We start from the raw sequence: 127,724 nt of genomic DNA on the forward strand, positions 1-127,724 counted from the left end.
GGGATCTTTCATAGAGGAAGGTTTTGGGAGGGGGTGATTTGTATGTGTGAGGAAGAAACACGAAAAATGTAGAGGACGCGTATATCTGAAGGGTTTGGAGTACACAGGCCGAGGATGGAGAGTCAGCAGCAGTGTGACAACGGTGCGAAGTGTGGAGTGTGAGGGGGTGCACGTGGGTCTGACTGTGGAAGTTTAAGTGTAGGAAGTGAAGTGTATCTGGGGAGTGTGGGCGCCCCTATGGATGACAATAGTGTGTAAGGAATGTAGCTGAAGACGATCTCCCTCTGCTTGTTTGGGCCTTCATTGCAAATGGCCTAGAATTAGAATGGAACCAAAGTAGGGAGGGACATACTCTTCCTTTTTTTTCTTTTCTTTTCTTTTTTTTTTTTTTAGCTTCACTTTCAAGAAACCCCACCCAAGAATGACTGTGTCAGTTGCCAGGTGGTGCCTCAGGAGTTTGCTTTTACTTGAGCCCCACCCATACCAGCAGCTGGGCTGGGCTTTCCTCCTCTGTTTCTGGACTGTCTGGAGATTGAGCAATCACATCCTTTAATCCTCTCCATCCTACCGAGGACCCCTGCTGGTATGGGGGTGGGGGTGGGGGTAGAGGGGGTAAAACCCCAGCGGGGAGGGTGGGATGTAAGTATGCTCTTGAGTGAGGAGAGCGTGCTGAAGTTGGGTGGAGAGGGGGTGGGGTAGGAGGATGTAAGTTTAGGAAGCCTGGCAGAGGTCACTAGAGTAGAGGGGTGCGGAATTGGAGAGATGGGGGAGACAGTGAGAGTTGGGGGGTGGGGTAAGGGGTGCTGGAAAAAGGCAGGGCAGACTAAAAGGTGGCCCCTCAACCCTGCCCTAGCACCAAGCGCCCTGGCCCGCCCTCCTCTCCAGGCTTGCATCCCATCACTTCCCTGCATCTTCTCTTTCTTTCCTCCATAGCCCTCATTCCAAGGTACTCTCAGCTCTCTGGCCCCATGCTCACACTCTGCACCCCCAGCCCAAAGAGAGAAACCAGCAGCTCTGGACCTCAGTTAGCAGGGTGTAGGGAAGAGGTAGGGAGGCCGCAGGTCCCTACCCTTAGACATTCATGGCCAAGTGCATCCCAGGCACCCTCCAGGAGCAGCAGCCACAGCAACAGCAGAAGCATGGGATCCCGGCCCTGAGCTGGGGCTGAGACAGGCTGGGGCTGACTGGTAGGTCTTTTTAAAACCTCAACTCCGCCTCCCTGTCTATGCTCACAGGCCCATAATGCTTTCTTGGCCAGAGTCCACCCACCCTGTCCTGGGTACTTTATCATATCATATGTTTACTTTGTGCGGGATGCTTTATTATTATTTAACAGCTAGAGCTTAGACACGATCACATATTTTTTGTAACTGCCTGCACTTGACACTATTCTCTCAACATAGTGGACGCCTCTCCCAAATATTTGTTAGGTCTGCTGTACTGGCATCCTATGTACACTCTGAAAGTTCTCAGTAGCATCCACGTGGACACCTGCCTAACTTACAGACATCAGATGATTAAATGGAGACAACAGTGAGGATTGGAGAAAGGACCCTAGGTCTGTGGACTCCCCTGTCTTCTAGTCCTGCCTTTCAGAGGAACGTACCTGATATCACAGAGACTAGGATTCTGATAGCTCCCTTCCTTAGTCAGTTGCTACAACAAACTACCATAGACAGGATGGCTTAAAAACAACAGAAATTGGTTTCCCACAGTTCTGTAGTCTTTGCAGTCCAAGATCAAGGCTCTGGCCTGTGTCCGGTTAGAGCCTGTTTCCTGATTTATAGACAGCGATTGTCTTACTGTGCCATCACATTGTGACAGCGTCCAGGGAACTCTGGGTCTTTTCTATACAGACATTTACCCCATTAGTAATTTCCCAAAGGCCCCACGTTCAGATACCATCACATGGGGGGTTAGGGTTCCAAGATATTATTTTGGGGGCACACAAATATTAAGTCTGTAGCACTGCAGCTGTTACCTGAGATTTTCTCCCACAGACTCTTACTGCTTTCACTACAATTTCACTGTCACATCTCAGTCTAGCCCTGGTGTGAGATAGAGGGCTCCGCAGGAGGCAGTGGATTAAAAGCCTTTTCCCGTTATAAGGTTCTAACCCTTGGTTCTCCTGGAGGACAAGGTGAATGCCACAAAGGAGTGGTGAGAACAAATCCAGACTCTAGGGGAGAAGTGGGGCAAGGCCTCAGGGTGATCCTGACTGACATTAAACTGGAGAATTGTGGGCCAAGAAATAATGGGATGGGAACCAGGGTCTGAAGACCATCAGGGGAAAGGAGCATAGATGTTGTTGGGAGACAGGTGGCTTCTGCTGCTCTGTGTAAAAGCAAATGTGGCCCAACCCCAGAGGCCCAGGAAACCAAACTGGCAATAATGGCAGGATGTAGGAGACAGAGGAGGACCTTGAATGCCCACAGAGGGAGGACATAAGCTGTTCAGGGCACAGGAAGCATAAGGACATGTTGGGCCATGAGGATTCCGCTGAGTGGCGTTTTGGGGGTAAGGTCTTCCCACATCCAAATCAACATGCTTTGTGAAATCAAAGCAGGTGGACACAGTATTTTCTACTGTGTGATTCTGGAAGTTCAGCTTTTCTGCACAGACTCATGTCATCTTTGACTTGGTTAAAATCCACCAGACATTGGGGTAAGGTTTAGCCAGATGGAATAAACAGAAGTGGAAGAATGGCAGAGAGTTGACTATACAGGATGGTCTCAAAAGGAGGATTCTTGAGGAGCTGGAAGACAATTCTGGAGCTGACCGGTAATTTCAAGGTAGGAAGGATCAGATAGCTGCTCTATTGAGAAGAGCTCTAATGCCTTCCCTGGGCCTGGGTGTATTTACAAGTGTGTGTGACAGAGAGAGAAAAAGGGAGGGAGGGAGAGAGAGAGAGAGAGAGAGAGAGAGAGAGAGAGAGAGAGAGAGAGAGAGAGACTGATTTCCTGGTAGACTTTTTGCCAAGGGAATCAGTAACTGCCAAAGGAATTTCCCACATATCCAGCCTGTCCCATATCACTTCCTCGGTGCCTGCAGATCCCCTACCCCAATCACAATGGACAAGTAGCCTGGAAAGCCTGAAATCTAAGTGCACTGTTAGGTATGTGCACTTTTTGTTCATGCTCATGTCCCTGCCTAGAACTTCCTTTCTCATTAGTCAAGTTGTAATAATCCTTCAGACCCAGCTCAAAAATCACCTGCTATGAACACTTTCCACCTTCTCCAGACAGGACATCACCCCTCCTAAGCTTTGAAAGCTCTGACCACAGAAACAGTATTCCATTGTGTCCTAATGAGTTATGAGTTTCTCCCTGGAAGAAGATTCATGAGCTCCCTCAGGAAAGGGACCATCCCTCATCCACCTTTGTGTCCCAGAAAATGGTTAGTGGCTATTCATGGTAGAGATCAGTAATGCGGAGAGTTAAAGTTTTTATTAAACTGAAGACAGCAGGATCTGTGAACAACATCTCAGGATGCAGGTCTAGAAAAAGATTTTCATTTTCTGATTCCTTTTCAATACTACCATCCACACTTCCACCATCTACACTAGGTTTATGAAGTGAGTAATCTCAGCAATCTCCTCTTGCCTAATTTTAATTGAGTCACAGTCATTAGGAGGACAGCAGGGACGGTAGGGTGAGGGTAGGAGGGACAAGAGGGGGAGGGATCCCTTGCTGTTGGAGATTATCACCTTGTTTAAGAATCAAGGAAATGCGAGCCTCTGAGTTTTACTTCTGTCCCATCACTGAGCCTTCTCCTGAAGGAAGACCCTCCTATAACAGAGTAATTTTGACCTGGGCAACCTCAGCTCTAAGCGTCACTGTTCTAGAGCAATGGGAAAGGCAGGATGCAGCAACAAGGCTCAGACTTACTTCTATTCTAAAGCTAGACCCTGAGGTGAAGAGTGAGTTTACCAAGTAATAGTATGCAAACATGCTTGCAGATATAGCTTCAGTCAGACCAGGCTCACTGCTTTGAGGGACCACCTGGTGGTGGTGGTCATGGTTGGGGGTGTTTGGCAGCAGGGACCCAGGGTATGTTACACCTAGACTGGGGCGGGGCAGTGGTGTGGTGGGTGCAGGTCTGTCCCAGGGAAGGGGATCCCATCCACAGAGCTGTAGACACAGGGCTCTGGCTTTAGCCCCTGCTGGAAGGAGACTGAGAAGGGCTTCACTGGCCAACCCAGCAGGCCGAGGTCAGGCTGCATTCCCAGTAGGAGCAGGAGGAAGGCAGGACACCAGCTTTAGACACTGGGAGTCAATGGTGAGGATTGAAGGAGGCTGGGCCTCCATGGACCCTTGGGAATGCCTGACTCATGCAGGGCCTTTCTGGCTCCCTGAGCTGCTTTTGAAAGGCTATATGTCTGAGCAGGAGCAGGGCAGGGCTCCACTGCTGATGGCAACATCTGAGATAAACAGAATTGGGAAGGAGGATGAGCCCAGGGAAGGGTGTATGCAATTAGAGTAAAAAATGTATCGTCCCATGCTCTCTCCACCTTGTGAGGAGACTTCCCACTATGTGTCATAGGACTTTCCATCTCAGGGTGGATCAGCACCTAAGAAAAAACAAATTTCCTGTGTCCATTTGCATTGGACTCTTACCTAACACAATATACAAAAATTAATTCAAAGTGGATTAAATACCTAAATGTAAGACCTAAAACGATAACACTCTTTGAGGAAAACATAAGACAAAAGCTTCATGATACTCAATTTGGCAATGATTTCTTGGACATGACACCAAAGACACAGGTAACAAAAGAAAAAGTAGACAAAATGGACCTCATGAAAATTTTTTAATTTTGCACATCAAAAGGCAGTATCAAAAAAGTAAAAAGGCAACCTATGAGAGAAAATATTTGCAAATCATATATCTGTTCAGAGGTTATTGTCTAGAATGTATAGAGAATTCCTAAAATCAACATCAAAAACACAGATAACCTGATTCAAAACTGGGCAAAGGACTTGAATAACCATTTCTTCAAAGAAGATATACAAATAGCCAATAAGTACATGAAAAGAATATCAACATCATTAATCATTAGGAAAATGCAAATCAAAAGTACAATGTGATACCACCTCACACCCATTAGGATGGATCCTTTCAAAAAAAACAAAACAGAAAACAAGTTTGGCAAGGTTTTGGAGAATTGGAAACTTTGTCAACTGTTGATGGAATGTGACATGGTACAGCTGCTATGGAAAACAGTATGGCGATCCTTCAAAAAAATTAAAACTAGGGGTGGCTAAGGTTAGCTCAGTAGGTTAGAGCATGTGCTCTTACCAACGAGGTTGCCGGTTCAATTCCCATATGGGCCAGTGGGCTGTGCCATCTACAACTAGATTGAAGACAATGAGCTGCAGCTGAGCTTCTTTAGGGGTGGCTGGATGGCTCAGTTGGTTAGATCACGATCTCTCAACAACAAGCTTGCTGGTTCAATTCCCACATGGGATGGTGGGCTGTGCCCCCTGCAACTAGATTAAAAATAGTGACTGGACTTGGAGCTGAGCTGTGCCCTTCACAACTAGACTGAAGGACAACGACTTGACTTGGAGCTGATGGTTCCTGGAAAAAACACACTGTTACCCAATAAAATTTAAAAAAAAAATTAAAACTAGAATTGCTATATGATCCAGCAATACCCAAAAGAACTGAAAAGAATTGAAAAAAAAAGTCTTAAAGAGATATTGTACACTTGTACACTTACATTCAGAGCAACATTATTCACAAGAGCTAAAACGTGGAAGCAACATGAGTAGCCATGTAGCCATCAACAGATGAATGAATAAGTGTAATGTGGTACATACAGACAACGATGTATTATTCAACCTTTAAAAGGAAGGACATTCTGCAATATAGATGAACCTTGAGGACATTATGCCAAGTGAAATAAGCCAGTCACCAAAAGACAAATACTGTATGATTCCACTTATATGACATATTTAGAGTAGTCAAAATCATAGAGACACAAAGTAGAATGGTGGTTGCCAGGGGTTGAGGGTAGTGGGAAATGGGGAGCTACTGTTTATTGGGTACACAGTAAGTTTTACAAGATGAAAAGAGCTATGGAGACGGATGGTGGTGATGATTGCACAAATGTGAATAAATTTAATACCACTGAACTATACACTTAAAAATGGTTAAGGTGGTAAATTCTGTGATGTGTATTTTATCACAAAATTTTTTTTTTCAAAAAAGGAGCACCACAATTCCTGGTGCATTCCTTGCAGGTAGCCTCATGCCTGACTTGTCTTGCAGGGCCCTGAGTCAAGCAGCCTACAGCAGGACTGGCTCCAGAGAAAGGTGGGGCTGAGACCAGATGGAACTGGGTACCCACCCACTGAGCTAGGGAAAGATGTAGTCAGCTCAGACTGCTGAGAAAAGGGAAATGAAAATGTGTGACTCAGACCTGCCTGGAAGACCTGTTTCCTGGTATGGGTTCTCCAGTAGGTCTCCTTTGATCTTTCCATCCAAGAGAAGAACCCAAGAAAGAGAGGAGATTGTGTTACTGATTCCTTGCTGATCTTAGTTCTGAACTCCCAAAACTCTGACAGGGACTGGAATTATCTCCGTTGATGGGATAGAAGAGAAAGATGTTACAAGCCGGTGAATCTCTCCCTGAAGATACACAGGGAGTCTGGCTCCTGGCTGAAATCGTATGTGTGTTCTTTCAGACCTCACCATAGGCCATTACAAAGGCTTGCAATGGCAGGCCTCCCTACACCAGACTTGGTCACAGCCAGTGCACTGCTGTCCCAGGATCTCCTGGACAATCATGCTCTTTGAACACTCCCACGCCCCCCACCCCCAGCCCTCATGCCCAGGTCTCTTTTTCTGAGGCCCTGATCAAGGTCTTCTTCAGGTGCCTCTGCTGAAGTCTCCTTAAGGGAAGAGGAGGGGGAAGCCTTGAAGACACTTTTCCCCACTCTGACTCCGTACCATGGTCCTTTTCACTCCAAATCCTTCCCCTCATGCCCTGCCTCCACCTCAGATTCTATAAAACTACTGCAGCCTTTTGTTCAGGCTCTCTCAACGGTGAGAGGACCCCACCTACACATGCCATTCCGTGGGGGAAATTGGGACAGGGTTAGTCTGGCACTTCCTGCTGTTTTAGGCTTTTGCTTATGCTCTCACAGTAAGTGGTCAAGGCTTAACTCTTTGATTTTCAGTTTGCAGCTTTGATCGGTTACTCTGCCATCTGACAGCTCAGCTCTGTTGTGTCCCAGCTCAGCTGAGCTCCTGACAAGGAGGGCCGGGCTGGAGAGACTGGGGAGGGGGCGAATCCTGAGATGATCTGACCCAGGTTTCCCCATCCTTGAGGATGCCAACAGGAGTATCACACAATGTGGTGTAGCTTACCTGTGTCTCTTACAGCTAACAGCCTTGGCTTCTGGCCCTGCTGTCTCAGGACCCCTACAGACAGGAGAGCAGGGCAGGTTCAGGCTGCCAGTCAGCTAGTCACATCTGCTCCAGGGCAATCGACCAGAGATTCTAGGGTGTCCAGAGTGAGATTTCTCCCTGGATTATCCCCAGTGTCTCTCTCTCTCTGCTCACTATCAGCCACAACAGCAATTTTGCTTTCTATGTATACTACATGTCATACAGTCTTCTAGAGTTGCAAAAGTAATAGCCATTTCACTGAAAAAAAAATCCAGCTCCTGTTACAGGTGACTCTCTCTCCCCCCACAACTCCAATCTAATTTTTCACCTTGGTAAATTGGCAGCCTTAACCTCAGTTTCCTCAGCAGTCACTTAGGGAGAGAAACAGAACCACTCTCACTAAGAGGTAAGGATAACGTGAGATCACATTTATAGAGTGCCTGGTACCAACAAAGTACTCAACAAATACTAGTTGTCCTCATTGGCTGGGTCAAGGTAAGTGGGGAAGCCATCAGTTTGTCTTTCACGATCTCAGGTGGGTGGAGTTATGTACTGAATGTTTGTGGCACCAAAATTTATGTGTTGAAATCCTAACCCTCAACATGATGGTATTAGGAGTTGAGACGTTTGGGAAGAATTAACCTTTTTTTCATCTGAGTAATTGAATTGTCAATACTTGCAAAACATACTGTAGGATTTCAGCATGTCTGTTTTCGTGAGTCTAATAGTGAAGATTTGGGACACTCCCTGGGGAGGGTGTTCATACACACCCAGCCACTCCCAGCCAGGTACTTTCCAAGCTATGCTCAAAGAGAATGGTGCCAACATTTCTCGATGCTTGTCTTCTTTTGCTACAACTGCTCCTGGTAGAAGCTCCTGGTAGAACATCCCGGGACTTACGTGAGTATCCTGAAATCTCCACACCTGGCTGGCTTGGAGAGGGTGGGAGGTGAGGAGGTGTTGAAGGTAAGGGGCTGCATGCAGGTTTCCAGGAAAGTGGGTCAGATGAATCTGTCAGATGAATCCTCCTGGTAACAGTATGTGCACCTGGGGTCCTTGGTCACATCAGAGTATTTTCCTACCTCAGACAGTCCAGGTCCTTTTAAAAGTGGGTATGTGGTCTGGACTGGCTCCCCAGGATTTTACTTACACCCATTTCACAAGGGAAATGACCTAAGGCACTACGCCTGGTCCTATTCTCACAAGTGGCAACTCTCCCTGTTCTGCCAGGTTCCAGCTTCTCCTCCAGGAAGCCTTTCCTGAATACCCAGGACCCATCATGAATTTGGTATGTGTCCTACGTTGTCTTCCCTCCCTTTCTGTCAAAAGTCCTGCCTGTTCAGGTAGATAGTAAGTTCCAGGAGCACAGACACTGTCTTGTATTTTTGTACCTCAGAACTTGGTAGATGTCACTAAAAACATCTGTCAGATGAATCCTCCTGGTAACAGTATGTGCACCTGAGGTCCATGGTCACATCAGAGAATTTTCCTACCTCAGACAGTTAAAGATGACACAGAACTAAGGATGCAGAAGATGGAGGGGGCTGAAATACAGACCTCTCCCTTAGCAGCTGGGCCATTCAGATGGAGTCCCCAGGGTCACATCTATGTTTTTCTCTCGCAGGTGTTCACTCTCTTTGCCTCGACCTCACTGTCAAATCACAGCACAGACCTGGACAGCCCTGTGTGTGGTCCAGGGCTCAGTGGATCAAAAATCTTTCCTTCAGTATGACAGTAACAGCAACAAGGTCAAGCCTTGGGGTTTCCTGGGGGAGACAGCCAATGCCACCAAAGCATGGACGGAATTGACCCAGACGCTCAGGGAAGTGGGGCAAGAGCTCAGGATGATCCTGCCTGTCATCACGCCGGAGAACAACAGGAGCAAGGGTAAGTGAAAGGAGGGGGTGGAGAGGTGGAGACAGTCAGCAGGAGAGGGAAGGAGTGGGGCACAGGCAGGGCAGGGCCTTTGTGTAAAGGAACTGAACTCTGGTTTCACCTCAGAGACACGGTGGACCTGATGGCAAGAAAGGGCAAGTCATGGAGAAAGCAGAGGCCCCTAACTGTGCAGAGACACACTTGAGCTACTAGGAGATGGCAGAGCTCTCAAGAGTCAGGATTACGTGTGTGTGTGTGTGGGATTGCAGGTCCTCCCACCCTGAAGGTCAAGATGTGCTGTCAGTGTCAGGCAGAAGGATGCACAGGTGCGTCCTGGCAGTCCAGCTTCAATGGACAGACCACCCTCCTCTCTGACACAAGGAGCTTGAACTGGACAGTGATTGATCCTGGAGCCAGAGGGATCAAGAGAGCCTGGGAGGACAACCTGGAACTGGCAGAGTATTTCAGAAAGATCTCAATGGGAAGTTTCAATCACTGGCTTAGGTAATTCTGAGAACACTGGGGGGAAATGCTGAAGACCATAGGTAACTGAGCAGGATGTGGAGGACGTGGTAACTCTCTTTAAAGGTCTAATGCCTTACCTGTGTGGGTGTAGTATGTGTGTGAAATTGAAAATTTGATGGATGGATCGGCTGCTTAATTTCTTGATGAACTTCCTGTCTGGAGAGTCAATGACTGCCATAGGATTTCCCAGCATCCTCCTTTCCCATCCCAGCTCCCTCAGCACAAGAGTCCCCTTCTCCAATTAACCAGTGATCCAGTCACCCTGGACTGCCAGACGGTCCCCAGAGCTCTGTGCACCGTTGTGCTCCCAGGCCTTCTCTTCTTCCTCTATGTAGTTATTCTTCAACCAGCTCAAATGTCATTCTTATGGAGCCTTCACCTCCTTCCACAGACAGAGTTAAGCACCCCCAATTCTGTTATACTTAAAGAGATCTACCGGCATAAACATGTCCAACTGTGTGATAATCAGATGGACATTTGCACAACTCCTATTGTTTAATATACACCAGGACCTGATAGAATGGTTTTCACATAGTGAGTCAGTAAATATGGGGTGGAGATGGGCTTCCAGGGGAAATAGATGCTGAGGAAGGTGTATTTTTAGGTTCAACAGGACTTCTGATTTTTTTCTTTGATTTAGTACCACCATTAAAGTCACCAGACACTACCAGGCTTCATCAATTCTACTTAGTTGCATGGATCATCCCAACCATCTTCATCCGCTCAGTTCTAATTACCATCATCACCATAAAAGTTAGGAGAAGACCGTGCACCATGGAAGGTGAGAAGCAGGCTGGCCTCTGACTCTTCGGCAGGATATAGTCTGGTAAGTACTTGGAAGAGTGAGCCCTGGTCTTACCCAAGCCCCTGTCCCCTGATCCATCTCTACATAGAAATGATGCACTTGATTAGTTTTGTGCCTCCACATTTTATAGTAGCAAATATGCCTGAATATATCGTCCTTCAGAAGAAGGCTCAGGTAGCCAGAAAAGTTTATCTTCAAACTCTGATATCTGTGTTCAAATTTCCCCCTCTTTAAGGACACCAGTCCTGTTGGATTATGTCTGGGGTCCATGTCCACCCTAATGACCTCATCTTAACTAATTACATCAACAATGACCTTATTTCCAAATAAGGTGCCAGGAGTTAGACCTTTGACATATCTTTTAGGGGCACACAATTCAACCTATTACATCACGTTACATAGGTACCCACTCTTTGCTTTGTGATGAACCAATTACCCCTGTGCCTTTTAGTGATTAGTATATCTGTCACTGATATTCCTTGCCATACGACTACATATCAAGCTTCTAGGTTTGCCTGGGTCTGTTCCAAGCTCTCTTTTCTATTCCAGTGGCTCATTCTTTCTAGATCTACAGAAAAATGTCATTAATTTTCATTACTTAAAATAATTTTAATATCAAATAGAGTGAATTTAAGACAATTGTTACATTTATAAATATGTATATATATATAATATATATTTTAGATATTTGATCACACAGTTTTATATTTTACATATATGTGATACATACATATATTTATAAAGCCACGACTAGCTCAAGATGAGAATATTCTTAACATTGCAGAGGCTCCCTCACTCCCTTTTCTACCCAAACCTTCCTCCGTAGAGACAGTCACTCTTCTAACTTATATTATCATGAACTAGTTTTGCCTGCTCTTGAACTTCATGTAGATGGATTCACAAAATATATATAGTCTGTGAGTTTCATTCATGTTGTTACATGTCACAGTAGTTGATTCCTTTTAATGCTGTGTGGTATTAATTTGCATAGTGCTATAACTTATATATCCATTCACCTGCTCATGGATATGTGTTTTCCAGTTTGGGGCTCTTATGAGTAAAACTGCCATGAATATTCCTGAATACATCTTTTAGTGCACATATGCAGGTGTGCCTATGTCCAGGATGGCCCACCAGCAAAGAGAGGCATTACCTGGGAAGGGATATTAGAAAGAATTATTTTCCTGAAATTCGCAAATTCTTGGGATGGTTGGTAAAAGCAGGACGACTTGTTAGGACAGTCATAGGGTATGGCACACTAAAGTCTCCTCACATTCACTGGTGTCAGAATGGGGACAAAACAGCAGGGGAAGCAGCCACTGTCAGGCACAACAAAGTTCTGGTGAGCTGAACCTTGCTCTCCAGTCCTCAAACCATCTTCAGCCTTCAGAAGAGAAACACCCATTTGTGTTGGATTCTGGGTCAGATCTTCTTGGGTCTACGCCATGCCTGGTGTGTCCTTATTTGAGGCACTTCCTATCAACCCTTTTTTTTCATTATTTAGTTTTGGCCAATCTTCTCTCCCCTCTGTCTGCGAAAGCAATGTCAAGAAATGCCAAAGCTACAAAGTAGGAGGGTGTCATGGGCACACAAAACACTCTTTATTCTCAGGTCTGGTCCTCCCAGTGACGGGAAGTGGAAAGGCTCCTCCCAAGATGGAAAAAGAGAGGGAGGCTACATGTTTTACTTCCTTTTTTTTTTTGTATTTTTATTTATTTATTTATTTATTTATTTATTTATTTATTTATTTTAATTTATTGGGGTGACAATTATTAGTAAAATTACATAGATTTCAGGTGTGCAATTCTGTATCACATCATTTATAAATTACATTGTGTGTTCACCACCCAGAGTCAGTTCTCCTTCCATCACCATATATTTGATCCCCCTTACCCTCATCTCCCACCCCCAACCCCCTTACCCTCTGGTAACCACTAAATTACGTTCCCCAGATTAATTTTCAAACCCCGTGGCCATCTTGTGGTTACTGATTGTTTTCTACTCCCCTCATCTTCCCCCTTACCCCCACCCCCCCGCCCATCTAGCAACCCTCAGTTTTTCCACTTTGTCTCCAAAACTGTTTCTGATTAGTTCATTCACTTATTCTTTTCTTTAGATTCCGCATATAAGTGGGATCATATGGTACTTATCTTTCTCTGTCTGACTTATTTCACTTAACATAATGTTCTCTAGGTCCATCCATGTTGTTGCAAATGGTAAGATTTCTTTCTTCTTTATGGCTGCGTAATACTCCATTTTATAAATGTACCACAGTTTCTTAATCCAGTCATCTACCGATGGGCATTTCGGTTGTTTCCATGTCTTAGCTATTGTGTATAGTGCTGCAATAAACATAGGAGTGCATAAAGATTTTTGAATTGGAGTTTTGGATTTCTCCGGATAGATACCTAGGAGTGGAATTACTGGATCATAGGGTAGTTCCATTTTCAGATTTTTGAGATACCTCCATACTGTTTTCCATAGTGGCTGCACCAATCTGCAATCCCACCAACAGTGCACAAGCGTTCCCTTTTCTCCACATCCACGCCAGCACTTGTTGTTTGTTGATTTATTGATGATAGCCATTTTGAGTGGGGTGAGGTGGTATCTCATTGTGGTTTTTACTTGCATTTCTCTGATGGTTAGTGAGGTTGAGCATTTCTTCATATGTCTGTTTGCCATCTGTATGTCCTTTTTAGAAAAATGTCTCTTCAAGTCCTCTGCCCATTTTTTAATTGGGTCGTTTGTTTTTTTGGAGTTGAGTTGAGTGAGTTTTTCATAGATTTGTGATATTAATCCCTTATCAGATATATCATTGGCAAATATATTTTCCCATTCAGTAGGATCCCTTTTTGTTTTATTGATGGTTTCCTTTGCCGTGAAAAAACTTTTTAGTTTGATATAATCCCACATGTTTATTTTTTCTCTTACTTCCCGCGCATGAGGGGATATATCAGTAAAAATCTTACTCCGGGTAATGTCTGTGAAGTTTCTTTCTATATTTTCTTCTAGGTATTTTATGGTTTCAGATCTTACATTTAAGTCTTTAAGCCATTTTGAATTTATTATTGTATATGGTGTAAGGAGGTGGTCCAGCTTCATTTTTTTGCATGTGTCTGTCCAGGTTTCCCAGCACCATTTATTGAATAGACTGTCTTTACCCCATCGTACATTCTTGCTTCCATTGTTGTAGATTAAATGGCCATATAGGCATGGATTTATTTCTGGACTCTCTATTATGTTCCATTGATCTATGTGTCTGTTTTTATGCCAGTACCATGCTGTTTTGATTACTGTAGCCTTGTAGTATAATTTGAAGTCAGGTATTGTTATACCTCCCACTTTGTTCTTATTTCTCAAGATTGCCTTGGCTATTCGGGGTCTTTTATGGTCCCATATAAATTTTAGGATTATATGTTCTATTTCTGTGGAAAACGTCGTTGGTAGTTTGATAGGAATTGCGTTGAATATGTATATTGCCTTAGGCAATATGGACATTTTAACTATATTAATTCTTCCTATCCATGAACATGATATGTGTTTCCATCTATTTATATCTTCCTTCATTCCTTTTTTCAGTGTCTTATAATTTTCTGAGTACAGATCTTTTACTTCTTTGGTTAAATTTATTCCCAGGTATTTTATAGTCTTTGGAGCAACTGTAAATGGGATTGTTTTTTTAATTTCTCCTTCTGATGTTTTATTATTGTATATACAAATGCAACTGATTTCTGAATATTAATTTTGTATCCTGCTACTTTACTAAATTCATCTATCAGCTCTAATAGCTTCTTGGTGGAGTCTTTAGGGTTCTCTATATATAGTATCATATCATCTGCATATAATGATAATTTTGCTTCCTCCTTACCAATTTGGATGCCTTTTATTTCTTTTTCTTGTCTGATTGCTGTGGCTATGACTTCCAGCACTATGTTGAGTAGAAGCGGAGATAGTGGGCAACCTTGCCTTGTTCCTGATCTTAGGGGGAATGGTTTTAGCTTTTCCCCATTGAGTATGATGTTAGCTGTGGGTTTGTCATATATGGCCTTTATTATGTTGAGATATGATCCCTCTATTCCCACTTTCTTAAGGGTTTTTATCATAAATGGCTGTTGGATTTTATCAAATGCTTTTTCTGCATCTATTGATATGATCATGTGATTTTTATTTTTCATTTTGTTAATGTGGTGTATCACATTAATTGATTTGCGGATGTTCAACCACCCTTGCATACCAGGGATGAATCCCACTTGATCATGGTGTATGATCTTTTTAATGTATTGCTGAATTCTGTTCGCTAATATTTTGTTGAGGATTTTTGCATCTATGTTCATTAGAGATATCGGCCTGTAGTTTTCTTTTTTTGTGGTGTCTTTGTCTGATTTTGGGATCAGGGTGATAGTGGCTTCGTAAAAAGTGTTTGGGAGTCTTCCCTCCTTCTGGATTTTTTGGAAGAGCTTGAGGAGAATAGGTGATAATTCTTTTTTGAACGTTTTGTAAAATTCACCTGTAAAGCCATCTGGTCCAGGGCTTTTGTTTGTAGGGAGATTGTTGATTACTGATTCAATTTCTGTGGTGGTAATCAGTCTATTCAGGTTTTCTGTTTCTTCTTGAGTTAGCCTTGGAAGGTTGTACGCCTCTAGAAAATTGTCCATTTCTTCCAGATTGTCAAATTTGTTGGCATATAGTTGCTCATAGTAACTTCTTAAAACTTTTTGTATTTCTGCGGTGTCCGTTGTCACTTCTCCTCTTTCATTTCTGATTTTATTAATTTGGGTCCTCTCTCTCTTTTTTTTTAATGAGTCTGGCTAAAGGTTTGTTGATTTTGTTTATCTTCTCTAAAAACCAACTCTTGGATTCATTGATCTTTTGTGTTGTTTTTCTGGTTTCTATTTCATTTATTTCTGCTCTGATCTTTATTATCTCCTTCCTTGTGCTCCCTTTGGGCTTATTTTACTGTTCTTTTTCCAAATCCCTTAAGTGTGAAGATAAACTGTTGATTAGTGATGTTTCTTGTTTCTTTAGGTAGGCCTGCAAAGCTATGAATTTCCCTCTTAGGACTGCTTTCACAGCATCCCATAGATTTTGGGTCGTCGTGTTTTCATTTTCGTTTGTCTCGAGATATCTTTTGATTTCTTCCTTGATCTCCTGCTTGACCCATTCATTATTTAGTAATAAGTTATTCAGCCTCCATGAATTGGTGTGTCTTCCAGTTTTTTTCCTGTAGTTCATTTCTAATTTCATAGCATTGTGATCAGAGAAGACAATTGGTATGATTTCAATTTTCTTAAATTTATCAAGACTTGTTTTGTGGCCTAACATATGGTCTGTCTTGGAAAATGTTCCATGTGTGCTGGAGAAAAACGTGTATTTTGCAGCATTGGGGTGAAATGTTCTGAAAATATCGATTAAATCCAAGTGGTCCAATGTATCATTTAAGGCTGTTGTTTCCATATTGATTTTCTGTCTGGAAGACCTGTCCCTTGTTGTCAGAGGTGTGTTGAAGTCCCCTACTATGATAGTGTTACTGTTGATCTCTGTCTTTATGTCAGTCAGTACCTGTTTTATATATTTAGGTGCTCCTATGTTGGGTGCATAGATGTTTACTAGGGTTATGTCCTCTTGTCGGATCGATCCCTTTATTATTATATAGTGCCCATCTTTATCTTTTAGTATGTTCTTCATTTTAAAGTCTATTTTGTCAGATATAAGTATTGCAACTCCAGCTTTTTTCTCGTTTCCATTTGCATGAAATATCTTACTCCAACCCTTCACTTTCAGCCTGTGTGTGTCTTTTGTTCTGAGGTGAGTCTCTTGTATACAGCATATACAAGGGTCTTGCTTTCTTATCCAGTCAGTCACCCTATGTCTCTTGATTGGAGCATTTAATCCATTTACATTTAACGTGATTATTGATAGGTACATAGTTATTGCCATTTTTAAATTTGTAGTTAGGTTGTTTTGATCTTTCTTCTATTTACAGAAGTCCTTTTAGTATTTCTTGCAATGCTGGCTTGGTGGTAATAAATTCCTTTAGCTTATTTTTTTCTTGAAAGCTCTTTATCTCTCCGTCAACTTTAAATGATAGCCTTTCTGGATAAAGCAATCTAGGTTGTAGGCCTTTGTTTTCCATCACTTTGAGTATCTCCTGCCACTCCCTCCTGGCCTTCAATGTTTCTGTAGAAAAATCATTTGATAGTCTTATGGGAGTTCCCTTGTATGTAACCCTCTGTCTTTCTCTTGCTGCTTTTAGGATTCTCTCTTTGTCTTTAAGCTTTGCCATTTTAACTATAATGTCTTGGTGTGGACCTGTTTGGGTTTATCCTGGTTGGAACTCTCTGCACTTCCTGAGCTTGTATGTTGGTTTCCTTCATCAGGTTGGGGAAGTTTTCGGACATTATTACTTCAAATATGTTCTCAATCCCTTGCTTCCTCTCTTCACCTTCTGGTATTCCTATGATGCGCATGTTGTTGCACTTGATGTTATCCCAGAGGTCTCTTAAGCCATCCTCATTGTTTTATTCTTTATTCTTTCTGTTTTTCCGTTTGGGTGATCTCTGCTACCTTGTCTTCTAAGTCACTGATTCGATCCTCTGCTTTGTCTAACCTGCTGGTAATTCCTTCAAGTGAGTTCTTAATTTCGGTAATTGTGTTCTTTAGTTCTAACTGGTTGTTCGTTATGATTTCTACATCCTTCTTTACATCTTCTCTAAGCTCTTTAAACATTCTTATCACCAGTGTTCTGAACTCTGTCTCTGAAAGGTTGGTTACGTCTGCTTCATTTGGTTCCAGTAGTGGAGGTTTCTTCTGTTCTTTTATTTGGGACGTGTATCTTTGTTTCCCCATTCTGGCTGACTCTCTGTGTTTGTTTTGATGTATTAGGTAGATCCCCTAGAGTTCTTAGTTCTTGCTAGGTTATCTTATGTAGTATGTGTCCTTTATATTTGACTTGCACTACGTCGTTCTTCTCCTCTGAGTGTGCTCCAAAGGTGACTCTTGTGTTGTGTATATTGTCCTGTTCAAAAAGATCTTTAATTGCTTTTTGCTTGTGAGTTGGTGGGGTTAACTCCTGGGCTGACTCGTTGTGAGACTTGGCTCTGCCCCGTTGTGAGACAGGGCGTTCTGCTGCGGGAGGGTTGATCACTTAAATGTGGTTTGGCCTCTATGGGCTCTAGTGCCCGCAGAGAATTCCCTCTGGGTGTATGACTTATAGGTCAAACCCGGTAGTACTGTGGTTTGGTCTGGAGTTGGCCTCTGGATATGTTGAATCTTGTGCCTCTTAAGCTGGGCCCTGGTAGGGCAGTTTCAGAACAAAGCAAATCACCAAGCACAACAGCAATAACAACAACAAAGAAAAAAATCAAATACATTCACATGTAAAAACACCCGATAACCCCCACTCGACACAGGCAAAGATATCAAAGATATAAAGACAAAGCAAAACAAAACAAAACAAAGCCAAACAAAAAGCAGTGCCAGTCTTGGCTTAAGCCCACCAAGTAATGTCCAGGTTGTCCTCTGCTGTACCAAAGAGCCCCCTGCTTATTGCGCAGGCAGAGCCGGTCACCTGGTGCCCAGAGTGACTTTGGGACTGTAGATTTAAATGCGTGGGCCTGAGGGGTCTGGATGATAGTTTTTACAAAGTCAGTGCAGTTTCTGCCCTTGCCTGCACATGTGCACACTGAGAGTAGCACCACCAGCCCCGTGTCCAGTACTCCTGAGTCTTAGGGCACTTCTTCAGTGTGTGTGTATATGGGGGGGGGGTGCGGGCGGGAGATTTCTGAGCTGCTGAAAGCCCAGAGCTGCATCAGTCGCTTACTGCTGATCCCTGGGAGTGTCTTGGCAGTTGCACTTGCCCCGCCCTAGGCAGGCCAGAAAAGGTGGTGACTGGGGGTGGAGGAGTCTCTTCTCTCCTAGCCCAGCCAAAATCACACTCTTCCCAGCCTCTTCCCTGGGTCAGGACTCCTTGTCAGTCTTCCCAGAGCCTGAACACTACTACAGTTTCTCTGTAATCTGACACTACTCCTCAGTTCAGGGGCCGGTTTAAGTCTCTGGAAGGGCGGGGTAGGATTGGAAGAGCGGGGCGCGGGAGGGGCCCAGGTATGGAGTCTGTGTTCTTTGTTCGCCCCAGGGCCCACCGGCCGCCCTCCCGGCGGGAGAAATCAGCCGTGGGACGCAGGGAAAGAGCCCACCTCCTGGTCTCTGTGCTCTCTGCTCCGACCTGGGATCCCGTGCGTGCCCGCAACTGCGGGTGCCACCGCGGGTTTTCGCCGCCGCCGCCGCCGCAGCTGCCGCCACCGCCGCCGCCGCCAGCCGCGTGTTTTCACTCCGCTCCCTTCCTTCCTTCCCCTGCTCGCCCAATTAGCCCACCTTCAAGTAATCCTTAGCTTCAAGTAATCCATGAGTCTCTTAGCTGTTCTGTGTGGCTCGGGACGTGTTAGACCTGGCCACGGCGCTTCCTAGAGTCCTCCTTCCCCTTTCCCGCAGAAGCTTGTTTCCCAAGCCTCACTAGCTGCGCGGTGCGGGCTTCCTAGGGGCAGCCATTTTGGCTTTTAGTCCGGGGTAATTGTTTCTTAATCCCTTCCTAGAGTGTGTACAGCAGAATCTCTTAAATCCTTTTAATTCCAGTATATCCAGAACATATATGCATTCTTAGCACATTCACTTAAAGAACAAACTTTAACCAAATTGTTACGTAAAACAGAGATCCTAACAGAACTCTGAAATTCTAGGGAGAGAGATGAGTTTGTTTTACTTCTTAATTGCACACACCTTCCCTGCTCCGCCTCCCACTTCTTTTTAGTATAGCTGTGGACACCAACATTCATCACCAGTTGAACCCTGACCTACCAATGTTCAGACACATAGCCCTTCAACATCAAGCTCAGGTAGCCAGGAAGACACTGGCTGAGTCAGGAATCCCCCAGGCGTCCATGGAAACCTAGCCTCCTTTAATTCCTCACCATTGAGACCTACTTTCTAAAACTGGTTTTCTGCCTTTCCCCTGCTCCCCAAACCCCATTTGCTACTGGATTACAGCCTAAACCTTAACCTGATTGTTTGGAGGCAGTTAAGTCTTTCTCAGTTACCTGGCATGACTAAGTCAGCACATTGTAAGGCCCCTCAAGAGTCATGGATGGAGCTTGTGCCGGTGAAGCATTCTGAAGCTTAAGCTTCATTAGCTTCTTGGTAAACCCATCTGTGAATAGAAGATAGTATATTAGATTGGCAGCCAGACTGTCATGAAAGGTCAGTTTTGGCCTTCAAGGGTTTGTCCAATGTAAAACAAAACAAAACAAACAAAAAAACAACAACAAACAACAAAAAACAATTAACCCAAAGGAAGGCATAAAATGGAAAAAGGAACAAAGAACCAGTGGAACAAACAGAAAATGACTAATAAGAATGTATATGTAAATCTAACCATATCAATATTTAGCGTAAATGTTAATGATCTAAACATCTTAAGTAAAAGTCAGAGATTGCTGAATTAGATAAAAGGTCAAACACAACTATATGCTGCCTGCAAGCAAACCCACTTTATATATAAAACATAGATTAGTTAAAAGGAAAAGGATATAACATGCAAACACTAACAAAAAGAAGCTGGAGTATTGTATTAATATCAGAAAAAGTAAATTTCAGAGTAAAGAGTATTATTAGGGATACAGAGGGCCATTATTCAATTTAATTTATCAAGAAGACACAACAATCCTAAATTTGTATGCACCTAATAAGAAATTTTAAATATACATAAAACAAAAACTGAAAGGAGAAAGACATGTAAATTATCCTTGGAGATTTTAACACTCCTTTCTCAGTAGCTGATAGACTCCATTAACAACAAAAATCAGTATAAATGTAGAAGAGCAATTTGACTTCACTGACATTGATAGAACATTCCACCTTATAACAGCTGAATATACATTCTTTTTAAATGCACATGGAACAATTTATCAAGATAGGTCATTTCTGTACTGTAAAATAAATCGGAACAAATGTAAAGGGTTGAGATCATGCAAAATATGGTGTCTGACCACAGTGGAAGTGTTCAAGAACAACAATAATACAATTTAGCAATAAGTTTGATGTCTTTTACTCAAAGGAAAGCAATCTGTGGATTGGGTGGAGTGGGGGATACAGTGCATCATAAGCAGTAGAGCTGTCTTCCCCAGGGATTTTGGGCAAGAGCCAGTTTTACTGAATGTTGGAAGAGGCAACACAAACTGGGCAAGATTAACTACCTAGGAAGTCAGGGATTTTCTTACAAGGCTTACCCTATTTTGTAGGGTAAGCTAAGCTAGCTAATGCTGAGTTGAAAGACTGTAATTGGTGCATGTTAGGTTCCCTTGACAGTGAGGAGTTTTCCTTAAATGCAGACTGACTTAGGTTTAGCTTTGTGACTGGACTAGCTCACTAGGCACCCTACATTTTATGAGTCCTGAGGTAACAAATTAACTTTATCGTAACTTTGATAAATTTTGATTATCGAATTTTGATAAAATAGATTATTGTAACTGATTAATTTTATCATGACTTTGTTATATCTTTGATATGTTTATCATAATTTTGAATGAACTATTTTCTCTGTGCTAATAGTAGCTTATATATTTTTTAAAAACCTCTGAACTCCTATCTAAAGTAAAAGAGACATGGAAATATTTTTCTTGTTGTCACCTTTTCTCTCATCTTCTAACCAAATTTGGGTAAACTTGAATATCTTTTTTAAATTACCAGGTAAAAAATACTTAGAGTTTCCATGGTTGTTAAATATAATTACTTTCGTTCTTCTCCATTCCCTTACTGCACTGTCCATCTTTGCCAGATCTCTTTTCACCATTTCCTTTGCAATTTCTCTTTGCATATGTACTGTATAATAGTTTCTAAAAATAAAGTTGCAATTATAGTTTTACAAATATATTTTTTCATCAATAAATAGAAAAATAAACTTTATATAGGTTATGAAAGTGCAATTTTACCTTAATAAAAGTAAAGAGAGTATGTATATTTTCAATATATAAGGTTCCACTCTGCATACTCTGTTGTTCCTTCTGTGTGATACTTAATGATATACCTGGGAGGTACACAAAAGCAAAGTATTCCACAGCATGATTATACCAAAATTTATTTAACCAGTCCTCTATTCGTGTAGATTTAGGTTGTTTCTAGCTATTGCTTTTGCAAAATATCTTGCAATAACCATCTATACATACATTTTTCTAAATTTGTGTGAGTATATTTGTAGAATAAATTCCTAGAGATAGAATTGCTGGGGAAATGAGTGCTATTTAAATTTCAACAATTTTCAAAATTGACCAAATATTATAAAATGCGAACCTTCAGCTTGGCAGAGTATAGAGGTTCTTTAGTTGGCAGGAATAAAAACTGTCCTGGAAGATATTTTGGCCACGTGTATGAAAAACTTTAAAAATGTCCAAGCCTAACCTACAGAACTGGAAGATAATAAATTTGTGTTATTTTAAGCCACTAAGTTTGTGGTAACTTATTACATCAATAAAAAACTATATAGACATTTTTAAAGGACTGTCAGTTTATGGATGATACAAAGCCAGATGGGATAGAAAGCATATTAGATGTCAAAATCAAGATCTAAAAGTTTCATGATGTGATGGATCAATGAACTGAGAGAAGACAGTAAGAGCCAACAGTTACAGAGCCTATATGTACTTGCCATTGTGCCTGGTGCTTTAATTCTTTTTGTCTCCGAATCCTCACCACAACCTTGAGAAGTAGGTAGTGTGATTGTTTCTATATTAGGTGAGCGATCTGGGTCTTAAAAAGGGTAGGTGGCTTGTCCCAAGGTCACATAGCCAATAGGTGTTGGCGTTGGTATTGCTGATTGAGCTCTTAACACTATGCTGTATTTAGCAGGTTCTGTGGTTACAAAGCCCCCCATTTTTGTCGTTCACTCATCAGTTTTTTGGGAATAGGGGTGATGATTGCTCTAGTTACTTCCTGCTGATAAGGAGACAAAGTTAAGTCAAAAGGAATGCAAGAAAGCATAAGAAAGTAGAATACTAGGACTATACAAGCAAATATCACAACCAGAAAAGTAAAACACATTGTTTAAAGCAAAACAGTAGCAACTATAAGAATCAGGTTACACAAGCCTGGTCTGGGCTCTTGGGCAGAAGAAGTCTACTTTCAGGATGCCTACGTCTTCCCTTTCTGGCCAGGCAGAGTCTGGGCTGTCCTGTTTCTTCTGAAAAGTAATTTAAGGTCAGTCAAACATTTACAGATATAATGGGTTTCCAGGCCCATCTACTGTTAGAACGGTTGGCTCCTCCTCCCCCTTCCTGTTCGTGAAGTGTCTACCCGTTTGGGAATTGTAAAGGGGATGAGAAGAGGTCTTAGCTAGACATGGGTAACCAGATGGACTTCATAGGGTCCATCCCATTTAGGTCGCCACATCTCGAGGAGGACCCAGTCTCCTGGATTTACACAAAGCAGGGGCAACATCTGTAGGAAACATTAATCAGCATACGTATATATGGCAGATAAAGTAGTGCCTAATGTATATATTTTATGGTGTCTAATTCTTTTACAATATGATCATTTTCATAATTACAATAAAACTTAGTCTTAAGGAAGGGTCTCCCATATATCATTTCATAAGGGATCAATTGGAGCTTGCTTCTAGGGGCCACTCTTACCCTGTGCAGGGCATCTTGTAAGACCCTGTACAACGTGAACATCTGTACTGTGCTTCTTCTGTACAAGTTTCACACCTTGGCATGGCTAGTTTCCACTTGGAGCCCACTGGGGAATTTGTCTAAGGTTCTTCTTTCACCTTTGTATCATCATATCTTTCTTCAGGAAATACTTTTCTTTTTTTACACAAACTTCATCCATCATTTTCTCTTTTACATTCTGACCAACAAACATCTTCTCCTGTTTTATCTCCAAGTTATCTTTCTTCTCTTCCTTCACTCGTAGCCTGTCCAGCACCTCTTCCTTCATCTTCACTTTCTCTTCCTTTACCTCTGGTTCACGCGCCTTCTCTTTTTACCACCAAACTACTATCTACCTCCAGCTTTACCTCCAATGTGCCTAGTTTTTCCTCCTTCGCCTCAGGCCCATCCTCCACCTCTGGCTTTACCCACTGGCCATCCAGCATACATTCTTCCATTTCATACCACTCCATAACTTTTTGCTTCACAACCATTAGATCCACTTGCATTTCCTCTGCACGTTGTCCACTTCTTTTCTATCCCTTACCTTTTCCATTCCTGTCAGTCCAATTCCCTGCCTCTCCACCGCCAGCCTCCTCCGTCCCTGCTATGTCCCTGATTCCCTCCTATGCCCCAATGTGAGATTTAGCTATACCCTCTCAGCTCCACTCTGGACACCGCCTCCCAACATCCCTTCATTTTCAGCAGCAAAATCCATCAGCTTACACCCCTTGGCTTCCACTGCCACTCTGTCCTTTAGTGTGGCTGGTCCACCCAAATAGGAATGAATTACGGGCTGAAACACCAATAGCAGTCCATGTGTGGGGCCAAGAAATAACAAGCAATGAACTCAGGGCCTGGAGTATTTAATTTCTTTATATTAATATGTTAATAGACAGCTCTCTTGATGTTAATAGACAGCTCTCTTTCCTTATGGCTTCATGTGTATGCACGACAAAAAAGGCATACTTAGCGTCAGTATAAATGATTACACTCTTTTTAGCTCTAAGGTGTAGGTCTCTTGTGTGAAGGCTATGGGTTCTGCTTTCTGGGCAGACATAGATGGAGGGAGGGCTTTTGCTTCTAGGACTTCCTAGTGAGTTATTACTGCATATCTGGCCTTTCGGAGTCCCCAGTCTATGAAGCTGCTTCCATCCTAAACATTTCCATGTCTGGATTTTCTAGAGGCTGATCAGTCAAGTCAGGGCTCCCTGAGAACCAGAAGGAGGGAAGACTCCCAAACACTTTTTACGAAGCCACTATCACCCTGATCCCAAAATCAGACAAAGACACCACAAAAAAAGAAAACTACAGGCTGATATCTCTAATGAACATAGATGCAAAAATCCTCAACAAAATATTAGCGAACAGAATTCAGCAATACATTAATACAGGGAGTCAAACATTTACAGATATAATGGGTTTCCAGGCCCATCTCCCTTGGAGATGTTATATCCCCAATCTGCCAGAAAGTTTAAAGTGAGGGTTGTAGTTTAGTCTGAAGCTTCCTTAGTTTTCCTAGCAATTAGTGTGTCATCCACGTATTGAAGTAAGTCTCCTCATTTAACTGGAGATCCCTTAAGTCTTTTGCTAAGACTTCCCTAAAAATAGTGGGGATATTTTTAAATTTTTGTATGAAACAATATTGTTGTTTCATATTAGTCTCTGTGTGACGGGCCAGCCGCCACAAATCGAACAGTACCCTAATGGGGGAGTGGGAATGAAAAAAGACACTCACACATATGATGATGCGGCCGGTCTTCAGTGATCCTGAAGCACCGAGTTTACTTTTCTTCACCAATTTATACCATCTGTGTACATGCAGCTTAACAATCATGAGTATGCATTATCTCATTAAGAGTAAATTTATGACTTTTACATACAAACTACAAAATCCTTGAAACTTTCCCAAAGTCATTATCTCATGACAAAGCCCACCAATTATCCTGCTAGTCTTCAGTCCTCAGTGTCCGAGAACCGGTCACTCCCACCTACTTTCTCAGCAGCTTGCAAGCACCCTCCAGGTGCAGGCAGAGATAATGCCTTAGAAGCTGAAACAAGTTAATCATAAACTGAGCCAGTCTGCAAGGCTTTAGAATAATAAGAAATCATGGCTCCCCACATCTCCCCCTTTTTTATTTTATAGAAGCAAAATCCATATTACAGGAGATATAAGGTGACGGTGCCTGTCTTAGGCACCCCGGGACCGTCTCATCAATTAACCCGTCTTTGGAACTTGTATTTTTTAATACAAGCCCTGTCTTAGGTGTTGAAGGACCTCCCAGGATTTACCCGTCATTGGCTAACCCATCCCAATACATACAAGGGGGAGAGAGAGACTTAAGGCCTTGTCTTAAGTTCAAGCTGATGGATGTCAGCTCGCAAGTCTAACATCCTGCTGATGAAACATTTAATGAGGATGGGGAGTAGGCACAGAACCAAACAGACACAGATGTCCAATATAAGAAAAATCATAACAGAATGGGTAATATGAGGCATAGACGGCATAGCATTTCTAAGAGCATCAATAAACTCAGAAGCAGCCTGAGCTGCATCAAATTTTAAGGGTTCAGCTTTTCTCATATTTTGAATTTTATCATGAAGCCGAAACATATCTAAAGACACATTAGCATCATGCCAAATTTCTTTTAGTATACCAAGGTCCAGAGATATTAACAGGAAGCATAACAAAAGATGGTTGTTTAAGTATCATAACATTAGTTTCTAACGGCACCCAAGAAATATAATTTGTTAAAGAACAATTATTACAGGAAACATTAAATTGATTTTCTACAAAGTGTACATTAATATTTCCAATCAAAAGTGTATATGGGGAAGGAACACAAGCAGATACATTAACAGACTTAACAACAGTGGTCCAATCTCTAGTCCCATTTTGTAAATCAGTCACCTGACTGCAGGGAGTGCCTGATTTACAACACTTTCCAAATGTTGTTTTATGTGTCCATCAGAAGGCAATCCTAGGGCATGAGTATCATTGACATAGACTGGAATCTCAGGACCATCCCATACAGCAGGGTGGAGGATTGGTGGATCAGGTACATAGGCCCAATACGTCTGGTCTTCTTCTGCATTGCTGAGGGTCATCAATGTTATCAGCAGGTAGAGGGTCCACATGTCGCACCAATCGTTCTGGCAGCCACCGAGGGCCCTCTGCATCCTGTTGAAAAACACAAACATGTCCTCGGCCCCATATGAGGACTGGATCTGGGCCTTGCCAAGAGCCCGTAAGTGGGTCTTTCCATTTGACCAAAGCCTGAGTGGCAGTAGAAGGATGCCAAAAGCGCTCTGCAGCACTCTTACCATGGGCATCCAAGGTCAAAAAATTTTGAATAAAGAGAGAATGAGACAGGTAATTATGGGGCGTCAGGGGATATAACTCCCCCTTTTTTATTTTTTGTAAATTGACTTTTAATGTGTCATGAGTGCGTTCAACAATCCCTTGCCCCTGGGGATTGTAAGGAATGCCAGTAACATGATTGATAGAGAATTGCTGGCAAAATAAAGAGAATTTTTTGTTGGTATAACCTGAACCATTATCTGTTTTAAGTTTTTTAGGTGTCCCAATCATAGCAAAAGCAGCAAGACAATGTCTAATAACATGAGATGTGGCTTTTCCTGAATTAAACTGGCCACAAATTTATAATAAGGAGTAAGATTTTTTTGAGCAGCCACATGGAGGTGTATCCATCTAAGTGGCCCTTCTTGTCATAACACCGCAGTGGGTGTGTGTCTGGTCTCCAAAATGTACACATACAGAGGTTTAGAATAATCTAAAAAGGAAACATGCTGTTGTTGAATGGCTTTCTCAACCTTAGAGAGAGCCTTTCATGTAGGCTCAGTAAGAGACCTGGGGGAGGTCGGATCAGAATCTCCTTTTAAAATTTTTTTTTTTTCCTTTTAAAATTTTAAACAGTGGTTTAAGATCTCCAGTAGTTAATCCCAAAGAAGGGCGCAGCCAATTAATATCTCCCAACAACTTTTGAAAATCATTAAGAGATTTAAGATGATCTTTTCTAAGCTCTATTTTTTGTGGAGTGAAATACTGAGCAAACAACTGAAATCCCAAGTAAGAATAAGGCTCACTTCTCTGTACTTTTTCGGGTGCAATAATAAGACCTGAGGCCAGAAGGTTTTCTTTCATATTTACAAAGCAAGCTAACAACACCCCTTCCTTTTTACAGGCCAACAAAATGTCATCCATATAATGAATAATGTAAACAGAAGGAAACTGTTTTCTGGTGTTATCAATTGCTTTACTAACAAACTTTTGACATAAGGTGGGGCTATTTGTCATATCTTGGGGAAAGACTCGCCACTGATATCTTTTTATAGGCTAGTTTTATTTACTTTTTTTTTTTTTTTTTAAATCTTGTAACAATCTCTATTTCCCCGATTTTTTTTTTTTTTTTACAAAAATGGGCGAATTTTAGGGTGAAGTAGATTTAATTATATGGCCTTTATCAAGCTGTTCCTGTACTAAAAGGTTAACAGGGAGGCTGGGAATCAAACCCAGGCCTCCCGCATGGCAGGTGAGAATTTTACCACTGAGCCACCAATGTCTCACTAGACATAGTATCTAAAATTGTCATGGTAAAGGGGCAATAGGACCGTACTGTGCGCAAGCTTCTTTGAATTTTTTTTTTTTTTAATCTGTTTTTATTGAAAAGGCCTCCATTTTCTAAACACATTTTTTTGTCTGGTCAAGCCTGTTAAAGACAGGATATACTCCAAATTGATTTGTGGATTCCCCCTGCTTGTGAGCCTCTTCACAAGCCATTTGAAGAGGGGAGCACACAACAAAATCTGACCCTGGTTTAACATAACCTGGCTGGGGGGTCTTTACCCCGAGGATCCCACTGATCTCTTAAAGAAATCTGGGTACCCAGAAGACAATTTTTTTTACTCACAGCAACTTTGAGTTTGACTAATTGTCCCTGAATCATCTTTATCTGTTCTGAGAGTGTAAACATAGGATCTGCAAGCCGTCTGCTTTCTTGAGCTGCAGCCACCACTAAATCTTTCTGATCTTGAGGGTTTAAATCTTCCCAGTGTTTATCTGGAGGTTTCTGGCTAACAGGCTCTTTATTATGTTTAGCAAGTCACTCTGTATATCTGACTCCTTCCCCCTCCTCTTTCTCCTCCGGAGAGGCGGCAGATGGAAAAGTTTTCTCAGCATAATCAGCCCCCTCCCTTTCTCCCAGCTCTTCCAGTGAAGCAGCAAACGGAAGGGTTTCTTCATTCCCTGCCTGTTTTACTTTTTCTAACTTACAGCCTTCCCTTTTAAGATCTAAGCAATCTCTAATTAAAGTCCACAATCCAAATGTTTCTACAGGGACCCGCAGAGGTCCTTGGACACTATAATAGCCTTGTAATTGTTCTCCAACCTTTTTCCAAGTCTCCAAGCTGACGGTACCTTCATCTGGAAACCATGGGCAAACTTTCTTTACAAATTCTAAAAATTTATCTAATTGCTCTTTGCTCACCCTGCTGCCACGGGCGGCAAGTAATCTCTTAAGTCCTCTAACATACAGGTCCTTGCTGCTGGCGTGACCCATTTTCTTAAGTCCTCTAACACACAGGTCCTTGCTGCTAGCGTGACCTATTTCTCTTTTCCCTGACTCGGCCCTTCTTTCAAACAAAGAAAAACAATCAGATGTCCGTCTGGCCGTGCCCCTCGCGGGACCAAATCTGTCTTAACAAAAGGCGTTTCGGTATAAATCCCCGAACTGGTGGACAGAAGTCCAATCGCCGTTATGCCATATGACAGAACCGGAACCTCAGATTAGGGCCCAAACAAGCTCCGTAACACAAAGTCGTGGAGCTATCATTCACTCACACATTCATTCGACCGAGGGGACAGTGCCTTACTCACCGCGCATCCATGAAATAAGCTCCTCAATAAGAGCCGGGCCCTAACCACGCGGTGTTCCTCACTGTTACCCCCGTATTCAGGACCCTGTTCGGGCGCCAAGTATGACGGGCCAGCCGCCACAATTCGAACAGTACCCGAATGGGGGAGTGGGAATGAAAAAAGACACTCACACATATGATGATGCGGCCGGTCTTCAGTGATCCTGAAGCACCGAGTTTACTTTTCTTCACCAATTTATACCATCTGTGTACATGCAGCTTAACAATCATGAGTATGCATTATCTCATTAAGAGTAAATTTATGACTTTTACATACAAACTACAAAATCCTTGAAACTTTCCCAAAGTCATTATCTCATGACAAAGCCCACCAATTATCCTGCTAGTCTTCAGTCCTCAGTGTCCGAGAACCGGTCACTCCCACCTACTTTCTCAGCAGCTTGCAAGCACCCTCCAGGTGCAGGCAGAGATAATGCCTTAGAAGCTGAAACAAGTTAATCATAAACTGAGCCAGTCTGCAAGGCTTTAGAATAACAAGAAATCATGGCTCCCCACATCTCTGGATCCTCCCATTCAAAGGCAAACTTCCTGGGACTTAGGACTTAGGGATATGCAGTAAAAGTCATTCTTTAAGTCCAGAACTGTAAGCCAGCAAAAGCCTCCAGCACATCCCCCACAATCTAATTAATGACTCTCAAATTCTATACAAAATGATAATCTCTTGTCCCAGGGTTTTGCACGAGCAGGATGGGAAAGGTGGTTGTTAGAGGCTTTAGACCTTCCTTCACATGCCTCTTAAAAGGGTGTTACTTTAAATTTGGAGCCTTGGCTCCTAGACAGAGTTTTGCTACTATCGGGTCAGCCATCTTCGCTCTTCCTGGCCTCCCGCCAGCCCAGACATCTGCTCTTACCTTCTGTAGAATTTTTTTAGGGATTTCTGGTTGAGGCTTGTCTTCCAATTGTCATAGAGGAGTTTGGAGGGTGCAGGCTTGATCTAGGAGTACTTTGATATCAACTTTTTCTGGTGAAAAAGTCACTTGGACATTAATTTTGTTAGTGGATCTCACTCCAACAAGGGAATAATAGAGCATTACAGCATATACAGACCTTTCCAGATAGACCACTAATTAATGTGTTTGTGAGGAAGAAGGGACCCTGTCTGGTGTTTAGTACAGCTCAATTAGAGTAGTATCAATTAGAAAATCTATGAGTTTCTTTCACAAGGCAGTTGTTACCTGGGGTTTCTTGTGGGAAATGTTGATAGAGTTAATAGAATCTAGAAGAGGTCCCCAGGTCCATCATTTCAGATGGCTACCAACCAGCTGTGGCATTTGGTAAGTTGATTTGTTGGAAGTTTCTTCCCCTATCCTTCAAGGAGATTAGGACATTCTCCTCTCCAATGACTCTTCTTGTTTATTATACACACATTTTGGGGGCCCTGGGGGTCTTACCCATGGTTGTTTGCTTCCTCAGGCAAGTGCCTTTTTGGGTCTTGATTGATCACTGTTAAGTGCTGCTGAGAGCAGTGCAGCTTGTCTCGTGTCATGTTGTCAGCCTCAAACACCCCTTCAAGAAAGGTAGATGTATTCTTCTTGGGCCCTTGTTTGGGGCCCCTTTATGCACCCCCCTTGTCAGGTGCATGCTGCTCACTTCTTCTGGGAGAGGGGCTGGCCGCAGGTGGATCCCAGCACTTGCTGCTGGGGCCGTCCACTTGGAGCTCGGGGTCTTTGTGGCCTGGGCCCTGGGCTGGTCTCCAAGACACCAAAGCTGAAGCAGGAGCTGAAGACAGGGGCTCCTGGCCTGGTGCTATCCAAGCCACTGCTTCCTGATGTGTCTGTACCTGGTGATCTCTGCGCAGCATCTTCCTCTACGTCCTGCTTTCGGTATTCACAGCAGCTGCAGAGTAAACTGCTATACCTGGAACAAAGCTCGCTACCATGGGTTCTCTATTCCTAAACGAACACCAAACTCCTCTTTGCTGGAGACTTCCAAGAGGCAGAGTTGAAGAGATTCACTATCTTGTTAGGAAATCATCTAGACCTCTGGGGACTTGTCACAACACGTATTGCCCTGCCTGAGCTAAAGTAACCCCAGGGCTGAATTGAGTATCCTAGCTAATATAGGGATGGGACTATTCCTTTCTGATGATCTGGCAAGGAAGGGTACAGGGCTGGACCTGTGGCCATAGGAAAATGGTTGGTGAAAGCATCGGCATTACTCTCAAGAATTCCCATTTCATACAGAAGGGGAACAGTGGTTGGAACCAGATGTAGTAAATCGAGATCATTTGGCTTTGACTGGGGCAAAACAGGTTTTTTTCTGAGGGGCTTCTTTCTGAACAATAATTTTAGTTTAAGGACCCATTTGTAGGCCATTTCTCCCCTGACTCCAACTGATATTGGTGTCGGGCAGTGTTACCAAAGAAAACCACTTTTCTCTTATTAGCTAAACATTGACCAGTTTTGAAGAACATGTACCCAGGCACGCAGTCAGGTATTACCATTAACACCCCCCATGGTTTTACATGGTTATAGATCTGATTATAATGCACTTGGCAAAGAAATTTGCTTTTCTCTGTAAATCGACTGGAATTTATTACTTTATTGGACAAAGCTTCCCATGTAATTTTAATATCCTAATTAGTTTATTATAAGGAAAGACAGAACAAGTCTTTGAAGCATTCCAGGGGACCACTGGAATAACCCAAAGCCATTTCCAAGTTAAGAAAAAGTTTCCTTTTAAAATCTGAACCCTGAGAAGTTTGTCAAACATACATGACCAAAAAGATCATATATCACTATGAAACAATATTATTCATTTATCCAAAGTGACCATAAAAGATAAGTTACCTACTGTTAGCAAAACTTTAGTTCTTAGGTTAAGGTGACCAGGATAATGACTTCCTAACTTTCAAGCCAATTAATGTGGGACTCCAGTACCTTTCATCTAAAACAAAACACACAAAATAGGATCAACACAAGTACAACACAGTAGATTGAGTACTCTTTTAGACAAAGGAACCTAAGAGCCTGGGGCGCGAACCCAAAGTTCGGGACTCAAACTGACCTTTGAGGACCTCAGCAGTTGTAACCCTTCCTCCGTTTGTCTCCCTTGGGTGGGACTCAAGCCCACACTCCGAGCCCTGGGACTAACACAAGTCTCTGGAGGTAGGGCTCGACCCACAGTGCTCAAGAGATTTTCAGACAGTTTAGGCACAAAATGCATTTTAATGAAGTTACCAAAAAGACATCTCGTCCAGGAGCTGTTTCTGTTCTCAAAGGTGAACAAAGCGCCGAGGAGCCTATAGCACCGTAGCTGAGAAAGCAGAAACCTGCAGCAGCAAAGCCTCTAGAAAAACTGGTCTAGGTGGCCACTCAGGGTCCCCTGCCAGGGCCCACACCCAGCTGGGGAGCTACAGTGCTTTGGGTAAGCAGTCCCAAGGCCAAACCTACCCTAGTTACCAAGTCGTTATCAAATAAGAGTTTGCTTGCCCAACAGGAATAGAAGCCAATGCTATGGCACCGGCTTTTGAGAAAACAAATGACCTTTATTTGTGAGTTGACTGGCAAGAAGACAAGTAGCAAGGCTCAGAGCTGTCTTCTTGAGCCAGGATTCAAGTTTGGGTTTTAAGGGGTAGCAGTTAAGGATTCACAAGTGTTACTTGAGAGTGCTGTTTCCAAAGCGTTACTTGTAAGTGGTGTATCCAAGGTTTAAACTTTGGTTGTGAGTCTTGTTATAAACACTCTTGTTATAAACTTCAGAACCTGGTTCTGAAGTTATAATGTTTATACCTCATGACCTCTGCATCTCAGTAACTGGACCTAAGGGGACGCAGGACCAAGCTGGACTCCTCAGAATATCTGACAATCACTAGTCTCAGTTCCTATGCATTGCTACAGTTGAAGTGAAATAAGCTCAGACTGCGCCTGGAGGGCAGAAAACTGCAGACTCTGAGAGAAGTACAAATCATGTGTGCAGAGAAAGGTGAAGATCCAACATCACCTGGTCCTGGTGGGGAGAAGCAGTAACTGGGAGACCAGCTGCCCTGTCACTGAGGGTTGCTGCCCTTGGGTCCAGGTCACTTGCATTCAAGTCCTTTGTTGATGGCATCGCCTTTTCTAAGTACCAACTCTCCAATGGTTCTACAGGAAATGGAGTCACAAGAAATTCAATCTGGAATTTGGGGTTTGGAGAGTTATGACGATGTTCCAGAAGAAGCTGACATGACTGTATTTGAATAAATGTAGATTTTTGTACATGAATAAATGTAGATTGTTGTACATGAAAAAATAAGACATCCCCTGAAAATAAGACCTAATGTGTCTTTTGAAGCAAAAATTAATATAAGACCCGGTCTTATTTTTGGGGCAATGTGGTAAATTGCTATGAGTCATTCCACAAAAGGGAGTGTGGAATTTGGTTACACCCATCGAAAGGGATATATATATGTCTGCCTGGGTACTTCTTACTATTCGCATAACTCAGCAAGGATGTTGCTAACAGCTATCACTTGTCTTTTGATGCAATTGCTTCTGGTAGAATCCTGGATGACACAGAGCCGTAAGTGACCTGGGATCGGGAGACCTGGCTGGGGAGGAGAAAAACGCAAATGGGGCTTCATGCAGGTTTCAGGAAAGTGGGTACATGACCAGATCCTCTTAAGGGTGGGTATGGATGTGGTAAGATGGACTGGCTCACCAGGACAGTAGTTCTCCCCCGTTCCCAGGGGACCACACCCTAAGGCAATGTGCCGGGTACTGTACTCACAGGTGGCAGCTCTCCTTCTCCTGCCAGGTTCTAGATTCTCCTCCAGGAAGCCTTTCCGGAATACCCAGGACCCATCATGAATTTGGCATGTGTCTTGTGGGTCTTTCTTCACTTTCTGAGGAAGGTCCTATGTGTCCAGCTAGATTTTAAGTCTTAGGAGGATAAACAGTGTCTTGGATTTTTGTACCTCAGAACTTGGTAGATGTCACTAAAATATCTGTCAGATGAATCCTTCTGGTAACAGTATGTGCACCTGGGGTCCAGGTCGCATCAGGGTATTTTCCTAAACCTTGGAGAGTTAAAGCTGAGACAGAACAAAGGATGCAGAAGATGGAGGGGGCTGAAATGCAGACCCCTTCCTCAGCAGCCTGGCTCTTCAGAGGGAGTCCCCAGGGTCACATCCGTGTTTTTCTATCACAGGTGTTCACTCTCTTTGCTTCAACCTTGCTGTAACATTACATTCCAGACCTGGACAGCCCTGGTTTGAAGTCCAGGGCTCAGTGGATCAAAAGCCTTTCCTTCAGTATGACAGTGACAGCAACAAGGTCAAACCTTGGGGTTTCCTGGGGGAGACAGTAAATGCCACCAAAGCATGGACAGAATTGACCCAGATGCTCAGAGAAGTGGGGCAAGAGCTCAGGATGATTCTGCCTGTCATCACACCAGAGAACAACAGGAGCAAGGGTAAGTGAAAGGAGGGGATGGAGAGGGAAGGAGTGGGGCACAGGCAGGGCAGGGGCTTTGTGTAAAGGAACTGAACTCTGGTCCACCTCAGAGACATGGTGGACCTGATGGCAAGAAAGGGCAAGTCATGGAGAGAACAGAGGTCCCTAACTGTGCAGAAACACACTTGAGCTACTAGGAGATGGAGGAGCTCTCAAGAGTCAGGATGACGTCTGTGTGTGGGATTGCAGGTCCTCCCACCCTGCAGGCCAAGACGTGCTGTCAGCGTGAGGCAGAAGGATGCACTGGTGCGTTCTGGCAGTTCAGCTTCAACAGAAAGGCTGCGCTTCTCTTTGACACGATGAACATGAACTGGACAGTCATTGATCCTGAAGCCAGAGGGATCAAGGAGGACTGGAAGGACAACAGGGAACTGGTGGAGTATTTCAGAAAGATGTCGGTGGGAGATTGCTCTCACTCTCTTGGAGAATTCTTAGAACACTGGGAAAAAATGCCGGAGCCCACAGGTAACTGAGCAGTGGGGTGGAGGATGTGGTAGCTCTCTTTAATGGTCTAATGCCTTCTCTGTGTGGGTGTGAGTATGTGTGTGTAATTGAAATTTTATGGATGGATCGACTGGTTGATTTCTTGATGGACTTACTGTCTGGAGTGTCATTAACTGCCATAGGATTTCCCAGCATCCTCCTTTCTCATCCCAGCTCCCTCAGCACAGGAGTCCCCTTTCTCCAATTAACCAGTGATCCAGTCACCCTGGACTGCCAGACGGTCCCCAGATCTCTATGTGTTGTGCTCCCAGGCCTTCTCTTCTTCCTGTGTTATAGTTATTCTTCAACCAGCTCAAATGTCACTTTTTTTTTTTTATTAAAGTTTATTGGGTTGACAATTGTTAGTAAAGTTACATAGCTTTCAGGTGTACAATTCTGTATTACATCATCTATATATCACATTGTGTGCTCACCACCCAGAATCAGTTCTCCTTCCATCACCATATATTTGATCCCTCCTACCACCCACTCCCCACTACCCTCTGGTAACCACTAAACTGTTGTCTCTGTCTATGAGTTTTTGTTTCTTCATTTGTTTGTCCTATTCCTTTGTTGTTTTCAGTTTTATATACCACAAGTCAGTGAAATCACATGGTTCTTGACTTTTTCTGTCTGACTTATTTCACTTAGCATTATAATCTCAAGATCCATCCATATTGTTGCAAATGGCACTATTTCATCTTATGGCAGAGTAGCATTCCATGTGTATATATACCACAACTTCTTTATCCAATTATCTATCGAAGGACATTTTGGTTGTTTCCATCTCTTGGTCACCATAAATAAAGCTGCAATGAACATCGGAGCACATTTACAGATAAATGTTTTCAGATTTTTTGGGTAGATACCCAAGAGAAGGATTGCTGGGTCATATGGTAATTCTATTTTTAATTTTTTGAGGAACCTCCACACTGCCTTCCATAGTAGCTGCACCAATCTGCATTCCCACCAACAGTGTATGAGGATTCTTTTTTATCCACAGCCTCTCCAACACTTGTGATTATTTGTCTTGTGGGTGATAGCCATTCTAACTAGGGTGAGGTGATATCTCATTGTGGTTTTTATTTGCATTTCTCTGATGATTAGTGATTTTGAGCATTTTTTCATATGTCTATTGGCTATTTGTGTGTCCTCTTTGGAGAAATGTCTATTCAGGTTCTCTGCCCATTTTTAAATTGGATTGTTTGTGTTTTTGTTGTTGAGTTATATGAGTTCCTTATATATTTTGGCTATTAGCCCCTTATCGGAGACATTGTTTGCAAAAATCTTCTCCCATTCGGTTGGTTGTCTCTATTTTGTTCATGGTTTCTTTTGCTGTGCAGAAGCTTTTTAGTTAGATACAGTCCCAATCATTTATTTTAGCTTTTACTTTCCCTGCCTTTTTTTTTTATTAGTTTGAGGTGCAGAAAACAATGTAATAGTTAGACATTTATCATTTATATCCCCCACACTGTGTCAACCCCTCTCCCCCCATCCACTATCCCTCTAACATCGCACACAGCCATTAACTTTCCTTGCCTTTGAAGTCAAATTCATAAAATCCTCTTTGAATCTAAGATCCATAAATTTAATACCTATGTTTTCTTCTGTACAGTTTATTATTTCAGGTCTTATGTTTACATCTTTGATCCATTTTGAGTTAATTTTTGTACACAGTGACCGATTTGTACACAGTGACACAGTGACCGAGTCTAGTTTCATTCTTTTGCACATGGTTTTCCAATTCTTCCAGCAGCACATATTGAAGAGGCTGTCTTTTCTCCATTGTATGTTTTTGGCTTCTTTGTCAAAAATTATTTGTCCATATTTATGTGGGTTTATTTCTGGGTTCGCAATTCTATTCCATTGGTCTGTGTGTCTGTTTTTCTGCCAATAACATGCTGTTTTGATTATTATTGTAGAAGCTAAAGTCAGGGAGTGTGAAACCTCCAGCATTTTTCTTTTTTCTTAGGATTGCTTTGGCTATTCAGGATCTTTTGTGGTTCCATACAAATCTGATGATTTTTTGTTCTATTTCTTTAAAAAATGTCATTGGGATTTTGATGGGGATTGCATTAAATCTGTGTATTGCTTTGGGTGGTATGGCCATTTTAACTATGTTGATTCTTCCAATCCATGAGCAAGGAATGTCTTCCATTTCTTTGTGTCTTCTTCAATTTCTTTTAAAAATGTCTTATAGTTTTCAGTGTATAGATCTTTCACATCCTTGATTAAATTTATTCCTAGGTATGTTATTCTTTTTGTTGCAATTGCAAAAGAAATTGTTTATTTTATTTCTTTTTCTGAGGTGTCATTGTTAGTATATAGGAATTCAATGGATTTTTGTACGTTAATTTTGTAGCCAGCAACTTTACTGTATTCGTTTATTGTTTCTAATAGCTTTTTGGTGGAGTCTTTAGGGTTTTCTATATATAGCATCATGTCATCTGCAAAAAGTGATAATTTAACTTCTTCATCCCCAATTTGGATGCCTTTGTTTCTTTCTCTTGTCTGATTGCTTTGGCTAGGACTTCCAATACTATGTTGAAAAGCAGAGGTGATGGGGGACAGCCCTGTCGTGTTCCTGAACATAGAGCAAAGGGCTTCAGTTTTTCAACATTAATTATGCTATTAGCTGAGGGTTTGTTATATATGGCCTTTATTATGTTAAGATATTTTCCTTCTATATTCATTTTATTAAGTGTTTTAATCAAAAATGGATATTGTATCTTGTCAAACACCTTTTCTGCATCTATTGATATAATCATATGATTTTTGTCCTTTGTTTATGTGGTGTATCTCATTGATCAATTTGCATATGTTGAACCATCCTTGTACCCCTGGGATGAACCCTGCTTGGTTGTGATGTATAATTTTTTTAATGCATTCTTGCATTCGATTTGCTAGAATTTTGTTTAGGATTTTTGCATCTGTATTCATCAGAGATGTTCGTTTGTAATTTTCTTTTGTGTTACCCTTACTAGATTGGTATCAGGGTGTAGGGAAGATGTTAGAGAAAATTTGCCTTCGTTGGTTGATGTAAGCTTTTGTCCATTAGCTTTTGTCTATTACTGCATGTGAGGCGATAGCTAGCTTAGGGTTAAAAGAATTCTGTGCTGTGATTAGGGTTTGAGTAAATTCCCCTTTGGTCTCATTCTCCCAAGCAGGGAAGATATGACATGAGGTTGCTTTTCTGTCTGTGCTGTGATTAGGGGTTGAGTAAATTCTCCATTTGGTCTCATTATCCCGAGCAGGGGAGATACGAGATAATGTTGCTTTCTGTAGATGATGTTGTTTTCTGTCCGTTTCGCCCGCCTCAGCAGATGATGTGAAGAAGTAGCTAAGTTATATCAGGATGACGTAACAGGTATATTGCCAGGCCTTGTTGTTTATCTGGATGAATTGGCCCTTTGGCCGGATGGACAGCATTCATATTAGTAACTGCCGGACCCTCCTGGAACTGGCCATTCCCGGAGTGGAAGGCAGGAACAAGAAACTTGGCTCTAAGGTATATGTGAGAAAATATATAAGATAGACCTCCGTTTGGCAGTGTCATTATTATTTTGTCATTTTGTCATTTGTCATTGGTGATTCTTCATCATTCTAACATTTTGAAGACTTCCAGTAACATACAGCTTACAACAACAGGGGATATCCTGACTTCCTGCCGCAAACCTGGTGAGGGCTGGCGTTCCTGGCCTCTCCAGTGTTGTTCCCCACGGTTAGCCTTCTTGAAAACTTGTTAGCATCTAGAACACTTGTATGCAGCTTGCAGCTTATAGCATCAGAAGACGTCCTAACTTCCAACAACAGCACAACACCAATAGCAGCAGCAGTCTTGGGAACTAGCAAGCAGCAATGTGGGAGACGCCTGAGTTTCTCTCAGCTACAGACCTGGCAAGGTTTTGATTTATGACTTTTCCAGTGTTGTTCTCCCCCAGTTTGGTGAGCTTTTGACATGTACTGTAATAGTTACTATCCTATAGAACTTATTACTGCTTTTGGATATTCCCTACTGATGTTATATGTGTATTTAGCCAAGTGATTTTTGATCAATAGTAAACATATGTTGGGATCTCTTAAACTTATACAAATGTATACTCCTTTGACATGACATTGTTGTCAGTGTATATAGTTGAGTCTTAACCACCTTTACTTTCTGACATTAGCATATCCTATTAATTGCCTTAGTCTTTTGCTATTGCATATTGCTAAACAAATTGATTAGATATTGCTAAATACATTCATTAGTCCCACTCTAGTGTGTCCTCCTCTCTCTTTTCCCCACTGTCATTACACAGGATAATGTTGGCCTCGTGAAATGAGTTAGGGAGTATTGTCTCTTCTTCAATTTTTTGGAAGAGTTTGAGTAGGACAGGTATTAGATCCTTTTGAATGTTTGGTAGAATTCACTAATAAAGCCATTTGATCCCAGACTTTTGCTTTTGGGAAGGTTTCAGATGACTGATTCAGTTTCCCTACCATTGATCAGTCCATTTAGATTTTTCAATTCTTCGTGATTCAGCCAAGAAAGGCTATATGTTTCTAAGAACATGTGCATTTCTTCTAGGTTATTGAATTTGGTGGCATATAGTTCTTTATAGTATTCTTGGATGATCCTTTGTATTTCTGTGGTGTCCATGGTAATCTCCCCTCTTTCATTTCTGATTTTGTTTATTTGTGTCTTTTCTCTTTTTATCTTAGTGAGTTTAGACAAGGGTTTGTCAATTTTATTAATCTTTTCAAAGAACCAGCTCTTTGTCACATTAAATTTTTCTATTGTCTTTTTGTTTTTTATTTCATTTACTTCTGCTCTCATTTTTATTATTACCTTCCTTCTGCTGACCTTGGGTTTCATTTGTTCTTCTTTTTCTAGTTCTTTAAGGTGTAACGTGAGGTTATTTATCTGGGATTTTTTTTCTTTTTTGAAACAGACCTGTAGTGATATAAATTTCCCTCTTGAAATTGCTTTTGCTGCATCCCAGAAATTTTGGTAGGATGTAATTTTATTTCATATGTTTCTATGTATCTTTTGATCTCTTCTCTTATTTCTTCTTTGACCCAGTCGTTCTTTAAAAGTATGTTGTTTAATCTCCACATATTTGTGGTGGTTTCTCCTGCTTTCTCTTTGCAGTTGATATCCAAAGCCTTGTGATCAGAGAATATGCTTGGTATGATTTCAATCTTCTTAAATTTGCTGAGGCTAGTTTTATGTTCCAATATATGGTTTAATTTATACTTGAGAATGTTCCATGTACACTAAAAAAAATGTGTAGTCTGATGTTCTACGATGAAGTGCTCTATAAATGTCAATTATGTCCATTTCATCTAATGTGTCATTCAGGGCTGATATTTCTTTATTTATTTTCTGTTTGGATGATCCATCCATAGCTGTCAATGATGTATTTAGGTCCCCTACTATAATTGTGTTTTGGTCAATTTCTCCCTTTATTTCTGTTAGTAGTTGCTTGGTATATTTCGGTGCTCCCTGATTGGGGGCATAAATATTGATGACTGTTATGTCTGCTTGTTGTACAGTCCCCATTATCATTATGAAATGTCCATCATCGTCTCTTATTACCTTTTTTATCCTGAAGTCTGTTTCATCTAATATCAATACGGATACATCTGATTTTCTCTGGATACCATTTGCTTGGAATGTCAATTTCCACCCTTTCACTTTGAGTCTATGTTTGTCCTTGTAGCTGAGATGTGTCTCTTGGAGGCAGCATATGGTTGGGTTTAGTTTTTTGATCCAATCTGCTATTCTGTGCCTTTTTATTGGTGAGTTCAGTCCATTTACATTTAGGGTGATTATTGATATGGGAGGATTTCCCATCATTGTATCTTTGGTTTTCTGGTAAGACTGTGTCTCCATTGATTCTTTGCCTTTTTGTTGTTGTCTATTATTTTCTGTGTGGTGGTATTCTACGATTTTTCCCTCTGTTTCTTCTTTTATTACATTACATATTTCAGTTCTGGATTTTTTTTTGAGTAGTTACCATTAAGTTTATGTAAAAGAAAGTTTCATACTTAGAGTATTACATTTTCTTCAGCACGCTTACTTTCTCCATTCCCATATTCTGTTTCAGGCCTTTACTTTCCCCCCTTTTATGTTTTGGTTGTCAAAAATTATCCCTATTTATGTTGGTTGAATAGCCTCCTTCAATATTTCTTGTAGTGCAGGTTATGTGTTAGGAAATTCCCTCAGCTTCTGTATGTCTGGAAAGGTCTTTAGTCCTCCTTCATATCTAAAGGATGTCTTTGCTGGATATATTATTCTTGGCTCATAATTTCTCTCTTTCAATAGTTTGAATATTTGATTCCACTCCCTCCTGGCTTGTAGAGTTTCTGCTGAAAAATATGATGATAATCTAATGGGCTTTCCTTTGTAGGTTACTGTGGGTACAGAGCCCCAAAAAGCATTTTCCAGGCTCTCGGCCTCACATAGAAAGGTGCTGGCTCAGGTAGTAAATGGCCATCGACTGTGATCAAATGGCCATTAGCTGTGGCTAGTTGGCCATCAGCTGTAACCGGTGAGCCATTGGGCATTAATATAACTGCCGTGGCTACCCTAGCAGAAAATGGGGGCTAGCAAGAAGATGGTGGCTGAGCCTGCAAGCGGCGCAGTGAGGGTTAAGAATTGTGTTTCCTGTTTCTCCAACCCAGCCGCCAGCGAGAGTATAGTGGTATGACTTCCCTACCTATAGCTCCGTGGGTGTTCCTTTTTGGCCTAGCCATATCCTGCGTTTTTATGTGGGGAGTGGGAGCAGAGACCCCGCAGGCCGCCCCGCACGACACATGGCGTAGCGAGCAGGGTCTCCTGCATGACAGTTACCATCTTCTTTTCCCTGGCTGCCTTGAGGATTCTTTCTTTGTTCTTAATTTTTCACAGCTTCAATACAATGTGCCTTGGAGAAGGCCTGTTTAGGTTGAGGTAATTAGGTGTTCTATTTGCTTCTTGGATTCGAGGATCCAGTTCTTTCCACAAGTTTGGGAAGTTCTCGTTGACTATTTGTTTGAATATATTCTCTGTTCCCTCCTCTCTTTCTTCTCCTTCTGGTATGCCCATTATTGTTGTATTGCTCTTTCTGATGGAGTCAGAAGGCTCTTACAGAGTTCTTTCATTTCTTTTAAGTCTCAAGTCTTTTTCTTCTTCCATTCATGTCATTTCCAGATTTCTATCTTTGATGTCACTGATTCTTTCTTCCATCTGGTCAGCTTTACTACCTAAGTTGGCTTTTTCATTCTTCATTTCTTCTATTGAGTCTTAATCTCCAGAAATTCTATTTGGTTCTTTTTTAAAATGTCAATCTCTTTGGTAAAATGTTCGTTTTGTTCTTTGATTGTGTTTCTGAGTTCATTAAACTGCCTGTCTGTGTTTTCTTGCATCTTGTTGAGTTTTTTCAGAACTGCAATCTTGAATTCTCTGTTATTTAAGTCACATATTTCCATATCTTTAAGTTCCTTCTCTGGAGACTTTTCATTTTCTTTCTGAGCTGCCTTGTTACCTTGGTTATTCATGGCAATTAATGAATTGTTATTTCTCTTCCTAGGCAACTACAGGAGTGGGTTCTGCAACAGGTTGGGAGGAAGGGGTCTTTCTTTTGCTTTCCAATAGGTGTTGGTAGATTGCTTTATTTTTTCTCCAGCTGCAGACTTATTCTCTCTCATGCTGAAGTGTTATATTTTCTCTGCACTGTTCAGGCTTCTCACACAATGTGGGGAGGATTTCCTGAAAGGTGGGCTTCTCCTCTGTGAGCAGGTTGCCTGGGTCTCAGGGCATCACCTCTGTGGGGGGATGTGGAGAGCTTCTGAAGTTCCAAAGCTCTCCCTGCACCAGTTTCGGAGGCTGTGTGTTTCATTGGCTCTGTTTACTCCTGCAGGGATCCACCCAGATAGGTGGGGACAGGGGTAGGTGGGTTGTGAGAGGCGGCTCTGAGTGATGTCGTAGACCACCAGCACAGCCAGTCCTGCACCTAATGCTCCTTCTCCTTCACCAGAACAAGTTGGGCTGTGAGTCCATGGCTGTGGACCACAGTTCTCAGAACTGCAAATTTCTGTTCTTTTGACCTGACACTGCTACTGTTCTGCTTCTAGCACTGGGCAGGTGGGAGCGGTGCGAACTCTGGGAGGATAGGGAGGGGGCGGCTAGTCTCAGTGCCTAAGGCTTCTGTTCTCTGCCTAGCAGTGAGGGCTTAAACCACCGTTTTCAGCCTTCTTCCCTCAGTCTTTGCTCTGAGGTCTCTGCCATGAGCGTTGGGTTCAGCAGTGTTATATGCTGATCCCTCAGGTGGGAATAACAGTCCTAGCGCTAGCAGTCTGAGTTCTTCCCTTTCCCATGGCTGCAGTAGCTCCAGAATGCAGAGCTCCAAGCTCAGTCTGTTCCTCCACCCGCGAGGCCCGATCTCCGCATTTCTCCCACCCTCCTCCCATGCTCGCTCAATTTGCCCACCTTTAGATGATTTCAGTTGCATGTCTCTTAGTCTTGCCTATCTGCTGCACAGGGAGTCATTTGTGGAATTATAGTTGTTCAATTTCTTGAAAATTCCAGGGGAGATTTCACGAGGCTCCACTCACACCACCATTTGTATGACGTCATTCAAATGTCACTTCTTATGAAGCCTTCACCTCGTTCCTCAGACAGAGTTAAGCACGTCAAAGTCTGTCAGTCTCAAAGAGGTTTACCCACATAAATGTGTCCAACTCTGTATAATCAGATGGACAACTGCTGTCTCCCTCAGTAGAAATATGAGCTCCATGAGGACAGGGCACAATCCCTGTTCATCTTTAGACCACAGGACCTAATAGAGATGCTGTCACATAATAAATCAGGAAATATGGGGGTGATATGTGCTGCCTGGATAATGTAGGTGTTGAGGAAAGTGTATTTTTCACTTTAACAAGGTTTTCCTTTTTCCTTTGTTCCAGTGCCATCATCAAAGGCCCCAGATACCCAACAGTCTTCACTCATCCAGTTAATTGTATGGATCTTCCCAGTAATCATCTACTCAGTCCTAATTGACATCATGAAACTTAGGAGGAGACCAGGCACCTTGGAAGGTGAGAAGCAGGCTGCTCTGGCCATTGGGCAGGATGTAGTCTGGTAAGGACGTGGGAGAGGTGAGCCCTGGTCTCACCCAAACCCCTGTCCCCTGATCCATCTCTATGTAGAAATGATGCCCTTTCTTAGTGCTGAGCCCCACTCTCCACTGGAGGGCTGTGCTTGAGGTGAGGAGGTAGTTATAGACAGCCCCACAGTGCCATGAGGGGAGGGGCAAATCGAGTCCCTGCTCCTGTGTGGGGAGATCTAGAAGGCCTGGCGTGGGTACAGTCCAGTCCCAACATAAGTCAGGACTTGCACCACCATTTGATGAACAAATACTTTGGTCTCTGAGGAGAGCATGATTTATTGCAGCAACTTTCCTAATGTCATAACAGCTCTTCCATAACCTGATGTTTCTTCTAGGGACCATGAGAAGGTGACGACGTCAAATCACCCCTTAATGGCAAACACTGACACTTGATGACAGTCTGGCTGCCAATCTAATATATTGTCTTCTGCTCAGACATGGGTTCACCAAGAAGCTGAAGATCTTAACTTCAGAACCCGTCACCTGTGCAAGCTCCCTCCACGGCCCTTGAAGAGGCCTCTGTGTTGACTTGGTCATTCTGAAACCTTTGCAGACGTAAGATATTTGCTCACAATCAGTTAGGACTGTTAGTTTTACTCTGACTCTCTTTCCATCAGACTTCCCTGTGTCAGGTGGATTTGGAGTGGCAGCTGGCATTTTCTATTCAATTAAGAGGAAGAATAGTTAGAAAGATTTTTTTTCTTTTCTTTTCTTTTTTTTTTTTTTTTTTGGTTTAATGACATGTATTAATGTGTTCACACTGTCATGTGGGAAATGACATTTCAGTTGCCAAAAAAATACTGGGAATCAGTCTGTCTCGTGCTGTGTGTGGGGTGTGGTGGCAGCAGGGACACAGAGTGGGGTGGGGCAGTGGCGTGGTGGGTGCAGGTCTGTCCCAGGGAAGGGGATCCTGTCCACAGAGCTGTGGGCACAGGGCTCTGGCTTTAGCCCCTGCTGGAAGGAGACTGAGAAGGGTTTCACTGGCCAACCCAGCAGGCCAAGGTCAGGCTGCATGCCCAGTAGGAGTAGGAGGAAGGCAGGACACCAGCTTTAGACACTAGGAGTCAGTGGTGAGGATTGAAGGAGGCTGGGCCTCCGTGGACCCCTGGGGCTTGTGCACTCAGCCTGCTTCTTTCTGGCTCCCTGAGCCTGCTGCTGAAGGGCTACACACATTTACCAATGTACCAAATGACAGTGTTCAAGCCTCTTAACAAAAGATTTCTAGATGTGCTAAAAAGCAAGAAAAGGTGATTAATAATGAGGAGAAAAAATAATCAATAGACACTGACTCAGAAATCAAGAACACATGCTAAAGATAGTCTGATGCAAACCATGAAGTTCAACCCTCTCCTTACACCTATAAGGGAGGAAAATGATTTTCTCTCCACCCTTTTGACCCAGGTGACAAAAGACAGATTAACAAGAGAAACACAGACAGAAGTTTATTAACATGTATACCTCTAATAAAGAGGAGAGATACACCCAAGTTAGCTTAGAATTCGGGATGAAATATCTTAATAGGGAAGGAGGGGTTATAGGCCTCTTAGGGGAGAGTAATGATCTTTAGGAAAGATAAATGGGCCCTTAGAAAAATGGACGAGAAGTATGATAGTGGCAACATCAGGTTGGAAGTTGTGCCAACTTCTTATTCCTCTCCTGTGATGAGTCAGTCCTCCTGGTTGACAAAACTCACAGGGAGGAGATTGATGACACCTGAGTTCCTTTTGGAGGATCTGTGTTAGGCAAACACAGGGAGTATACAGAGAGCCTCTCCTGCTTTGGCTCTTTTTCACCAACTTATAGCTCAAAATAATCAGTGTGTCAAAGCAGAATATTTTTGGTGGCATATTCTGATACCCTTCACACCATACACAAAAATTAACTAAAAATGGATTATAATATACATACGAGGTCTGAAAATTGAGTTTGAGAACTCATCCTAGAAAAAGTGCTATATACCTATTGCTGGATATCATTATGGTCACCTTCAAAGCACTCCCCTTGGGAAGCTATGCACAGACGCCAGCGCCTAGTCCACCCTTCAAAGCAATTTTGGAACTCTTTCTGGAATGGCCATCAGAGCTGTCGTCGTATTACCCTTGATGTCCTGAATGTCATCAAAATGTCTCCCTTTCAGTATTTCCTTTATTTTCAGGTAAAGAAAGAAGTCATTGGGGGCCAGATCAGGTGAGTAGGGAGGGTGTTCCAATACAGTTATTTGTTTACTGGCTAAAAACTCCCTCACAAACAGTGCCCTGTGAGCTGGTGCATTGTCGTGATGCAAGAGCCATGAATTGTTGGTGAAAAGTTCAGGTTGTCTAATGTTTTCACGCAGCATTCTCAGCACTTCCAAATAGTAAACTTGGTTAAGTGTTTGTCCAGCTGGTACAAATTCATAATGAATAATCCCTCTGGTATCAAAAAAGTTTAGCAACATCATTGCAACTAGTTCACGAACTGAATTGTCAGGCCTCATATGTATATGAAATAAAATTATGAAAGGATTAAAAGAAAACATAGGAGTAAATCTTTGTGACCTTGTTTGGCAAAACCTTTTTAAATACACCAATATCACAAATGACAGAAGCAAAAGTACATTAATATGACTTCTCCAAAACTTAAAACGTTTGTGCTTCAAAGGACACCATCAAGAAAGTGAAAACACAACTTACAGAAGGAGAGAAAATATTTTCCAATCATATCTCTAGTGTGGGACTGGTATCCAGAATATATTGAAAACTACTCTTACACCCAATAATATACTGATAAATAATCCAATTTAAAAACAGACGTTTCTCCAGAGAGGAATACAAATGGCCAATGAACACATGAAAAGATGCGCCTATCATCAGCCATCAGGCAAATGCAGATCAAAAGCACAAAGAGATTCCACTTCACACACATTAGATGGTGATCATCTCAGGACAGGAAACAGGTGTTAGGGAGCCTGTGGAGAAACTGGAGCCCTCCTGGATGGCGTGGGCAGCGTGTATGGAGATGGACAGTCAGCGTGGGGGACAGAGAGAAGTGAGGGCTACACGTGTGCTGGGGAAAGACCCGTGTCTGTGACCGTGGAGGTTCGATATGAAAAGGGAGTACGTAATGGAGCAGCTGCAGGGAGGGAGCATTGCTAGAGGGCGGTGGGTGGAGACCTGCTCCCTCTGACTTGTCCAGGCCTTGATCACAGAGCTTTGGCAGCTGCCCGGTGGAGCAGGCGGGTCCGTCCATGCCCGTCGGGGCTAGGCTGGGTTTTGCTCCTGACGCTTTGCCCAGCGACTCTAAGCAATTATATTGCCCTCAACCCCGAGGCCAGGCCTGGAAAGGCAGAGTTTAGCCCCCACTTCACCTCCTCGTCTCCCCATAGGGAGCTTGGCAATATGACTGGGGGAAGGGATGCTTCTACCAGCATTTCCTCCAGGCTCCCCTAGGAGCTTCTCCTCAGGGATCAGTTCAGAGTCCAGCTCCAAACCTACTGAAAAGATTCTGGGGAGGAAAAAAAATCCACGTTTGACATCTTCCTGAGAGATTGTGATGCAGGAAGTCTATGGAGCACATGCTGAGAAATACTGGGGTGTTTCAGGAGACTGGTTACCTGGTGGGAGGGCCGGCTCTAGGCCTTTTGAACAACATATTTATTGACACGTAATTCAAATAGCAGTGAATGAGCACAGTGATCTAAAGACATTAAAACATAAGGGCTACTTTTAACTTCTTTAGGATAGATACATAGGGTCTCTAAGTCATTTGGAGACCCCACACGAGTATCATGTCACCATTTTAAAGGAGACACTATATTGAATTTTTGCTGTAAAATTTGTAAGAGTATTTAAAGTTTTTATTTTGAAATTAATTGGCTAAAAAATGAGGGAAAAAATCATCAAGCTGGAGAATTAAGATGATTGTATTTATACACTTTTACTCTATGTATATTTTACATTGGTAAGAAAATAAAACAAGCAAAAATTATTTGGTTATCTGTAAATCATTTATTTATGGTAAACTATAATTTCATGGCAATCATTCTGTAAATTTGGGATTATTACAAAGGGAGAATATCCAACCTACACAGTACTGTCAAATGGAATGACCTTTTAGAAATACTACATCCAGCACTTAAACAATTGCATAAATTACATTTTGTAGGTAATTAGTTAAACTTTTGTTCATTCTGTTTGGTACTTGCTCTTTAGAACTTTGTATCCAAATGGGCATAGTGATGTGAAGTTTGTCTTTGGCCATTTGGATATCTCACAGGTCTTAGACACAACAAACCACTTGCATCTTAACTATTTTTATTCCCTTGTTTCTTTTTCTATATTCTTTTTAATCTTTTTCTTAACTAGTTGCCCTGGGGATTGCAATTAGCATCTTAACCTAAAACAACCTAGTTCAGATTAATACCAATTTTTCTTCCAATATAACTTTGTTACTCTCCTCCTCTTTGCGCAGTTCTTCTCATACAAATTTCATGTTTATACATTATAAACCCATCAAATGGGTTTTACATTTTTGCTAATGCAGTTGTATTTTCAATCACACAGGGAATATACCTACATATGTGCTATCTTTCATACTTATTATGTAGTTACCTTTACTGTTCTCTTTATGTCTTCATGTGGATTCAAGGGACTCCCTAAGGCTTAGGCCTGCCACCTCAAACACACTGAATCACTGGCTACCACTCCCAGGAAACAGCAGCCCCCAGGATTGGCTGCACTCCCAATCCCCACACACACCTGCCAAGGACCTTTGAAGGACCCATGGGTGCTGAAATCCCCTCTAGGGAAGGCTGGACCTCTGCAAATTCTCTCCTCCACTGGTATGTGCACAGGTCAGCACTTTTCAGATTTTCTTTTTTTTCCCTCCCTGACTTCAGAGAGAGGTATGTTGTCAGGTTCCTCAGCCTTAACAGGGTTCTGTCTTCCTGTTACTAGATGCACAGGTGGGTGAGATTTCTCCTGGGTACCTCAGCATATGGTGCCAGATCCCACTACACCCAGAAAGGGGCTTTTGTTCACAGATACCTAATTTATTGTTAATCTCTCATAACAGTTTTCCATAACCATATTGCCATGTCTACCTGTACTTTACCTCTAGCTCTATATCTCTTTTTGATTCTGGGTCTCAGGAGAACCTGACTCGCACAGTCTTATTCACATGGTCTCATTTCCGGGATGAGGTGCTCAGGCAATGGGGCAGGGTTTGGCTGGGAATCACCTTTTCAGTCCTCACTCCAGCTCTCTGCCCTTTGCTTCACTCTCAGTTCTGCCCAAAGTAGCGCATACTCTAAAGCACTCTGCCTAGGACACCAAGGAGGACTGAGCAAGTCAGGATATTTCGGGGACTCGGCCTGGGCGTGACACACGCGACCTTGGATTGGGCCGTCCCTAGGTCCGCGGTTGGTGGGGCTGAAATGGACATACAAGAGTGACAGCCTTGTCCAGACCCTGAATCTCAGGAGACGCCTCCTCAGCCCCTGCTCCCTCAGGTCACCCTACAATGCAGACAGTTTCTAGCCCTCTACTGAGTGGCAGCTGTAGGGACAGGCCCTGGGGTTGGACCGGTGAGAGAGGGGCTGGACACTGTCCTCAGGGAGCTCAGACAGCTAATGGGGGAGGAAGGGTTACAATATGAACTGTCATTCCTGCTGTGACAGAAGAGGAGGTGACACATGAGGAAGGTGGTAGAGAAGTCCTCTCAGGAGCTGACAGTGGAGGTGGCATTGAAGGAGTTCCAGAAACAGACCAACTGAGACGAAAAAGAAAAGTGATGCTAAGAAGAAGGAACACGACATGAAAAAGTTCTGGAAACAGAATGATGCCCTCGTGTTTGGGGCCAGCAAGAAACCCACAGTGAGTGGTCCAATGGTATGTGCAGTGAGGAGGAGACCTCAGGAGGTGAGAAGGGAAAGGAAGGATGGCAGAATATGCCCATGGCTATTGTTCTCCCAAGAAGAACTCACTGTGTGGGTGGATCACTTTTTCAAACACACGTACACACACTGAGATTGTCCCTCTAATTTCCAGAGAAGTCACTCTCTGCTTAGTTACCTGCATCTCCAGCATTCTTTTCCAGGGCACTAAACGTCCTCAAGTCAGACAATACGGAATTTTGTGAGAGACGCTGTCACATCTCTGTCATTGTCCCATGTCTCTTTATCAGTCTGAGCCCAGTGTCTGTTCTTCAAGTCAGAGGAGATCTATCTGTCCTTCAAAGCCAAACACCCAGGATCCGCTGATGCATCCATTGGCCTCCCACAGACACATGGTCCTGCCCTGCAGGGAGAGAGGATTGTGCCCCCATCATGGGACACAGCTCAGCCTCGGGTCTTCACAGATCCTTTGTCCCCACCCGGTATCCACTGCGTTGCTGCTCCCATCTTAACCCCTGGTTTGACTCCGTGTTCTGTGTCCACCTTGGCTTCTGGGCCACATGGAAGCAAATAACTTCCAATATTTACATAAACACAATTGTTCTCTAACTCTACAACAATTGTTCTTCTTCCCTGATTCTTCTAAACTTACCCATGGTTATGAAAGTCTCTATCTAGTTTAAGGTCAAGCAGTTTCTTCTGGAACTCTTCCACAAGGGCTTTCAGAGTTTCTGCCTCTCCCAGGCCCTTGGTCATTCACCTTCATCCCCAGAGGACCATATAGCTGGACTGTCTGACTACTACAGTGATGAATATAGAAATGTGTTTCCATTGACCTGGCCTTGAACCTCACACCATGGTTGTCCATTAGGAGTGATGGTGAAGTTATAGCAAAGTGAGGGAGCATCTGTGAAGGAAAAACGCAGGTCAGGGTTGGGGTTGGAAGAAAAGGACCCCAGGTACACCCTCCCCCAACTCTGAGACAGCAGAGAATCCCATGATGGCTGGGCTGGCAGAGCAAGGGCTGACCCTGCCGGGCCCCTCCCTTCATCAGCAAAGGTGAGTGCCCCTCCCTTGCTTGAGGAGGACCAGGTCGCCTCTGCCTGGAAGAAGCCACACATCCCCGGGTATGTCCCCTGTGTCCACAAGGCCAACGCCCAGCATGAGTCAGCCCATAGCCATTGCAGGGACATGCCAGGCTGGATAGGGGAAAATGGTCTAGAAGCCAGAGGATTGTCAGAAACTCGCCCGTGCCCTATGGGGAGAAGGGAGAGTGTGTCAGGGCTGCTCTTGAGGAAAATGGATGACGGTGGGTGTGGGGTGAGGAGAGAACCCAAAGATGGAGAAGGGAGAGTTGAGAATTATGGGTCCGGGAGTCAGCACGCCCCTGGGAGATGATACTTATCTGCTACTAGGATGGGTCTTGGGACTGTGGGAGAAAGGATAGCAACAGGGCATAGAGTAGATAATCCAGAACTTCTGAGGCAGGTGGGACCTAGTGTGTGATTGACGTCATCCCTGGGATTCCAAAGCGTCATCATGGCTCCCCTATTATTAAAGTGGTGCAGGGGGGGGGGGCGGTGATGAATACACACTGTCCCAGGTGCTGCTCATTAGAGGTGTCACTGGGTCCCCAGGCCCAACAGTGGTCTTTTCACACCAGGAATGGAAAATCGTTGTAGTTAGTGAATTAGCTGTGGGCTGAGGGCTACCAAAGTAGGAAAGTACAAGTACTTCCTGCTCATCCTGTCCTCCCTTTTCTCCAAGGAGAATGATAAAACAGTATCACATCCTGGGTGACATGACAGAGATTAGAAGCAACCCTAACCTTAAAGGATGCAGGGGCAGAGGCCTTATCCTATCTCCATTTAATAGCAGCCTGATCTGCAGACTTTCTGTAAATGGGTGACTATTAAATAGTCTAGGCTTCGCAGATCCTAAGCCTGTGGCAGCTAGTTAGCTCTGCTGCAGAACAAAAGTATCTGTACACAATATGTGAGGAAATGAATGTGGCTGGACCTGCCACTAGGACTCACGCTCCACAAACCTATGACACTGGAGGTATCTGTGGTCGGACAAGTCGTATGTGGACTTCAGGGCATCCTAAGTGGAGAATCACATCACAGACCCATTAGTCAGGAGCAGGGCCTTACCACCTGCAGCAGGGACATCCACACATTTGAAAGTGGCTCCTGGTTTGGTCCTGGGGCCTGGTAGAGATGAGGCCCCTGGCCATGGGATGTCAGAGCTGCCTATCATGAGGCGGGCTCATCAGCACACCAAGTCCTTGGGTCAGAGTCCCAGAGGTCAGGAGACACAAGTGATTTTTCTGGATTGGCATGAGCAGGGAACAAATGAGGTGCAGAAGCAGGTGGCCCTCATCTTGACACCAGAAATGTGGCACCAGCACGACCCTCAGGTCACACCTATGGCTTCATGCAGTGTTTCAAGGGCCCCTTGGGCCAAGGAATCCAGTCTTCGAAAGAAGGGGGGCAGTGGTCCATACCTGTGGGACCTGTGTCCTTTCACATTATCTACACCCAGAAGCCATGGGAAGGACAGGGCAGGGATCTGGCTCTTCAATACACAGAGAAGTCTCCTGGGAGTTGCTTCCCTAGGGGAGAGGGTCACCCATATCTGGGACACCCTATATACCTTAAATCTGGCGTCAGCCACCTAGGACAGTGGCCAAATCTGGTTCCCCATTCCTTTGCATGTTGTCTTTTCTGCTTTTGCACCACAAATGTAGAGAGGTGCATAACTGATACAGAGACAGATACCAAGAGCTCTGTAAAGACAAAAATATTCACAATCTGTCTGTGGGGACAGAGTCCCAGAGAGCAGTTTCCAGGCTCTCGGCCTCGCGTGGGGAAGTGCTGGCTCAGGTGGTGAATGACCATCAACTGTGATTGGTTGGCCATCAGCTGTAACTTGTTAGCCAGTTGGCTACTGATGTATCTGTGGGGCTGCGTTGATTGGTTGGTTGGTTGGCAGGCAGAGAAAGTGAACGGGCGGACTGCGGATCATGTGGCTACTACTGCGTGTGTCTTGCCCAGCCGCCAGTGAGACTATGGTGGTATGACTCCCCTACCTATGGCTGCATGGATGTTCCTTTTTGGCCTACCCACACCCTGTGTTCTTATGTGGGGAGCGGGAGCTGAGACCCGGCAGGCTGCCCTGAATGACAAATGGTGCAGTGAGCAGGGTCTCTCCCACGACACTATCCTTTATAGAAAAAGTTTGCCATCTCCTGCCTAAATCTATGACCTGTATGTGGTGCTGTCTGCCCAGTAGGAGGAAATACGTTTGGGACCAAAGGGTAGGGTCAGAGTGCCCCAATTTACCGTCATTCCCAGGGACACACTTTGGAACTGGGCTTCCTGTCCCTCCTAATCTAGGTTCTGGGAGGCAAGTTTGGAAACTTTTACTGGGTGTGTCCTCAGGGCGGGGTTCGGGGTGGGGAGGTGGGGGATATTGGGTGCCATTCGGTGGAGGAAGGGGTTAGGGCCACTCAGAGATGGGAAGGTGCTGGAAGCACTGGGGTCCATCGGGACAGGGTGAAAGGCATGAAATGGACAGTGAAGGAATGTGCTGAGCTGGAAAGAGGAGCAGTGACATGAGGGGAAGTGGCTGAGAGCTGTCTAGTGAAGTGAGAGCCTAGAGCTACAGGTCTGATGATCCCCTAGAGAGGACGCTGGGAAGTTCAAGGGTGGAGAGCAGTGGTATAATGGTTTGTGTAGAAAAGTTGTGTGAGCCGAGTGGGGGCGTGCGGTTATTCGGGTGGTGACCGTGCCTAAACGCCCCTGTCCTGACTCTCGGGAACCTGAGGCTGAGGCTCCCACCTCCCAGAAGTGCAGGATGCGAAGGAGACGGGGAGAAGGGGAAGGGATGGTAGGGGGAAGGTAGGCGGAGGGCCAGGGGTAAGGGGAAAGGGAGGGGAGGGGGAAGGGTGAGTGGGGGAGGAGTGCGGGTTACGGGTGTGGGTGCTCCCACAAATTTCTCGCTGCGCACTCTCTCCCTCCCATCCCACCTAAAAACAATCCTTTTTCGCCTGTGTGGTCTCTTTTCAGACCCTCTCCTTCCCTGTGGTGGGTGACAACCTGAGCCTTGTGGGTCGCAGAAACGAAAACGAGCCCGCGTAGGGTGCTGAAGCTGGGGCGGCGGCGCCACCCGGAAGGCAGGTTTCCCAACCCGGGTGGGAACCCATTGCCCGTCCCGATCGTAACGCCGGTCTCGCCCCGCAACGTCCATCGACGATCTCACCGTCCAACGCCACCCCATACAGTCGGGCAGCAGAAGCAGGACCTGGAGGACCAGGCTGAACTTGGTGCCTGCACCCCACGCTGTCGGGACCTGGAGCCCCGAGGCGACCCTGCTGTGGCGCAGAGTCGTGTCCACACGACGAGGAGGAAATGAAACCCCAGAGTCGTCCTTGCCCGTGACCCTCTGGGTTGCGCAGCCTCCTCCCCAACTTGCTCCTGGAGGCTAAGTGCATGAAAAGTTCATTTTTCTTCTCCAGGAACCTCTCTACCCCATTCTCTTCGTCACTTCCTTTTTCCGCCTCCTTTTTGATGTCACGATGATTCATTTTCTTAAAAGACTCACGATTTTAGTATCTCAAGGTACTTCCTTAATGATAGTGGACGAAGACAGCCCTTAGCAGTTGTCATCCACCAGGTATTTTTTAGTAGTTTCCATCCCAGCGGAGCCCAAGGCCTTTTGTTAACCAAAGTAATTCTTTGACATGTTTGAGGTACTGAGGTCAGATTTGTTTCCAAGTTTTCCTGCAAAGACTTCAAAACACCCACAGTGCCATGTAGAGGCCTCTGATGAGGGTCACCTGGCACTTAAAGTTCCAGAACTGCAAACCTCTGGTTTTAGTTTTAGCCTCTTGGGCCTTTTCATGTTCACACTTGTCTCTTTCATTAAATCATTCATTAGCATCTAATCAGCATTTAAATAACATCAGCTTCTCTGGGAATAATCATCATAATAAAGAATAAAACCATCACCTCTTGACTCTGAGAAACTCTCCTGATTTCTGATCAGTGGGTCTTAGTCTGTGGTTTTATTTCTGCATTTTCAAAGACACCTCAAACGACAGAAGAAGTACAATGGCCTGCAGTGCATGGCCCATCTCTCTCATCACGAGAGACCCTGGCCCATGGCTTCTGGAAAGGCTGAACAATTAGGAGACCTGTGTTGGTCCTCAGCACGTGCAAGCTCAGGATTACTGGCATGATCTCCTCACTTAATCTCTTTTCATTCTCCGAGGTAGCGTTTCCTATATTACAACTGGGGAAATGGATGCAGAAACTAGCACAGACCCATCAGCCAGAATTTCATCCAGATACGTGATTCCTGTTTCTGGCACTATGATCTAGAGTTCACATCCATTAAAATCACTTCAGGAGCCTGTTGCACCAGCTCCTGTGATCTGCTGGGAGTCTGGGAACCAGGAGCATACACTGGGGATGAGCCAGGGATGCCCAGGTGTCCACAGAGGTCCATCCTCCTTCTACCCGGTCTTCCTGCCAGTCTTTAATGCCAGCCTTCTGCCTTCCTCCTGTTCTCCTGTCACGTGCCTACCTAACCCAGCCTCGTGGGTTGAACCTATTAGGCCCTTCCTGGTTACCTCCTCCCAGAGATTAAACCTGGACTCCTGACCCCCATCCTTATGCATGGAAGTCTCTTCCCACACGCAGATCACCTGGACCCACCAATATCTGGCCAAACCCAAGCCTAAATTCTGTCCACCCTCTGTGAGTCTCTTATCTTCCAAACCACCCAGCACCAGCCATTCCTACATAGAGACTCCAGTGAATCAGCTGAGAGCCTTCTATCTCCTTTAAACCTGTTAATTCACAGACTTTGCTGCTATCCTATGTCCCTGGGATCAAGTAGAGACAGGCCCTGTGTCCAGGCACAGGCCTCTTCCACCTGCCCACAGGACAGTGGAGACTTATTGTCAATTGAGCTCGTTGTCTTCACATGGAAAATGTGTGGAAGAGGAGTTCCTAGTCTCCTTTGCTCATTTAATGGAGAAAAGGCCCACTGGCTGGAGACATAGTGGGATTTGGGTTCTCCAGTCCTCACACCAGGCTAAGAGCTCCCCAGCAGCCTCCAATTCCCATCTCATTTCTGCCCACAGTACCCGCTGCCTTTCCAAGGACCAAGTCAAAGATCCACTAGGGGCTGCCTGTTGGGGATGCCCCGTGGGATCATAGTGATAAACTGAGTGGGGGTGGGGTTACAGCCCGGGAATCAGGGATGGTTTGCCACAGGTGGTTGTGGTGTAAGTGGGTCGCGTACATGAGGAGAACCTTCCCTAAGCTCACGTTCCCCCAAGGTAACTCAGTTCACCACAGATTGAGCAGCAGGATGTATTAGACTCCGTTTTACAAAAGTGACAAAGGGACACATTGTATTTCCAATGACCACACGACCAGTGGAGCACACCAATGTACAAGCACCTCTCTCCTGGTGTGACATCCTTACTGTGGACCTGGGTGTTAGGACACAGGGAAGGGGAGAGGAGATGATTAATTTAGCCTGTGGACGTGTCATAAACGGGTGAGCTTTGAGGAAAGAGATTGCCCCCATCCTGCTGGTAGGCCTTGTCGAATCAGTCGAAGTCCTGAAGAGAACAGTAAGACTGACCACCTACAGAAAAGGGAATTCTCCAGCAGACTGCCTTCCCACTTCACGTGCACCGCTGGCTCTCCTGGGCTCCAGGATGCCCGCCTGCACTGCGGGTTTTAGACTTGACAGCCTCCATAATCACGTGAGCCAAATTTATAATCAATCAATCAATCTATATATATATCTAAGTATCTATGTATCTACCTACATCATGGTGGTCTGTCTCTCTGGAGAACCCTGAGTAAAATAGGTAGTAAAGGAAGACAACAGGAGGTGATATTTGTGCCCAGCTTTCATGGTCCATAGGCTCTTGTTCTGGGAACCATATACTTGACAGAGGAATGTTCCAGAACAGAAGCCTAGAGGCATGATGGGAAGGACCAGCAGGTTGGCTAGTGACCTGACCTTAGAGTATTGGAGAAGAAGAGATGTCAGGAGGTGACATGGGACAGAGAGGGAGGCTATGTGGGAAACCCCTGGCAGTCATGAGTTTCAGGCAGGAAAGCCGTTAGGAACACACACACACCACACACCACACACACACACACACACACACACACACACACACACATGGCTTAGAGGCTCCATCTACCTCAGAGCTGCTAAGCCCTCTTCTCTGACTTGGTTACTAGAAGCTCCTGCATCACAGTGATGGGCAGGACCTAGAACAGTGAGTTTGCACCCCTCCCATTCCATGCCTGGGCTGATCATGCTGATGAGGTAGAGGAGGGAGAAGCTGACGAAGGCTGGAGCACAGAAGGGTGAGAGGGGAACAAGGGGGAGGACCGGCCTATGAAGAAGCAGCAGGGTCCATATTGTATTTGTTGAGCTATTTAACTTCTAACATCAAATTCTGAAAATTATGTTTTTCTGAAATTCTTTTAATAACTATAAAAACATTTGAAAAAATCATAAACTGATACAGAAGTTGTGAGTAGTGTGCAGAATACTTCTTTTCCTGAACCTTATGACAGTGCCGTCACACTGATGTCCCCTATTTTTTCTGATGTCCTCTGATGCCACATATTCTAGTATGTATCTCCCACAAACCAGAACACTCCCAAATCACCACAATATAATCCCCAAGATAGATTTCACATCACTTTACTGCTGTGTAATCCTCAAGACCCCATTCAAGTTTCAACAGTTGTTCTGATATTGCCCTTTAGAGTAGAAGAGCTGATGGATTTAGGTATTTTTCATTTCCTTGATATGCTGAAGATTTGGGTTATAGTTTTTATTAGCCCTTTTTGGTGATCTGTATAATTTTTAAATGTATATGAATTTAGATTTATGTGGCCACTATTATTGTATGTCAACCAGTAGTCCTCAAATAAATATTTGAAAGGTTTAAAAGGTTTTCATTGGGCATTTTGGCTGTTTCTTTTTTAATAGTTTGGATTATTTTGCCTGAAGTAGGAAGAAACATAAATTTTTTAACAACATTGAAAAAGATATTCTTCTTCAGTAAAATATCTTGTTGTTCATTTTTTTTTTTTTGCTGTGACACTAACTAAAACAAACAACCTAATATCTACATGATTTTGACCCATGCTTACCAGCTTGGGACCAACACTGGCACTTCTGTAGGCTAAACCCTCATCCCCTGTTGGGATGTGGTGAGATAGACATGATTCAATTCTTACTCCTACTAACAATGTCAGAGGACTCCTGTTTTCCATCTCCCATGTACCACTTCTTACAGAGATACTGACATTTTGTCAGTGTGATGGGTGTGTCAGGGTATCCCATTGTTCTTTTGCTTTATCTTGATGATGTGGGACACATTCAGTCTTTCCATAAGTGTATTCGCCATTGGTGAAGAGCTTAAAGTATTTGCCTAAATTGAGGAGTATTAGACTTATCCTTATTTATTTGTAGGAGTTCATTATACTATGTTCTGAATACTTACCCTTTGTCCATGGGGAAATAAAACAACTTTGAGAAGTAGAGATGTTTCTGTGGTGAAGACTTTCTTCTCACTGAAAAGGGGAGTGTGTGTGGGGTCTTCACGGGAAAGTCACTGCTGGGGTGGGGGAGTGGGGCAAAATCAGAAAGATTGTCATTGCTTAAGTCCCAGGGTATTTGTTTGAATCCAGAGTATCAGGATAATGTTTGAGACCGACACAGGATAACTATTAAGTTAAGAGTGATCCTTAAAATCTGTTTCCACAAGAAACCTAGCAGAATCACTGGTAATATTTACCCCATATCATGGAGGAATAGTGAAATGCCCTGAATTGTTTACTGCGTTATAAAACAAAACTCCAAAGTAATTAAAGTTTTTCGAATATAGAGGTATTTACTTATATATCTTCATAGAGAAATAAGTCACTAAAGGAAACAATCATAAATATAATGTTCCTGTGTTTGACGTAATAAGATTGTTCTGAGGACACAGACAGATCTCCTGAGTTTCTATAACATCACATGATATTTTTTGGTAATATCATTTGTAAGAAGCAGTCATGATGCAGAGATCTATCTGAATCTCCAGAAAGGAGAAGATAGAAAATATTCTTTTTGTTGAGATTTCTTTGTCAAGTAATTACAGTTTAAATGTCACAATTTCTTTCTTTCTTTCTTTCTTTCTTTCTTTCTTTCTTTCTTTCTTTCTTTCTTTCTTTCTTTCTTTCTTTCTTTCTTTTTTTTAAGATTTTATTGGGGAAGGGGAACAGGACTTTATTGGGGGAACAGTGTGTACTTCCAGGATTTTTTCCAAGTCAAGTTGTTGTCCTTTCAATCTTAGCTGTGGAGGGCGCAGCTCAGCTCCAGACCCAGTTGCCCTTGTTAGTTGCAGGGGGTACAGCCCACCATCTCTTGCGGGAGTCAAACCGTCAATCTTGTGGTTCAGAGGTTGTGCTCCAACCGACTGAGCCATCCGGGAGCTCAGCAGCAGTTCAGTTCAAGGTGTGGTTTTCAATCTTAGTTGCAGGAGGCAGAGCCCACCATCCCTTGTGGGAGTCGAGGAATCGGACTGGCAACCTTGTGTTTGAGAGCCCACTGGCGCATGTGGGAATGGAATCGCCAGCCTTCGGCATTAGGAGCACGGAGTTTTAATCGCCTGAGCCACTGGACCAGCCCAAATGTAACAATTTCATCCCTTAGTACCAACAAAATGTGACTTAATGTGTTAGAAAACAAACACTGAATAGGATAATCAGCAAATGCAATAAAGGACATGAAACGTTAAAGCTACTGTATCATCATGGTCTAAAAATAAACAGCAGGTCATCCAAAGGCCACCAACCAAAGGCAGAGTCATTGAGATAGACACACTATCACGGGCTTCCTGGTAGCATCGTCAGCCTGCAGAAAAGAGCAAGTGGTGGTCCCAGTGGCTGAGGAAATCCAGGGTCAGTTGTCCTGGGGCTACCGCACCCCAATCACTTCCCATCTTGGCCCTCCAGTCACAAAGGTCATGTATTACCCTGCACCTGCCCCCCTGCCTTGGGACCTGCAGCCTGTAGTAACTTTTACTTCCCTTTGCACATAGAGAGTCAGCTCCAGTCCCTGCTATAGACCTTTTGGGCTCAACCTAAAGCTAGTAATGAATTCATCTGCTCCCCTCACTAAAGTCCTGATTCTCCCTGTGATGGGAGGACCTAAGACCCGGTGGGAGGTTTGATGGAAAGGAGGGCCTGTATCCTGACACCTCTAGCCTGGGGAGGGTAACAGACAAGCATCCTTCTTTTCCCTTCCCTACCAGTCTCTTAGCTAAAGCACACAGAGCTCTCAGTATGAGAGTCCCAGCCCTGCCCCATCCACCCCGGTCAGGCTCAGCTCTGAGCAACAGCAGCTCAGCCCCACCTGTCTCCCCAGTCACCTCTGCTCAAGGCAGGGGCCCCTCAGTGGCTCAGGATCTGAGTCTGGCTGTCAGGGGATTGCACAGGGCTCAGCCAGGAATCCCAGATGTACACAGAGAACTGCCTTCCTTCTAACCTCGCCACGCACAGTCCCTACTGTTTGCCTTCTGCCTTATTTGCTGTCCCCGAAGCCACTTTCTGTGGGGACACAGCCCTGAACTCTACCTGTTTGAGTTGGGTCTGAAAGGCCTTCCCTCCCTCTTCCTGGGATGAGACCCTAGTCCCTCTCCTCTTAGCCCCCTGGATGAGCCCCCTTACCTTGGACACATCATATGGAGCCACCATGCTGCTCTCACCCGAATGTGAGTGCTGCTCATGCCATGTGTCCCTGCTGTCCCCACACTGGGCCCAAACAGACTCTCCCAAACAGAGAATCTGAGTCAGGACTGAAATGGCTAAAGACCGTAAGCATTCGTGTGGGCCCCTCCCTTTCCACTGGCACTGACAGTGAGGAGATGCCAGAACTCAAGGCTGAGCTGTCCCAATGGTTGCTATCAGGTGACATGAGATGTTATTCTCCTGTCTCATTTCCATGATGAAAAGGTTAAGAGAGGGGCAGGGGTCGGGCTGGGAATTCACCCTTCCCCGTCCTCACTCCAGGCCATCTGCCCCTCGTTCCCACGCATAAGCCTTCAGTACTTGTTACTTTAAAGGACATACCTTGTGACCTAAAGGACATACATTATGATCCAGCAGGTAAGGAAGAGAGGGAGGTTCCAGGCAATAGGTGTGACGGTCGAGGCCTTGGAATGAGCTGTAGCTGCGGCCTTGGTTGGTGGGGCTGTATTTGGGACCGTTGTTGTGGGGGCTGCAATGGAAACACAAGCATGACAGCCCTTGTCCAGACACCAAAATGGGGAGACGCTTCCTCAGGTCCTCTACCCCGGGTAATCCTACAATGCAGACAGTTTCTAATCTACTAAATGGCAGCTGCTACCCTGTTTCCCTGAAAATAAGACCTAGCCGGACAATCAGCTCTAATTGTCTTTTGGAGCAAAAATTAATATAAGACCCGATCTTATTTTACGATAAAATAAGACCAGGTCTTATCTAACGTAATATAATATAAGACCGGGTCTGATTTTTACTCCAAAAGATGCATTAGATCCGATTGTCCAGCTAGGTCTTATTTTCCGGGAAACACGGTATGAAAGGACCTGAGGCAGGAAGGGAAGAAGGGGTGTGTCCTGTCCTCCAGGGGCTCATAAAGCTGATGGGGGAAGCAAGGGTTACAAAATGACCAGTCACTGCTGCTGTGACAGAAGAGGAGGTGACACATGAGGAAGGTGCTAGAGAAGTTCTCTCAGGAGCTGACAGTTGAGGTGGTATTGAAGGATTCACAGAAATAGGCCAGGTGAGATGGGAAAGAAAAGTGCTGCTAAGGAGAGGGAGCAGTGCAAGAAAAAGTTCTGGAAACAGAATGATGCCCTCCTGTTTGGGGCCAGCAAGAAATCCTCTGTGAATGACCAAAGATATGTGCAGTGAGGAAGAGACGTCACGAGGTGCGAAGGGAAAGGAAGCATGGCACCTATGGCTATTATGCTCCCAGAAAGAACTCACTGAGGATGGATCCTTTTTCAAAGCACACACTCACACATACACACACACACTCAACACACTCAACACACTACACAATCTCATCTCAAGACAACTACCACTTCATCCCTGCCTTCTCTCTTACCTGTTGTGTCTACCTGTTTCTCCCAGTGCACCAAGGCTGGAAGCCATTCCTGGCAGTCTCCCAAGGAGATCTTTGTGAAATGAGCCATCAATTCCTTGTCATGCTCCCAATTCTCTTTTATCTGTTTGCCTCCAGGATGTCCCACTGTATACTTTCTGGTCTTCGAGTCAAAGAGAAGGTATCTCTGTCCATTGAAGCTGAACTCCCAGGATGCACTGGTGCGTCCATTGGCTTTACACTCACACGTCATCCTGGCCTGCAGAGTGAGAGGAACTACCCCACAGCCCCATGGGAAAGAGGTCAGCCTCTGGTCTTGACAGGTCCTTGGCCCCCACCTGGTGTCTATCTCCCCTGGACTCTTTAAACTGATCCTGGTCTCCCTGACTTTTTTGCTGGGTTACTTAGAAAGAACCAACACCCACTTTCTTTTTCACACGAATACAATAAATGCAGCTAACCCCTCAATCTGCTCTTTCCTGCATTTGGACTTTTCCAACTTACCACTGTCTGTGTATTTCTCCAGTTTGATGTCAGGCAATTGCTGTTTGAGCAAGTCCCCCACGTGACACAGTGTATCAATCTGTTCATTCCAGACTTTTGTGGCATTAACATCCTCTCTCAGGAGACTCATAGGTACAACCTTCTTGCTGCCACATTCATGAAAAAGAAAAATCTTTTCATCTACTTGGCCTTTACATGATGGTTTTCTGTTAGTAGTGATGTTGAAATCATAGTGAAGAGAGTGAGCTTCTGTGAAAGAAAAACACAGGGTGGGGTTGGAAATAAAAGATCCAAGGCCCCCTCCATGATCTGTGTGACAGCAGAGAATCCCCCTGAAGGCAGAGCAGTCAGAGCAAGAGCTACCCCTGCTCGGGCCCCATCTTCACAGCCAACGGCTAGTGCCCCGACCATGACTGATAAGAACCAGGAGGCCCCTGCCTGGCAAGAAGCCACACATCCCCGGATATGTCCCCTCTGTCTACCAGGCTGACACCCAGCACGAATCAGCCCATAACCACTGCAGGGATTTGCTAGGTGGCTATGGAGGAAAGGCCTAGATGCCAGAGGATTGTCAGAAATGAGCCCAGTGTCCTGTGGGGAGAGGGAGAGCATGTAGGAAGCTGCTCCTGGGGAAGCTGTATCATGGTAGAGTGTGGTGAGGACATGGACAGATCCCAAAGTTGGAGAAGGCATCACTGACAATCCTGGGTCACAGGACTTAGCATAGCCCTGGGAAGTGGTGCTAATCTGCTACTAGGATGGGTCCTGCCAGCCTGGCAAACAGTGTGGCTACACTGCATAAAATAGAAAAGGCAGAACTCTGAGGCACGTGGTGGAGGAGGGATCAAATGGCTCAGAGAAGTGAATATGCCACGGAGGCTATAACATGAAAAGCAGAAAAGTGTCTAGTCAAGCATGCTGCATGGGAAAGCCTAAAGATAAACTCTTGTTTATCAAGCCTATGAGCAAAGCGTGGGTCACAAGAGCACCAGAATTCTCAAAAGGCTCAACAATGACCTTTGTTGAAGGTTAGGATGGTGGTTGGAGTTGGTGTTCCCCAAAATGGGTTCTAGTAGTAATGGGGATGGAAAATGTCGAAATAACGGATGCCAGGTGGAAATGTTCTATGTCAGGAGCAAAGTAGGTACGATGATAAAAATGATTAGAAAGGTCAGAAATCCAGACATGGCCTCAACCACAGACAGCAGTGACTATAGCTCATAGAGCAGGGTGATCGTCCAGACAAAAGGCATGGGTACTTCCTGCCTGATTTAAGTGATAAAACGAAAGACAAAACACAAGGTAAATTATTAGGAGGTAAAGCAGCCTCTCAACAAGATTGGACCCTTTGCCCAGTTTCCTGCACTGAACCATTTCTCAGACCTGTAACTCATTACTAGAAGGAGATGCCAGGTTCCAATGAGAAAGGATGTTTCAAGGTCACAGCAAGTACAGTGATTCCCTGCAGCCTTCCTCAAAGAGCAATGTGGACTTTCACTCAGATAGGGGTGTACGGGCAAGCAGAAACTCCCCAGTAGTTCATATGGGACATAATGTGTGAGTTGTCATCATCCCTGGGGATCAGAAGCATCATCCGGAACCCCCTTTTCTTGAAGGGGTGCCTGGGGTGGGGCCAGGTAATAAACAAAAACCTGTCCCAGGTCCAGTGTACAGAGGTGTTATTGGTCCATAGATCCACACAGTGGTCATTTCACATTCTCCAGATTTGTAACAAGAATGGAAAATCTTTGTAATTAGTGAATCACTTGTGGGCTGATGGTTACCGTAGATGGGAAATTTAAGTACAATCATCTCAAACTGTCTTCCCATTCTGTCAATAGAATGTTAAACAGTATTTTATCCTGGATAAAATGACGGACATGAATATGAACCTTCAAAGCCTAAAGGATACAGGGGCATGATCTCTACCAACCCTGTAGCCACTTAATAACAGTGTGGTCTGAAGACACTCTGTAAAAGGCTAGCTACTAAATGTTTTAGGGTCTGCAGACTGTAGGCTCTGCAACTGCTCACCCCTGCTGTTGTAGCAGGAAAGAAGCCATAGACGATACATGAATGACTGAGTGTGGCTGGACCTGCCACTAGAGCCCAATGACCATGCAGAATCTATGACACTAGAAGTAGCTGAGGTAGGAAAAGGTGCCATGTGGACTTCATGGCATCTTAATGGGAGAATCACATCACAGACCCATAGGATCAGAAGACAGGCCAAACCCCTTGCAGCAGGGACATCCACACCATTTAAAGAGCCTGCTGGTAAAGTACTAGGGCCTGGTAGAGATGCAGTGTCTGGCTACGAGATATCAGAGTGCCCACCATGATTGTCATCAGTCGGATAGGCCCGGTGGTCATAAAAAAGAAATGATTTTTCAGGTATTGAAATGAGCAGGGTCACAGGGAACAAATGAGATGCAGAAGAAGATGGCCCTGATCTTGACACCAGAAATGTTGCACCAGCAGGACACTCAGGTCACACCTATGGCTTCATGCAGTTTCTCAAAGGCCCCCTTGGACCAAGGAATCCAGCCTACAGAAAGGAGGGGGGCAGTGGCCCAACTGAGTGGGGCCCACATCCTCTCACATTCACTCCACCCAGAAGCCACAGGCAGGACAGGGCACGTTTCTGGTTTTTGACACACAGAGGAGGCTCCCTGAGAGAGACTTCCCTAGGGGACAGGGGCACCCATATCTGGGGCACACTATATACCCTAAATATGGGGTCAGCAGTATAGGAAAGTATAATTCTGGACCCCAATTCTTTTGCATGTTGTCTGGCTGCTTCTGCCCCACAAAGGTGGAGGTGTGTAGCACACACAGAGACAGGCACTACCTGGCCTGGAAAGATCACAACATTCACTCTCTGCCTGCCCTTTGCTACTGTGTAATGAATGAGCCTTACGTGCTGCTGCTTCCTCAGCAGGTAGAAAATATGGGCTTGGGACCTAAAGGTAGAGTGAGATGCCTTTCCTTACTAAGATGCCCAGGGCCATACTTTGGGAAAGTGTGCTTCCTGTCCCTCCTACTCTAGGTTCCCTGGGCCAGGTGCAGAGGCTTTGGTTGGGGTGAGTCCTCAGGCAAGGGGGATAAGGTGCCACTTGGTGGAAGAAGTGGTTAGGGTCACTCCACCCCTGGGAGGTGTTGGCAGCACTGGAGTTCTTCAAAGCCCATAGAATTGGGTAACAAGACAGCACTGTGAGCTCTCTGGGGACCAGTCTTGAGCGGAAGTAGACAATGAGGAAAGCCTGCGACTGCACGGTTACCCATCAGCTGGCAGAACCCGCTCAGTTCAAGGGTGGACGGCAGTGGGGATGAGGGAGGGTGTGTGGGGAAAAGCTGTGTGTGCACAGTAGGGGCATATGTTTATTCTTGTAGGCGACCCTGCGGAAATGCCCGCGCTGACGGCGGGAGTCCGGTGACTCACGCTCCCACTCCCAGAAGCGCGGGCTGCGGGGGGCGGGGGGCGGGGGCTTCAGCAGTGTCCTGCTGCGCCCTCTCTCCCTCCCTTCGTCTCCCCGCCGCGTATCCACCCCTCACCCCCCAATGTGCCCAACATCACTTTTTCCTCCCAAGCCGCCTCGGTTTGGTCCCGTTTCTTACCGGGATGGCGACAACCGGCCCCGTAAGCCCGCGAGGCTGAAACGAGCCCTCGGAGAGGATTGAGGAGGGGGCGGCGGCGCCCGGCGGGAAGGTTCGTGGACTCCCGTGGCCACCGCATCCCCATCCCCCGTCTTAATGTCCCCCACCCTCTCCCGCCTCCCTCCTACCCCCTCACCCCAACGCCCCCTGCATGTTCTTTTCCCAACTCACCGCCGCTCTTCCAGGGACTGTGCGCTGCCCACGTCCAGTCCCGCAGCAGAAGAAAGATCAGAGGCCCAAGGCCATACTTTGAGCCACCAGTTCGTACCATCCTGGCCTGTAGCAGACAGCGGGAAAGTGCCAGGGAGCCTTTCCTCCCACCGCTTATTTTCGGAGCCGGTAGTCCCTCTGCAGGCGCGGAGCTCCACAGGAGGCTACTTACACGAAACAGTGCTGGGCGAAGGATCCGGGCCAATAAAGGGGATGGGATGGGCCGAGCTCAGAACTTCTAAGGGAACATCGGTCCGAGCACGGCGGGTCCCGCCTCCCCCCGCTGCACCTCACTTCGCGCGGGCGACCCCTCCGGGCACAGACGGTCAAAGGCGCCCAACTTTCGACCACCACCAGCCTTCCTAAGGCCAGCCTGCGACGCTTTCGCTGGGTGCCCGGCCTCTGCCCCGCGCGCCCCGCCTCCTCCGCGCGCCCCGACACCACCCTGCGCTAGGATCGCGCTACACTCGGAGAACACCTTCCCCACCGCCCGGGCAGCCACCACACCCTATTCCCTGCCACCACCCCATTTCTGGGGATATGGGAGCCCAAACTACTGGCTACCGAGGAGACAGGACCTGGGCGTACCCCCAGGGTCTCAATCCACAGTCACCCACAAACAATCCTTTTGCCTACTCTGCTCAAATGACTTGCCCACACAAAGCCTCCATCATCCACACTGCCCTCCTCCCTTAAACTTCCCAGTTCCTTCTGCCAGCAGATCACCTGACCTGTAGCCCCAGGGGTTCTCTTCACCAGACACATCTCAGCCACTTCCCCTCACCACTCACTGCTCCCCACCCCAGCTCACCATGTTTTATTACCCAGTTCGTTGGTGTTCAGATACTCCAGTGTTCTAACACCTTCCCATCTGTGAAGTGACCCTAATCACTTCCTCCACCAGTGGCACCTTATCCCCCTTTCCTGAGGACTCACCTCAGCAAAAGCCTCTGCACCTGGCCCAGGGAACCTGGAGTAGGAGGGACAGGAAGCACACTTTCCCAAGGTAGGAGCCTGGGAACCATGGTAAGGAAGGGCACCTCATTCCACCCTTTGGCCCAAATCCACCTTTTCTACCCACTAGGAGGCAGCAGCACATAAAGGTCATAGATTTAGGCAGCAGGCTGCAAACCTTTTCTACAAAGGGCGGATAGTGAATGTTGTGATCTTTGCAAGACACTCAGTATCTGCCTCTGTATGCACTGCACACCTTCACCTTCCAGTGCAAAAGAGCCAAATAATATGCAAACGAATAGGGAAACCAGATCTGTACACTCTCCTAGACTGCTGACCCCAGATTTAGGGTACACAGGGTGTAGGGACAGAGTCCCAGAACAGTTTCCAGGCTCTTGGCCTCACGTGGAAAGGTGCTGGCTCGGGTAGTAGATGGCCATCAGCTGTGACTAGTTGGCCATCAGCTGTAACCAGTTAGCCATTGGCCACTGATATAACTGCCATGGCTGAGCTAGCAAGAGCAGATTGCTGTTAGCAAGGGGTTGGTTGGTTGGCAGAGAAGTGGACTGTGAACCGTGGCTAGCAAGTGGGTTAGCAAGTGCAGATGGCAGATTGCGGATCCTGTGGGTCCTACTTCCTTTGTCTCCTCCAGCCTTCAGTAAGAGGGGGTGCAAGAAGACCTTTCGTTGGGGTACTGGTGGATGTTTGCTTTTGTGTCTTGACCAGCTGCCATCGAGAATATAGTGGTATGACTCCCCTACCTATGGCTCCGTGGGTGTTCCTTTTTGGCCTAGCCCCATCCTACGTTCTTATGTGGGGAGCGGGAGCTGAGACCCCGCAGGCCGCCCCGCACGACAGTGTCCCTGCTGCAAGTGGTATGGCCTTGCTTCCCAACTCTAGGGGTGTGTGCTGTGATTCTCCAGTAGGAATGCCATCAAGTCCCCATAGCAACTTGTTCTACTACAGCTACCTCTAGTACCATAGGTCTGCTGGGTCTTATGGCCCAAGAACAAGGTCCAGCCACACTCATCCATTTACATATTGTCTATGATTGCTTTCCTGCTACAACAGCAGAGCTGAGTCCTTGCAACAGAGAACTCTGGTCTGCAAAGCCTGAGGTATTTAATATATACCCATGTATAGAAGGCTCTGGACCAGACTGGCAATTAAATACAGGTAGTAAAGGGTTCACACCCTTGCATTTTTAGAAGGAACAGTGCTCAGTGCTTTGGGAGGTAAGAGACATAGACAGGGTGGGCAGGATTGAAGCTTGGGTTTGGCCAGATCTTGGTAGGTCCAGGTGATCTGTGTGTGGGAAGAGACTTCCATGCATAAGGATGGGGGTCAGGAACCCGGGTTTAATCTCTGGGAGGAGGTAACCAGGAAGGGCCTGGTAGGCTCAACCCACGAGGCTGGGTTAAATAGGCAAGTAAAGGGAGAACACGAGGAAGGCAGAAAGCTGGCATTAGAGACCGGCAGGAAGACCGGGTGGAAGGAGGATGGACCTCTGTGAATACTGGGCATCCCTGGTCACCCCCAGTGCATACTCCTGGTTCCCAGACTCACAGCAGATCACAGGAGCTGGTGCAATTGACTCCTGAAGCGATTTTAATGGATGTGGACTCTAGATCAAATTCCCAGAAACGGAATCACGTATCTGGATGAAATTCTGGCTGATGGGTCTGTGCTAATTTCTGCATCTTTCCATGCATCCATTTCCACATTTGTAATATAGGAAATGCTACGTCACTGAATGAAAAGGGATTAAATATTGAGATCACGCCTGTAATCCTGAGCTTGCATGTGCTGAGGACTCAACACAAGTCTCCTAATTGTTCAGTCTTCCCAGAAGCCATGAGCCAGGGTCTCTTCTGATGAGAGGGATGGACCATGCACTGCAGTCCAGAGTATTTCCTCTGTCACTTCAGGTGTTTTCAAAAGTGCAGAAATAAAACCATAGGCAGGAACCACTAAGGCTCAACAGAGCTTCTCAGACTCAAGAGGCGATGCTTTCACTCTTGATTACAATGGTTATTCCCAGAGGAACCCAACAAATGCTGGTTGGATGCTGCATGAATGAATAAATAAATGAATGAGACAAGTGTGAGCATGAAAAGGCCAAAGAAGCTAAAACCGCCATTTGCAGTCCTGGAAGCCTTAAGTAATGACAGGTGACACTTACCAGGGGCCACCAGGTGGCACTGTGGCACAGGAAAAACTTGAAATATAAATTTCGACCCCAGTATCCCAAACTTATCCAAAGAGGAATTACTTTGGTTAACAAAAGGTCTAGGGCTCCCCTGGGATAGAAATTACTAGAAAACACATCGTGGATGACAGGACTGCTAAGGTCTGTCTTCCGCCCCTTTCATTAAAACTGAAAGGCTTTCGGCGAGGAAAATCTTGAGGCTTTTAAGAAAAAGGGGAATGATTGTGAATTCGAAGGAAAGGGGGAATGATAGATGCCAGGAGAATGGGGTGGAGAAAAGGAAGACTGAGGGGCACGAGGAGAAGAAATTCAAATTTTCGGGCACTTCGTCCCTAGGAGCAAGGGGGGAGGGAGCGGCAGAGGCCGGAGGGGCTCGGGCTGGGACTACACTCGGAATTCATTCCCTGCTGAGACCGTATGGACGCGGCTCTGCGCCACAGTAGTCGCCTACAGGCTCCAGGTCGCAAGGTCGCGAGCTGGGGGTGACAAGTTCAGTCTCAACTCCAGGTATCGCTTCTGCTACCGGACTGTGTTCCTGGGTGGAGCTCGGAAGTGAGCTCAGGACCTAACCTGCAGTGGAAAGGTTGAGGGGAAGAGGAGAGGGTAGCGAGGGGGCAGTATAAGACCAGGACAGGAAGGGGTGCCCACGAGGGTTCTGGAACCTTCCTGACCGGTGGCACTGGCTGCTCCCTCTTCAAATCCCCCATGGAGTATCCTCATCCTTGGCTAGGACCGCGGGGTTCCTTGCAGCTCACCACTGGGCAAGGAAAGTAACAAAAAATAGGAGGTTTGGGAGAAAAAGTAATGCTTTTAGGTGGGATGGGGGCAAAGAGAGCTAGCCAGGAATTTCTTTTAAAGCCCCACCCCTGCCCCAGTCCCCAGCCCACCCCTCTGGGAGTGGCAGCGAGAGTCCTAGGGACCTGGGGTGTAGACCTGATCCTCAGACAACCTCAGGCCCCTACTTTGCTGACAGGACTTTCCTGTGCAAACTCTCTGTCACCCCCACTGTGCTGTACCCTGGAACTTTTCAGGATGTTCTGTCAGGGGATCCCCAAAGCTACAGCCCTAGGTGCTCACTTCACCAGACACCTCTCAGCCACTTCCCCTCATGCGTCACTGCTCCTCCAACCAGCTCAGCACATTCCTTCACTGCCCGTTTCATGCATTTCACCCTGTCCCCATGGACCCCAGTGCCTCCAACACCTTCCCATCTCTGAGTGGCCCTAACCCCTTCCTCCACCGAATGGCATCCTATCCCTCTGCCCTGAGGACACACCAAGTAAAAGCCTCCAAATCTGCCTCCCAGAACCTAGATTAGGAGGGACAGGAAGCCTAGTTTCCCAAAGTGTGACCCTGGGAATGACAGTAAATTGGGGCACTCTGACTCTACCCTTTGGTCCCAAACATATTTCCACCTACTGGGGAGACAGCACCATATAAAGGTCATAGATTTAGGTTGGAGATGGCAAACTTTTTCTATAAAGGGCAGATTGTGAATATTTTTGTCTTTACAGAGCTCTTGGTATCTGCCTCTGTATATACTACACACCTCCATGTTTATAATGCAGAAGCAGCCAAAGACAAGATGCAAAAGAATGGGGAACTAGATTTGGCCACAATCCTGGTTTACTGATCCCAGATTTAAGGTATACAAGGTGTCCCAGTTGTGGGTTCCCCCGTCCCCTAGGGAATTATCTTCAAGGGAGCCCTCTCTCTGTGTTGAAGACCAGAAATGTGCCTTGTCCTTCCCGTGGCTTCTGGGTGAAGATAATGTGAAAGGCTGTGTGTCCCACAGGTATGGGCCACTGCCCCTCTCTTTTCTGTACACTGGATTTCTTATTCCAAGAGGGCCAAGAGAGGCACTGCATGAAGCCATAGGTGTGACCTGAGGGTGGTGCTGGTGCCACATTTCTGGTGTCAAGATCAGGTCAAACTAGTTCATGATAATACAAGTTGGAAGAATAATTGCCAGGGTGGCCCGGTGGCCCAGGTGTTTGGAGAGCTGCGCTCCTAACGTTGAGGTTGCCGGTTTGATTCCCACATGGGCCAGTGAGCTGCATGCACCCTCCACAGCTAAGATTGTGAACAGCAGCAGGGCTGCTATGGGCTGCCGGCGATCAACTGCCTCAGCTGGATGTAGCACAAGGCTCATAATACCAGCATGGGCCAGGGAGAGCTGCATCCTACACAACTAGACTGAGAATCAACAGCTTGAACCTGAGTGGTTCAGGTGGTGGGGGAGTTCATGTGGTGGTTACACATGTATGTTTGTGAAAAACCATTAGATTGATATTAAAACTTATTTTAATATATGGTAATTAAAACAGTGAAGTATTAATGTAGATACAGAAAGAATAGACCAATGGAACAGAAAAGAGAGCCTAAAATGGCGGCGTGAGGTGAGCCTCTATAAATCTCCCCTTGAATTTACAACAACTGGAACAACTATAACTCTACAAAGGACTCCCTGCACAGCAGACAGGGAAGATGAAGAGGCCCACTACTGAATTCACCTAAAGGTGGGCGAATCCCGTGAGCGGAGAGGAGAGAAGGGAGAAGTGCGGAGATGGAGCCTCACGGGCGCAGGATACAGACCTAGCTCAGTGCTCTGAGCTTGCTGCATCTTGGAATGACCGCAGCTGTGGGAGAGGGAAGAACTCAGACTGCTAGGGCTCCGCTTATGGCCCACAGGGCTGAGGGGGCAGCATATAACACGGCTGAAAACAATGCTCACGGCAGCGACCTCGGAGAAAAGACCGAGGGAAGAAGGTTGAAAACGGTGGTTTAGGCCCTCACTGCCAAGCAGAGAACGGATCCCTTAGGCACTGAGACTAGCCGCCCCCTTCCTATCCTCCCAGAGCTCACCCCGCCCCCACCTGCCTGGTGCTAGAAGTGGAACAGTAGCAGTGTCAGATCAAAAGAACAGAATATTTGCTGTTCTGAGAACTGTGGACCGCAGACACAGATTTGCAGCCCAACTAGTTCCGGCAAAGGGGAGGGAGCTGTGAAAGCAGGACCGGCTATGGTGGTCGCCGCCGCCGTTGTTCTGGGCCACCTCTCACAACTCACCACGCCCCTGCCCTACCTATCTGGGTGGATCCCTGCAGGAGTAAACAGAATTGCTGAAACATACGGGCTCTGAATCTGATGCAGGAAGAGCTTTGGAACTTCAAAAGCTCTCCACATATCCACATGGACACTGTGCCCTGTGACCCAAATGAACTATTAACAGAGGAGAAGCCTGGCTCCCAGGGAATCCCCCCATTGTGTGAGAAGCTGGAATAATGTAGAGAAAACATAGCACTACTGTGTGAGAGAGGAAAAAAAGGCTGCAGTCAGAGAGAAAATAAAACATTCTACCAACAAGTACTGGAAAAGAAAAGAAAGACCTCTTCCTATCAATCTGTTGCAGAAGCCATTCCTGTAAATGTCTAGGAAGAGAAATAATAAGTCAGTAATTGCCATGAATAACCAAGGCAAAAAGACAGCTCAGAAAGAAAGTGAAAAGTCTCCAGAAAAGGAACTTAAAGATATGGAAATATTAGACTTCAATGACAGAGAATTCAAGATTGCAGTTCTGAAAAAAACTCAACGAGATGCAAGAAAACACAGAAAGGCAGTTTAATGAACTCAGAAACACAATCAAAGAAAAACATGAGCATTTTATGAAAGAGATTGAAAGTTTAAAAAAGAACCAAATAGAATTTTGGAGATTAAGAACTCAATAGAAGAAATGAAGAATGAAATAGCCAGCTTAGGTAGTAGAGTTGACCAGATGGAGGAAAGAATCAGTGACATCGAAGATAGAAACCTGGAAATGACACGGATGGAAGAAGAAAACGACTTGAGACATAAAAGAAATGAAAGAACGCTACAAGAACTTTCTGACTCCATCAGAAAGAGCAATATAAGAATAATGGGCATAGCAGAAGGAGAAGAAAGAGAAGGGAACAGAAAATATATTCAAACAAATTGTCAATGAGAACTTCCCAAACTTGTGAACAGAACTGGATCCTCGAATCCAAGAAGCAAATAGAACATCTAATTACCTCAATCCCAACAGGCCTTCTCCAAGGCACATTGTATTGAAGCTGTCTAAAATCAATGACAAAGAAAGAATTCTCAAGGCAGCCAGGGAAAAGAAGACAGTAACCTACAAAGGAAAGTCCATTAGATTATCATCAGATTTTTCAGCAGAAACTGTACAAGCCAGGATGGAGTGGAACCAAATATTCAAACTATTGAAAGAGAGAAATTATAAGCCAAGAATAGTATATCCTGCAAAGATATCCTTTAGAGATGAAGGAGGAATAAAGACCTTTCCAGACATACAGAAGCTGAGGGAATTTCCTAACACATGACCTGCACTACAAGAAATACTAAAGAAGGCTATTTGACCACCATCAACAGGGACAATTTATGGCAACCAAAACATAAAAAGGGGGAGAGTAAAGGCCTGAACCAGAATATGGAAATGGAGAAAGTAAGTGTGCTGAAGAAAATGGAATACTCTAAATATCAAACTTTCTTTTACATAAATTTAAGGGTAACCACTCAAAAAAAATCCAGAACTGAAATATATACTGTAATAAAAGAAGAAACAGAGGGAAAAATCATAGAATACCACCACACAGAAATAATAGACAACAACAAAAAGGCAAAGAAACAATGGAGACACAGCCTTACCAGAAAACTAAAGATAGAATGACAGGAAATGCTCAACATATCAATAATCACCCTAAATGTAAATGGAATGAACTCACCAATAAAAAGACACAGAGTAGCAGATTGGATCAAAAAACTAAACCCAACCATATGCTGTCTCCAAGACACGTCTCAGCTACAATAGACTCAAAGTAAAAGGGTGGAAATTGACACTCCAAGCAAATGGTATCCAGAGAAAATCAGGTGTAGCCATACTGATATCAGATCAAACAGACTTCAGGGTGAAAAAGATAACAAGAGACAAAGATGGACATTTCATAATGGTAAAGGGGACTATACAACAAGAAGACATAACAGTCATCAATATTTATGCCCCCAATCAGGGAGCACCACAATATACCAAGCAACTACTAACAGAACTAAAGGGAGAAATTGACCAAAGCACAATTATACTAGGGGACTTGAATATGTCATTGACAGCTATGGATAGATCATCCAAACAGAAAATAAATAACAAAATAGCAGCCCTAAATGACACATTAGAGGAAATGGACATAATTGACATATATAGAACACTTCATCCTAAAACATCAGACTATACCTTTTTTTTCTAGTGTACATGGAACATTCTCAAGGATAGACCATATATTGGGACATAAAATCAGCCTAAGCAAATTTAAGAAGATTGAAATCATACCAAGCATATTCTCTGATCACAAGGCTTTGAAATTGGATATCAACTGCAAAAAGAAAGCAGGAAAAAACACAAATACATGGAGATTAAACAACATACTTCTAAAGAATGACCAGGTCAAAGAAGAAATTAGAGGAGAGATCAAAAGATACATAGAAACAAATGATAATGAAAATACATCCTACCAAATTTTTTGGGATGTAGCGAAAGCAGTTTTAAGAGGGAGATTTATATCATTACAGGCCAATCTCAAGAAACAAGAAAAATCTCAAATAAATAACCTCACATTACACCTTAAAGAACTAGAAAAACAAGAACAAATGAAACCCAAGGTCAGCAGAAGAAAGGAAATAACAAAAATTAGAGCAGAACTAAATGAAATAGAGAACAAAAAGACAATAGAAAAAAATTAATGTGACAAAGAGCTGGTTCTTTGAAAAGATTAACAAAATTGACAAACCCTTGGCTAGACTTACTAAGATAAAAAGAGAGAAGACACTAATTAACAAAATCAGAAATGAAAAAGTGGAAGTTATCACGGACGCAACAGAAATACAAAGGATCATCCAAAAATACTATAAAGGACTATACGCCACCAAATTCAATAACCGAGAAGAAATGGTCAAGTTCTTAGAAACGTATAGCCTTCCTAGTCTGAACCACGAAGAACTGGAAAATCTAAACAGACCGATCACCAGTAACGAAATTGAATCAGTCATCCAAAACCTTCCCAAAAGCAAAAGTCCGGGACCAGATGGCTTCACTAGTGAATTCTACCAAACCTTTAAAGAGGATCTAATACCAGTCCTGTTCAAACTCTTCCAGAAAATTGAAGAAGAGACAGTACTCCCTAACTCATTTTATGAGGCCAACATTTACCCTGATACCAAAACCTGGTAAGGACAACACAAAAAAAGAAAAATACAGACCAATATCTCTGATGAATACAGATGCAAAAATCCTAAGCAAAATTCTAGCAAATCGAATGCAACAATGCATTAAAAAGATTTTTTCATCATGACCAAGTGGGGTTTATCCCTGGGGCACAAGGATCGTTCAACATCCACAAATCCATCAATGTGATACATCACATAAACAAAATAAAGGACAAAAATCATATGATTATATCACTTGATACAGAAAAAGCATTTGACAAGATACAACATCCATTTATGATTAAAACACTTAATAAAATAGGTATAGAAGGAAAATACCTTAATATAATAAAGGCCATATATGACAAACCCTCAGTTAATCTCATAATTAATGGAGAAAAACTGAAGCCCTTTGCTCTACGTTCAGGAACACGACAGGGCTGTCCCCTATAACCTCTGCTTTTCAACGTAGTGTTGGAAGTCCTTGCCAGAACAATCAGGCAAGAGAAAGAAATAAAAGGCATCCAAATTGGGAATGAAGAAGTTAAATAGTCACTCTTTGCAGATGACATGATGCTATATATAGAAAACCCTAAAGACTCCACCAAAAAGCTATTAGAAACAATCAACGAATACAGTAAAGTTGCTGGCTACAAAATCAATGTACAAAAGTCCATTGCATTCCTATATACTAACAACGAAATCTCAGAAAAAGAAATACAAAAAACAATTCCTTTTGCAATTGCAGCAAAAAGAAAAAAATACCTAGGAATAAACTTAACCAAGCGTGTGAAAGACCTATATGCTGAAAACTACAAGACATTTTTAAAAGAAATTGAAGAAGACACAAAGAAATGGAAAGTCATTCTGTGCTCATGGATTGGAAGAATCAACATAGTTAAAATGGCCATATTACCCAAAGCAATATACAGATTTAATGCAATCCCCATTCAAAATCCCAATAACATTTTTTAAAGAAGTAGAACAAAAACTCATCAGATTTGTTTGGAACCACAAAAGACCCCGAATAGCCAAAGCAATCTTAAGAAAAAAGAACAATACTGGAGGTATCACACTCCCTGACTTAAGCTTGTACTACAGGGCTACAATATTCAAAACAGCATGGTATTGGCAGAAAAACAGACACATAGACCAATGGAATAGAACTGAAAACCCAGAAATAAAACCACGTAAATATGGACAGATAATTTTTGACAAAGAAGCAAACAACATACAGTGGAGAAAAGACAGCCTCTTCAATAAATGGTGCTGGCAGAATTGGATAGCCGCGTGCAAAAGAATGAAACTGGACTGCTATCTGTCACCATGAACCAAAATTAATTCAAAATGGATCAAAGACTTAAGCATAAGACCTGACACAATAAACTGCATAGTAGAAAACAGGTACTAAACTTATGGACCTTGGGTTCAAAGAGCATTTTACGAATTTGACTCCAAAGGCAAAGGAAGTAAAAGCCAAAATAAACGAATGGGACTATATGAAACTTAAAAGCTTCTGCACAGCAAAATAAACCATCAACAAAATAAAAAGGAACCAACTGAATGGGAGAAGATTTTTGCAAACAGTGCCTCTGATAAGGGGTTAATATCCAAAATATACAAGGAACTCATGCAACTCAACAACAAAAAAACAAACAACCCAATTGAAAAATGGACAGACGACCTGAGGAGACATTTCTCCAAAGAGGACATACAAATGGCAAATAGACATATGAAAAAATGCTCAACATCACTAATCATCAGAGAAATGCAAATAAAAACCACAATGAGATATCACCTCACCCCAGTTAGAATGGCTATCATCAACAAGACAAATAGTAACAAGAGTTGGAGAGGCTGTGGAGAAAAAGGAACCCTCATACACTGTTGGTGGGAATGCACACTGGTGCAGCCATTATGGAAGGCAGTGTGGAGGTTCCTCAAAAAATTACGAATAGAATTACCATATGACCCAGCAATCCCTCTCTTGGGTATCTACCCAAAAAATCTAAAAACATTTATACACGTGTGCTCCAATGTTCATTGCAGCTTTGTTTACGGTGGCCAAGACATGGAAACAACCAAAATGTCCTTCGATAGATGAATGGGTAAAGAAGTTGTGGTATATATACACAATGGAATACTATTCTGTGATAAGAAAAGATGAAATAGGACCATTTGTGACAACATGGATGGATCTTGAGAGTATAATGCTAAGCAAAATAAGTCAGAGAGAAAAAGCAGAGAACCATATGATTTCACTGATATGTGGTATATAAACCAAAAACAACAAAAGAAAAAGACAAACAAATGAGAAACAAAAACTCACAGACACAGATAATAGTTTAGTGGTTACCAGAGGGTAAGGGAAGAGGAGGGTGGGAGATGACGGTAAGGGGGATCAAATATATGGTGATGGAAGGAGAACTGAATCTGGGTGGTGAACACACAATGGGATTTATAGATGATGTAATACAGAATTGTACACCTGAAATCTATGTAATTTTACTAAAACTTGTCACCCTAATGAACTTTAAATAAAAGAAAAAAGAAAAAAAGAAACAGACCCCACCCCCCAAAAAAGAAAATTTGGGGTTGACAGGTTTTCTTTTCTTTTCTTCTCAGCCCTTTAAAATTGTTATTTCATTGTATTCTGAGTCGCATTGTTTGCAGTGAGAAGTTAATGGTGATTTACATTGATATTATGGTGTATTAAATATGTTCACTTTTTTCTGGAAAAAAAAAAAGAAAAAGAAATGTGTTTCCATTGACCTGGCCTTGAACCTCACACCATGGTTGTCCATTAGGAGTGATGGTGAAGTTATAGCAAAGTGAGGGAGCATCTGTGAAGGAAAAACGCAGGTCAGGGTTGGGGTTGGAAGAAAAGGACCCCAGGTACACCCTCCCCCAACTCTGAGACAGCAGAGAATCCCATGATGGCTGGGCTGGCAGAGCAAGGACTGACCCTGCCCGGCCCCTCCCTTCATCAGCAAAGGTGAGTGCCCCTCCCTTGCTTGAGGAGGACCAGGTCGCCTCTGCCTGGAAGAAGCCACACATCCCCGGGTATGTCCCCTGTGTCCACAAGGCCAACGCCCAGCATGAGTCAGCCCATAGCCATTGCAGGGACATGCCAGGCTGGATAGGGGAAAATGGTCTAGAAGCCAGAGGATTGTCAGAAACTCGCCCGTGCCCTATGGGGAGAAGGGAGAGTGTGTCAGGGCTGCTCTTGAGGAAAATGGATGACGGTGGGTGTGGGGTGAGGAGAGAACCCAAAGATGGAGAAGGGAGAGTTGAGAATTATGGGTCCGGGAGTCAGCACGCCCCTGGGAGATGATACTTATCTGCTACTAGGATGGGTCTTGGGACTGTGGGAGAAAGGATAGCAACAGGGCATAGAGTAGATAATCCAGAACTTCTGAGGCAGGTGGGACCTAGTGTGTGATTGACGTCATCCCTGGGATTCCAAAGCGTCATCATGGCTCCCCTATTATTAAAGTGGTGCATGGGGGGGGGGCGGTGATGAATACACACTGTCCCAGGTGCTGCTCATTAGAGGTGTCACTGGGTCCCCAGGCCCAACAGTGGTCTTTTCACACCAGGAATGGAAAATCGTTGTAGTTAGTGAATTAGCTGTGGGCTGAGGGCTACCAAAGTAGGAAAGTACAAGTACTTCCTGCTCATCCTGTCCTCCCTTTTCTCCAAGGAGAATGATAAAACAGTATCACATCCTGGGTGACATGACAGAGATTAGAAGCAACCCTAACCTTAAAGGATGCAGGGGCAGAGGCCTTATCCTATCTCCATTTAATAGCAGCCTGATCTGCAGACTTTCTGTAAATGGGTGACTATTAAATAGTCTAGGCTTCGCAGATCCTAAGCCTGTGGCAGCTAGTTAGCTCTGCTGCAGAACAAAAGTATCTGTACACAATATGTGAGGAAATGAATGTGGCTGGACCTGCCACTAGGACTCACGCTCCACAAACCTATGACACTGGAGGTATCTGTGGTCGGACAAGTCGTATGTGGACTTCAGGGCATCCTAAGTGGAGAATCACATCACAGACCCATTAGTCAGGAGCAGGGCCTTACCACCTGCAGCAGGGACATCCACACATTTGAAAGTGGCTCCTGGTTTGGTCCTGGGGCCTGGTAGAGATGAGGCCCCTGGCCATGGGATGTCAGAGCTGCCTATCATGAGGCGGGCTCATCAGCACACCAAGTCCTTGGGTCAGAGTCCCAGAGGTCAGGAGACACAAGTGATTTTTCTGGATTGGCATGAGCAGGGAACAAATGAGGTGCAGAAGCAGGTGGCCCTCATCTTGACACCAGAAATGTGGCACCAGCACGACCCTCAGGTCACACCTATGGCTTCATGCAGTGTTTCAAGGGCCCCTTGGGCCAAGGAATCCAGTCTTCGAAAGAAGGGGGGCAGTGGTCCATACCTGTGGGACCTGTGTCCTTTCACATTATCTACACCCAGAAGCCATGGGAAGGACAGGGCAGGGATCTGGCTCTTCAATACACAGAGAAGTCTCCTGGGAGTTGCTTCCCTAGGGGAGAGGGTCACCCATATCTGGGACACCCTATATACCTTAAATCTGGCGTCAGCCACCTAGGACAGTGGCCAAATCTGGTTCCCCATTCCTTTGCATGTTGTCTTTTCTGCTTTTGCACCACAAATGTAGAGAGGTGCATAACTGATACAGAGACAGATACCAAGAGCTCTGTAAAGACAAAAATATTCACAATCTGTCTGTGGGGACAGAGTCCCAGAGAGCAGTTTCCAGGCTCTCGGCCTCGCGTGGGGAAGTGCTGGCTCAGGTGGTGAATGACCATCAACTGTGATTGGTTGGCCATCAGCTGTAACTTGTTAGCCAGTTGGCTACTGATGTATCTGTGGGGCTGCGTTGATTGGTTGGTTGGTTGGCAGGCAGAGAAAGTGAACGGGCGGACTGCGGATCATGTGGCTACTACTGCGTGTGTCTTGCCCAGCCGCCAGTGAGACTATGGTGGTATGACTCCCCTACCTATGGCTGCATGGATGTTCCTTTTTGGCCTACCCACACCCTGTGTTCTTATGTGGGGAGCGGGAGCTGAGACCCAGCAGGCTGCCCTGAATGACAAATGGTGCAGTGAGCAGGGTCTCTCCCACGACACTATCCTTTATAGAAAAAGTTTGCCATCTCCTGCCTAAATCTATGACCTGTATGTGGTGCTGTCTCCCCAGTAGGAGGAAATACGTTTGGGACCAAAGGGTAGGGTCAGAGTGCCCCAATTTACCGTCATTCCCAGGGTCACACTTTGGGAAACTGGGCTTCCTGTCCCTCCTAATCTAGGTTCTGGGAAGCAGATTTGGAGGCTTTTACTGGGTGTGTCCTCAGGGCAGAGGGATAAGGTGCCATTTGGTGGAGGAAGGGGTTAGGGCCACTCAGAGATGGGAAGGTGTTGGAGGCACTGGGGTCCATGGGGACAGGGTGAAAGGCATGAAATGGACAGTGAAGGAATGTGCTGAGCTGGATAGAGGAGCAGTGACGCATGAGGGGAAGTGGCTGAGAGGTGTCTGGTGAAGTGAGCACCTAGGGCTGCAGCTTTGGGGATCCCCTGACAGAACATTCTGGAAAGTTCTACGGTGCAGCACAGTGGGGGTGATGGAGGGTTTGCACAGGAAAGTCCTGTGAGCAGAGTAGGAGCCTGAGGTTTTCTGAGGGTCAGGTCTACATCCCAGGTCCCTGGCACACTAGCTGCCACTCCCAGAGGGGTGGGCTGGGGACTGGGGCAGGGGTGGGGCTTTAAAAGAAATTCCTGGCTAGCTCTCTTTGCCCCCATCCCACCTAAAAGCATTACTTTTTCTCCCAAACCTCCTATTTTTTGTTACTTTCCTTGCCCAGTGGTGAGCTGCAAGGAACCCCGCGGTCCTAGCCAAGGATGAGGATACTCCATGGGGGATTTGAAGAGGGAGCAGCCAGTGCCACCGGTCAGGAAGGTTCCAGAACCCTCGTGGGCACCCCGTCCTGTCCTGGTCTTATACTGCCCCCTCGCTACCCTCTCCTCTTCCCCTCAACCTTTCCACTGCAGGTTAGGTCCTGAGCTCACTTCCGAGCTCCACCCAGGAACACAGTCCGGTAACAGAAGAGATACCTGGAGTTGAGACTGAACTTGTCACCCCCAGCTCGCGACCTTGCGACCTGGAGCCTGTAGGCGACTACTGTGGCGCAGAGCCGCGTCCATACGGTCTCAGCAGGGAATGAATTCCGAGTGTAGTCCCAGCCCGAGCCCCTCCGGCCTCTGCCGCCCCCTCCCCCCTTGCTCCTAGGGACGAAGTGCCCGAAAATTTGAATTTCTTCTCCTCGTGCCCCTCAGTCTTCCTTTTCTCCACCCCATTCTCCTGGCATCTATCATTCCCACTTTCCTTCGAATTCACAATCATTCCTCTTTTTCTTAAAAGCCTCAAGATTTTCCTCGCGGAGAGCCTTTCAGTTTTAATGAAAGGGGCGGAAGACAGACCTTAGCAGTCCTGTCATCCACGATGTGTTTTCTAGTAGTTTCTATCGTAGGGGAGCCCGAGACCTTTTGTTAACCAAAGTAATTCCTCTTTGGATAAGTTTGGGATACTGGGGTCGAAATTTATATTTCAAGTTTTTCCTGTGCCACATTGCCACCTGGTGGCCCCTGATAAGTGTCACCTGTCATTACTTAAGGCTTCCAGGACTGCAAATGGCGGTTTTAGCTTCTTTGGCCTTTTCATGCTCACACTTGTCTCATTCATTCATTCATTCATTCATGCAGCATCCAACCAGCATTTAAGTAACTGTTGGGTTCCTCTGGGAATAATCATTGTAATCAAGAGTGAAAGCATCGCCTCTTGAGTCTGAGCAGCTCTGTTGATCCTTAGTGGGTCCTGCCTATGGTTTTATTTCTGCACCTTTGAAAACACCTGAAGTGACAGAGGAGATACTCTGGACTGCAGTGCATGGTCCATCCCTCTCATCAGGAGAGACCCTGGCTCATGGCTTCTGGGAAGACTGAACAATTAGGAGACTTGTGTTGAGTCCTCAGCACATGCAAGCTCAGGATTACTGGCGTGATCTCAATATTTAATACCTTTTCATTCCTTAAATGTGGCTTAAGAAGTATGGACAGATAAAACTACCTTGAAAATGAATAGATTGTGTCTTATCCAGCGATAAAGGATGGGATTTGGAGCAGTTTCAGTTTTCCTTTGGTTCATTAAAGCTATATGACTATAAAACCGTTAGGTAATGTGAAAAGCTTCCGTGATTCTATTTGTATGTACATTTGAAGGAACTTCCAGGTGTTCCTGCAAAACCTCAATGTACTGTTTCACAGCACTAATTTAATGGCAATGTAACTCTGGATTGAGTTTTACATTGTGAAGCTATCACTGTTCTCTTGGGAACTGAACTCTTTCCTTTGAGGTTTTGGACTGGTCATTGCACTTGACTTTTTATGCAGTTATTGACATGTGCCAGGGCAGTGATGGATTGGACTGCACCCCAAATCCAAGCCTAATGAGTAAATTTTGCATATATTCTTATCACTTATTGCAATTCAAGAGTGCCCGGTTCACTTAGCTAAACTAATTCCAAAGAGTAGAAGTACACTGACCTCAACTAATTTCCAAATCCTTTTTATTTCTGCATACATTGCATACTTTTCACAATTTAAAAAATAGTATGTTCTGAAGGTAAAATGGACAAATCTTAAAATTGAAAATGCAAATATGTACACTTGAAATTAATTTTTTAAAAAAGAAAGTAAGAAAAAAGAAAGAAAGGAAACAGAAGGCAAATATGTGAAGGAGCCAAAACTGTAAATCAGGTATTTGGGAAGTGGAGACTGGAAGCTTACCTACATTAAATTCAGAAAAAAATTTAAGCTCTCTGTGTGTATACTTTTTTAAAAAAACTATGAATCAGAATAGCCACATTTGGAGCACTTTCTGTTATCATTCAATATTTTTGGATAGAACCTGATCCTAAGCCTAATGTGGGCTTAATTTTGGAAAGCAAATCTTTTCACAACTGCCTCAATGCACAGAAACCTTCTAAAAAATAGACACTCCCTAAACTCTTTTGTTCGCCCTACCTTTCCTTATTAAGATATTTAATCCTGAATTCTAGAGCATCTCTCATCTGTATTAGAGGTATACGTGTTAATAAACTTCTGTTTGTGTTTCTCTAGTTAACTTGTCTTCTGTTACCTGGGTCAAAAGGGTGGAGAGAAAATCATTTTTCGTCCCTTGTAGGTATAAGGAGAGCCTTGAACTTCATGGTTTGCATCAGACTATCTTTAGCATGTGTTCTTGATTTCTGAGTCAGTGTCTATTGATTATTTTTTCTCCTCATTATTAATCACCTTTTCTTGCTTTTTAGCACATCTAGAAATCTTTCGATTGGAGGCTTGAACACTGTCATTTGGTACATTGGTAAATGTGTGTAGCCCTTCAGCAGCAGGCTCAGGGAGCCAGAAAGAAGCAGGCTGAGTGCACAAGCCCCAGGGGTCCACGGAGGCCCAGCCTCCTTTAATCCTCACCACTGACTCCTAGTGTCTAAAGCTGGTGTCCTGCTTTCCTCCTGCTCCTACTGGGAATGCAGCCTGACCTCGGCCTGCTGGGTTGGCCAGTGAAGCCCTTCTCAGTCTCCTTCCAGCAGGGGCTAAAGCCAGAGCCCTGTGTCTACAGCTCTGTGGATGGGATGCCCTTCCCTGGGACAGACCTGCACCCACCACACCACTGCCCCGCCCCAGTCTAGGTGTAACACTCCCTGTGTCCCTGCTGCCTCCACACCCCACACACAGCACGAGACAGACAGATCCCTGGTATTTTTTAGGCAACTGAAAGGATGGAATCATTTCCTATATGACAGTGTGAACACATTAATATATTTCATTGAACAAAAAACCAAAAACCAAAAACCAAAACCTTCCTAACTATTCTTCCTCTTAATTGAATAGAAAATGCCAGCTGCCACTCCAATTCCACCTGACACAGGGAAGTCTGATGGAAAGAGAGTCAGAGTGAAACTAACAGTCCTAACTGATTGTGAGCAAATATCTTACGTCTGCAAAGGTTGCAGAATGACCAAGTCAACACAGAGGCCTGTTTAAGGTACATGGAGGGATCTTGCACAGGTGACGGGTTCTGGAGTTAAGATCTTCAGCTTCTTGGTGAACCCATGTCTGAGCAGAAGATAATATAGTGTATTGGCAGCCAGACTGTCAGCAGGGTACTATTTTTGCCATTAAGGGCTGGTTTGATGTTGTCACCCTCTCAAAGTGCAGAGAAGAATCATCAGGTAACGGAAGAGCTGTGATGACATGAGGCAAGTTGCTGCACTGAATCATGCTCTCCTCAGACCGCAGGTGGTTGTTCCTCAAATGGTGGTGCAAGTCCGGGCTTACATTGGGACTAGCCTGCACCCACCCCAGGCCTTCTAGATCTTGGCCCCTGCCCCACACAGGGGCAGGGACTCGGTTTGCCCCTCCCCTCGTGGCACTGTGGGGCTGCCTGTAAATACCTTGTCTCCCCAAGCACAGAGTACCCCCAGCCCTACTGTGGAGTGTGGGGGCTCAGCACTAAGAAAGGGCTTCATTTCCATGTAGAGATGGATCAGGGCACAGGTGAGACCAGGGCTCACCTCTCCCACGTCCTTACCAGACCACATCCTGTCCAACGGCCAGGCCAGCCTGCTTCTCACCTTCCATGGTACCTGATCTCCTGCTTACTTTCATAATGATGACAATTGAGACTGAGCACATGACGATCGCTGGGAAAATCCATGCAATTAACTGGATGAGTGAAGACTGTTGGGTATCTGGGGCCTTTAATGATGGCACTGGAACCAAGGAAATGAGGAAAAACCTTGTCCAACCTAAAAGTACACCTTTCTTAGCACGTACTTCCCCCAAGCAGCACATGTCATCCCATCATCCTCCCACTTCCTGACTTATTATGTGACAGCCACTCTATCAGGTCCTGTGGTCTGAAGATGAACAGGGGTTGTGCCCTGTCCTCATGGAGCTCCTATTTCTACTGAGGGAGACAGCAATCGGTCACCTGATTATTGTACAGTTGGACACGTTTATGTTGGTAGACCTCTTTAAAATAACAAAATTGGGGGTGCTTAACCCTGTCTGTGGAAGGAGGTGAAGGCTCCATAAGAATGACATTTGAGCTGGTTGAAGAATAACTACATAGAGGAAGAAGAGAAGGCCTAGGAGCACAACGGTGCACAGAGCTCTGGGGACCGTCTGGCAGTCTAGGGCGACTGGATCACTGGTTAACTGGAGAAGGGGACTCCTGTGCTGAGGGAGCTGGGATGGGAAAGGAGGATGCTGGGAAATCATATGGCAGTCACTGACTCTCCAGACAGGAAGTCCACCAGAAAAACAACCACTCTATGCATCCATTACATTTTCAAATTCACAAACATACTCCCATGCACACAGGGAAGGCATTAGACCATTAAAGAGAACTATCACGTCCTGCGCGCTATTGCTCAGTTAACAGAAGTTTCCAGCATTTTCTCCCCATATTCTACAAATTCCCTAAGCCAGTGAGAGCAATCTCCCACCGAGATCTTTCTGAAATACTCTGCCAGTTCCTTGCTCTCCCAGGCTCTCTTGATCCCTCTGGCTCCAGGATCAATCACTGTCCAGTTCAAGCTCCTTGTGTCAGAGAGGAGGGTGGTCTGTCCATTGAAGCTGGACTGCCAGGACGCACCTGTGCATCCTTTTGCCTGACACTGACAGCACATCTTGACCTGCAGGGTGGGAGGACCTGCAATCCCACACACACACGTAATCCTGACTCTTGAGAGCTCCACCATCTCCTAGTAGCTCAAGTGTGTCTCTGCACAGTTAGGGGCCTCTATTCTCTCCATGACTTGCCCTTTCTTGCCATCAGGTCCACTGTATCTCTGAGGTGGACCAGAGTTCAGTTCCTTTACACAAAGGCCCTGCCCTGCCTGTGCCCCGCCCCTTCCCTTTCCTGCTGACTGTCTCCATCTCCCTTCACTTACCCCTGGTCTTATTTTCCCCCAGTTTGATGACAGGCAGGTATCTCCTGAGCTCTCACCTCAGTTCTCCCAGCATTTGGGTCATTCTGTCCACACTTCTCTCCCAGGGGACCCCAACGTTTGACCTTGTTGCTGTCATTGTCATATTGAAGGAAAGGCTTTGGATCCACTGAGCCCGGACTTCACACCAGGGCTGTCCAGGTCTGTGCTGTGATTTAACAGTGAGGTCAAGGCAAAGAGAGTGAGCAGCTGTGAGAGAAAAATGCAGGTGTGGCCCTGGGGACTCCCTCTGAAGGGCCTGGCCGCTGAGGGAGGGACCTGCGTTTCATCCTCCTCCACTTTCTGCATCTTTAGTCTTGTGTCACCTCTGTCTGAGGTCGTAAAATACTCTGATGTGACCATGGACCCCAGGTGCTCATACTGTTACCAGGAAGAATCATCCGACAGATATTTTTAGTGACATCTACCAAGGTCTGAGTACAAAATACAAGAAAGTGTCTGCCCCCGTGGGACTCAAATTCTAGGTGAACACAAAGGACTTGCAACAGAAGCGAGGAAGGACCCCACAGGACACGTGCCAAATTCATGATGGGTCCTGGGTATTCAGGAAAGGCTTCCTGGAGAGAAGCTGGGACCAGGTAGGAGAGGGAGAGTTGTGACATGTGAGCACAGGACCACATGCAGTGCCTTACGGTGGGGTCCCCGGTGTACTGTGGTAAGTACCAACGTGGGAAGCAGGTCAGTTATTTTTACATAAACACAATTGCTCCCTAACCCAAAAACAACTGTTCTTCCACCCTGGGCCTTTCAAACTTACCGATGGTTGTTGAAAACTTTGGTTTTATGTCAAGCAGTTGCTTTTTGAGCTCTTCCATCAGGCCTTTCAGTTTCTGTCTGTCTCTCCCAGGCCTTTTAGCCACTCTCCTTCCTCCCCAGAGCACCAAGGAGTTTGACCTTCTTCCTACCACAGTGATCCTAGGAATGTGTTTCCATCGACCTCTCCTTGAACCTCACACCATGGTTTTCATCAGGAATGACAGTGAAGTTATAGCACAGACAGGGAAAATTTATGAAGGAAAAATGCAGGTCAGGGCTGGTGTTGGGTGAAAAAGGCCAAAGGCACCCAGTCCTCTATCTCTATGTCAGCAAGAGAATCCCCCTGATGGCAGGACTGGCAGAGCAAGGACTGACCCTGCCCAGGCCTTTGCTTCACCAGTAAAGGCTAGTGCCCCTCCCTTGCTGGAAGAGGACCAGGAGCTCATTCCCTAGGGTACTGGGACCCCCTTATCTGGAACACACTATATACCCTAAATCTGGGGTCAGCAGTCTAGAAAAGTGTTCAGATCTGGTTTCCCTATTCGTTTGCATGTTGTTTGGCTCTTTTGCACTGGAAGGTGAAGGTGTGCAGTGCATACAGAGGCAGATTCTGAGTGTCTTGCAAAGATCACAACATTCAGTATCCACCCTTTGTAGAAAAGGTTTGCAGCCTGCTGCCTAAATCTATGACCTTTATGTGCTGCTGCCTCCTAGTGGGTAGAAAAGGTGGATTTGGGCCAAAGGGTGGAATGAGGTGCCCTTCCTTACCATGGTTCCCAGGCTCCTACCTTGGGAAAGTGTGCTTCCTGTCCCTCCTACTCCAGGTTCCCTGGGCCAGGTGCAGAGGCTTTTGCTGAGGTGAGTCCTCAGGAAAGGGGGATAAGGTGCCATTGGTGGAGGAAGTGATTAGGGTCACTTCACAGATGGGAAGGTGTTAGAACACTGGAGTATCTGAACACCAACGAACTGGGTAATAAAACATGGTGAGCTGGGGTGGGGAGCAGTGAGTGGTGAGGGGAAGTGGCTGAGATGTGTCTGGTGAAGAGAACCCCTGGGGCTGCAGGTCAGGTGATCTGCTGGCAGAGCCTGTTAGGAAGTTCAAGGGAGGAGGGCAGTGTGGATGATGGAGGCTTTGTGTGGGCAAGTCATTTGAACAGAGTAGGCAAAAGGATTGTGGGTGACTGTGGATTGAGACCCTCGGGGTACGCCCAGGTCTTGTCTCCTCGGTTGCCAGTAGTTTGGGCTCCCTTGTCCCCAGAAGTGGGGTGGTGGCAGGGAATAGGGTGTGGTGGCTGCCCGGGCGGTGGGGAAGGTGTTCTCCGAGTGTCGCGCGATCCTAGCGCAGGGTGGCGTCGGGGCGCGCGGAGGAGGCGGGGCGCGGGGCGGAGGCCGGGCACCCAGCAAAAGCGGCGCGCGCTGGCCTTAGGAAGGCTGGTGGTGGTCGAAAGTTGGGCGCCTTTGACCGTCTGTGCCCGGAGGGGTCGCCCGCGCGAAGTGAGGTGCAGCGGGGGGAGGCGGGACCCGCCGTGCTCGGACCGATGTTCCCTTAGAAGTTCTGAGCTCGGCCCATCCCATCCCCTTTATTGGCCCGGATCGTTCGCCCAGCAGTGTTTCGTGTAAGTAGCCTCCTGTGGAGCTCCGCGCCTGCAGAGGGACTACCGGCTCCGAAAATAAGCGGTGGGAGGAAAGGCTCCCTGGCACTTTCCCGCTGTCTGCGCAGATAGGTCTCCCGACCTCCGGCTACAGCTGCGATGGTACGAACTGGTGGCTCAAAGTACGGCCTTTGGCCTCTGATCTTGCTTCTGCTGCGGGACTGGACGTGGGCAGCGCACAGTCCCTGGAAGAGGGGCGGTGAGTTGGGAAAGGAACATGCAGGGGGCGTTGGGGTGAGGGGGTAGGAGGGAGGCGGGAGAGGGTGGGGGACATTAAGACGGGGGATGGGGATGCGGTGGCCACGGGAGTCCACGAACCTTCCCGCCGGGCGCCGCCGCCCCCTCCTCAATCCTCTCCGAGGGCTCGTTTCAGCCTCGCGGGCTTACGGGGCCGGTTGTCGCCATCCCGACAAGAAACGGGACCAAACCGAGGCGGCTTGGAAGGGAGGGAGAGAGGGCGCAGCAGGACACTGCTGAAGCACCCCCCCCCCCCCCCCGCAGCGTGAGTCACCGGACTCCCGCCGTCAGCGCAGGCATTTCCGCAGAGTCGCCTACAAGAATAAACATATACCCCTACGGTGCACACACAGCTTTCCCCCACACACCCTCCCTCATCCCCACTGCCGTCCACCCTTGAACTGAGCGGGTTCTGCCAGCTGATGGGTAACCGTGCAGTTGCAGGCTTTCCACACTGTCTACTTCCGCTCAAGACTGGTCCCCAGAGAGCTCACAGTGCTGTCTTGTTACCCAATTCTATGGGCTTTGAAGAACTCCAGTGCTGCCAACACCTCCCAGGGGTGGAGTGACCCTAACCACTTCTTCCACCAAGTGGCACCTTATCCCCCTTGCCTGAGGACTCACCCCAACCAAAGCCTCTGCACCTGGCCCAAGGAACCTAGAGTAGGAGGGACAGGAAGCACACTTTCCCAAAGTATGGCCCTGGGCATCTTAGTAAGGAAAGGCATCTCACTCTACCCTTAGGTCCCAAGCCCATATTTTCTACCTGCTGAGGAAGCAGCAGCACGTAAGGCTCATTCATTACACAGTAGCAAAGGGCAGGCAGAGAGTGAATGTTGTGATCTTTCCAGGCCAGGTAGTGCCTGTCTCTGTGTGTGCTACACACCTCCACCTTTGTGGGACAGAAGCAGCCAGACAACATGCAAAAGAATTGGGGTCCAGAATTATACTTTCCTATACTGCTGACCCCATATTTAGGGTATATAGGGTGCCCCAGATATGGGTGCCCCTGTCCCCTAGGGAAGTCTCTCTCAGGGAGCCTCCTCTGTGTGTCAAAAGCCAGAAACCTGCCCTGTCCTGCCTGTGGCTTCTGGGTGGAGTGAATGTGAGAGGATGTGGGCCCCACTCAGTTGGGCCACTGCCCCCCTCCTTTCTGTAGACTGGATTCCTTTGCCCAAGGGGGCTTTTGACACAGCATGAAGCCATAGGTGTGACCTGAGGGTCATGCAGGTGCAACATATTTGGTGTTAAGATCAGGGCCAGCTGCTTCTGCATCTCATTTGGTCTCTGTGACCTTGGTCATTTCCATGACTGAAAAATCACTTCTTTCTTCAGACCCATAGAAATATAAGACTCTCTGAATTGAGCGAAGTAGGCAGCTTTTATACCTTTTAGACAAAGAAACAAATTTTTGAAAAATTGAAACATGTAAATTAGTTAAGAAATAAGAAGGTTTCGGGGCTGGCCGGGTGGCTCAGGCCGTTAGAACTCCATGCTCCTAACTCTGAAGGTTGCTAGTTTGATTCCTCCACTCCCGCAAGGGATGGTGGGCAGTGCCCCCTGCAACTAAGATTGAACACGGCACCTTGAGCTGAGCTGCTGCTGAGCTCCCAGATGGCTAAGTTGGTTGGAGCGCATCCTCTCAACCATAAGGTTGCCGGTTTGACTCCTGCAAGGGATGGTGGGCTGTGCCCCCTGCAACTAGAAACGGCAACTGGACCTGGAGCTGAGCTGCTCCCTCCACAACTAAGACTGTAAGGACAACTTGAAGCTGAACGGCACCCTCCACAACTAAGATTGAAAGGACAAAAACTTGACTTGGAAAAAAGACCTGGAAGTACACACTGCTCCCCAATAAAGTCCTGTTCTCCTTCCCCAATAAAAAAAAAATCTTAAAAAAAAAAGAAATAAGAAGGTTTGTTTATACAGGCTTCTCAGCCCTAACTTCCCCATTTGTGGAGCTAAAGATGCCTGTCTACCTCTAGGACAGGGAGGGTATCTTTCACAAAGATGCCTGTCTACCTCTAGGACAGGGAGGGTATCTTTCACATGGGAAGTTTCTTTCCTGTTTTCAGGGGGACAAAGGCAGGTCACAGTGTACTGCTGTTTCTTAAGTAACTTTAACTAGAAATAATTGATACGCCAAAGTGGCACGTTTTGGGGAGGCCTGACTTGAACCCCATCATCATCATGCATTCTTTATAAGTTTGATGAACAAAGGATCCTCCAGGCCTTCCCATGGAGCATAGTTTGTGAACAGTTTCTGTTTTTTTGTCCTAGCTTTTCATACTATATCCATTCTGACATATGCATTTCTTGGAGCCTTTTAATCCCTCCCTGTACTGTCTGCCTTGGAAGTTCCTGCTATTTTATTCCATGCAGTGTAGCCATTCCTTTTCCCAAAGTCCCAAACCATCCTAATAGCAGGTTAGCACCATCTCCCAGGGGCCGTGCTAAATTCCGTGACACATGTCAACTCTTCCTTCTCCGATGGTGGGTCCTCTCCTCACCCCGCACGCACTGTCATTCAGCTTTCTTAGGAGTAGCCCCCTGACAATCTACCTTCTCCCCGCAGGGTACAGGCTAGTTTGTGACAATCCTCTGCCACCTAGACTGTTTTTCCCCCTATCCAGCCTGGCATGTCCCTGCAATGGTTATGGGCTGACTGATGCTGGATGTTGGCCTGGTGGGCAGAAGGGACATATCTGGGAATGTGTGCTTTCTTACCAAGCAGAGGCCTCCTGGAACTCCTCAAGCAAGGGAGGGGTGCTGGCCTTCAACTGGTGAAGGGAGGGGCCATGCAGGGTCAATCCTTGCTCTGCCAGCCCAGCCATCAGTTGGGATTCTCTTACTGTCACAGAGATGGGGGAGATGCTTTATGGGTCCTTTTCTTCCAACCCCAACCATCACCTGTGTTTTTCCTTCACAGATGCTCCCTCTCTTTGCTACCGCTTCACCATCACTCCTAATAGACAACCATGGTGTGAGGTTCAAGGCCAGGTCAATGGAAACACATTTCTTATTTATACCTGTAGTAGCGAGATGGCTGAACCCATCGGTCCTCTGGGGATGAAGGTGAATGCCACAGATGCCTGGAAAACACAGACAGAAACTCTGAAAGACCTGACAGAAGAGCTCAAAAAGGCACTGCCTGACATTAAACCAGAGATTATTACAACCATAGGTAAGTTTGAAAGGCTCAGGGCAGAAGTAGAACAGATGTAGGGTTAGGGAGCTTTGTGTTTATGTAAATATTAGATGTTGCTGCCACCCAAGAGGACCATGACACGGAGGAGAGGGGAGGACCAAGAATTTGGAGCGTAGCAGAGGGCTGGATACCAGGTGGGTCAAAGGATCTGTGAAGAGCAGAGGCTGATGTCTTTCTCATGGTGGGCTGCAGATTTTTTCTCCCTGCAGGGCAGGTTCATGTGTCCGTGGGAAGCCAATGGATCCATCAGTGGATCCTGGGAGTTTGGATTCGATGGACAGAGATTCCTCTGCTTTGACTTGGAGAACAGAAAGTATACAGTGGATCATCCTGGAGGCGAACAGATGAAAGAGAAGTGGGAGTGTGACAAGGATTTGACCATGACCTTCACCAGTATCCCAGTGAGCGTCTGCAAGGAATGGCGTGATGAATTCTTGGTATACTGGAAGGAAGAGCTGCCAACAACAGGTTAGAGAGAGGAGAGGGATGACATGGTAGTTCTCTTTTGATGAGATTGACTTACAGAGTGTGTGTGTGTGTGTGTGTGTGTGTGTGTGTGTGTGTGTGTGTGTGTGTTTGAGAGTGATCCATCCACTGTGGATTCTTCTTGGGCAAATAATGGCCATGGCTATGTCCTACCATCCTTCCTTTCCCTTCTCACCTCCTGACATCTCTTATCTCTTCCTCTCCACATGACTTTGGACCACTCACCGTGGATTTCTTACTGACCCCAAACATGAGGGCATCGTTCTGTTTCCAAACCGTTTCTTCGTACTGTCCCTCTCCTTAGCAGCACTTTTCTTTCCCATCTCACCTGGTCTATTTCTGTGAATCCTTCAATACCACCTCAACTGTCAGCTCCTGAGAGGACTTCTCTAGCAGCTTCCCACCTCGTGTGTCACCTCCTCTGTCACAGCGCAGTGACTGCTCATATTCCAACTTCCCCCATTGGCTGTACGAGCCCCAGGAACACAGGCTCCGTCTCCTCTCTTCCTTCCAAACCTAGAATCTGTCATAGTAGCTGCCACACATAAAGGGGTAGAAAATGTCTGCGTGGTAGGATTACCTGGGGCAGCAGGTGCTGAGGAGGCTTCTCCTCAGATTTGAGGTTTGGACAAGAGCTTTCACTCTTGTGTTTCATTCCATTGCAGCGCCACCAACCGTGGTCCCAGCCACAACCCAGTCCAAGACCACAACTACCAGCTGTATTCTCTCTGTTGTCGTCCTCCCCTGCTTCATCACAGTCGGCATCCTGAGATGTTTCATTTACAATTAACAGGTACTGAGGGCAGAATTGAGTGGGGACGAGGGGCAGATGGCCTGGAGTAGGATGGGGAAGGCTGAATTCCCAGCCCGACCCCTGTTGCCTCAGTGAACCTTGTCATCATGGTAATGAGACCAGGAGAGTGAGACCTCATATCGCCTGTCGCAATCACTGTGACAGCCTAGCCCCGAGTTCTGATATCTCCTCACTGTTAGTGCCAGTGGAAAGGGAGGGGCCCAAAACAAGGTTTAAGGTCTGTTGATTTTAAGGGGGTGTAGGGGAAGGGATTAAGAAGTACAAATTGGTTGTTACAAAGTAGTCATGGGGACATAGGGCACAGCATAAAAACTATAGTCAGTAAGATTGTAATAACTATGTATGGTGTTAAATGGGTACTAGATTTGTTGAGGTGATAGATGGGAGAGGTTTGGGGGACAGGGTGAGAAAGGAGAAGGCATTAAGAAGTACAAATTGGTAATTACAAAATAGTCATGGGGATGTGGATATAGCGTAAGGAATATAGTCAATAATATTGTAATAAATATGTGTGGTGGTAGGTGGGTACTAGACTAGTCAGAGGGATGACTTCTTAAATTATATGTAAATATCTAACCACTATGCTGTACATCTGAAATTAATATAAAATAATATCAAATGTCAACTGTAATTGCAAAAAGGGAGGGAAGGTGAATGGGAATAAGAGGTTCAAATTTCTAGGTATAAAATAAATAAGTCGTGGGGATGTAATGTACAGTATAGGGAATGTAGTCAATGATATGATAGTGTGGTGTGGAGTCAGATGGTCACTGACTGTCCTGCGGGGCGGCCTGCAGGGTCTCTGGTCCTGCTGCCCACATAAGAACGCAGGACATGGTGAGGCCAAAAAGGAACACCCACGGAGCCATAGATAGGGGAGTCATACCACTATAGTCTCGGTGGTGGCTGGGTTGGAGACACAGGAAACAGGAGCCACACGATCTGCAACCCTCACTCCGCTGCTTGCTGGCTCAGCCACCATCTTCTTGCTAGTCTCCATTTTTCTGCTAGCGTAGCCACAGCAGTTATTGGCCAATGGGTCACTGGTTACAGCTGACGGCCAACTAGCCATAGCTGATGGCCATCCAATCACAGTTTATGGCCATTTACTACCCGAGTGAGCACCTTTCCATGTGAGGGAGAGAGCCTGGAAACTGCATTCCTGGTTCTGTCCCCACACTGACTTATCATGTTGATCACTTCTTTAGGTATACTGATGGGGAAACTGACCTTAAAGTGGTTCCCTGCCACGTGGAACTGAGATAAAATGGTGGTTCCAGCAGAGCAAGAAGTCCCCAGCCTAAGTCCCAGGCCACTTCCGCATAACCCCCTCCAAGCTACACCTTGAGCCAATCACCAGATAACACCTGCCCCTTCCCGACTCAAGGAAGTCCCCAACCCATAAAAACCTGCTCAAAACCTTGCTGGGGGCTCAGCCTTTCGGGAAGGATCCCACTGAGCCCATCAACGTGGTAAAGCTTTTTCTCCCTGATCTCTGCGTGCTGCTTGAGTTTCTTGGTCCTTGCCGTTTTTTTCTGCAACAATACCAGGGGTGCCAAAAAAGGTATACAAGCGGACACTTTGGTCAATGCTGATCAAGCAGTAGTGTGCTATAATCAGAAATGTTTGGATGCTGATGGTAACCACTTTGAGTACCTCTGGTAATTACAGAAGTCAAAGGTGATTGGTACTCATCTTTTGTTATCAGTATATATTAATTTTCCCTTTCTTAAAATGTATATACATTGTTTTGGCCACTTCTGTATAAATGTTGAATAACTATTGTGTATACATGAAACTAATATAGAATTGTACCTTAGCTATATTTTTATAAAAATCTTAAAAAAAAACAAGAGGACAGAATGATATTTATGATTGTATCTTTGAGGAATTTTTCACTGTGTGATGCTATTTAAATTTACATCTTTATAGTGTAAAAACAATTACTTACCAATTTTGTTTTATAAAGCACAGAAGTTTTGGTGATTGTTATTCCTCCACATCATAGACTAAATAAAACCAGAGATTTTGCTAGATTACTATGGAAACAGAATTTAAGGACCACACTTAACCAGCAATAAGTCCATCTCAGTCTTATCCTGCTAACTGGATTCAAAAAACTACATGGATCAAAAGAATAAGGATTTTTCTGATTTCACCCAACACATTCTACCCCAGCAAGGACTTTCCTGTGATCCCTCCCCCTTTCAGTGAGAAGTAAATCTTCACAGCACAAACATCTCTACTTCTCAAAGTCTTTTAATCCCTTTATGACAATGGACTAGTATCTAGAATATATAAAGAGCTCCTACAAATAAATTAGAACCTGACAAGTTCTCCAGAGATATAGGACAAAGGATGTGAGGAGTTCATGACATTATTGAAAAGATTGAAAATCTTACAAATAATCAAAGTAATACAAATGAAAAATACAAGGATTAGCCTTACAAACCCATGAAATTGTCAAATATTTTAAATGTATCAACCCTAACTACTGGAGAGGATAAGTCCTGAAATAACAGGAATTCTCTTGCATGTTTGGTATGAGTATGAATGAACCAGCACTGTGAAGAATAATTTAACAATATCTAGTATAGTGGACAATATGCTCCTTCTACACCATGGCATTCTGAGTGTTAGTTCTAGTCTTACAAACATGGACCTAATAGCATCTAGATATATGGTTTTTCATTGTAGCATTGTTTGTTATAGCAAAAAAATTAGCAACAAGCTAAATATCCAGCAAAAGAGAAATCTATTGAAAATGTTGGGAAAAGATTTCTATTTCTTGCTACTTGGCTGTCTAGGTAATCTGAACCATTGTCAAAAAATGAAAACAAAAGTCTAAATGAACATTTTAAAATCTTTCAATTAAATCTTTTAATGAAGACTTCTGGCTGATCCACATGAACAGTGACCCTCTGCATACAAACCTCTCTACACATCTTTAAAAAGCATACAAATCACAAAATGGGCAAATAAAACACGCATAAACTACAACTTTAGCATAAGAAGGAGATGCAAATACCTCAGTCCCTCAGGCCCTTTTCCTGAATGTCATTGGTGAATAGAGGACATTCTGGTGAAACTTGGTGGGGACTAAGGAAGTGCTGGCGCTAATGTATGGATGACAAGTCATTTTGAGGATTGGGATGATATTAGAGATTGTGCCCAGTTTTTAAGAAATACACTAGAGTATGTAGCAGTGATGGGATATCCAGGTGACAGCTGACTCACACATAGCTCAGGAACAGAAGTTTCTTAATGCACGTGCAATGTTTTTGTAACTTTTCATTTGTTTCAAAATTTTTGAGAAAGTTGTTAAAAATGAGAATTTAGGAAAAATTTAATTTTCAAAATTTGATGTCAGTAGGGAAATACCTCAATAAATTCAACAGATGTGTTTAAAAAAAATTTAAGCCTCCCCTGTCTCTATCACATCTTGCTCCTTATATAAAAACAGGTTTACCCTCGTTTGGTTCCTTGTTACCCTTCTGTGCTCCAGCCTTCGTCAGCTTCTTCCTCCTCTACCTCATCAGCATGGTCAGCCCAGGCCTGGAATGGGAGGGGTGCAAACTCACTGTTCTAGGTCCTGCCCATCACTGTGATGCAGGAGCTTCTGGTAACCAAGTCAGAGAAGAGGGCTTAGCAGCTCTGAGGTAGATCAATGCCCTAAGCCCACTGTGTGTGTATATTCCTGGAAATGATGATTTTGGATGGGATTTTCCACACATCCACTCTGTCTCATCTCACCTGCTGGCCTCTCCTGTTTTCCACTGCCCTATGGTGTAACCACCTTGGCCTACTCCTTGCTCATCACAGTCGTGCCTTCAAGCTGCTGTTTTGGCTCTTTCCTCTGGCTGCTGCTTCCTGTCCCATCACCAAGAGCTGGTTCTGCTTTAAAGCTGGACATAAACATCCCATTAAGTCTTCTTGTCCTTCCTCAGGCTAAGTCATCTCATCTCCTATGTGTCCTAACACCTGAGTCCACAGTACGACTATCGCTTTTGGTGAGAGGTGTTTGTGTATTTGTGTGCTGAACATTTCATGTGGTCACAGGGAATAGCAGGGGTCCTTTTATCACTTATATACAAGGTGTCATACATTTTGTTGCTCAATAATCTGTGATAAATCGAATTATGTTGGGGATCAGGAGCTTAGGGAGAGTTCTACTGAACTTTGGAGCTCACTCCCGGGGACAAATAGGTGTGGTGAAGCCATCTGTGACTCCCTGGAAGCAGCCCCACCTTAAGAGTTCATCACTCTGATCACTCCAGACATCCCCAGTGGGAAACCTGAATCCTTGTTGTTATAAAAGGCAAGTGAGAGGCCCAGAGGCCCCTGACAGCTGGGGAACCACTAACAGCTCCTTGTGAGGACTGGGAGAGCCCATGAACCCCACCCTGTCCTGGTCCACTGAGCCCTGTCCTATTTAAATGAGAGGAATAGACAAAGACCTTGTACTCCATGCATTGAAAATGTCTGCATCCTGTGCCCTGTGTCCAAACTAGCCACTTCTTGGATCTGGAACCCATTGCTAGAAAGAGAGGCCAGGTTCCAATGAGGAGGGCCCCTCAAATCAATGAGTGCAAAGGTTCCTTCCAGCCTTCCCCATAGAGCCATGTGGCCAGTGACTCGGGTAAGTGTACCCTGGGAAGCAAATATTATCCAGACACAAAAAGTGGTATGTTGTATTTCTATTTTCTTTTTTTAAAAAAATTTTTTCCTTTCCTCCCTCCTTCTCTCCCCCTTTCCTCCTCTCCCCTCCCCTCCCCCATCCAGTACTATCTAGACAGATAAATCGGTTGTATTTCTATTTTCTTTTTTAAAAAGAAATTTTCCCCTTCCCCTCCCCCCTGCAACCTGCCCCTCCTCCTTCCCTTCCCCCTCCCCTCTCCTTCCTCTCCCCTCTCTTCATCCTCCCTTCCTGCCTCCCACTTCCCCTTCTTCCCTCCTCTTCTCCCCTCATTCCCCTTTTTCTCTCCCCTCTTCTCCCTCCCTCGTTTGATCCTATGTTTGTCTTTAAAGGCAAAGTGTCTTATAGGTAACATATTTGGGCCTTTAAAGTATTTTTTATTTATTCAGCCACTCTGTGTCTTATAATTGGTGAATTCAATCCATTTAAATTTAGTTATTGATATTGAGGATTTATTAACGCATCTTGTTAATAGTTTTCTTTTTTAAAAAATTTCCATTGTTTCTTTTCTTTCTGTTTCTGCGTATCTTTGTAAATTGGTGATTTTCTGTGCTGGGATGCTCTGTTTCCCTATCTTTATCTTTAGTACCTATGCTCAAGCTTTTGCTCTGTGGTTATGAGATTTACATAAGACATTTCATAGATAAGACAGCCCATTTTAGGTTGATAGCAAGTTAACTTAGATTGTCTACAAAAGCTTCTCCTTTTTACTCCCCCAGTTTATATTTTTGATATCCTCATGTACCTCTTTTTGTGTTGTGTATTCAACACCTTATAATAGCTATAATAATTTTTAATACTCTTTTCCTTTGAGTTTTATACTAAAGACAGATGGTTAACACACTATATTATTGCATATTTAGAGTTTTTTTAGTTTTACTGTATATTTAGCTTTCCCAGTGTGTTGTATACTTTCATATGTTTTTATGTCGGTAATTAGTGTCTTTTTATTTCAGCTTGAAGAACTCCTTCCAGCATTTCTGGAAGGTGGGTCTAGCGGTGAACTCCCTCAGCTTTTGTTTTTCTAGGAAAGTCTTCATTTCTCCTTCAGATGTGAAAGATAACTATCATATAGAATATTCCTGGTTGGCAATTCTTTTCTTCCAACAATTTGTATCATTCCACTTTATCCTGGCCTTTGGTGTTTCTGCTAAGAACTCCACTGATACCCTAATGGCGGTTCCTTATAGGCTACAATCTTTTATTTTATTTTTTACATAACTGCTTTTAGAACTCTTTCTTTATTCTTAATTTTTGACAATTTCATTTTAATGTGTCTTGGAGAAGGTCTTTCTGCATTGGAGATAACAGGGTGATCTTTTAGCTTCATGTATTTTGGATGTCCAGTTGTCCCCCCAGGTTTGGGAAATTCTGAGCTATTATGGCTTTAAATAACATTTCTGCTCCCTTCTCTCTTCTTCTGGAGTCCTGATTATTTTAATATTTGTCTTTTCTTTGGAATCCCATAGATTATGCAGGCTTTCATCTCTTTTTTTCCATTCTCTATTCTCATCTAACAGAGTTATTTCAAAATTTCTAGCCTCTAATTCACTTATTCTGTCTACGTTCTACAGAAGTTCTCTATTGCATTTTTTATTCCGTTCATTGAGTTCGTCAGCTCCAGAATCTCTGCTTGGTTCTTTTTTAATGATTTCTATCTCTTTGGTAATAACCTCATTTTGATAATATTTTTTTTCAAGATTTCATTGAATAATCTTTCTGAGATTTCTGTGGCTCTTCGAGTTTCTTCAAAACAGCAATTTTGAATTATTTATTAACTAGATCACAAAATTCTGTGCCTTCGAGTTTGGTTATTAGAGAATTATTATTTTCTTTTTGGAATGGCATGTTTCCTTGATTTCTCATGACCCTTGTAGCTTTGAGTTGCTGCTTTTGCATTTGAAGTAACAGACACCTCCTGAAATGTTTGCTAGTTACCTTCAGAGGGGTATTCTGTTAGATGGTGGTGTTATTATTTTAAGTTTTCTCTGTTTCTGTATGAGTACACCTGCTCATGGCAGTGTTCTTAAGTTTTATGCTTTTACTGGTTTTTACAACTCACTTGAGTGGCTCATGGAAACTTCTCTTTTGTTTTCCAGAAGGTGGTGCTATAGCGCGTTTGTGGGAGACTGCCCAGGAATCTCAGGCTCTTTGTGGAGTGCACTTCCTGTCTGCTGGAGCTCTCTCACACCACACATAGACGCTCACACAAGAAACTAGCTACAGTGTGTGAGTGTGCGTGTGTATGTGTGTGTGTGTGTGTGTCGTTAGTACCTGCCTTGTTGGGCCTGCCAACGGATCTGTTAGGGAGATCCTGGGGTGTGGGACTCCCCGGTTGTGGGTGGACTTCCTGTGAGTGCAGTCAGCCAGAGAACTGTGTTCCTCATCTGCTTCTTTCTCAATCTCCTTCCCCACTTTCTCCAATCATCGAGGTTCTGACTCGGTACTCTGGGTGTTTCAGGAGAGAAAAGGGTTTCTCCAGGTGCATCCCTCACAACTAAGGTAGCTGGCACACTAACTCACCACTACTTTCCCCCCTCCTCTGCCCCAGAGGTCACTACCCCCAAATATATCAGCCTTGGGCAGTGTTTCTTCGGTGGGAGAGGGCAGCTCTGGGAAAGTTTCTCTTATGGCTGCTTTGACTGTGTCCAAAGTTGTATTTTTTTCCTCCAATGGTGAACTGGAATCTGCCCTAGGGAAGGTTGGACTTCTGAAAATTGTCTGGTCCATGGGTATCTGCACAGGTCAGAACTCTCCAGGTTTTTTCTTCTGACCGCAGAGAGAGGGGCCTCTGCAGGTTCTTCAGCCTGAACAGAGGCCTGTCTCCCTATCACCCAGTGCACAAGTGAGTGAGATTTCTCCTGGGTCCCTCAACATATGGTGCCAGATCCCACAAAACCCGCAAAGGTGCTATTGTTCACAGATACCTAATTTGTTGACAATGGGGAATGAAAAGGAAGAATGTCTTACACCACATTATATCATTCCAATCTTACATGACTCAGGATTTTCATCTTCAAGTACATTCCTGTCTTAATTAAACATGTTTTGCTGAGCCTCTGTACAGCAAGAGAGGTGGGGAGGACGGTTGTGTTAGTGGCAGTAGGATGTGCCAATCTCACTGAACAGATTGCTATAGATTTCCAGGAACAGGGCACTCAATGCGCTCCTTGATTTTAATGAGCAGAGTTCTTGCTGCCTCACATTGTACATATGACACGAGACATAATGCCTTTGAAAAAATAATTTACAAAATTTAAATTGTGATCAAAACACATAAACTTTACCATCTTAACCCCTTTTTAGTGAACAACACATATTAAGCCTCTGATATTTTGGTGGTGTTTGTTTTTGCAGTAAACCTAGCCTAGTTTGATTGAGATAGGCTTTTTACTTTTAATCTTTCTGATCTTTTCATTTTAAGGGCTTCTCTTGAAAACAATGTATGTCATTGGGTTATTTGTAAATCCAACCTGAGAATTTCAGTTATTCGATTAGTGAGCTTAATAATTGACATTTATTATAATTACTGCTTTATTAGAATTTATCTCTACCATCATATTTTTCATTTATTATGCTTTAAAAAAAGATTTCCCCCTCCATACCTGCACTCCATTTATTTTACTGAGTGTTCTACTAGTTTGCGCCTTATTTTTCTTCTCATAATGGTTGCTCTGAACCTGTGACACACACCAATGTTTTCTTACATTTATTTTTTATTATTTTTGTTTATCTTTAATAAAAAGTATTTGGCATGTTTTCATATTTCTTATGTGTGCCACCTCCCATGCAATTTTTCTGATATTGTCCAGAATTTCATTTCTGTATCATCTATAGGTGTATTTTTTCTTTTCTGTGATTTTAACGCATCCTCCCTCTTTTTTAGGTAACAATAATCTAATCAATGTTTGGTTACTCATCCTTTTTATTTCTCTCTTCACATCTCCTAGATGTGTTTCTCTTACTATTGGAGTCCTTCCTCCAAAAAGTATTTTTGTCTTGTATCTTTCTGTGGCAAATATTTTTTAAACTTTATATGTTCAAATATGTGTGTGTGTGTGTGTGTGTGTGTGTGTATACATATATGTGTGTATATATATATATATTTTAAGATGTTCCTCAAGTTTCCTGTCCCTTTGTTACTTAATCAAACACTAATTTAGGTACTGCTGTGAAGGGGCTTTGCAGATACAATTAAGGTTACAAATTAGTTGACCTTAAAATAAAGAGATTATCCTTGGTTATCTGAGTGGGCCCAGTGTAATCAATCACATGAGCCCTTAAAAGTGAAGAACTTTGTCCTACCAGAGGCAAGAAAGATGTGGTAGAGAGATTTGATGAACTGTGAGATATAGGGGGCCATATGCAAAGACGGAGAGAGGCCCCAGGAGGCAAAAAGACCCCTTAGTTGGCAGCCAGCAAGGAAGTAGGGACTTCAGTCTCAAAGTCCCAAGGAACTGAATTCGACCAGTAATCTGCTTGAACTTGTTAGCAGATCCCTCTCAGGGTGTCTGGCTAAGAGCCCACCTTGATTTTGGCCTTGTAACACCAGAGCAGAGAAGCTAATGGAGCCAACTCAGACTTCTAACCTCCAGAACTGGGAAGTAATAAATGTGTGTTGATTTAAACAGATTATCTTGTGATGATATGTGATGGCTGCAACAGAAAACTAATACCCTCTGATTGATTGATTGATTGATTGATTTTTCTCCTATTTAAATGAGAATTTGACTGGATATAAATTTCGAGGCCCAAAGCTCTTTTCCTTCAATACTTTGGAGACAATATTCCTTGGCCCTCTTGCAATTAGGATCGCTGTTGAGAAGTCTGCTGTTGATCTGCTTCCTTCTTACTTGTATAGTTTCAGGGCTCATTTGGGGGAGGGGCTGGAAGACAGTGCTCATTTGTCATCTCTGCTCAGTTGACCCTATACTATTCCAGGTTGGCCATCGTAGTCTCAGGGAGGTGAAGGAAAGTTTTAAACACTTTTTCAACCAATAGATCAGTAGATGCAATTATAGGTGTGACAACTTCATTACTTTTCTTTTGCTCAGCACACTAGCCTTCTCTCCCTCTACCTTGTACAAAAATCAAGTTTATTGAGATATAATTTACAGACAATGTTCTCCTTCTTTTTGAATCCAGGTAGCTTACAGTCACTTATCTTTGGGAGTATATGAGAAACATGTAGCCATTTGGCCAAACCCTAAGGCACGTTCCAAGCTACGGAAGTAAAAGCAGATGAATGATAGGATTTCAGCCAGGAATCATCTCACCAACCTGTAAATTCTAGGGAGACTCATATTTCCAAGCAGTACTATCTTCAGTACTTCAGAAAAACAAATGATATTTTCAGCAAACATGCTTTAGCTTTTAGACTAAGTGAATACTGGAACTACAGTAAGTCACTTTCACTTACTATCATTTTTATTCTTTATAAATTTCACAAAATCAGTCCACATAATTCTAGGTATACTGTGAGTATGACAGATATTTTAATAAAACATCCAATCCCTTTTTGTCATTGGAAACATTAATTCTAGGCTTTATAAAGTAAATAGCCACGTTGTAGAACAACAGAACCATTTAAAAACTGAACTCAACTGAATTAATCCAATATTACTAGGTATTTTTTTGACTCCAATAGAAGCTTAATGAACAATTTTAAATAGTTTAAGACACAATTTTTAGAAAATACTTAAACTGTGTGAATTATAGAAATACTTTATCTTTGAGAAGAAATCATTAACTTTGGATTTAACATACAGTGTGGCACCGTAGAAAAACATGTAAAATCAGAAGAATTGTACCTTTAAGAGTACAAACGAGCAATGAAAATACGCATTACTAGAGTTACCTCATGGAATGCTTAGACATTTCCTTGCAATGCAAGCATTTTTCTGCCTAGAAACTGCATAGAACTGACTGTTCAGCTCTAGCTGGCAGATACCACGTGACATAGCAACAGCAAAGCAAGAAAACCACAAAATTTTCTGCTAGAGATGAAATGATTCCTCTTGAGTTGAAATGAATTCAACTCCTCTTTTGAAACGCATTTTTTCTCAGGTCCTTCCTCCTCCCAACAAATCAACGAACAAAGAACCACAGCAATGATAATGAACAACAGTTAAGCCTCTGATTTCTGCAATAATAGATGAAAATTGTCAGTAGAGGGGATTAATATTTATCCGGGGGAAAAATGTATGGACATAAAATGTAAAGCTAGTAATACACAGTTTTCATGAAAATTTTTGCTTTATTAACAGGCATGTGCTAAACACTTAAGTATATCTGTATTTAATCAGGTAATTTTATTTTTCATTTTTTCAGATTTTTTTGTTGTGTATTATGAGACATTTTCTCTTACTTTTTCTATTTTTTTTTATTAGTTTCAGGTGTACAAAACAACCTAATGGTTAGACATTTACACCCCTCACAAAGTAGACCCCCCCAACAAGTCTCCCCGCTGACATTGTACATAGCTGTTACAATACCATTGACTATCTATATTCTCTATGCTGTCCTTTACCTCCTGTGACCATATATATATATATATATATATATATATATATATATATATATACACATATATATATGTACATTTGACATTCAATATTATTTTACATTTGTTTCAGGTGTACAGCACAGTGGTTAGGCTTATGTAATCTGTGAAGTGATCCCCCGATAAGTCCAGTACCCATCTGACACCCTACATAGTCTTTACAACTTTACAGTATATTCCCCATACTGTACTTCATAACCCATGACTATGTTGTGACTACCAACTTGTACGTTCTAATTCCTTCACTTTCTCCTCCTTCCTCCAACCCGCTTCTCGTCAAGCAACCATTCGTTTTTTTCTCTGTATCTATGAGTCTATTTCTGTTTTGTTTGTTCATTTATTCTATTCTTTAGATTCCACATATAAATGAGATCATATGGTATTTGTCTTTCTCAGTCTGACTTATTTCACTTAACATAATATCCTCTAGGTCCATCTACATTGTTGCAAATGGTAAGATTTCATTCTTTTTTATGGCAGAATAACAACTCCATTACATAAATGTAACACAATTTCTTTATTCAATACTCTATTGGTGGGCATTTTAGTTGTTTCCATATCTTGGCTACTGTGAACAGTGCTGTATAAATATAGGGGCGCATATATTTTTTTGAATTACTGTTTTGGATTTTTTTGGCTAAATACCCAGGAGTGGAGTTGCTGGGTCATAACCTAGTTCTATTTTTAATTTTTTGAGGAACCTCTATACTGGTTTTTATAGTGGCTGCAATAATATGTAATCCCAACAAGGGTTCCCTTTTCTCCACATTCTCACCAATACTTGTTGTTTGTTGATTTATTGATGACAGCCATTCTGACAGGGGTGAGGTGGTATCTCATTGTAGTTTTTATTTGCATTTCTCTGATGATTAGTGAGCATCTTTTCATATATCTATTGGCCATCCTTATGAGGTCTGACAATTAAGTTCGTGAACTTGTTGCAATGATGTTGCTAACCTTTTGATATCAGAGGGATTTTTCATTATGAATTTGTACCAACTGGACAAACAGTTAACCACGTTTACTATTTGGAAGTGCTTAAAAGGCTGCATGAAAAAGTTAGACGACCTGCACTTTTGGCCAACAATTCATGGCTCTTGCATCACGGCAATGCACCAGCTCACATGGCACTGTCTCTGAGGGAGTTTTTAGCCAGTAAACAAATGACTGTATTGGAACACCCTCCTTACTCACCTGATCTGGCCCCCAATGACTTCTTTCTTTACCCAAAGGTAAAGGAAATACTGAAAGGAAATAATTTCGATGACATTCAGGTCATCAAACGTAATACGATGACAGCTCTGATTGCCATTCCAGAAAAAGAGTTCCAAAATTGCTTTGAAGGGTGGGCTAGGTGCTGGTGTCAGTGCATAGCTTCCCAAGGGGAGTACTTTGAAGGTGACTGTGGTGATATTCAGCAATGAGGTATGTAGCACTTTTTCTAGGATGAGTTCGCGAACTTAATTGTCCGACCCCTCCTCTTTGGGGAAATGTCTATTCATGTTCTCTACCCATTTTAAAATTATATATATATATTTTTTTGGTGTTGAGTTTTTTTTAAAATATAAAATTTGGATATTAACCGCTCATCAGACATGTCATTGGCAAATATCTTCTCCCATTTAGTAGGATGTCTTTTTGTTTTATTGATGGTTTCCTTGGCTTTGAAAAAAATTTTCAGTTTGATGTGGTCCCATTTGTTTACTTTTTCTTTTGTTTCTCTGCCCAAAGAGATATATCAGTAAAAATATTACTAAGGTTAATGTCTGAGAGTTTACTTCTTATATTTTCTTCTAGGAGTTTTATGGTTTTGGGTCTTACATTTAAGTCTTTAATCCATTTTGAGTTTATTCTTGTATATGGCATAAGAAGGTGGTCCACTTTACTTTTTTTGCATTTATCTGTCCAGTTTTTCCAGCACCACTTTTTAAGTAGACTGTCTTTACACCAATGTAAATTCTTACTTCCTTCGTCATAGATTAAATGATCATATAATCATGGGTTTATTTGTAGATTCTCTATTCTGTTCCATTGATCTATGTGTCTGTTTTTATGCCAATACCATGCTGTTTTGATTAATATAGCCTTGTAGTATAATTTGATATCAAGTAGCAAAATACCTCTAGCTTTGTTCTTCTTTCTCAGGATTGCCAAGGCTATTCAGGGTCTTTTATGGTTCCATATAAATTTTAGGATTATTTATTCTAGTTCTGTGAAAAATGTCATTGGTATTTTGTTAGGGATTACATTGAACCTATATATGGTTTTGGGTGGTATGGATATTTTAACTATTTTTCCTATCCATGAGCATGGTATATGTTTCCATTTATTTGTATATCTTCTTTAATTTCTCTCTTCAATGTCTTATAATTTTCTGAGTATAGGTCTCTCTTTTTTTTTTTTTAAATCTGTAAGGCTTATATTTTTATGTCAGGTATCACTTGGCTACTGAAAAATTAGGATTTTAATTTCCAACTCTTTTTTGAGAAAGCAAAATCAATGCAATGCAAACCTGGAACACCTAATTAATAAAATTAACAAACCAAAGTAATTTTGTTACATAAATTAACCCATTTATTCTAGGCTAGCAAGGTTTCAATTGTGGAGCTTCTACTGGTCTTTCAATTCCTTCAGTCTTCTGATGGCAGACTTTACTGTGACAGCAGAAGTGGTGTTGTAGGTCCAGGCACCACCAGCTACTGTTTTCATGCAAGAACCACAGTGCCAGATCCCCACAGCTCGTCTCTTCATCTTGGTTTTGCCACAGAAGGAGCAAGTGTACTTTGCGTGCTGGCTGATTTCAATTTTCTTCACCATTTTCCGGAGGGAGGCGCCATAACGGGTCCCGTATTTACCGACGATTCCGACCTTCTTCGTGCGTTTAGCCATGTCGCTTCAAACCAGGCCGGAACCCAGAAAAAGGCCTGAGTATAGGTCTTTTACTTGCTTGGTTAAATTTATTCTTAAGTATTTGTTGTTGTTGTTGTTGATGCAATTGCAAATGGGATTGTTTTCTTTTTTGTTTTTAAACTTTTATTTTATTTTAAGTGTGTTTTTCCAGGACCCATCAGCCCCAAGTCAAGCAGTTGCTTTGATCTAGTTGTGTAGGATGCAGCTCACACTGGCTCATGCGGGGATTGAACTGGCAACCCTGGTGTTACAGGCATCTCACTCTAACCAACTGAGCTAACCAGCTGCCCCAAGATGTTTTCTTAATTTCTCTTTCTGATAGTTCATTATTGGTGTATAAAAATGCAACCAATTTCTGAATATTAATTTTGTATCCTGCTGCTTTACTAAATTCATTTATCAGTTCTAATAGTTTTTTTTGGTGGAATCTTTGGGGCTCTCTTATACCTAGTATCAAGTCATCTTCAAATAATGACAATTTTACTTCCTCCTTTCCAATTTCAATGCCTTTTATTATAATATTTCTTTTTCCTGTCTGATTGCTGTGGCTAGAACTTCCAGTACTATGTTGAATAAAAATGGTGAAAATGGGCATCCTTGTCTTGTTCCTGATTTTAAGGGGAATGCTTTTAGCGTTTCTCCATTGAGTATGATGTTAGCTGTGGGTTTGTCATATATGACTTTTATTATATGTTGAGACATGTTTCCTCTATTCCCACTTAAAACTGAGAGTTTTTATCATAAATGGATGCTGGATTTTGTCAAAAGCTTTTTCTGCATCTATTGATATGACCATATTATTTTTATTTTTCATTTTGCTGATGTGGTGTATCACATTAATTTGCAGGTACTGAGCCAACTTTGTATACCAGGAATAAATCCCACTTAATCATCGTGTATGATCTTTTTAATGTACTGCTGAATTTGGTTTGCTAATATTTCGTTGAGGATTTTTGCATCTATGTTCATTAGCGATATTGACCTGTAGTTTTCTTCTTTTGTAACGTCTTTGTCTGGTTTTGGAATCAGGATAATCGTGGCTTCATAAAATGAGCTTGTGAGCCTCCTCTCCTCCTGGATTTTTTGGAATAGTTTGAGAAAAATAGGTGTTAATTCTTTTTTTGAATGTTTGGCAATATTCACCTGTGAAGCCATCTGGTCCAGGACTTCTGTTTGTTGGAAGCTTGTTGATTACTGATTCAATTTCATTGGTAGCAATTGGTCTGTTCAGCTTTTCTATTTTTTCTTGATTTAGCCTTGGAAGATTGTATGCTTCTAGGAATTTATTCATTTCTTCCAGATTGTCTAATTTGTTGGTATATGGTTGCTTGTAGTATTTTCTTAAATTTTTTTGTATTTCTCTTGTGTTGGTTGTCACTTTCCCTTTTTCATTTCTGATTTAGTTTAATTGGACCCTCTCTCTCTTTTTTCTTGATGAGTCTGGTTAAAGGTTTGTAAATTTTGTTTATCTTTTCAAAACCCAGCTCTTGGTTTCATTGATCTTTGTATTTTTTTTTTATCGTTATTTTATTTATTTCCACTCTGATCTTTATTATTTCCTTCCTTGTACTCACTTTAGGCTTATTTTGGTGTTCTTTTTCTAGTTCCCTTAGGTGAAAAGATAGACTGTTGATTTGAGATTTTTCTTGTGTCTTTAGATATGCGTGCATTGCTATGATTTTCTCTCTTAGGACTGCTTTCACTGTGTCACATAGATTTTGAGTCATTGTGTTTTCATTTTTGTTTGTCTCAAGATATCTTTTGGTTCCTTCCTTGATCTCATTGTTGACCCATTCATTATTTAGTAGCATTCAGTTTCCATGTGTTTGTGTGTTTTTTTTCACTTTTTTCTTATAATTGATTTCTAGTTTCATATCGCTGTAGTCAGAGAAGACGCTTGATATGATTTCAATCTTCTTAAATTTGTTGATACTTGTTTTGTGGATTAACATGTGATCTATCTTGGAAAATGTTCCATGTGCACTTGAAAAGAATGTATATTCTGCTGCTTTGGGGTGAAATGCTCTAAAAATATTAATTAAATCCATCTGCTCTAGTGTCATGTAAGGCCACTCTTTCCATGTTGATTTTCTGTTTGGAGGATCTGTCCATTGTTGTCAGTGGGGTGTTAAAGTCCCCCGCTATGATTGTTTACTGTTGATCTCTGCTTTTATGTCTGTTAATATTTGTTTTATATATTTAGGTGCTCCTATATTGGGTGCATAGATGTTTACTAGGGTTAATGTCCTCTTGTTGGATTGATCCCTTTATTATTATTTCATGTCCTTCTTTGTCTCTTATTATAGTCTTCATTTTAAAGTATATTTTGTCCCATATAAGTATTGCTGCCCCAGTTTTTTCTCATTTCCATTCGCATTAAATATCTTTTCCTATCCCTTTACTTTTAGTCTCTGTGTGTCTTTCGATCTGAGGTGGGTCTCTTGTAGACAGAATATGTATGGATCTTGTTTTCTTATCCACTCTGCTACCCTATGTCTTTTGATTGGAGCATTGAATCCATTTACATTTAAAGTAATTATTGGTAGATACAGAGTTATTGCCGTTTTATTATTCATATGTTTGATCTTCATTAGTTTGTTTTCTCCTTTTTTGCTGCTTAAGTAAGCCCTTTTAACATTTCCTGTAATGCTGACTTGGTCATAATGAATTCCTTTTTCTTTTTCTTTTTCTTTTTCTTTTTTTTGGTCTGGTAAGCTCTTTATCTCTCCTTCAATTTTAAATGGTAGCCTTGCTGGGTAGAGTAGTCTTGGTTGTAGGCCCTTGTTTTTCATCACTTTGAATATTTCCTGCCACTCCCTTCTGTCCTGCAAAGTTTCTGTTGAGAAATCAGCTGATAGTCAATGGGAGGTCACTTGTGAGTATCTATTTGTCTTTCTCTTGCTGCTTTTAGGATTCTCTCTTTGTCTTTACCCTTTGCCGTTATAATTATGATGTGTCTGGTGAGGGCCTCTTTGGGTTCATCTTGTTTGGGACTCTGCACTTCCTAGGCTTGTATGTCTATTTCCTTCACCAGCTTAGGGAGGTCATTATTTCTTCAAATAGGTTCTTGATCCCTGGCTCCCTCTCTTCTCCTTTCGATACGCTTATGATGCAAATGTTGTTATGCTTGATGCTGTCTCACGGGTTCCTTAAATTATCTTCATTGTTTTTTATTCTTTTTTTCTTTTTGCTATTCTAATTAGGTGTTTTCTGCTACCTTGTCTTCTAAATTACTGACTTGATCCTCTGCTTCATCTAATCTTCTGGTGATTCCTTCTAGTGTGTTATTTATTTCAGTTATTGTATTATTTATTTCTGATTCTTTTTTATAATTTCCATGTCCTTCTTTAAGCTTGGTATCTCTTTGTTGATATTCTCACTAAGTTCTTAAGCATTTTTATAATTAGTGTTTTTAATTCTGTCTCTGGTAGGTTGGTTGCCTCCATTTCATTTAGTTCTATTTCTGGAGCTTCTCCTGTTCTTTTATTTGGGACATGGTTTTTTGTTTCCTCATTCTGCCTGCCCCTCTGTGTTTGCTTCTATGTATTAGGTAGGTCTCCTATGCCTCTCAGACTTTGCTGAGTGGCCTTAGGTAGTATGTGTCCTGTACAATCCAATTATGTATTCTCCCTGATCTCCTGTGTGTGTGTGTTCCAGGAGTGTCCTTTGTGTGCTGTGTGTGTTCTGTTGTAGTTGAGCCTTGATTGCTTTTGGCACGTCAGTGGGTGGGATTGCTCCTAGGCTGACTGACTATGAGGACTGGCCACGTCCACAATGTATGAGCTGTGGGGCTGACTCCTCAGAGGAGGCTTCACTACTGCGGGCTCTTGTGCCTGTTGAGACCCCCCTTTGGGTGTGCCTCTTGTGGGGCTAACCAGGTAGTGCTCCGGTGTGGTCTGAAGCTGGCCTCTGGTGTGCTGTTTCTGGTGTCTCTTGGGCAGGTCTCCTGTGCAGGCCAATTTTAGCCTTGGCCTGTTACTGGCCTGCAGCTACCTGGTAGGAACTACAAAATTATATGTGGTTGGTTGCTGCCTGTGCTGGACCTCAAGGAATGTGGGCTTGGCCTCACTGTGAACCAAGGCTGGCTTCCACCAATAGTGGGCCTGAGGCAGCTTAGCAAAAGGCCCAGGCCCCCCTAGGCCTATTGCCACCAGCTAGCTGCTCATAAGACTCCAGACATTGAAAGCGCCTGCTGAGGTGCACAGACCAGGCTGGTTGACCCAGTGTTGAGAGTGTTGTGGGGACAGAGTCCCAGAGAGCAGTTTCCAGGCCTCACGTGGAAAGGTGCTGGCTCGGGTAGTAGATGGCCTTCAGCTGTAACTAGTTGTCCATCAGCTGTTACCGGTTAGACATTAGCCACTGATATAACTGCCGTGGCTGAGCTAGCAAGTGTGGATTGCAATTAGCAAGTGGGGGTTGGTTGGTTGGCAGAGAAGCAGATGGCGGATTGCGGATCATGTGGCTCCTGCTTCCAGTGTCTCCAACCCAGCCTCCAGCGAGAATATAGTGGTATGACTCCCCTATCTATGGCTCTGTTGGTGTTCCTTTTTGGCTTCACCATATCCTGCATTCTTGTGTGGAGAGTGGGAGCTGAGACCCTGCATGACAAGTGCCCTTGGCAATGCGGCACTAGCTGGTAGAGCGGAGTTCAAGGGAGTCATGAGATGTGACCGGTGCTTTTTACAAAGTAAATGCAGATTCAGTTCTTATGCCAGTGCCTGGCCTGTGAACACTGCACAGCTCCCTGAGAACACTGCCACCCACCATTGCTTGCCTTGGAGCAGTGCCTGGCCTGTGACGACTTCAAGCTACTCTCTTAGAACACTGCAGCCAGCCACTGCTTCAGGCTTGCAAATTCCTGAGAGATGCCCCAGAGTGGCTGCGGCACAGTTTTTTGGGTCACTGTCCACCACTAAAATATCCTCAGGCTGTCGCTAATTGCCCATTGCTGTAAAAGGCCTCCGTGGCTTGTGGGGCAGGGATGGATACCCAAACAACAAGAGTGACCCTGGCAATGCAGCTGTAGGTGGGCGGGGTGGGGTTTCAGGGAGCTAAGGGGTGTGGTCAATGGTGTCTACAAAGTCAATGCAGTCTTGGCTTCCATATCAGTGCTGGGCCCATGACCACCCTGCAAAAATGCCCCAAGCCACCACCCGTCTCAGGCCCACAGATTCCCGAGGGCTTCCCAAGAGATGCTGCAGTGCAGATCTTGGGTTACCGCCCACCCACAAATATTTCCTGGGCTGCTGCAGACCATCTGCCCACTTCAAACAGGCTTTCGAACCCTGTGGGGTGGGGCCAGCACCCCAGCAGTCAAGAGTTTCTTGGGTGATGTAGTACCAGCTGTGCAGGAGGCGGGGACCCAGGGCATCACCAACGTGGGGCGCGCGTGTGTGTCTTCCACCAGACCGATGCAGTCCCAGACTTGGCCCTTTGGGAGAGGGCTTAAGACTGAAAAGATGGCACCATTCTCTAGGTCACACATGTGTCACGCTCCACACAGGGACAATAGCTCCTGTTCCTCCAGCTCCCCTGCCAAAGCCATACAACTCAGTCCTTCTCTGCATGTCCCTGGGCCTCCTGAGCTGCCTCCTCTCCACCAGAGACCAGGTGAGCGCCCACAGGTGAGCAAATTTGTGTGCCGGCTCTATAAGAAAGTGTCTGGGTTTCCAGCCGCCTTCTGCCCCACTGGGAAGGGCAGATAGAGTCCTCACTGATTTTCACTGCCAGGTGCCATGGAAACTCCTCTTTCCAGCACAGGACCTCTTTCAGACCGGGGAGCCCGGCGTGGAGCTGGGGCCCCTCCCTCTTCAAGGGGGACCTCTGCCACTGCCGAGGTGTCCCTCCCAGCATTCAACCACTATCTGTGGGTTTGGGGTCAGCCTATTTTGCATCTCTGCCCCTCCTACCAGTCTCAATGTGGCCTCTTCTTTAAATCCTTAGTTACAGGGGTTCTGTTCAGCTAGTGAGATGATTCTTGAGGTTGATTGTTCTATAATTTATTTGTAAATTTGGTGGCCTACTGGGTGCAGAAGGCATAGCGTTCACCTAATCTGCCATCTTGGACCTTCCTCCCCACATATATCTCTCTTGCTTTTTCTTCCACAATACTGAAGGCTGAAAAAAGTTGCTCCTGTCAGAGAATGCCACCCATTTTAATTACTGTCAAAATATTTCTTATGTCTTCATAAAAGTAAACCTTGTCTCAAAGGAATGTGCTTTTCTGTTTGATTTTTGCTTGCAGAACATTCTTATCTGATGTTATTTAACTTCTCATTTGCCTCTCTCTCTCTCTTTTTTTTTTTTTGTAAGAACCCTTCCCGGTCTCCATTCTGAGCCCAAAAGATTCATCTTTGAAATTATTATATTTAGTCTCTTTGCTTCCCTTCCTGGAAAACATTAAGCCAGTCACTGGCATTTCATGGCTGTGTCAAAGTATACTGCAAGCAATACTCATTTTCTTACAAAGCCAGGTTTAATTATTTGTTTAGTAGCCATTGGTGGGAAAGAGAATATTTGGGGCCATAGTCTAAGGAGTCAAGAACGTGTCCTGGAAAAGAAGGAGAAGGAGAAGAAACATGAGACTGTATCCTATGAGTCAAATATAGAGATTAGATGGTATTTAGAGACCTGTGATTCTCTAAGTCATGTGATGAACATTCGCTGAAGTATTCTTTGATTAATTTATCACTGTCTCCTTGGACTCTCTCTCTAGTGTGGGGGAAATCTTCTCTTGTTGTTTCTTGTAGATACTATCTTGGCCTTTTTCTCAGACCTTAGGATTTTGGAAAAAAGAAAGGAGTCTTTTCTACTTTCTCGTCTGCTATGAATCTCCCCTGAGGGAAAGAACCCAGAAAGCTCTTGCTTATATGAAGAGAAAGGAAAGTGGAAATACATAGAGAAAAATCTAGTTTATCTTTATGTTGCTACAATAAAGTCCACTCAGCTGACACAGGTCAGATTAGATTTTATTCTCTGAAAGTTAACACCTGAGAATCATTGGCTGCTGTTCTTCTTATGGGTCCTAACTGGTTAAGATTCCAGATTAATTTATCTGTCTTTAACTGAGAAATATGAACATGTTAGGTTTAGAGTTTTGGCTCTCTGTCTCTAAAGTGAGAGGGATCTGAAATTCCCTTTTTAAGAGCTCATCTGAGTTTACATAAGAGGGAAATTTATAAACGCCAAACATGAGAAGAGAACAGGCAAGCAGAGTGGTAAACCAAGGGTGGACATTGTGGCTTTCCAAAGTTTGGTGGAAGGACAGTGAAGGGAAGGGCAGGGATAGGTTTTTGGCCTCAGTATACAGGGGTGTAGATTTTACTCCTGTTTAGGGACCTGAGATCAAGCTTTGTGCTCTATCAAGGTGAGGAGTTGGACTGAGACACCATATAAAGCTGAGATATAGTGAAAAAGTGTATTAGGAAAAAAATCTGCTCGAGGGCACAGGGAGAAAATGTAAAAGGAGATGGAAGACACATTTCTCTGTCTTGGCATGGATTCTGTGTGTGAAAATAAAACAATCAAATAAAAATTCTCATAAGAATTAATAACTATAGGTTGTCTTTACTTGGCTTTAGGTTTAGAATTTACTCTGCCTGACCAATCTGGGATTCTCTAAGCTACAGAATTAAGATAAAAATGATTCCTGGCTAGTAGAAATCCATGGGTATCTAGCAGAATCAAACAATACTTCTCCAGAAGAACACAACCTCAGGTAGGCTGCGGACATTTCCTACTGACAAAGCCCTGACCAAGAAAAGCTCAAGATTTAAACTTGCAGAACACATCAAGACTCAAACCACAGTAAGTGAAATAAGCCAATTCAACACAGTAGGTTAGGCCCTCAAGAAGTACAGATAGTAGGTTAGGTTAGGCCCTCAAGAAGTACAGATATTAATTAGAACTATCAGTAGAACTGTAAGATATGTATACCTAAATCATTAAAGGCATGCATGAAGGAATAAAAAAACATTTCAAATAATGAGGCACTATAAAAAAAAGACCAGTTATGTTTGAAATAGAAACAAACAGAACTAGCAATGAAAAATTAGTTCTTAAAATTAAACATTCAACACACTGGTGAACCAGCATATTGTACATAGCAGGGTAGAGAATCAGTAAACTGGATGATTACTCTGAAGACATCCTTTAAAATTCAGTGGAGAGCATTTCATTCTGAAATTATGAGAGAAAGATATAAAAATATGGACATACAATGAGATGGTCTAGCTTACATCTAATAGGACATGCAAAAGCAGAGAAGAAAGAAAATGAAGAAGAGGAAATTGTCAAAGAGCTAATAGCTAAGTCTTTTCCAGATGATGAAAGACATCAATCTTCAATTTCTAGAAACACAATAAATCCCAAGTAAGATACATAAAAATAAGTTCACTCCTGGGCACATTGTAGTGAAATTACAGAGTATCTTCAAGATCTTTAAAGAGAAAAAAGTTAACAGAGAAAAAAATTGAAAGCAACAATTGATAAGATTACCTTCGATAGAAGGATAATCAAATTGACAACACTTTTAATCAGTTTTGAAAATTCTTAGCCATTATGTCTCCAAATAGGAATTCTTCCCTATTTTCTTTCACTTCTCCCTATGTCTCTTATTCTTTCTTCTGTGTTTTTCTACCTTTTGGTTTTTCTGTACCTCTTTCTAAATAATTTCTTCTGACCCACCTTCCAGTTGACCAAGTCTCTTCTCAAGTATGTATAATCTGGTATGAACGGCATTTATTGAATTCTTAATTTCAGTTATTCAATTTTATAGATATAGCTTATTTCATATTCAAATTTCCTGTGTCACTTTTACATAATTTCCAGTCCTACATTAATTTTTTCTGCTTTTAAGCTCCTTAAATATAGTAAGCATAGTGATTTAAAAATTCTTTCCTGGTAATTCTAAAATCTAAAGCTGCAAGATCTAATAATGTAGTCACTAGTCACATCTGGCTGTTGAGCACTTGAAATATGGCTCGTCTGAACTAAGATGTACTGTAAGTATAAAATACACATCACATTTTGAAGATTTAATATAAAAATGTCAAATATCTCATTATTAGTTTTTATATTGGTTACATGTCGAAATTATAATTTAGGTTAAATATGTGAGTTAAAATATGCTGAGTTAAATGAAAACATTTTAAAAATTAGTTTCACTTGTTTCTTTTTACTTTTTAAATGTGGGTGCTAGAAAATTTTAAATTATGTGTGTGGCTCCCATTGTGACTTGCATTACAGTTCTATTAGAGCACCGATCTAGAGCTTCTGTTTTCTGTTTCTATTGTATGTTGCTGCTGGTTCTCATTCTTGTTTTATTTCCTCATGTGCTGGGTTATCTTTGTGTGCTGGGCATTGTATTTTTCAAATTACTGTTGAAAGAATTAGAAGTCTAAGACGGTATTTTCTTCCTACAGAAATGATTTTCAGGCACTTGGTAGCTATCAATCTAGAATCGCTTCATTACATTTCAGGAACGGAGCTATGTCTGGCCATGCAGATGCTTTGAAGCTGGAATGCAGTCTGCTTGAGGACTGGTTTACCTGTAGTTCACCTTTACTGCTAGGGTCCAGACCCTCAGGATTCCTACCCAAAGAGCAGGGAGTTTTTCAGGGCCCCCTCCCTTGGTAGGACCTAGATTTCAGTATTTGTTCGCTTTGCCCCATGAAACTACCCAAAGCTTCATAAGCCATCAGAAGAGTTATGCTCCTTCTGTGATTCAGGAGCTGCTGATTCAATTACCACACCACAACCACTACAAATAGGAAACCACAATGTAAGGGTAAAAACTCCTGGAATCAGAAGCCACAGCTGGCACTGCTGAACCCAGAACCAAACTGTGCCTGTTACGATCTGCACAAATGAATGCCACGTGCCATGTGCCCTGCTCTCAACATCTCAGAGCTCGTAATCAGAGCCTGGGAGCTCTGCTAATGCTGCTGCGGAAAAACCAAATGTCTCCACAACTGAGCTTGCCAACAGGAGAAACAGGAGCCTGACCTCTGCTCCAATTCTGCCATATTTGATTGGCAGAATCTAAATCTCATTCAGGACCGTGGTTGTGAAGGAGTCTGGGAAATGTAGTTTTTAGTTTCCATGTCTCTGTAATATAGGAAGATATACCAGAAAGAAGATGGAATGGATGTTAGTCACCCCTTTTCCCCATCTAACCCAGGTACATAAAATTATGATGCTATTTATTGTTATTTGGTACTGCTTAATGAGTTTAATGAGTTGTTGTAAGGCAAACATCCATGTACCCACCATCCAGGTTAAGAAACAGAATTTTATTTGCCACCCCAGCAGCTCCACCAGTATCCCATCCCAACATAACCTCCTGACTTTCCCTAAAATAATCACTTTCTTATGTTTGCACTCAAGTACAAATACTCTTAGACACTACAGTTTAAAGTTGCCCATTGAAAAACACAAAAAGCCCAAACTATGTGTCTTCCAAATCTGTTACAATCTACAGTTTTCCCCCTCATTGCTTCTCTCTCCTTTTTTTCCCATTATAAAAGCTGATGTTATTTATTTAAAGTTTCATTAAGATATGCAAAATAATACTATATTTTTCTTATTGGTATATATATGTACCTGCTTATCTATAAATCTGTATCTCTATATCTACATATATACATGCATGTATACAATTTATATAAAAGCAGAGGTCAGTAGTGGTTCCAAGCATGGGTTCTGGAGTCAGGCTGCCTGGTCCAAAACCTGTATTTGTGGCACCTGGAGCACACAAGTTTCCTCAGCCTTTCTCTCAAAGCTTATATTTCTCTATCTGTAAAATAGGTACAGTGATAGCACTTCCTTCAAAACATTACTGTGGCGCTCACAGAAGAGAACGGGTGTAGTAGATTCGGCATAGTGCCTGCTTGTGATAAGTACTTAGGAAATTTTAGCTCTTTTTATTATATGGTGGCAGAAGATCTAGGTGGTAACCCCAACTGATTATATCACCTTGGCAAGTCACTTAACTTCTCTAGGTCTTGATTTCTTTGTCTTTCAGATGAGGGAGTTATCTTTCATGCTCTGTGAGCTGAGTTCCTGAGCTAACAATCTCCAAGTCCCTCATTGGAGAAAGTGAGACATGTTACTATTATAAGTAAGCAGGTTGCAGAATCTGGCTTCAAAGCATTTTTATTTTATTTTATTTATATTATATTATATTATATTTTATTTTATTTTTACAAAGTCTCGTAAGTCGAATTTATCTGTAGATGTAAGAGAAACAGATGACAAAACTACCTCCATGGAACACTTTAAAATAGGACGCAAAGACCAATGACTTTCTTAAACCAAGAATAACAGCAGAAGACTCTTTAGTTAAAGAATGAGGTGGAAGAAAGTAAAGGTTGAATGTAGCCAGGCTTTTGAGAGGGTGAGAAAAAAGTGTGAGCAGAGGTCTGGCGATGAAAGTAATAGGATGTTAGTCTTCCAAAAAAGCCAAGTGAAAAAGGTTATTTAATTTAGTCTTCAGGTAGGTGGGTGCGCATTGCTTTGGGAGAGTGGTTGTGTATATCTTGGTTACCTTCATCTGGATTGTTTTATGAAGCCTAAAACGTCACATTTATAAAATGAAAAAAATAACAAAAATGAAGCACTTTTACTTTTGTTATGGATTCCTATGCAGTGGGAATTACTTCTAGGATTCTAGTATTTAGTGAACAAGAAAATGTTCTAGTTTATAGTGTCTGTCAACACTATCGGCTCTCACGTTACTTGGGGGAGAGGACCCCCAGAAATAAATGAACTTTGTGGCAGTATACACACAGTGACTTCAGTCACCAAGGAAAATTTAGGTTCAAAGAAATGTACATTAGGACTATAATAAATATTGGAGATGGATAAAGATGAATGGGTAATAATTGAAATATAATTCCTTGAAATTATATTATTTAATTGAACCATTTTTAACTTTCACAGAGGTGATACATTTTAAAAATTAGAAATATGAGCAACTTTATAGAGACTAGGACTTCATGAATATTAGGTTCTTCACAGGGCTCTTACATTATCTTCCGATATCTCTTTATGAGATAAGGCCTTATATTCTGTCCTATATCCTTTTCCCAATTAATACTATAATGTCAAGGGAACAAATAAAGATCTTTATGCAAATGACCTTTTATAATACAATAAACTGCCCTACAGTTCAGAAATCATGAGTCTAGCAAATGAAGCAGCTCATAGGTAACAAAAGGCTTCCATTAACTACCAACCTCCTTCTTAATCCCAGCACTGCAAGTTCAGAAAATTGGAAGTCTAGAAAGTCTTGAGAGCTATGAATGTAGCTGACATAAGCATAGAGAAGAATGGACATTCCGGCTCTCACTTATGAAAATTCTAAGAACTGAGCAGATATATCTATACTGTGCATTAGTTACTTCCAGGAAAGCAAGGCCTTAAATACAATTTAAAAAATCCTGTTGGTTACAAGAACTATCAAAAGAAGCATGGATGCTTTCCATAAGAAGCTGACAATAGACTTGCGTAGGGATTAGTAAATGATGGAGTGATAGTTATTGTTTAGTCTAATTTCTAGTTGCTGCACGTTACTCTGAAGATCAGTGGTGTATTCATTTGCTCAGCATGGAGCAGATGTTACCTTTAGGTAGACAACTCTTTGCCTGGAACCTGACTGACCTTCTTTTGGCGGACACTTGGGTCCAGGCTGGTATTTGTGCAAGAGGAGGGTCTGCCCCATTTTGGAGCTCATATAACTGTAAAAATCATTATTTTTAATTGCCTCCTTCTCAGTACTCATTATCAAGTTTGAGGGTGACTTTACACCTTTTAACTTGAAGCCCAAGTGTAGGACTACAAGCTGTGGGAGTGGAGATTTAAGAGATTTCTAGTTCTCTGCATCTCATACTGGGGAGTGTGCACCTGTCGACACACTGCTGAGCGACAGGGAGTACAAGAAACCACAGAATAAGCCTGTGCGTTGCCCTAGAGAATCCATTTTGGTTAAAACTTTGTATGGGATAAGCTTGTTAATTTATATTTATATTAAAACAAATCCAAGTATATTATGGAGTAAAGTACAGAACTGCACACATAATTGTTTTCAGCGGAAAAAGGGAACTTCAAAGAAATTTCTCTCTTGCAGAGAGATGCTTTGGGCTGGTTTTCTTGGGCCTTAGCAATAAAACGAATGCTTGCTCGCGTTCTTCTGCCATTCGTAGTACTTTAGGGGAAATATTTGGAATTCTTGTTTAACAACCTCATTTGATATCCAAGGAAATATAGCCCAAAGTGAAAACTTCTAATATATGAATGTGATTTAGGCTTTATATGTCTTCCTTCTTTGATTTAACCTTGGATATTCCTTCCCACTCCCAGCCCTGGCCAACTAGTAAATTCCAAGAAAGCATGATCTCATGGGAATGAAGAGCACAGGGCAGTCCATGGGTTTAGTCCCTGCTCTACAACCAACCACTGAGTGGCCTGGAAAAGGGGTTTAATGTCTCAGTCCCTCAGCAATAAAGAAATACATTTAAATAAAGAAGTAAAAAGAGCCATCATACTCGCCTTTTGTGGTTGTTAGAAAGATCAAACCAGGTAACAGATGTGAAGTGAATTTTGAAGAGCTATAAAAAGAGATGGAGCCCGCTTTTCAACAAATGGGGCTGGGGAAACTGGATATCCACATGCCAAAGAATGAAATTGGACCTTTACCTAGCACCATGTACAAAATTTAACTCAAAGTGGGCCAAGGACCTAAATGTTAGACCTAAAACAACAAAGCTCTTAGAAGGAAACAGTACAAAAGCTTCGTGACATTGGACTTGCAATGATTTTTTTTTGGATATGACACCAAAGGCAGAGGTAACAAAAGAAAAAAATAGACAAATTGAACTTCGTGAAAATTTAAAATTTTGTGCAACAAAAGACACTATCCACAGAGTAATGAGATAACTCACAGAACGGGAGAAAATATTCACAAATTATATATCTGATAGGAGATTAATATCCAGACTATAAAGGAACTTGTAAAATTCAACAACAAAAACACACACAACCTGATTCAAAGATGGGCAAATAACCTGAATAGATATTTCTCCAAAGAAGACATGGGAATGGCCAAGAAGCACATGAAAAGATGCTCAACATCCCTAATTATTGTGGGAAATGCAAATCCAAACCATAAAGAGATAGCACTTCACATCCATTAGAATGGCTACTATCGAAAAAACCAGAAAACAACAAGTGTTGCAGAAGATGTGGAGAAATTAGAACCTCTGTACACTGGTGGAGGGAATGAAAATGGTACAGTTGCTTTGGAAAACAGTATGGCTGTTCCTCAAATAAAATGGAATTATCATATGATTCAGCAATCCCACTTCTGGACACATACCCAAAAGAAGTTAAGGCAGGATCTTGACGAGATACGTGTATACCATGCTTGTCACAGCACTATTCACAATAGCTACAATGTGGAAGCAACCCAAATGTTCATCAACAGATGAGTGAATAAGCATCATGTGTTATATATACACAATGAAATATCATTCAGCCTTAGAAAGGAAGGAAATTCTGCAATATACTTCAACATGGATGAACCTTGAGGACATTACGCTAAATGAAATAAGCCAGTCACCAAAAGACAAACAATGTATGATTCCACTTATATGAGGTACTTTAGAGTAGTTAAAATCGTAAAGACGGTTTGTATAATGGTGGTTGCCATGAGTTGGGGGGAGGGAAGAATGGGGAGTTATTATTTGATAGGTATGGAGTTTCAGCTTTACAAGACAAAAAGAGTTATGGGCATGACGGTGGTGATGGTTGCACTGCAACGTGAATGCATTAACTACCACTGAACTGTACACTTCACAGTGACTAAGATGGTAAAATTTATGTTTCTGTGTATTTGAGAGAGAGAGAGAGAGAGAGAGAGAGAGAGAGAGAGAGAGAGAGAGAGAGAGAGAGAGAGAGAGGTGGAGCCCAAAGATTTAAGTCCAGTGCTTGAAGGCGCTTTGATAAGGGATAGGAGTGGCTTTACCATGAGCAATTCTAACTTCAAGCTAGTGTGCTTCATGCCGCTCTGTCTGCACAGCCTGTGGTCAGTGGGTCATCAGTTTGCCTCCACCGCTAGGCTCCAAACATCGTCCTAATTCTGGCCCATGGATGCTATAGAAACACACACCCAGGGCACTAGGAGGAATGGGCGAGCAAAAAGGAATCTCCATCAATCCCCCCCGGCCCCCCGCCCCACTGCTGGGATACCAGGACCCACCAGAGTGTAAGCCCCTACAGTGCTGTGTGATTGGCAGGCATTGTGCTCCCCCAGGCTAGCGAATCCTCTCAGCAATGTTGTTAGATTGGATCTGTGCCTTCCCTGTATGGATAAGGAAATAGAAGATTACAGAAGGTAAGCACTTTATTCATGTATCCTATCTGCATTGCCTACCCTCACTCTTGCATGAGGGACTCCCCCTGTCCCCCAGCTCTTTGTCACCTTCCCCAGGAGCCATCCAGTTTAGGGACCCCTCCTGGGTGTGCCGTGATATGGTGACACATGGTTTCCTCACTTTTCTCCCCAGTGTTTGTGCCTCTGTCCCCTGAGATGGAGTGATTGCCTTGAGAGCCGGAGCTGTGCGTATATGACTTCGTATCCCTGTCACCTAGTGCAGTCTGGCATAGGGAATCTTGCGAAACCCATGAATAAGTGACTGAATGGATACACACATGAATAAATAAACAACATTATAACATAGTAAGTCCCCAAATGAGAAGTTCATTCTGGTTTATGATTCCTTAGAATTTGTTACCAAGTCTCCCTCTTTATAGCTATTAACAGCCTTGGCGCCATCACAGCTGGTATGGGTTCAGCTATCACTGAGACAACGTTTAGAAATCTGTTTAGATCTTGCTGGCTCCAGCCCAGTCAGTTCTTTCGAAGTCGCTGCTGAGCCTCATGCCAGAAAGCTCCTTGTTGGAGCAGTGTTTTGTGAAGAAAACTCACAATTTGTGTAGGAATCGGCCAATTTAAAACAGCTTGCAATTGTTTAAAAAATTGGCAATTGTTTTCAGCCCTCCTATAATTAATTTTATGCTAATTAATTCTGTGTGTCTTTAGGAAGACAGCAAATTCTCTGCAAGTTGTTCTGGTCTCAGAGAAGATTTTGATGGCCCCCAGGAGTTCTCTCCTTGTGTGAAATAAAATAACTGGGACTGAAAGGGGATCCCTTCTAGAAAAGCTGATAAACACCCTTGAGCTTGGGGCTTAGTTTACAAGGTCCGTGAGGGCAGTAGTATGACTTCTTACCCCCTGCAGTCATGCCAGGGAGAGAAGAGCAGAGCAATGACTCTGAGACCTTAGCTGCCAGCAATGACCGGGAGACGGACATGTGGGGGGATAAGAGTCCCTTTAGTGCTTCTGAGCTGTGGACTCTTTCTCAAACTTGGCCCATTCTACCTGAAGGTGTTATTTTCCCAACCGTGTCATGGCTGCACCTATGTCAACAAGAGGCTGATGACCCGACATCTCAGTAAAACTGGGATGCAAGTTCACCTTGAACTTCTGGAAGGTCACATATGCGTAGAGCCCTTTCTAAGTATCCCCTAAAGAGCTCCCCATGGCATCTCTTTGATTTCGTGCTGATATTGTCCGTTCCTAGTGACCATGGTACACTCCATGAAGTAGAGCTGGGCCACAGAGCTGGTTCACTCATTTCGCTTACTGGGTACTACCATGTGTGAAGCTCTCTGGTCAGTGTGTTATTGACATGCGTCCCTATCTTTGACACACAGATAGATTGGGCCCCTAGTCCCAAATCTCTGTGATCACTGCTATAACAGCAAGGGGAAAACAGTGGAAAACATCGCTTCCTCAAAGAAGCCTGCTCGGATTCTCTACACAAATTCGAATCCATGTTATAAGCCTCTCCGTCACCTTGTACTAGACATGAACTCCGTGGAGTAGGGACCACATCTGTGTTGCTCAGCACTATATTTCCAGCTAAGCACAGTGATTAGCACATCGTAGGTATTTAATGTATGTTTGTTGAATGAATGAGGAGTCATGACAGTGTTACACAGGTGGGGGCATTTGAAGTGGTTCTTGTAAAATCAGAGGGATTTGTAAGGGGAAGAAGTGATGGATAATTTTGTAAAACAAATGTACATGATTAAGTACAAGATTAAGATTTATGTCTTTCCCAGTTAGCACAGAGAAATTCCCTGATGTTTACAAGTACTTTTCATGGTAGGATGAAGCATAAGCAGATGAAGTATTTTTTAGTTGCTCACGGGTACACAAAATATTTATGAACTTTCTACCTACTTCGGGAACGAATCTCGTAGTGAGAATGGCGCTTGGTGAATAGGAAGCCACAGATCAGAGTGCAATAACAAGAACCTGCGTTACCTTCCTTCCTGCTCCATCCTCCTGTGAAAAAGAGCGTCACCCCCTTCTCTCCACCCCATGAGACTGTGAAGAATTAAGACTTGAAAGAAATCTTTGAAAGATTGTCCTTCCTTTGGTTAGTATTTCTTATTTTACCTTCTTCTACTTTAGAATTGGGGTGAATATATTGGGGATAGGGCATTTGCCAGCTGTGGTCTAAACTTGGAATCTTTAATTCATGATTCAATTCATTTCAACAAATATTTAGCAAACACCCATGACATTAAGAGACATGGTGTGGGAGCCACAGCAGAAAGTACAAGACGTGTGAGGCTCTGTCTTCAGGGAGCTGATTTATAATAAATAACACAAATAACATAAGCAACCTGAATGCAACCAGAACATGAGTGCTTGGGGAAATCTCCCCTGCAGGTCAGAGATGGCACAGGGAAGATAGACTTGAAGGACAAATACATGTGGTGGGACAGAGACTCCTGCCAGAGTAAAGAAATGATCCCGGAAAGCACGGCACATTTAGGGAAGGGCTGGTAACAGCTACTTGTAGGAAAGTGATGGAAGGTGAAGCTGGTAAAAGATTGACACCATACCATGGGAAGCACCAACATCATCAGATCTAAACATTTCCAAATGTTAAATACCTTACATGATTGGTACACTAGAACGTGATAGGTAGTCCAGGGCTTTAACTGATGTTTGGTCTGACTCTGAAGGCTGTATGTGCCTGTATACACTGTGAACTGCTGAACGCTGTATCTTGGAATTAGGAAGAAAGTTGTAGAATTTTCAGGAACCTTCACTGCCAGCTAGATTTGTAATACAAAATTTTCCTAAATTCCTAATGCACAAGGTCCACACCCCATTGGTCTGAGCAGAAGGAGAGTCCGGGGGAGGTTTTTCTCTCCCAGCCCCAGGAGGAATCCAAAGGAACAAAATTGGTGCATAACCACTGCAGCATTGGCTCTTGGTTTGATTGGAGAGTTGAAATTGCAGATTTGGTTTCCGTTTTTGTTTGTGTGTTTGCTTTTTCTTAGTGGGGATTGGTTGAGGCAAAGGAACAGAATAGTGTCATACGCCATAGGAATGAAGGAAGAGTGGGAAAGAGAGGGGTTCCGACTGCAGGGCCCTATGTGCCCAGTGTGCTAGCTAGTCAAGCTACTTTATGGGCATTACTGATTAGACCCCTGGGAAGAAATTGCTGGCAACTTAATTCCCATTCACAGAATCATGTCTGACAGAAAGCAGGTTCTAGGTTCTAAAGACAACATGCAAATGAACTTTTGAAAGGAGCCTGTTTGTAAGTTGAGGTTATAATAGTGCTGATAATGATTTTAAGTTCAAAACAATTCTTAAAATCTTGATTGTTGAAATACTTGTCAACATAAATTAGGGTAGGCAGGAGCATTTAACAAATGGGTATGTCTGACCATGATAAGCTAGTGGTCTCACTTGGTTGAGACAAAGGATAAATCCATGCATTTTTCTTGCTCCAATACAAACTAGAGTAAAACCCGTCTCTACCTGAAATGACTCTCTTCCTGCCAAATGTTTTCTGACTTGTCTCTTTTTATTAGGTAAGTTTTGTTTATCCTGATATGATGATGTCTTTGATGTATTTCACCTTCAAGGTAGTACATTAATTCTTGCTGTTTATAGGTGGGGCAGGGGAAGGACACCCATGCCAGAAGAGGTAGATGGGTTCCTTTTCTCTCTTGGTGACTCATGCGAAGGGAACTTGGAAAAGTCCCTTGACCTCTATAAGTCCAGTTCGCTCATCTAGATGTGAAATGAGGGGTGGA

At 43.7% G+C, this 127,724-nt stretch overlaps 4 protein-coding genes and 1 long non-coding RNA gene across 5 annotated transcripts; 3 read left to right on the top strand and 2 right to left on the bottom strand.

The window, feature by feature from the left end:
• Positions 1 to 8,568: 8,568 nt before the first annotated feature.
• Positions 8,569 to 10,532, top strand: LOC117020519 (uncharacterized). Its single transcript, XR_004422715.1, has 3 exons — positions 8,569 to 8,683; positions 9,020 to 9,282; positions 10,436 to 10,532. It is a non-coding gene; the product is annotated as an uncharacterized LOC117020519 (long non-coding RNA).
• A 21-nt stretch (positions 10,533 to 10,553) lies between these two features.
• On the top strand, positions 10,554 to 44,712 carry RAET1E (retinoic acid early transcript 1E). The gene is made up of 5 exons (XM_033103066.1): positions 10,554 to 10,621; positions 34,375 to 34,638; positions 34,869 to 35,144; positions 44,094 to 44,225; positions 44,632 to 44,712. The coding sequence occupies exons 2-5, from the start codon at positions 34,566 to 34,568 to the stop codon at positions 44,646 to 44,648; spliced, it is 498 nt and encodes a 165-aa protein (XP_032958957.1). The 5' UTR covers positions 10,554 to 10,621; positions 34,375 to 34,565; the 3' UTR covers positions 44,649 to 44,712.
• A 15,946-nt stretch (positions 44,713 to 60,658) lies between these two features.
• LOC117020706 (UL16-binding protein 1-like) lies at positions 60,659 to 62,988 on the bottom strand. The gene is made up of 4 exons (XM_033103314.1): positions 62,859 to 62,988; positions 62,358 to 62,630; positions 61,358 to 61,484; positions 60,659 to 60,683 (listed from the first exon to the last, which is right to left on the bottom strand). The coding sequence occupies exons 1-4, from the start codon at positions 62,986 to 62,988 to the stop codon at positions 60,659 to 60,661; spliced, it is 555 nt and encodes a 184-aa protein (XP_032959205.1).
• Positions 62,989 to 89,483: 26,495 nt separating this feature from the next.
• Positions 89,484 to 95,762, top strand: LOC117020603 (UL16-binding protein 1-like). The gene is made up of 5 exons (XM_033103209.1): positions 89,484 to 89,825; positions 92,793 to 93,047; positions 93,264 to 93,539; positions 94,223 to 94,350; positions 95,580 to 95,762. Exons 1-4 carry the CDS (start codon positions 89,726 to 89,728, stop codon positions 94,345 to 94,347), a joined length of 756 nt encoding a protein of 251 aa, XP_032959100.1. The 5' UTR covers positions 89,484 to 89,725; the 3' UTR covers positions 94,348 to 94,350; positions 95,580 to 95,762.
• Positions 95,763 to 108,180: 12,418 nt separating this feature from the next.
• LOC117020311 (60S ribosomal protein L37a) lies at positions 108,181 to 108,534 on the bottom strand. The gene has a single exon (XM_033102694.1). It carries the CDS (start codon positions 108,516 to 108,518, stop codon positions 108,240 to 108,242), a length of 279 nt encoding a protein of 92 aa, XP_032958585.1. The 5' UTR covers positions 108,519 to 108,534; the 3' UTR covers positions 108,181 to 108,239.
• Positions 108,535 to 127,724: the final 19,190 nt, after the last annotated feature.

The sequence above is a fragment of the Rhinolophus ferrumequinum genome, chromosome 3 (genome assembly GCF_004115265.2).
Source record: "Rhinolophus ferrumequinum isolate MPI-CBG mRhiFer1 chromosome 3, mRhiFer1_v1.p, whole genome shotgun sequence".
In the NCBI taxonomy this organism is placed as follows: Eukaryota; Metazoa; Chordata; class Mammalia; order Chiroptera; family Rhinolophidae; genus Rhinolophus; species Rhinolophus ferrumequinum.

Coding starts and splice junctions, on each gene's coding strand:
- RAET1E (XM_033103066.1), top strand. CDS start 34,566: ATGCTCAGAGAAGTGGGGCAAGAGCTCAGGATGATTCTGCCTGTCATC. Junction 34,639..34,868: donor AGAGAACAACAGGAGCAAGG/GTAAGTGAAAGG, acceptor GTGGGATTGCAG/GTCCTCCCACCCTGCAGGCC. Junction 35,145..44,093: donor AAAAATGCCGGAGCCCACAG/GTAACTGAGCAG, acceptor CCTTTGTTCCAG/TGCCATCATCAAAGGCCCCA.
- LOC117020706 (XM_033103314.1), bottom strand. CDS start 62,988: ATGAGTCTCCTGAGAGAGGATGTTAATGCCACAAAAGTCTGGAATGAA. Junction 62,631..62,858: donor GGAGAAATACACAGACAGTG/GTAAGTTGGAAA, acceptor GCTGTGGGGTAG/TTCCTCTCACTCTGCAGGCC. Junction 61,485..62,357: donor GAAACAGGTAGACACAACAG/GTAAGAGAGAAG, acceptor TTTCCATTGCAG/CCCCCACAACAACGGTCCCA.
- LOC117020603 (XM_033103209.1), top strand. CDS start 89,726: ATGGTACGAACTGGTGGCTCAAAGTACGGCCTTTGGCCTCTGATCTTG. Junction 93,048..93,263: donor AGAGATTATTACAACCATAG/GTAAGTTTGAAA, acceptor GGTGGGCTGCAG/ATTTTTTCTCCCTGCAGGGC. Junction 93,540..94,222: donor GGAAGAGCTGCCAACAACAG/GTTAGAGAGAGG, acceptor ATTCCATTGCAG/CGCCACCAACCGTGGTCCCA.
- LOC117020311 (XM_033102694.1), bottom strand. CDS start 108,518: ATGGCTAAACGCACGAAGAAGGTCGGAATCGTCGGTAAATACGGGACC.